Below are 144,179 nucleotides of genomic sequence, written 5' to 3' on the forward strand. Positions count from 1 at the left end.
TGGCTTTTGTGTATAATGATAGTGAACTGCATTGGAAATGTAGGAAAGTAAGCATTAATAAGCAGGAAAATTAAACCAAGAAACACTTGTACTGGACTATATTGCAGATAAACTACTGATCTACCTTTTAAGCCTGTACAACCTGCAGAACTCCAGCTTTAATTGATTGGACTCAACAGCCTAAGTTTTAAGGTTATCCTTACAAGTGTGGAAAAGCATGGGCGTAATGTTGCAGCCTTCACTGTTGTTTTAGAAGTTGTTTTTTCCAGCTGTACATGAACATTTCTGTCTTGAGTCTTTCTTAACAATATGGTGTAAACAGTGTCTGGTTTCTACTGTGATTATTATTTCATTACTGAAGTAGCCTTTTGATATTTGCACAGTAATTTTTGTTTTTATGGCTGTTTTCATATTCATAGTTTTCTTCTGTTAAAACTTAAAACCTTTCGCATTAAATTGGCTACAAATGCAAGAATTCTTACTTGTAAGTATTCTTACTTGTATTCTTACTTGTAAAATGTATACTGTTGCATTGCAGTTAGTTAATGTAGTTAGTCCATAGTCAGCAATCTAAACATTATTGTTAAGCTTTAATGATTGATGTTGTACCAGTAACCTTTAGAAATACTATAGTACTTCACAAATGCTTTGTGTGTTTGGAAATCTTTTGAGTAAAAGCCTTATAAAAATAGGTTTAGTTTTTACAGGACATCACAAAGAAATAGGATGGTATAATTCTTATAATTGCTTAGTGATTGTATTTGGAAGATTATGGACTAAACAGACTTCAGGGATGCCAGTGGATCATTGTGCTATTTGGAATTATTCCAAAAATCAAGTGACCTCTTTGCTGTAGTATTTTTAGTATTATTTATTTAGTATTAATAAAGAATAGATTTATTAAAGTCGTGCGATGTGTAAGCGGGGTATGTAAAATAATGTAAAATAAAGTTTTTTATTATTGTTATAGAGAAACCTAATCAGATTTTCCCTGGTTCAGAAAAAAGACGATTAAAATCTGTAATCTTTCCACTTGTATGTCATCGGATATTAACGAGTACAACCCCCCTCTCTGCGGGAGTGCTGGCTGTGACGAATTAAACCGGCTTCACAGGTATTTTCAAAGTACGAAGTACAGTGTTAACTAGTTAAGAAAGCTAGGCTCCTCAATGAAATCGCTTTAACATGCTAATGCGTTGGTGTAACAGTCCGGGCGTGGCAAGCTTCCAATGTCAATTCGACTTGATTGGAAGACAATGAACGTATTCTAACCCTAAATGAATTAATAGCAAACATGGTTCACATAAAATACATTTTTCCAAGAAAGTTTATAATAATACGATCTATAGTTGAAATCTGAGCCTAAATATAAAGAAAAAGCATTTTCAGAGACCAATCACGCTATGTTTATGTAGAAAAAGCGATTAGGTTTATGAGCAATCTAATTACCTATTCACTTAGAATGCTATGTAAAATAAAGTTTATTTAAAGATGAATGATAAGTGTCGCAGTTTAAATCATTTTCGTAGTAGGACTTGGACAGATTCCAAGTGCATTTTTGCAATTTACGTTGCATTGTCCAATGTGCTGCTGTAATACAGTTTAGAATACAGTAAGTCTAAACTGTATCAGCTTTATTTATGGGTTGCAATTTAGAAAAAGTCAAAAACCGCACTCAAAATGCAATTTAGAGCTTTATGGCAAGAGGAGACACCCAAATTATAATGTAACATGCCACTGTTTGTGCATGAACAAAGTTATACTGCAATTTTCCTTAGACACGCGATTAAAAAAAATAAATTTTTTGAATCCCCGGCGGAACACATTCCATAAGAATCAGCGCTTTTATACAGTATATCGCCTTTAAACACATATATTTAAACACGCGTTTACGATTTAAATCAAAACGCGATTCAAATCAATGTAGTGATTCATATTCGTTCAGGGACGCCAAATATGTAATGTTAGTGGCTCTCTGAAGGCACCAGTTCTGTAGGGTTTGGGCATTTACTGAGACAATTATTAATTGTAGCAGTAAATCACAAAGTTGATTCTTTTGATGGCTTTAGAGTCCAACCATGCGACATAACTCAAACAACGCACACACACAGGTACTAATACACGAGGATACATTTATAAATACATAGAATATGCCTTAAACTAACAGATCTTATCGAGAGGGTTATCAGAATACAAAAGATATATATTCAATCAGTTACGAAGTGTTACATATATCAAGAGGACATACGTTCAGTATATCATTCATTAAGACCGTTTCATAAATGAACTTGGTTATAACTTCTACATTAGATACTCGAAACAAGTACATAACTCTTAGGAATTAAATTGATATCAACTGGTTGGGATAACAATTGAATTCTTGAGCTGTAATGCATTGAAGTTGAATACTCATCCAGTCTTTGGGGATTCAGATCTCCTGCGGGCACAAAGAAACAGTTGCAGGCTGTTGCTGTCCAATCCGCGCTCTCTGGCTCGGTGCCAGGCTGTGCTGTGCGGCTTGCGACGGTGCGCTGCTGATGCTCACTGACCGGCTAGTTAGTGTTGGCTTTAACTAGCAAAGTTTGTGCACAGGAGAAAAGATGACTGTGGGTCCCAGCAAGTCAGGAAGAGGACCGGTTCGTTCCTAATGAAGAGCTAGTTCTGAATAGTGATTCAGCTGTCCACAGTTCCGACCTGTTCACGAGGCCTGCTGCTGGTTACTCTCTGGCAACCTCCACTCTAGACTCTTAGAACAAAGGAAAGTTCTGGCACTCGGACACACTGGCCGTTCCGTGGTTGTCCGGGCTGAGTCTCAGGATGGTCAGGAGGCGCGCTGCGAGAATGTCCTGCCCTTGGGAGCCTTCTGCTCCTGGGCCGTCCTGCCCTGGAATTCTCCTTTGAATTCCCTTTAGAACAGTCCACAGAATCCTCTCCAGAATCCCTTCTGAATCTTGTTTTCTGAATCTGAATCTGAATCTCTCAGGCTCTCTGTGTTGTCTGTTTTTACCTGGAGGAACTTCAGCTCATTGATTGGCTGAAAGTTCCATGGGCATCAGAGTCCCACGTGGGTTACTCGGCCCTACCAGTCCCTGATTGGTTGATCAAGGTGAGATATGAGTCACTTACTCCTGACACTTAGGAATGCAATCCAGATGTCCAACTCGCACTCCCTAGACAGATAGGCGCCAATGGATGACCATTGATCATGATAGCCAGGCTTAGCTAAGTGCATCCCCCTTTGGGAGCTGGTTTCTTATCACAAGAAAACATCTTAAATCAGCTTGCATGAATTCTTTCTCTGTGGCTGCACCACAGAGATGAACAGAGAAATTAGGCCTAATTTGGGAAAGCTCAGAAACACTTAATTCTGCCTTATTAATAAGCCTCGCCGCTACATCAATATAAATGTTTATTTTGTAACGCATAGGTGACTATTCATTGTTATTAAAAAGACTTAAATTCGATCATGTTGTGATATTTAGAAATATAAATTTGTTTGGTGCGAGTGAGGTTTTATTTAATCTCTGACCAAGGGAAACGTTTCATTTTTTCAAAGAAATGTTTGTTAAAAAATAAAGTCATAGTTCCATGGGATTCAATCACAGACCGTGTGACATGGGAGTCAGGAACCTAACCCACAGCGCCACCGGCGCGGTCACATGCTGAGTGCTGAAAAAGCACTACAGAAACATTATCGACAGACAATGTACAGATTAGATAAAGCTATAAAATAATGTAATTAGGCACAGAACAAGTTTACAGCACAGTACAATAATAAATGCTGACCATGACTTTAGAAGCATAAATTACCTTACACTCAATTTAAACACAAGCTGTCTTTAGCCCTCTTAGCTGGTTCATACAGAAATGTAGAGAACCAGGCTCAGAACACACAGCTTCATTAGCGAATACATATGCAGGACAACTGGAGAAGACATTTTACAGTGGATGGATTTTTTTAAACATCCCATCAGTGACATCACTGAAGTCAACTCCTAGGTAACTGTCGTGTGGATAGTTTCACAAGAATCAGACAAAGGTTTAAGCAACGCTTGTTCTAGATAAAACTGCAAAAAAACCAACAACCCATAATGTACTTCTTTGCGGCTCTGTTTGCCCAAATCATATATTCACAACGTGAAATTAGAAAATAATTGTACGTAACCAAAATCCAATATGCAATATGGAAACAGAACCTGTGTAATTGTTGACAGATGATGTACTCGTAACATTTTTACAAGACGAACTACAACATTTAAAAAATGACTTGTATGTACTTGATATCTCTAATCAATCCACTGCACTGCATTAAAACAAAACGAAAACTAAAATGCCCTGGGCATACTGTTTCGCGCTTCTTATCAGTTGCTCAAAAGTAATTTGACCGTATGAAATGCATAATAGAAACCTAGAAACATATACGTGAGCAGTATTTACGTAGTATCGGTGTCAAGACATACCTCTCAAATCCTGTAAATCAAGTTAAAAATATCTCAAGACCGATTCTGGTCATAATGAAACCATGTTTCGTGTATGTTTACTGTATGTTTATGTTCCAAAATTAATATCGTTTATGGGCTTCACACACGTTGCAGTATGCTCCTATTCTTTTTATGCTCAAGCACTAAGATTTCCCTTCAGTGGTAAAATTCCAAATAAATATTCAATACTTAAACGGGCACAGTTAAGACATTAAATATACATATACATACTGTATACAGTACAGTTTGCATACGGTAATATGTTTATGTTCCTAAATCAATTTCTTTTATGAGCATGTGAAAGGCATGGTGAATCGATTCTCAAAAATTACTGTACTTTGCGTGATTGAAAACAAATGCGTGATTGTGAAATGCTGTGGTGTTACTTTTACAAAGACAGTCAATGAAAAAAAGAATGTGGACCAGGGCAATTCTTTGAGTTTACACTTACAGCTTGTCTAAGGTCATTCATTATTAATACTATTAGTAATATCTTCATTAAAGACTTTGATGGCGACAGCTCAAACATGAGAGGTTGAGCTTTATTAGCTCCACCTTGCGGAAATTCCAGATACTATTATTTTGCTAGTGGTATTTACTGGTAACTCACGGTATTTACTGGTAACTCGCGGTAGACTGCGTACAGCGTACCAGAAAATAATGCGGTATCGCCCGCGCATTTTGAATGGCTGCATCTGTATGTGCAAATTGTGATCTGGAGGGGCCCAAATCACGCCAAGGGCCTCCAAAAATTTAGGGCTGTCCCTGCTATCCCTATTGAATATTTTAAAACTTCATCAGCAATGCACCTGCGGAAGTGTTCTAAATTCTAAAACTATACATTCAAGTTTACACTTTTGTATTGGAGAATCATGTTTCATAAATATTACTTTATGAAAGTAATGGTTTACGAAAGAAACCAACATATTGAATTTAAATTATTAGTAGTACATCATGTAATTCTTGAGTGTTTCATCAAGCATTTTTGTGTATCACATCAGATTAGTAAAAATTAATAATCTGTGTTGAACTGTACTATAATAATTTTGTGTGTACTATACATTGCTGTTTGTTGTAGTAGATCAATTCCCAGTAGCCATAAGGTACTCTTTGAATTTACTATGCTAATTCCTAATGAAAAAAACTAAATCACTACACACTATCAAGTTAATTTGTATAATTTATTCATTACATTGCCTACTAATAAACAGTGTTGAAATTACTTATCTTTGTCCTAAATTAGCATTCTGAATCCCATTTTGTCATGATTTATTATTGTTGTTTTATTGTCTGCTTTTGCCATGTGTCCTACTGACTTGCATTGTGTTCTCTTGGTCTAACAGTGACAGAACACTAGGATAGCATTTCATTTCAAGTTATTATTCCCTTATCCATGTTAATGGTCCATGTCTCATAACAGAAGAATGGGTTTGGGTTGTTCAACAGTTTTTGCAACGCTTCCCGCTACTAGATTCTGCTATTTCTTCACTTATTCACCATATTTGTTTCCAATGAAAAATGTGGGATGACACCTGTCTTCACTGCATAGTGAACCCATCAGAAAATTCTGAACATCTACAAATAGCTGATTGGCATGTGGAATAATATTCCAATTTGTATTCCACATTTTACAGTCATCTATGATAATCCCATAATGATTTGCAAGGAGTAAACCTGAAACAGAAATTAGAATAGCAGAGACAAGAGACAAAATTATAATTTATTGAATAATTTATGACCAATCACTACCATGACAAAAGTCTTCTTAAATACTACACCACACAGGTGCTTGAATCAAAACGTTTCAAGGTATACTGAAGTAAGGCACCATACACAAATTTTAAGACATCCTCATCCTACACACAAAGAGAAAATTGGTCATTGATGTAGCTTTTACCATAATTTATGTGCTTCTAATGAAAATCAAGCAAGCCTACCAACTATAGAATTCCTATAGAATTATAGAACTATAGAATTTGTCACATTGGTTATCTCAGCAAATTGCTTGATCCCAGAATTGTTCAAATATAGCTTGCCATTGACAGAATTTATTTTGACCACTGATGGAATTTTACAGAAATTATTGGGAAATCACTAGCACACCTTGAACAGAATGGTGCAGGAGGCCAAATTTTGCCCAGTTGTTGAGTGAGATACATTTAATAAAATCTAATTCAATTTAATTCTCTAATTATTTTTGTTATATTCAGAAAATGTGGCTGTTTTATTTAGGTACTAGACTTTTTGGGTCTGATATTTTGGAACAATGATGGGCAACATTAGTATCTGAGATATAGTAACCACTGATCTTTTATCCATCCATTTTCTATCTCCTTTATTCAACATGAGCGTCGGGGTCTTGGGGGAGGATACATCCTAGACAATAAAGCCAATCTATTGCAGGGCACACACAGACAGAAACACACACTCACACCAGGGCCTCTTTTCCTAGAAGCCAATTAACCTACCAGTGTGTCTTTGGAAAGTGGAAGGAAAAAAGAGCACCTGGAGGAAACCCACTTGAACATAAAGAAAACATACAAACACTACAGAGTTGGCACCCTAGTTCCAGAATTGAACCAAGACCTCTGTTCTGTGAAGCAGCAATGCTAAGCACTGTGCCTCTGTGCCACTCTCCACTGATTTTCATTCCACTTAATCGCTAACTGAATTAACAATCAGAGTAAGTAGTCAGGTCACTTTTTTATTAGGTCGTAATTAGTTTAAAGTGAAATATGTGTAGAAAACCTGTGTAATTCTAGCATACAAGAACAGGGTTTGTACAAGCTGACCTCTGTGGATACTCAATGAAAGTTAAACAGTCTGTTTTATATTAAAAGCTCATGAGGCACATCTATCTTATTATTTACACAGTGGAGTACTGGGTAAAAAGTGAGGGTGGAGATCTAAGGCTGAAGATTCTGCTGAAGTGGTGAAGAGATTGCAGATCTATGTTTTAACCCTTGACAGTTCATATGGCAGACGTGTGGAAATGCTGTGGTGTTATGGATTGTTTCATTGCTAAAGTTGTGGAAAAATCTCCTTCACAGTGGTTATTATGTGCATTGTGGCAGATTTTGCCACTTAGCAATTATAAAGGTGCCAGGACTTTTCTCTCCATACAGCATTGAGATCCCTCAGAGTTACCAATACATCCATAGATCAGCACATGATGCGTATTTAATACTTGTCAATAATTGCTGGTCTATTACTGTAGAAATTCATAATTACAAAAGTGGCATCCACAAAGGGCACATGCGAACAGAAAAAAAATAATCTAGTCCCAAGTGACCAGAAAAAAAAAAGCACAGAGAGCCTTCTTTACTCTATGGAGAGTCGCATTTCTCTCTGTTTGGCTCCAATGTCATAAACGCAATTTAAAAAAGGAAAAAAAATCCAAAGGACACCTCATATCATTTTGTTGATGTTAACCAAACTTTCCTTCCTTTAAAATATCTGCAACAGGTTTTTGTTTTGTTTTTTTGCCCTCTGTACTCCTGATAATCTTAATTGGATCAGTACAGCCATCTAGCCATAGGAAACCAAAACCTTTAACAGTTCATTGGTTGTCTTGTTCTACAGTATGTTCCTCTGCCCTAGCAAAAAAAAAAACATGACAAATAGACAAAGAAGGAGAAAGACTGCACACTCTCCTTCCTCTGGCCTGGTTTAAAATATCCACAGATGGTCCTGTGACAGAACACCAGGACTTAATAATAATAATAATAATAATAATAATAATAATAATAATAATAATAATAATAATAATAATAATAATAATAATAATTCCTTACACTTATATAATGCTTTTCTGGAAACACCACTAAAAGCATTTTGCAGGTAATGGGGATGAAGCCAATTCAAAGATGGGGATTATGAAGAGGCCATGATCGATAAAGGCCAATAGGAAATTTTGCCAGGACACTGGGGTAACACCCCTACTCTTTTCGAGAAGCACCTGGGATTTTTAATGCCCGCAGAGTGTCAGGACCTTGGTTTTACATCTCATCTAAAGGACAGCGCCTTTTTGCAGTATACTGTCCCTGTCACTATACTAGGGCATTAGGACCAACATATACCACAGGGTGAGCACCCTAACTAACAGAACACAACTAACACAACCTGACCAGATACTGACCAGGATCACACCTGCTTAGTGCTTCAGTGGGTTGCCAGTTGTGAGTTGCGGGGTGATACGGCTGCTGAATTGAGTGAGAGGTGGGAATGTCCCAGGTGAAATGTCCAGGGAAAAGAAGACATAAACAACCTGGGGGATACTTGAGACCATGCCTGTGTAGTGTGCTAACACGAGGCACCATTTCTGTAGGGGCTTGGGCATTTACTAGGACAATTATTAATTGTAGCAGTAAATCACAAAATTGATTCTTTTAATGGCCTTAGAATCCAACCATGCGATATAACTCAAACAAAGCACACACACAGGCACTAATACACGTGAATACATTTATTAATACATAAAATGTGCATGTAAATCTAACAGATCTTATCGTGAGGGTTATCAGAATACAAAAATATATATTCATTCAGTTACGAACAGTTACATATATCAAGAGGACATATGTTTGGTATATCATTCATTTAGACCGTTTCGTAAATGAACTTGGTTATAACTTCTCCATTAGATACTCAAAACAAGTACATAACTCTTAGGAATTAAATTGATATCAACTGGTTGGGATAACAATTGAATTCTCGAGCTGTAATGCAGTGAAGTTGAATACTCATCCAATCTCTGGGGATTCAGATCTCCTGTGGGCACAAAGAAACAGTTGCAGGCTTGTTGCTGTCCAATCCGCTCTCTCTGGCTTGGTGCCAGGCTGTGCTGTGCGGCTTGCGACGGTGCTCTGCTGATGCTCTCTGAAGACCAGCTAGTTAGTTTTGGTTGAAACTAGCAAGAGTTTGTGCACAGGAGAAAAGATGACTGTGGGTCCCAGCAAGTCAGGAAGAGGACCGGTTTGTTCCTGATGAAGCGCTAGTTCTGAATAGTGATTCAGCTGTCCACAGTTCCGACCTGTTCACGAGGCTTGCTGCTGATGCTAACCTTGGGTGGATCTTCTGGCTACTCTCTGGCAACCTCTGCTCTAGACTCTTAGAACAGAGGAAAGTTTTGGCACTCGGACACACTGGCCGTTCCGTGGTTGTCCGGGCTGAGTCTCAGGATGGTCAGGAGGCGCGCTGCGAGAATGTCCTACCCTTGGGAGCCTTTCTGCTCCTTGGCTGTCCTGGCCTGGAATTGTCTCGCACCCCTGGAATTCTCCTTAGAATTCTCTTTTGAAAAAGATCCTTCGGAGCTCTGTGTTGCCTGTTTTTACTTTTAGGAACCTCAGCTCATTGATTGGCTGAAAGTTCCATGGGCATCAGAGTCCCACGTGGGTTACTTGGCCCTACCAGTCCCTGATTGGTTGATCAAGGTGAGATATGAGTCACTTACTCCTGACACTTAGGAATGGAGTCCAGATGTCCATCTGGCACTCCCTAGACAGATAGGCGCCAATGGATGACCATTGATCATGATAGCCAGGCTTAGCTAAGTGCATCCCCATTTGGGAGCTGTCCCTTATCAAAAGAAAACATCTTTAAATCAGCCTGCATGAATAGTTTCTCTGTGGTGCAGCCATGAAGAGAGAGATGGGGCCTCATTTGGGAAAGCACAGCAACACTTAATTCTGCCTTATTAACAAGCATTGCCGCTACATATCCCCCCTTTTTGAAGGTCCCGAGGTCCTGAGGCATTGTTGCCTTCAAAACAAAACAGAGTTAAGTGATGTCCCTTGTCATTAGAACATTAACCTTAAATGTCCACATTACTCCTCGAGAATTCATACCAGAACCAGTATTGGATACAAACATGATGAATAACATCTGGAGTATGTTTAAACAAGGTAGGAGACATCATCTCAGTCTAGGGATTACACATCAGGAAGTTCACTGTCAATATCTGATACCTGTATGCAGATTGACTGGTGTTGTGGCATTTTGTCTTTCCTTGCTCTCTCCTTTGTGCTATTCTCTGTGTCTCCTGTCTTTCATTTCTGTTTTTTTCCATCAGATCTGGTCCTCAGCAACTCAATCCCTTTCAAAGACCTCACATATAATCTCTGAAGTGTGGTAATTGATAGGTGTCAAATAGTGTGTCACTTAAATCTATGAAATCACTTTCTTCCGTTTAAGATCTTAAAAAGAGAGGGAAGCAAGCACAATAAAGAAAAAAAGAATACACCTTATACTGTAAATACAAATATATGCATGACGCAAGTAAACTTAAAGATGTAGGCTGTAGTAGTTCAGGTGGGTAGCTACGTCAGCATGCGTAGGCTGCAAAGGAACAAGTAATAGGTTTATTCCATGCTGAAAAAAAGAAGAAAGAAAAGACAATGTTTCGGCTGTGGAGCCTTCTTCAGGTATGAGATAAAGATGTAGCCACTCAGAATGCACGGTATTTCTTCCAAACTGTAAAGGTCTTGAGGTGCACTGCAGTATGTAATTCATTGGTGATCAATAGTTGGGACTTGTGGTGCATTAGATGTTAGTGAAACAATTGTTTCATTTAATCTTTCTTCTGTACATGTTTAAATCCACGTAATAGAGAATGTAATATGGAATCTTGTAACTAAAGAAATTAATAACTATATTGATTTAAGGATCTAAATATAATAAATGTATGTAGCTGGTAGTATTACCGTATTCCACTTTCATTCTAAACATCTGCATCAATTTCTTTGACTCATTCACTTGTGATTACTTCATAAACATTTTGATCTGTCCATGTCAGTTACATTTCCAAGTACCAGTACTTTGGTACAGTGAGTTGGTGCATGCCCCTCACCCCCAAAGATCTGTGTTTGATTCCCTCTCAGGGAACAAGTTTTCCTTTTAACAAATAAAGACTCATTAAAAAAACAAAATAGTAAATATTATGTACACTAAATTGACTTGTTATTGTTTTTATAAATCACAATGTGTTCAATGTTAAATGATATTAATCAAATAAAAAACATGAATGAGCAAATGTGAATACTGTCAATAAAAAACAGTTAAATTGGTTTAATTCAATTCAAAATACCTTATTCATCCCAGTGGTGCAATTTAAAATAAGCCTTGACATCAAGCCTAAAAATGAAATCATATATATTATAAATACTTATTAATTTATGATAACAAAGTGGTATTAAAAAGACCACTGAAACTGAACTATAATAACATATATGTTATGTCATGATTAACAATATCAATTTAAGAATAATAAATAATTTCAAACTTATATCTTGTTCAATGTAATTTGTTTTTTCTGGTTTTCATAACCTTCACTTTCTTATTAAAACATCTATTTATGAGACACAGGGTTTCAGATGTCAATACTTGACAACATGTGTAGAGATAATAAACTCAATGGGTTCAAGCTCTCTTTAATTTAAAATCAATGTAAAATGTAAAACTCTAACTGTATTTTCTATTTTTACTCAGATAAGAATAATCTACATATTAAATTCTTTTGACAGGAGAAAAGAAGAGTTCAGTGCTCAACAGCTTTTTCGCCACAGCACACATTATGCTACATTTTGTATGTGTCACTCGGAGCGTTCTGAAGTCTTTGGAAAATATAAAAATATATATCATATACTATACGGCACAATAGGCAGCACTGATTCTTTTAAATAAGAAACAATGACATGTCCCTGCCTAACTTAGAAATTGCATGACTTTAAGAGCTATAAAAACTGGATTTAGATAGTTAAAAGCCACTTAATATGCATGAGAAACAGATTATTTTTCTTTCTCATGATCAGCTTATAATGTTTGTGTACACTGTAAGTTTTTAATTTTTAATTAAATGTTCTAAGCACTTTAATTTAGTAAATTCATACAGAAAAAAAATGCTCTCCTTTCTTCCTGTGGAGTGAAGCAGATAAGCAGGTCATTTTTTCTAATCGTGGCTGAGAAAATAGCACAATAATAGAAAATAGAACTTACTTTTAAACTGTGACTTTTCTTTTACTACAGGGTCTGGTGTTGCCAAACAATCTTTGTCTAATCTTACAGTATCTGCCATTTCTTATGGCCTGCAGATTACAACTCAGTCAGTTATTCTGTGCTAAACCCATTCACCTACATTGAAAAATTGAAATTTTTATTGTTATTTTCATCCTTATCTTAACTCTTCTCTATCCTTTATATCAGTTTGTTATAACAGAAAGAATAAGGTTCTGGATCCCGAGGTGAAGTTAGACAGAAGAGTTTATTGAATGCAAGGAACAATAAAGCCAAAGTCTTGTTTCCCGCAAGAAACAACAAAACCCAAGTATTGTTCGAAGTACTGGTACAAACTTTAGGCTTATATATCCTTTCCTTTCCGCTTCTGATGTCACTCATTATTATGGTAAAGGGGGGAGGTCACGTGTTTGGCCAGTTTACAGCTTTTTGGCCAAATGGTCAGGGACTAAGTCCCCAGGGGGTTCCCTAGCTCTCCTAGCTCGCATCTGGAATCCTTATCAGTTCTCCCTTTCCTGCCATAAACTCCTGTTGCTTAGAAGTCTAATCTTCAAGCAGAAAGGACTTAATTTAACCCCCATTTTTACTTTTACTTCAAGTTATATAGTTAATACAGGAAGCTTTAGGTCCACAATTCAGCTTTTCAGGTGTTCATTTCTTTCTTCCTCACTGTTCCAAGTCCCTTTCACTTTTTTAACTCTACTGGTAGGAGATCTTTTGTCTGTACATCTTCTCTTGCTTTTTCAACCTTTCTAACCTTTCTAGCCTTCTCTTTCAGTGTCTGCTACCTGGCATCTCTTATTTCACCCATCCTCTCTCATACAAATATTACAGATTAAATTTACAGATCAATTTACAGATTAAAAAATACTAAAGTGTCAGCAAACAGGCATACAGATGCAGCCATTCAAAACAAGCGGTGTCCACTGCAGTATAACGTGGGCGTATCACATCAAAATGTGGCATAACGTTCCATTTCGCGTCATACCACAAATTACTGTATGCAAATTTGATTATATAATCTTACCCACCAAAGTAAATGTATTGCAGTAAATGTTTATATAATTATATCTAATTTTTTATTTCTTTTTTAAAAATTAAATATATCGTTCGCCCAGCCAGTGCAATTTCAACCAAACCTGTACCCACACACCCCGCCCCCACTGAAATTAGAATATACACAAAGTACTGAAATCTTTAGAGTAGATGATCAGGTGTTTCACAGGCGTTGGCATAGTACTTAATTAAGGCTTTATGAACTCACACCCGGGATTCGATTAATAAGGGTTTTTAATTATTAGAGTTCATAAAGCCTGAATTACTTATTATGCCTGCTTCTCCGAAACACCTTTGCTAGTTAATACTACTTCACTTTCTCAGGCGCAATTTTTTTAGGCAAAAACCAGGCTAACAGGCTTGTTTTGTGATTTTCCTAAGATTGTTAAGCGCAGTGTCAAAATGTTTCCATATGAAAGGATTCATATGAAAGGCAGTGACGTCACCGTCCTGAGGCGTGTGTGTGTGTGGCAGATCTGTGATGTGGTTGAGTGTGAATTGTGGTGATCCTCTGATTGGGGAAAAAAAGACCTGCTGATTTGTTCTACATACCAGGAAGACAACAGAATATGATTTTTTCTATTCGAAACGTATATTTTAAACGTTTATTTAAGAAGAAAAAACCCTTACAGTGTACACAGATTCAAAGCTGATCAGGAGGAAGAAAAATCACCCGTGTTTCGCACATAAAAAGTGGTTATTAACTATGGAAACCTGTTTTTATAGCTTTTAAAGTCGTGCAATATCTAAGCAGGAACACATCATTAGATCTTATATATTTAAAATATCTAATATATCTTATATATGAAAAAGAGTGTGTGTGTGTCTCTCTCTCTATGTACTCAGCTGTACTGAAAAATAAAGCACCGTTTTTTCATTCAACGAGTGCCTGAGTCACTGTGTCCATCCTATATAATAATGCCATCATATTATAATCGCCCCTGGGCAATTAAATTTTTTAATTTAAAAAAAATAGAAAATGAGATGTAATGATGTGTTCCTGTTTAACTTGCAGTTAAGACTTAAGACTTAAGTCTTTAACTTTAAATTGCATGACTTTAAAAGCGATAAAAACAGGTTTTGATAGTTAATAACCACTTTTTGTGCATGAAAACGGGTAATGTTTCTTCCTCGTCATCGGATCTTTCTTGGAAAAATGTCTTACCCGCTGCAATTCGGGCACAAAAAGGTTAAAAATAAAGTCAGAAAGGCAGGGGGGAGGGTGAGTTGTGAAACTGTTACCTGTCCTGGATAAAGCGGTTAGAAAATAGGTGGATTTACATCTGTGAAAAGCGTTCCAATTTTAATGCGATACGGAAGACATTATTCATAAAAAATGATCTTGTACGGTCTGTAAACTGAAAATGTATGAAGGAGACATGTTGCGTATCGCCTCTTTTTACACTTGGAAGAATGTTCCAATGTTAATGCGACACTGAAGATATTATTAATAACCTTTTAAATCTGAAGGGAGATCTAAAGGGATCCAAACGGTACAGGTTCCTTCTACTGTAGCTATTCAGAAGGAAAGACGTTGACGTCACCGCGCGGGCGAGCAGACACACCCTCTAATGTCAGATGTATGCGTTAAATATATTTAGATCTTTGAATTAATAGCGTTATTGATTTCTTTAGCCTCACAACATTGTCCAATAATACTCTTCTTATGTCTAATTTTTAGTTAAGCAGGATTTGAGCTACGGACCATAAAAAAACAGGATTCACTTTGTTCACATATTGATGATAATGATATCAGTGGCAGTTTGAAACTATTCGTTGTTTTTAATAAATGCCTTAGACTCGAACATGTTGTGATATTTAGAAATACAAAAAAGTCAATAGAGTGTTGAAATGGAAATCTAATAAGTAAATTGATTCTTAAAATGTAGAGAGCTTTGTAAAAAATATATTGGTGCTTTGAGAAAATATATTTCAAGGATGTAATTGCTGTGCTACAGTACGTGCAAAATTTTAGAAAACAGTGCGTCAACAAAGTACACTGTTTAGGTTACTTTAGAAGACAATGTAACAAAACAATATATGCTGTCTTGGTCGTTAGAATTAGCCGAAAGTAACTGATAAGCTTTGAATAAGAAATCTAGTGGTGCTTCTTCTTTCGTTTTATGATGTAACCTGTTTTGTCTTAGGGAAAGGGGAAGTTTTAGAAGGGACACAGTGCTGAGCTTTCTCTAACAGCGCAACATCTTATAAAAACCCTGTACTGCTTGTAACAAATTGAGTCTCTGGTTGCACTTTGCGAAGTGGCAGCAGGGCTCCCAATATTGCAATATTGAAATGAAGACCTTACTCAGGTGAGAACTCTCTCTTGTGGCTTCCTTGATAGTTATATTTCCATGACAGTGTCCATAATATTGCTATTTTGCTATTGCTATTTTAGTTTTTCAAAGAAATGTTTGTTAAAAGAAAACACCCGACCTCTCACTTATAAGTAAATCACTTAAACCATCATGCCACTGACACAGTCAGGTGCCAAGCAGTGAAACAGCCTTACACATATCAATAGATATGTGTATAAACTACTGTCTGTGTTACAGTACATGAATATAATTGTATCGTTATTAATTTCTTTAGATATGCAATTCCATATTATATTCCCTATTAATCGAATTCTAAAAGTTCACTCAAATTCTAAAAGTATGCTTTGTTTACTCCAATAATGAGCGTATTCGCAGAAAAGGTTAAAACGATCACTTTTCACAAAGTATATAAACGTAGTGGTTTTGTGATTTTACTGAGACAATTATTAACTGTAACAGTAATCAGGAGGTGGCTCGTTGTGGCTTTTAGAAAATCAATCGTCAGAACAACTAACAATGCACACTCACGGATTCAATACACGAATATGCCTGGATACAGGTGGCAGACCTTACTGTGAGAGTTATCAATATTCAAGGTATATAATCTCGAAGAGATGCAAACACAAAGAGATACACAACAGAGAATATACCTTAATATATCGTTCGGCTATACCAAATCGCTAATCAGTGTTATTACCCACTGTTACACTAGACTCGGAAGGAAATACATTACTCATGAATTAAATTGATAACAACTTGTGTTGAGGTAACAATTACATTCTGGAGACGCAATGTAGGACATGGGGTTTACTTATCCACTGTGTATGGATTTAGGATTTTCCGGCACGAATACCAAACGAGTTGACAGGCTCTGTTGCAACCTCTGTTCCAGCGGTGATCCAATAGGCGTTATCCAGGCGTCCTCTGGCTACCAGCCAACCAGTCGAGGTGCAGCTCGGAGTAGGACGGGCGGGGGAATCTAACTGCGGTGCGCAGGGCAGTTCTTACTCCCAGGAGTCTACCAGTAGTCCAGCTGACTAGTAGAAAGTCTCTAGAGTGCACAGAGTATGACCACGGGTCCTCGCAAGTCACTCTTTTGCACGGTCCAGCGCTGCTTCTGAATAAGCTATTCAGGTTGTCGACGAGGGTCCAACTGTATGCTGCTGTTGATCAAGCGGAGCATTCACGTTGGTTATTGCAGAATTCTTGAGTACGTACTGGATCCTCGGCTTCGTGCTTAGAACAAAGTCCAAGTCCCAGTGCAGACAACACCGGTTGTCACGTGATTGTCTCTGGGGGTGCGCGAAAATGGCCAAGGAGAGCTCTGTCCTGAGCTTGCGCTACCTTTTTGACCAAGACACAGATGTGTGCTGATTGGTTGAGATTTTGACAGGCATGGGAGACCCACGTGGTGTTGCACTTAGGACACTTAGGAATGCAGTCCAGATGTCCATTTGGCACTCCCTAGACAGATAGGCGCCAATGGATGACCATTGATCATGATAGCCAGGCTTAGCTAAGTGCATCCCCATTTGGGAGTTGTCCCTTATCAAAAGAAAACATCTTTAAATCAGCCTGCATGAATAGCTTCTCTGTGGCTGCACCACAGAGATGAAGAGAGAGATGGGGCCTCATTTGGAAAAGCACAGCAACACTTAATTCTGTCTTATTAACAAGCATTGCCGCTACACTTTTAACAGAGTGTTTCATAATTTCTAACAACGAAAATTATTTAAACTGCGACACTTATCATTCAGCCAGAGCGAAAATTATTTAAACTGCGACACTTATCATTCAGCCAGAGCTTAAAATATCACAAGGATCCTCAAGAGCACAACAAAGACTGTTTTAAAAGATACTTGTACCAGATACATGAGAATCCAAGCTTTTTTATCTACGCTTTCTCATCTACACTTAGAAGTAGTCTTAAAAATTTATCACACAGTAAAAAGTCAAATTTCAGGGGCGTCCGTATACCACAGATTATGGTACCGCTTCAGAAGGGTGTCAGCCAGTCAGATTCCAGGACCGGAATTATCTGTTTTATAATCGAGAATATGTAATCACGTATCTAAAAAAATTAATAATTATATTAATTTAAGGATCTAAATATCAAAATCTATGTACCTATATAGCTGGTAGTATTAGTGTATTTCACTTTCTTTGTAAACACATTTTGTTAACACCCGAATCGCAGGTGGATTCTGTTTTTTGGTATGTTATGGTCTGTAACTCAAATCCTGCTTAACTAAAAATTAGACACCAGAAGAGTATTATTGGACAATGTTGTGATGTTCAGGTGGAATTTCTCTGTAAACTGAAGAGTTATAGAGTAGACAGGTTGTGTATTGCTTCTTTTGACACTTGTAAAAAAAAACATTCCAATGTTAATGCGACACGGAAGATAATGTGGTGTAAAGGTCATTAGTGAAAAGATTTAATCATTTAATCTCTTTACTGTGCACATTTTAATCCGCTTAGTATTGAATATTTATATGGAATTTTACCACTAAAGGGAAATTTTAGTAGCTAAGCATAAAACGCAGAGGAGCATAACGAACGTCATAAAGGTCATAAACGATATTAATTTAGGAACATAAACATATTATGTAAACTGTATGTTGCTGTTATTGGTATTGTAAAGAAAAAATAAGCACCAATACTCAACTTCTCCTTAAACATTTTAAGCACCTTGGTGCCTTGGTGGCGTCACGGCTTAAACGACCGATTTATAGTACTGTATAAACGTGAGGTTGGGTGTTCAAATCCAGCAATCACTATGAGTTTTCTTTAAACAGAAACACTTCTTTGAAAAACTAAAATAGCAAATATTATGGACACTACAGTTTATTGACATTTTTTATATTTAAAAATAACACATGTTCGTACTGTATGTACAGTACACAGCGGTACCGGAGGTTGAACTGTAGGGCGCAAATCCATCCCCTGAAAGCCCAACATTATGTGCATTCGCCTGGCACAGCGCAGTTTTCATCACTCTCTGCAGGAGTGCTGGCTGTGACGAATTAAACCGGTTTCACAGGTATTTTCAAAGTAGAAGTCTTCCAGAGAAAGACACCATCCCCCTCCAAAACCCCTTTTTTTTGCTTACAGTAGTAGTACTTAAGTACAGTACAGTAAGTACAGTAAGTCCAGCATATTGTATTTCATTGCACTTTGACAGATCGTCTTATAATCACTTGTTGTTAGAATATCCCCCAAGAGGATATACAGGATATCCCCCAAGAGGTATCCAGGTGACAGTGAAACGGGCATACAGTCTGGGGAGATCGCCCGTTTTCCATGTAAATAGTTCCCCGGTTCCGCACCCCTTGGTGTCCTTCTCTCTTTCTCTCTCTCTCTGTCTTTCTTTCTGTCTCCCTCCCTCTCGGGCCCGTACTCTTGGCGGGCTTGTCTTGTGTCTCTCTCTCGTCTGGGTGCAGGACGATTTGTTCCTTGATTTTCTGATCTGCAAGGCCATTTGGCTGCAGCGAATGTGGATTCTGTCTGGCATTGAAAGATTGTGAAAAAATAAAAGTATTTTATTCAAGATTCCCTTATAAAATTAACGTGAAAGAAAACAAAAACTAAAAATAAGATACAATCTACAGACATTCACAACATAAACATATCTTAAAAAATGTACATATATTGTTAAATTATTACTTTAAATATATACTTAAAGTTACTGAAACAGCCAGTTAATAAAATTATTGCAATTTTGTTCTTGTTTGGAGGTGGGGATATTCTGACAACAATTGATTTAAAGACAATCTGTCAAAGATTCAAAGAAAAAAATATTTAATTAAACACAGGTTTGTGATTTAAGTGGAAATGGGGGTGACGGGAATTCTTAATATAAATAAAAATAAAATAAATAAAACAGGTTTCAATAGTTAATAACCACTTTTTATGCGTGAAACACGGGTGATTTTTCTTCCTCCTGATCAGTTTCGAAATCTGTGTATGCTGTAAGGTTTTTACTTCCTAATTAAACTTCTAAAATACACGTTTCGAATAGAAGCAGCATATGCTGCTTTCTTCCTGCTATGTAGAAGTTTTTTTTTCTCCAATGAGAGGGGTGTCAGATGGTGTCAGCCAATCACCATTCTGAAGCCTAACGTAATCTCTGGTATAGGGACTCCCCAGAATTCTGTCGCATTTTCATTTTATGAAATTATGAAACACTCAGTTAAAAGCAAGGGAGACTGTCCATTGTAGAGGACATAAAAACAAGAGTTTGCTGCGGCGTTATTGGAAACCCAATTTTAACACAAATCGCCAGCATTATATCCTAGAAGACACAGACCGGGAGAATTCCCAGAGCATAAAAGAAATTCAGACGAACTAGGGATTGGACAGTTTCCAAATGCTTGTACAATCAATGGAAATGTTCAAATAAATGTGCAAAAGAAATGTAAAAAATCATTTATTCCTTTATCATATTGGCTAGCTAATGTCCTCTCTTTGCTAGTTACCTGTGGCTGTGTTTTTGCGTTGCGTAGCAGCGAGTGACTATATTCACAGGCGGAGGAACATAAACAACTTAATTTTTGTGATAAATAATTTTTTTTAATTAAAAATAATTCTATACAGCAATCGCATGTTTGGGAACCATTTCATAAAACTTTGATGCTTAAAATGTTTAGGGAGAAATGAAAGACTGATATGTATTTTTTCTTTAAACTACCAAGACCGGCCATATACAGTACAGTTTACATACAGTAATATGTTTATGTTCCTAAATTAATATTGTTTATGACCTTCAGATGTGTTACGCTCCTTTTCTTTTTATGCCCAGCTACTAAAATTTCCCTTAAGTGGTAAAATTCCATATAAATATTAAATACTAAGTGGATTAAAACATGCACAGTAAAGAGATTAAATGACCAAATCTTTTCACTACCGACTAATGCACCACGAGTGCCCCTGTCAGTCATTTTGGCCAGCCAATCACTTACCACGGTAAACTGCGGTGGCTTGTGGGTAGTTGCGTGCGGTACGGGTTTGTACCGTGCATTTTGAATGGCTGCATCTGTACCTTGCATTCATTTCTAATATATGATGTTCTTCAGATATGCTGTTACTAGGCTGAAAATAACTCCTACTTTGCATTCTGGAATAACTCAACCTCAAAAACTGCTTGTATTAATTTGTGTCACAAATATCATATGTGAATACCAGCTGTGTGACACTCAAAAATGGTGCATTGTGTAACATCACAATGATTTGTTTTCTTTTAAAGAGAACTAGAAAAAACAGAAAGGATTTGACAGCCAGAATCCTGACCAGGTCACAAGCAAGCATGACATTATGCCTGTCTTCAAGTCCTTTCAATGGCTTCCTATCAGGTTTTGAGTCAACTTCAAAATCCTCATCCTCATTCAGTACCTACAGATGCAGCCATTCAAAGTGAGCAGTACAGACATGTACCGGAGGTAATTGGCTACGGTGTTGCGCATTGTGACACACGATGACACGCGGTACGTGATTGGTTGACCGACAGGGGCACTTGTGGTCAGTTGGTCTGTCATAGAAAGATTTACAGTAAACGTCTTTACTGTGCCCGTTGTAGTATTGAATATTTATATGGAATTTTACCACTGAAGGGAAATCGTAGTAGCTGAGCATAAAAAGAATAGGAGCATACTGTAAAGGCCATAAACGATATTAATTTTGGAACATAAACATACAGTATATGGCTGGTGTCGATACTTTAAAGAAAAAAGACACACCAATATTCAATTTCTCCCTAAACATTTTAAGCATCGAAGTCTTTAACTAACGAGATACCGGAGTCAACAAGCATACTTTTAGAATTTGATTAAAAGGGAATATAATATGGAATCGCGTATCTAAAGAAATTAATAACGATATAATTATATTCATGTACCGCAACACAAGAATAGTACACGCTGTACATTGTCTGTTGATAATGTTTCTGTAGTGCTTTTTCAGAACTCTGCATGTGACCTTGCAGGTGGTGCTGTGGGTTAGGTTCCTGACTCCCATGTCACACGGTCTGTGATCGACTCCCCCTGTGAAACCATGACTTTTTTTTTAACAAACATTTCTTTGAAAAAATGAAACGTTTCCCTTGGTCAGAGATTAAATAAAACCTCACTCGCACCAAACAAATGTATATTTCTAAATATCATTTTAATAACAATGAATAGTCACCTAGGCGTTACAATATAAACATTTATATTGATTTAAATCGTGTTTTGATTTAAATCGCAAACGCGGGTTTAAATATATGTGTTTTTTGATTCACAATCAGACAAATGCAACATAAATTGATATCTTTGTCTTCTAAGTATCTTAATAAACTTTCAGCATAGCTTTCTCCCGGTTTAGATTTATTTTTTTTGGGATCTTGGGATCAAACGTGGAAAGATTAGATTGTAATCGTTTTTATTTTTTAAATACATTGCGGAGTTAAAGCAAGTTAAAGCCTTGATTTTATATATCACCTTTAAAAGTGGAATCTCAAAGCAAAGTAAATACTCAACACCGATTGTACCCATCTGTCATGCTAATAAAGCACCTTGAATTGATTTGAATTGAGGGAGAGAGGGGGGGAGGCCGAGTGAGAGAGCCAGGACAGACAGGCAAATAAGATACACTCCACAGACATTCACAACAGCGACATATCATAAAACGTTTGCACATATACAGATGCAGCCATTCAAAATGGGTGAGGTATTTCGCGGCATACCGCGACACGCCCACCGGGGTATCACTCAGGTCACGTGTGTCACGTGACTAACTATCCGGCGTCGCCTTGTAAAACCGCCAGGGGGAGCTTAACCTCTCATGTACAGCATTTGAGCCTTTAATTTTGAACTGTGTATTACAGCATGTTAATCATAAGTCATTAAAATGTTGGTATATTTTATGAAAGCAAGATTGCTCAGTTGGACAAAAGTACACAACCTACCTTTATCAGAAATATTTATGCATCAAAGCCTTTACTGAAGATATTACTAATAGTATTAATAATGGATGACTTTGGACAAGCTGTATACTCAAAGTATAATTTCTTTAGCACATTTGTACAAGCACTTGGAATCTGTCCAAGCCATACTTTGTCAGGCATTTTGTTTTACTTCAACGGGCATAAAAACTTCCTTGCTTTTAACAGGGCGTTTCATAATTTCTAACTACGAAAATGATTTTAAATGCGACACCTATCATTCAACTAGAGCTTAAAATATCACAAGGATCCTCAAGAGCACAGCAAAGAGTGTATTAAAAGACACTTGTATTTATCAACGCTTTCTTTTCCGTATACCAGATTTTATGGAACCACTTCAGAGGGGTGTTCCAGGAATCGGCACTTTAAAGAAAAAAATACACACCAGTATTCCATTTCTCCCTTAATATTGTAAGCTTCGAAGTCTTTAACTAACGTGATACCGGAGTCAACAAGCATACTTTTAGAATGTAATTAAAAGTGAATATAATATGGAATCGCGTATTTCAAGAAATTAATAACGATATAATTATATTCATGTTGCAAAAGAACTGCAACGGACATAAAAACTCCCTTGGTTTTAACAGAGCGTTCCATAATTTCTAACTACGAAAATGCCAGGTGAAAGGATTTGTACACATATTTTGTTAAAGCAAGTCAGTTTTTTCCGCAACACATAAAATACATTTTTCCAAGAAAGTTTAGCCTTTGTCACTAATGAAACCACTAAATAAAGACATAAATATAGAAATCTTAAGATTTGTTTTATTTAATGTTGGTAGCAGGATGAACTGTCAGAGTGTATATTTTGTTGCAGAGTTGCTGCAAGATGTTAACAGTGAAAAAGGTATTTAGAAATGAGTTATTTCAAGATGAAAAAGAAAACATACACGAAACATGGTTTCATTATGACCAGGATCGGTCTTCAGATATTTTTAACTTGATTTACAGTATTTGAGAGGTATGTCTTAACACCGATACTACAGTGGTTAAGTACTGCTCACCTATATGTTTCTAGGTTTATATTATGCATTTCAGACGGTCAAATTACTTTAGAGCAACTAATAAGAAGTGCGAAACGGTATGCGTTTTAGTTTCGTTTTGTGCTGGGACCCGTGGATTGATTAGAGATATCAAGTACATACAAGTCATTTTTTAAATGTTGTAGTTCGTCTTGAAAAAATGTTACGAGTACATCATCTATCAACAATTACACAGGTTCTGTTTCCATATTGCGGATTTTGGTTGTATGTTACTGTAGTTTCCTGACTCCCATGTCACATGGTCTGTGATTGAAACCTGTAAAACCGGTTTAATTCGTCACAGCCAGCACTCTTCAGGTGTGAGGGTCTTCTGCTCAGAATGAAACGCTAAAATGTTTGTGTATATTCTAATGGTAGTGGGGGCAGGGTGTGTGGGAACAGGTTTGGTTGAAATTGCATTGGAGATCTATGTTCTTCACACCTGAAACATTTTCTCTGAAAGCATTTTCTTCGCAGTTTAACCGATCTTGTTACAGCATGTTACAGTTTACTATTATTAACCATATTAATTTTAAGTGCTTAATGTAAAATCTTGTAAAAATATATTTTCATTGTTCAAATATACATTAAGTCTGACTATCATATAATAAGTTAAATACAAAACTAAAGAAAAAATAGGGTTAAATATAATTCAAAATAGTTTGGTAACAATGTTAACTGTTTATGAATAATAAAATGTATTAACTAAGGAGTAGGATGGCACAGTTGTTAGTATGTTTTTTGTTTTGTTTCTTTTTCATAAATACAACAGTAGTACCTGATGTCTCAGTGGCTTTCAAAATTAAATTATGCATGCAAACCTGTGAACTAGAAAGATAACTAAGATATCCATCCATTATATTCCATAATATCCATGAAATATATGGCGCTGAAATATGTGTGACGCAGTGGTGGCCTGACACGGTGAGGTGCCCTGGCAGCTGTATGATGCAGTGGTGGCCTGGCACGGTGAGGTGCGCTGGCAGCTGTGTGATGCAGTGGTGGTCGGGTATGTAGAGGTGCACTGGCAGCTGTGTGTTGTGACGCAGTGGTGGCCTGGCACGGTGAGGTGCGCTGACAGCTGTGTGGTGTGACGCAGTGGTGGCCTGGCACATAAACACAGCGTGGTTGCTCTCTGAAAATGCTTTTTCTTTTTATTTAGGCTCAGATTTCAACTATAGATCGTATTAATATAAACTTTCTTGGAAAAATGTATTTTATGTAAACCATGTAAACCATGTTTGCTATTAATTCATTTAGGGCTAGAATATGTTCATTGTCTTCCAATCGAGTCGAGTTGACATTAGAAGCCTGCCACGCCCGGACTGTTACACCAACGCATTAGCATGTTAAAGCGATTTCATTGAGGAGCCTAGCTTTCTTAACTAGTAAGTACTGTACTTCCTTGGCTTTGGAGGGGGAGGTGTCTTTCGCTGGAAACTTGCCCCTTTCTACTTAAATACCCGTGAAACCGGTTTAATTCGTCACAGCCAGCACTCCCGCAGAGAAGGGGGTTGTACTCATTAATGTCTTAGCCGGAACACATCATTATATCTCATTTTGTATTTCTATAAAAAAATCGTTGTTGTTATTGTTTTTATCCTGTAAAGCGTTTTCAGGAGCACAGCTTTCTCACCACTTAGATTACTTTTTGATACCATCCTTACACAAAGCAGAAACTTCTTGTATTTTCCGATGACATACAAGTGGAAAGATTACAGATTTTAATTGTCTTTTTTCTGAACCAGGGAAAATCTGATCATGTTTCTCTATAACAATAATAAAAAACTTTATTTTACATATCACCTTTAAAAGTGGCATCTCAAAGCAATACAGTAGATGTAAACCACAGATTACAAAGTAAATACCCAGACAAACGCAAACACGTTTTTAATAAAATGCTTTTATTCATTCAGCAGAGAGAGAGCGTAAAACCTGGGCGTAACAGCTGTTCCTTTTTCTGATCACTCGCTCTCTGGATAAACGTCTCACCTGTCCTGTTCTTTGTTTTCCTAATTTGCTGATTATGCCTTCTGCGATCCGCTCCTGCTCTCACACCTAAAGAAGACTATTTTAAATTTCTTTGCGCGGTCCATTGTGCAATTAACCCTTGTATGTGCTGTCCTTAAGGTGATATCACATAAAGCTGATATGTAAAATAATGTTTTTATTATTGTTATAGAGAAACATGATCAGATTTTCCCCGGTTCAGAAAAAAAGATCTAAAGTATACTAGTTTGTCACTAGTATACTTTTAATACAGTCTTTGCTGTGCTATAGAGGATCCTTGTGATATATTGTTATTAATTTCTTTAGATATGCAATTACATATTATATTCCCTTTTAATCAAATTCTAAAAGTATGCTTGTTGACTCCGGTATCACGTTAGTTAAAGACTTCAATGCTTAAAATGTTTAGGGAGAAATGAAATGCTGGTGGGTATGTTTTCTTTAAAGTACCGAGACCAGCCATATACTGTTTGTTTAAGTTCCAAAATTAATATCGTTTATGGCCTTCACACGCGTTACAGTATTCTTTTTATGCTCAGGTACTAAGATTTCCCTCCAGTGGTAAAATTCCATATAAATATTCAATACTTAAACGGGCACAGTAAAGACATTAAATATACATATACATACTGTATACAGAACAGTTTGCATACGGTAATATGTTTATGTTCCTAAATCAATCTCTTTTATGAGCATGTGAAAGGCATGGTGAATCACTGTACTTTGCATGATTGGAAACAAATTCGTGATTGCGAAATGCTGTGGTGCTACTTTTACAAAGACGGTCAATGAAAAAAATAATGTGTACCAGGGCAATACTTTGAGTTTACAGCTTGTCCATGGTCATTCATTATTAATACTATTAGTAATATCTTCGTTAAAGACTTTGATGGCGACAGCTCAAACATGAGAGGTTGAGCTTTATTAGCTCCACCTTGCGGAAATTCCAGATACTATTATTTTGCTTGCGGTATTATAGGAGAATTTACGGTAACTAGCGGTATTTACCGGTAACTCGCGGTAGACTGCGTAAAGCGCACCGGAAAATAATGCGGTATCGCCTGCGCATTTTGAATGGCTGCATCTGTATCTGGCTTATTATCTGTCTACTACCTAACTTGCAACCTTTGTTCAACTGACTCTGGTCTTCTACATGTTCTCAAGATCATCTGCATTCTGTGGATGACGGGGCCTTATCTTTGTTGTGCCCCAACGTATTCCCAGTGATATCAGAGTCGACTACCCTGAGTGCATGTAAATCTAAACTCAAAACCTTTCTTTTCATAAAGGCTTTTATTTAGTGTCTGTATCTGCTGAATTTTTCTTATATGAATTTACTTTGTATATTGTGGTCCTTATAACTGATTTTACACCTACTGGATCGCATTGATATGCTACAATTAAAGGTGCTTTAGAAAATAAAGTGTATTATTATTGTTATAAAGAAACATGGTCAGATTTTACCTGGTTCATAAAAAAAGATCTAAACTGTACCTCTTTGCTAAATGGCTTGCATACTGATCTGATCAATCTAACTGTCTATTTTCTGCGTTTGCCCCATGTTGTTAGATTTGTAATTATTCTGAAAATCTCCTTCTTGAGATGAACCATTTCTAAATACCTGTTTTCACTGTTAACATCTTGCACCAACTCTGTGACAAAATATACACTGAGCTCAGCCTGACAGCTGAGTCCTAAGTTCATCCTGCTAATATTGAATAACAAATTCAATTTAGATTTCTCTATTTATGTCTAGATTTCTTTATTTAGTGGTTCCACTAGTGACAAAAACGAAATAACTTTATTGAAAAAAATGTTTTTTAGGTGTTGCAAAAAACTGAATTGCTTTAACAAAAAACTTACAAATACTTTCCCCTAGCAATCTACCTGAATGCCCAACTATGTGTGAAGCCTTCTATGAATTTGCCATTAAATTCATATAAGGCTCTCTGACAGCATTGCTCTGTTTTTCTTTTTCATGTGTGCTAATTTTCTGACTCTCTTTCCCATCTATAATCTGCTTTCAAACATTCATACTCTCCCTGCCAGAAATGCACCTTACTTAGCCAACCCTTCACTCTGCCAAATCTGCTTTAGATGTTTACATTCACATGCGCGTTTGTAACACACAACTTTCTGTGATTTTTGTATATCTAAGCTTTTGCAAGTGTTTTAAAATTCCTCTTCTGCATTGTGTCTGGTCATGACTTACTTTTTTCTGTTTGCTCATTTTAAAGCAATACCTGCTCCATTTCTAAAACTTTTTGCTCATATGCATTTTTGTATTTTAACATCTAAACCATTTATTTACATCTCTAAACTTTAACATCCTAAATTTTCATTTCTCTTAATTATTTATACTGAATTTTAGCTTCAGCCTTATAAAGCTTTTGTTACTTGTCCTACAGAGCTTTCTAATTGTGAAGTTTACTCTTTAATAAACATTAATCTACACACATTTTTAAACTTACTTCTTCTGTGTAAATTACTTTACAATTACTTCTTCTGTGTAATCACAAAGTAATTGTTCTCTTAAAATGCTCTTTTACTTGTTCGTTTTGGAGAACTTCATCCAAAATGATTTTGAGACTTCAAAAAGCATGTATTTTCTATTTGTATTTCTGCTCCAGAACATTTCCAGCATATCCAGCTCTGCTTGTCGAGATTTTAACTCTATATTTAGGTTCAGATTTCAACTAAAAATCTTACGCTAATTACTAGCTATAAATACTGATGTTTTGCTTCCCCTTACCACAAAAATACATAGATTGTAGCTAGGATTAACTTTTTCAGTCCATGTTTCTCCCTACTCTCTCTCAACTGCTGCGATTCAGACATGGAATGTGGGAAGTGGGGGTTGTCTTCCCACCTCTATAACTAAAAAGTCAAATAGGATTGGCTTATGTGACATACAGAACCCAGTAGCTGACAGTTTGACGTAGCCTACCGTAAATTTTACTGTTGTTGCTGATAAGTTGAGCTTTCAAAACTTGGCCCAGAATCATGTGACTGATTTTGCACCTTGTTTCATTGGTTAGACTCAATGATCACAAGCACTCCCATGTTAACTGGGATGTGTAGTTTTTAGTTCAGTTTGAATTTTAAGTGTACGTACTGTCTGAGTATTTGGCTAGGGCTTTAAAGAGAGGAAGAGCCAAAATATTTTGAGTACTTTGGCTCCGCTATAAAGGTACCCTCCTCGTGGAAGAATTTTCACCTCAAACAGTTGCTCACCAACTACCACGTAGACACAAACTGAATAACAATACAAAGTGTATTTACAAGAATAGCGATTACAAACATTTAAAAAAAAACGTAGTTACAAAATAAAGATCACAGTTATACACTGTTATGCTCATACTTCATGGGACAACGTCACACAGCTAATTCATAGCTGGATACAGTTTTATTTTGCCTCATGAAATTGAAAATCCAGACTTTTTGTCAACATATTTACTAAAATTATCTGGCTGAGTAATCTCACTGTGTTAAACAGTGCTCACTGTATATTGACACTACCAGTATTTAAAAAAAAACTGTTTTCAGGTATGAAAAATCTGTTGTAACTGTTAATACAATGACAAATATAATTGTGATTCACACTTAAATACTATGCAAACTATGTTCACATTTCTGATAATTGTACATATTACAGTATATCAAATATGAATACTTATATTAATATTTAAAATAAAGTAATAACATTAATAAACTTCCAGACCATTACCAGAATGCTCAGGAAAGAGCACAGGAGGGATTGTTTTGTGTCAGCCAGCTAATACATTATAGGCAAACAGCCAATTGTAAGAGCAAGGTGACTTTCTGAGAGCTACAGTACAGACAGATTTTAAATTCTTCAAGAAAAATTAGCTGGTTGTCAAAGTCAACTACTTTGCAAGCAGTACACGACTTCTCAGAAGGTATCCTCTTCTCTCGTGCAAACTCAAAAAGTATATATTTTTTTTATAATTTTGAAACTTGGATTTGTGAAATCATTCATAGTATAATTAAAACAAAACCCCCCTGGGTCTCTTCTCCCGATGTTCCACACATGCGAATCCAATGAAGTCAGATCCACAGATAAATCGAAACAGTAGCGTACATGTCAATGGACTGCAGTGTGATCATATACCGTAGAAATATACTGTATATACAGTATGATATCGTATGATTTTAAAGCCACTACAATATAGCGTGTAAAATATTTTTCATAATCAAAATGTAAAGTTAAATTGTTGATTTCTCGTTTCTGAAATTTGTATTAAGACAAAATATAGACTTTCTTAATGCTGATGTAAACCTGAAAGAGGCACATCGCGTTCACAACAAGCTATAATAATAAAATATTTTTATACATCTGGCTATGTAAACAATTAATTAAAAGGATTACACTGACCATAAGTTGAACCCCGTTACTTGGAATAGCAACTGCTTGTCTTAACTGCTGTACCAAACTGCTGCCTACAGTAGGTGCAGTGCTCTACATTAGTCTATGAGTGTTTTAATGTCCATTCTCACTATAAGGAGAATAAAAGTTAAAAAAACAATGTTTTTTTTTGTCAAAATGCTTACAAAATATCCACAAGTGATATTTTTAACTACCAAAATATAATTAGTTGCAGGATTCCATATTAATATTCCCTATCACGTAGTATTAAATCACCAATTTTTACTACGTAGTATTAAATCACCAATTATTTTACAACAATAATGGCAAGTGTTCTTATTATGTATTCTTTGAAAAGAATTAAACATTATAGATTTAATTAAGTATATAGACATAATATAGTTAGAATAAGCACATAAAAACTTTTCTAAAATAACCACAGCAAGTTACCGAGACAAAGACTTTGATGCATAACATTTTTATGCAGATGTTGGAGTACTCTGTGTACTTTGTATTTTTTATACTGTACTGTATGTACATATACTGTACATACTGTATGTACATTAGTATATATTATGTATGAAAAAAGCCACTACAGTACAGTTAGTGTGAAATATATTTTCCCAATGTAAACTTAAAGCTAAATTATCCTGATTACTCATTGTTGAAATTTGTATTAAGGCACAATATAGATTATCTCAATGTGGAAGTAAGCCTGAAAGATGCATATCGGTTCACAACAAGCCACAATAGAATAATAAACTACTGTATTTTTCATATATTGAGTAATGTTGTTTTTGTCATATAGCCCTACTCTCTTTTTAAATTAATTTAATATTAATTTAATAAACTACTGTATTTTTCATATATCGAGTAATTGACAAAAAGTAACGCCACACTCTCTTGTTTAAAGCACCACGTCTCTTCCCGTTAAAAGGATGACACACTTTACACTTTAACTCTTCAGTTCAGAGAGAAATTTCACCAGAGCCTCTTTTCTTCTTGTCTAATTTTTAGTTTAAATTCAAGCATGATTTCAGATGAAAGGCAGTGACCTAAAGCAAGCCTAAATCATAGTTGAATCCGTTCAGAGCCTACATTACATTTTAGCGTTTCATTTTGAGCTGAAGACCCTCACACCTGAAGAAGACTTCACATCCAAAATGTTGCATTTTCTCTCTTCTCTTTTAAGCATGTGTACGATGCTATAATACAGTTTAAAATAATTAAAAGTATAAACAGTATCAACTTGAATTCTTATCTCTATTAATATAACTATCAAGTGGTATTAAATAAATACAGCTTTTTAGTATAGATCACGCTTTTCTAAATTGTATTTAAAAAATAAAAACTATTACAATCAAATCTTTCCACGTTTGATCCCACGATCACAAGAAAAATAAATCTAAATGGGGAGAAAGCTATGCTGAAAGTTTATTAAGATACTTAGAAGACAAAGACAACGATTTACGTTGCATTTGTCAGATTGTGAATCAATAAAGACATTTAATTAAACACGCATTTGCGATTTAAATCAAAACGGGGGTAACGGGGACTTGCAGTGCATCGGCATAGATGGGAAAGCCAGAGCCGACTGCTGCACCGCCCTCTTGTTTCGAAATCTTGTGACTTTTGAAATTTACCAGGGGTTGAAAATACCTGTGAAACCGGTTTGTTTACAAACAATGTAGACACAGAGACTCAGACAGTAGCAATAGCAATTAGGAATAGCAAAATACCAATATTATGGACACTCTTTTGACTTTAAAAAAAAATACTGCAATGTTTCGGCTGTGAATCCTTCTTCAGGTGTGAGGGTCTTCAGCTCAAAATGAACGCTTGGAGTTTGTGATGTAGGGCGCTCTGATATCATTATCATCCCCCCTGCCTGTCTGACTTTCTTTTTAACCCTTCTGTGCCCGAATTGTTTTTTGTGCACAAAAAGTGGTAATTAACTATCGAAACCTGTTTTTATCGCTTTTAAAGTCATGCAATTTCTAAGTTAAGCAGAAACACATCATTACATCTCATTTTTATTTTATTTTTAATTAAAAAAATGTATTGCCCAGCTAAAGGCGTTTATAATATTGTGGTATTATCATATAGGACGGACACAGTGACTCAGACCCTCGTTGAATGAAACAGGGCACTGACTGCCAGCAGCCATATCACCCTGCAACTCACAACTGGCAACCCACTGAAGCTAAGCAGGTGTGAGCCTGGTCAGTACCTGGATGGGAGACCTCCTGGGAAAAACTAAGGTTGCTGCTGGAAGAGGTGTTAGTGGGGCCACCAGGGGGCGCTCACCCTGCAGTCCATGTATAATGCCCCAGTATAGTGATGGGGACACTATACTGTAAACAGGTGCCGTCCTTCGGATGAGACGTAAAACCGAGGTCCTGACTCTCTGTGGTCATTAAAAATCCCAGGGCGTTTCTCGAAAAGAGTAGGGGTGTAACCCTGGCATCCTGGCCAAATTTCCCATTGGCCCTAACCAATCATGGCCTCCTAATAATACCCATCTATGAATTGGCTACATTACTCTGCTCTCCTCCCTACTAATAGCTGATGTGTGGTGAGCGTTCTGGCGCACTATGGCTGCCGTTGCATCATCAAGATGGATGCTGGAGATTGGTGGTGGTGGAGGGGAGACCCCATTACCTGTAAAGAGCTTTGAGTGGAGTGTCCAGAAAAGCGCTATATAAGTGTAAGCAATAATTATTATTAATTTTCTAACCCCACCGCTTCCGCGCCATTATATTCTCATGAATGGGTAGAACATGTTCATTGTCTTCCAATGAAAAACAGGTTCCTTTCGCACAAGTCAGGAGACATTAGAAGCTTGCCACACCTGGACTGTTACGCATTAGCAAGTTAAAGCAATTCCATTGATAATTGTTTTCTTCCTTGATTTTCTGATCTGCAAGGCCGTTTGGGCACAGTGAATGTGAATTCTGTCTGGCATTGCCAGATTGTGAAAAATAAAAGTATTTTATGAAACACACGTTTGCGATTTTAATCAAGATGGGGGTAAGGGAGTCTTCTCTATGACACTCTCCCTTATAAAATGAACGTGAAACAAAACAAAAACTAAAAATAAGATACAATCTACAGACATTCATAAAACATTTACATATATTGTTAAATTATTACTTTAAATATATACTTTAAGTTACTGTAAATATATTACTTTATTTTATATAGCACCTTTAAAAGTGGTATCTAAAAGCAATATTGGATTCTGGCTGTCAAATTCTGAATGTATTGGAGATTGCTCGATGTGGATTTAAATAACCCAGCGAACAGGATGTGCATTCATTAATTCTATTGAAAAAAGCCTCTAGCTCCTAGTTTCTCTATGTTCTCTTTAAAATTAACTTCTATTCCACAATGCCGTGTATTACATGGCCGGTAGGAAAACTAAAGGGAAAAAAAAAGTGGAAAAGCTACGGTCTGTCTTGTCGGAAGCTAGCAACAGTCTGCTGTCCAGTGTTCTTTAGACTTCTTCTTTAAGATTAAATTCTTATATTATTCTTAATAGTTGTATCAGGCAGATTACACTTTCCCCCCACTCTCTATAACAGACCAATCTATTTTTTAAATCACTGCGTTCGTTTACCGATTTCATCTTCACACCTCTTCCCACTGATCTCTCACTGTTCGGATACTCTTTCTCACTTGCCCTGCCCTTTGTTCTCCTGTGATTTGCTGTTTATTCCCGCTAACATCCACTCCTGCCTTCACACCTAAAGAAGACTATTTTACATTTCTTTATGCTGTTCATAGTGCAATTAACCTTTGCTAGTTTCTTTGCAGCCAATGCACACTGACAGTTCAACCACTCTGTAACGTTGCCATAGCCAAAATGTAATGTAGTGTGCTCTCTGAAGGCACCAGTTCTGTAAGGTTTGGGCATTTACTGGGACAATTATTAATTGTAGCAGTAAATCACAAAATTAATTCTTTTGATGGCTTTAGAATCCAACCATGCGACATAACTCAAACAACGCACACACAGGTACTAATACACGAGGATACATTTATTAATAGATAGAATATGCATGTAAAACTAACAGATCTTATCGAGAGGGTTATCAGAATACAAAAGGTATATATTCAGTCAGTTACAAAGTGTTACACATATCAAGAGGACATACGTTCAGTATATCATTCACATAACTCTTAGGAATTAAATTGATATCAACTGGTTGGGATAACAATTGAATTCTCGAGCTGTAATGCATTGAAGTTGAATACTCATCCAATCTCTGGGGATTCAGATCACCTGCAGGCTCTCTGGCTCCGTGCCAGGCTGTGCTGTGCGGTTTGCGACGGTGCGCTGGTGATGCTCACTGGCTGGCTAGTTAGTGTTGGCTTTAACTAGTAAAGTTTGTGCACAGGAGAAAAGATGACTGTGGGTCCCAGCAAGTCAGGAAGAGGACCGGTTCGTTCCTGATGAAGAGCTAGTTCTGAATAGTGATTCAACTGTCCACAGTTCCGACTTGTTCACGAGGCCTGCTGCTGGTGCTAACCTCGGGTGGATCCTCTGGTTACTCTCTGGCAACCTCCGCTCTAGACTCTTAGAACAAAGGAAAGTTCTGGCACTCGGACACACTGGCCGTTCCGTGGTTGTCCGGGCTGAGTCTCAGGATGGTCAGGAGGCGCGCTGCGAGAATGTCCTGCCCTTAGAAGCCTTCTGCTCCTGGGCCGTCCTGCCCTGGAATTCTCCTTTGAATTCCCTTTAGAAAAGTCCACAGAATTCTCCTGAATCTTACTGAATCTCTCAGGCTCTCTGTGTTGCCTGTTTTTACCTGGAGGAACTTCAGCTCGTTGATTGGCTGAAAGTTCCATGGGCATCAGAGTCCCACGTGGGTTACTCGGCCTTACCAGTCCCTGATTGGTTGATCAAGGTGAGATATGAGTCACTTACTCCTGACACTTAGGAATGCAGTCCAGATGTCCATCTGGCACTCCCTAGACAGATAGGCGCCAATGGATGACCATTGATCATGGTAGCCAGGCTTAGCTGAGTGCATCCCCCTTTGGGAGCTGTCCTTTATCAAAGGAACCTTAAATCAGCCTGCATGAATAGTTTCTCTGTGGCTGCACCACAGAGATGAACAGAGAAATGGGGCCTCATTTGGGAAGGCTCAGAACACTTAATTCTTTCTTATTAATAAGCCTCGCCGCTACAACTCAAATATTATTTTGCTTATTATTCACAATTGTATTCTATAAAAATGCAAGTGAACAACATAATTGACATACTCAATGAATAAAAACAATATAGAAATTAATAAAATAATAATTACTGATCAGATAATACAAGATCAGTCATTTGAGAACTGATCAACTTTGTGTTACAAGCTAAGATAACAAACACATATATAGTGATACAGTATTTAATGATGATTCACTGCATTTGTATAGAACGTTTTATTACAGAGGTGTGATGTTTACATTGCCCTCACTGTAAGCAAAAAAAAAAAAGGATTTTTGGAGGGGGGGATAACAATTGATTTTAAGATGATCTGTCAAAGTGCAATAAAATAAAATATGCTGGACAGAGAGGTGAACATAATTATGCAGAAGACAAAGATAATGAATTACCTTGCATTGTCAGATTGTGAATCAATAAAAACATTTGATTAAACACGGGTTTGCGATTTAAATAGAAATGGGGGTAACGGGGACTCTTATTATTTCTCTCTTCTCTCTTTTATTATCAACACTCATTCTTTTGGTTTCACAGAGGGCTTCTCAGATAGTTGGGCATTCAGGTCGATTGCCAGGCGAAAGGATTAGTAAATATATTTTGTTAAAGCAAGTCAGTTTTTTGCGACACATAAAAAACATATTGTGGCATTATTATATAGGACGGACACAGTGATTCAGACACTCGTTAAATGAAATAGGGCACTTTATTTTTCTTGTCAGCTGCTACAGCTCTCTCTGGCTCACGTTCGCTACACCAGCCTGCGCCGGTGAAACCGAGCTGATATAATGGGGAGGTCCCATGGCAAATGTTTGAGCCCCAGTTCCAGATGGCGGCCTGGGCAAAGGGCTGGTCTCAGTGGAGATGGCGGGCCACCTCGCCGCGGTCCTGGAGGGGAAGGCCTGCCAGGCATTGCTAGATGTACCTGGGGACCAGCGGTACAACTACACGACGTCGGTGTCGGTCCTCCGGAGGCGTTTCAGCGGGAGAGGGGATGTGCCAGGACTGCTGCGGGCAAGGTTGGCCCAACACCGCCGCCTAGCTGGAGAGCCACTGGGTCCGGTGGCCGCATACATGGCCTACTTAGCCTGCCAGGGTTACCCTACTCTCCCGGAGGAGGCCCACCGGGAGTTAGCACTCCAGGCGTTCCTCCGGGCCCTGGCGCCGACTTAGGTGCAACGCCACATGATGCTGGCCGGTGGGCACCAACTGAGGGGCGCTTCTGGCCGGGCAGCAGAGGTGTCACACGGGGAATCAGATGGGGAGGAGGAGACGGCCAGTGCAGTGAGGCCAGGGGAGCTCACCATGCAGTTTGGGGCTGCGAGGGTGAATCACCCCTTCTACCTCGCCCCAATCCGTGAGGAGTGCCCATCCTGGGGTTGGACTTTTTGCAGCAGGTGGGTGGTTGCCTTGACTTGGGCCGGCGAGAGTTGGCGGGTAGGGCTGGAGGTGTCCGGGGTGCGCGGGCTGACCGGAGTGGGAAGCGGAGGCAGCAGCAGCAGGTGTCGCCGGGGGCCTGTCTGAGCCGCAGGTGTTGGGGCAAGCGTGCCAGAGCTGACTCCCAGGCCACCCTGCCGGGCAGTTGATGGGGCGGCCGCTGGGGTTAATGTGGGGACAAAGCACAACGGTGAGATAAGCTCGCCCCTCAACCCAAGTCCATGAAGGCGCTCTATGAACTGTGGGAGGCCTTGGAGGTGAGGGACGGGGTGCTGTGCCAATGGTGGCGGGTGCCCTCCAGCGGTGAGGTCAGGTGGCAGTTTGTGGTGCCGCGGTCGCTCCACGGGATGGTTCTCCAAGCTGTGCACAGCCAGCCGTGCGTGAGGCACTTCGGCTCTGCGAAAACCCTGCGGCGACTCCAGGGCCACTTCTATTGGGGTCTCTGTTACTGGGACGTGGAGCAGTTCTGCCAGACATGTGTGGTTTGCATGGCCCAAAAGGGTTCTCCCGGGCGCTCAAGGGTGCCCCTCCAGCAACATCAGGTGGGGGCACCCATGGAGCGGGTGGAGGTGGACGTGCTGGGCCCGTTTCCGTGCACCGAGGCGGGCAGCCGCTACGTCCTGGTGGTGATGGATTATTTTAAGAAGTGGCCCGAGGCCTACGCCCTCCCGGATCAGAGCACTTCCACTGAGTACACAGCTTCGCCCAAAGTTGCCTGACTCAGGCACTGCAGGGGGACCCCTTTTAGACCGGGGGATTTCGTCCGGGTCTACAACCCGCGGTGCCGCAAGGGCCTCAGCCTGAAGCTGGTGCCAGCCTGGGAGGGACCCGAAGAGGTCCTGGAGGTCTTGGGGGAGTTCTGCTACCGTGTCCAGTTCAGGAAACGAGGGATGGTAGTGGTCCTGCACCGAGACCACCTGGCTCCTTTCAGGGCTCGCGAGGGGCGCTTGAATGGGAGGGCGCAGAGGAACCCGGGGAGCAGCCAGGTCCAGATTTCACCAGACTCCGCCTCAACGCAGCGGGCGGACTCGCCAGGTGCCACTGAGGCTGCAGGATTGTGTGCTGGACGTAGGCAGGCTATTCAAAGTCAGCTGGACGCCAGACATCTAAGGTGGGGGCAGTGTAGTGCATTCACCCCTGGCAGCGGTTGAAGAGCGCCCGACTGGGCTACGCGGTAAGGGGCAGGACAGGAGTGAGAGTGGTCAGGTCGTGGTTTAGGAAGGCCGCTGACCAGTGCAGTGAAACGGGTGTACAGTCTGGGGAGATCGCCCGTTTTCCGTGTAAATAGTTCCCTGGTTCCCCAACTCTGGGTGTTACTCTCTCTCTTTTCTCTGTCTCTCGCACTCTCGCTCTCTCTCTGGCTCGCGCTTGCTGGCGTACTCTCTCTGAGGGGGCGGTTGTTCGTTACAACACATTTTAAAAAAGTGTAATCTATACTAAAAAGCTGTATTTATTTAATACCACTTGACAGCTATATAAATAGAGATAAGAATTCAAGTTGATACTGTTTAGACTTTTAATTATTTTAAACTGTATTACAGCATCATACACATAAAACAAGGCGGTATATATTATAAAAGCATGATTGTTCAGTTTGACGGTATAAAGCAAGTATTATTTTAATGTTTGTAATCGCTATTCTCCAACATTCCAGTGTTAATGTGACACTGAAGATATTATTAATAACCTTTTAAATGAAGGGAGATCTAAAGAGATCCACACGATACAAGTTCCTGCTACTGGAGCGATTCAGAGGGAAAGACGGTGACTATTCGTTGTTGTTAATAAATGACTTGTTGTGATATTTAGAAATATAAAAAAGTCAATAGAGTGTCCATAATATTGCTATTTTGCTATTGCTAATTGCTATTGCTACTGTCTGAAAACAGTTTCACAGGTATTTTCAACCCCCAGTAAATTTCAAAAGTCAAAAGATTTCGAAACACGATGGTGGCGCAGTGGTCAGCTCTGGCTTTCCCATCTATGCCGAAGCACTGCAAGTCCCCGTTACCCCCATTTCGATTTAAATCGCAAAGGCGTGTTTAATTAAATGTCTTTATTGATTCACAATCTGACAAATGCAATGTAAATCATTGTCTTTGTCTTCTAAGTATCTTAACAAACTTTCAGCATAGCTTTCTCCTGTTTAGATTTATTTTTCTGGGATCTTGGGATCAAACGTGGAAAGATTAGGTTGTAATATACATTTTAGAAAAGTGTAGTAGTAACAAGTTGTTTCCCTACTGGCCATGTAATACACAACATTTTGAAATAGAAGTTTATTTTAAAGGGAACATAGAGAAACTAGGAACTAAAGGCTTTTTTCAATAGAATTAATGAATGCACATCCTGTTCACTGGGTTATTTAAATCCACATCGAGCAATCTCCAATACATTCAGAATTTGACAGCCAGAATCCTGTATTGCGTTTAGATGCCACTTTTAAAGGTGCTATATAAAATAAAGTAATATATTTACAGTAACTTAACAACTTAGTCCGGATCAGGTTCAGGGTTCAGAGCACCCTACATTACAAACTCCAAGCATTTCATTTTGGCTGTGTTTATTTAACAGGCTGTGAAAACAGTAGCAATGTACTTTGTACACACAGCAAGTGTTTTCGTAACTCCAGGAGGTTTCGTGAAAAAGCTACAGACATGCCAAAATCATTCTCAAACTTCAAGCTAACTTTACTCCGGTAAACACCTGATCATCTACTCTAAAGATTTCAGTGCTTTGTGTATATTCTAATCGCAGTGGGGGAAGGGTGTGTGGGGACAGGTTATTGTTTTCAAGGCCTTCACTGCTGTTCACAAGCCAATAGCATTTAAACCACAGCACCCACAATGCTGCAAGTGTTTTACACACTAAGTAGACTAAGCACTAAGCACACTAATTACTAAGCACAGAAGAGTGACACAGCTTCGTTTTTAAGCCATTTTTTGGACGACACTCGAATATTCTTTTGTTCATATCTTCGCAAGGGAAACACAGAAAGCCTTCAAACCAAATACATTTTAAAGACCACGACTTGTGAAAATGTTCACAGCCTCCACATAAAACTATCAGTGAGCTAATTCTCTTTTTTTAAGGCTCCGGTTTTTCATCGATGTGTTATTACACACTAACTGGAATTCAGGGGGACCGCTGTGTACACACGTTCACAACGTGAGAAATACTGCTCAATACGGCTTCGTGTGAAAAACCTGTATACCAACATAGGAAGCATAACAGCGTAGAATAAATACGGGAATAAAGCTTTGTTTGATTACTGAAACCCATTCTTTATGTCCTGTTTTCATTCAGGTAAGGGTCAACTATATACACAATACTGCTGACAGCAGGAAAATGTCTATACTTTACTCAGCAGCGTCTTAAAAACAGCACCCATGGTGTTCAAACCGATTTTTTTTACACAGAAGACTGACAGCTTCGCGTTTCTAAGAAAACATGTGTCCGTGGGGGAAGGTGGAGTGTCTTTGATTGGAAGACTCGCCCTATTCTACTTTGACAATACCTGTGAAACCGGTTTAATTCGGCACAGCCTGCACTCCCGCAGAGAGAGAGAGAGAGAGATGAAAACCGCGCAGTGCCAGGTGAATGCACATTAATGTAGGGCTTTCAGGCTCACATGGATTTGTGCCCTACACGCTGCAGTACCCCTGTGTACATGTTGTGATATTTAGAAATATAAAAAATGTCAATATAATGCCAATAATATTTGCTATTTTATTTTTTCAAATAAATGTTTTTGTTGAAAGAAAACTGATGGCAACAGCTGGGTTTGAACACTAAACCTCTGGGTTATAAATCAGTCACTGAACCTAGGCACTCATGTGACAAGCACAAGTCAATGAAAAGTCTTATACTACTGTTACTACTACTATACTATGCGAATCCATATTATATTCCCTATTAATCCAATTCTTAAAATATGCTTTGTTTAATCTGATAACGAGCGTATTCGCAGAAAAGGTTAAAACGATTAATTTTCACAAAGTATATAAACTTACACTAATATGGTGAGAAGGAGCATGTAGAAACGTTTCAGAAATAATCACATGTAAGACTTTGATGCTTAAAATGTTTAGGGAGAAATGGAATACTGGTGTGTATTTTTTCTTTAAACTACCAAGACCAGCCATATACAGTACAGTTTACATACAGTAATATGTTTATGTTCCTAAATTAATACCTTTTATGAGCATGTGAAAGGCATACTTTGAATGATTGGAAACGAATGCGTGATCGGATCAACGAAATGCTGTGGTGTTACTTTTTTTCAATTAAAAAATAAAGTATTTTCGTTTACAAAGACAGTTACAAAGAATGTGGACCAGGGTAATATTTTGAGTTTATAGCTTTTCCAAGGTCATTCATTATTAATACTAATAGTAATATCTTCAGTAAAGACTTTGATGCATAAAATATTTCTGCATTATTAAAATATTTATGATAAAGGCTGTGTACTTTTGTCCAACTGAGCAATCTTGCTTTCATAAAATATACCAACTTTTTAATTACTGATGATTAACATGCTGTAATACACAGTTTAAATTTAAAAGTCTAAAGAGTATACACCTTAAATTCTTAATTGAATAAAGATTGTCCCTCAGCAGTGTAGCGGCGAGGCTTACTAATAAGAAAGAATTAAGTGTTCTGAGCTTTCCCAAATGAGGCCCCATCTCTGTTCATCTCTGTGGTGCAGCCACAGAGAAACTATTCATGCAGGCTGATTTAAGGTTTCCTTTGATAAGGGACAGCTCCCAAAGGGGGATGCACTTAGCTAAGCCTGGCTATCATGATCAATGGTCATCCATTGGCACCTATCTGTCTAGGGAGTGCCAGATGGACATCTGGACTGAATTCCTAAGTGTCAGGAGTAAGTGACTCATATCTCACCTTGATCAACCAATCAGGGATGGTAGGGCCGAGTAACCCACGTGGGACTCTGATGCCCATGGAACTTTCAGCCAATCAACGAGCTGAAGTTCCTCCAGGTAAAAACAGGCAACACAGAGAGCCTGGGAGAGATTCAGTGGAGAACTCTGTGGACTTTTCTAAAGGGAATTCAAAGGAGAATTCCAGGGCAGGACAGCCCAGGAGCAGAAGGCTCCCAAGGGCAGGACATTCTCGCAGCGCGCCTCCTGACCATCCTGAGACTCAGCCCGGACAACCACGGAACGGCCAGTGTGTCCGAGTGCCAGAACTTTCCTTTGTTCTAAGAGTCTAGAGCGGAGGTTGCCAGAGAGTAAATATAGGATCCACCCGAGGTTAGCACCAGCAGCAAGCCTCGTGAACAGGTCAGAACTGTGGACAGCTGAATCATTATTCAAAACTAGCGCTTCATCAGGAACGATCCGGTCTTCTTCCTGACCTGCTGGGACCCACAGTCATCTTTTCTCCTGTGCACAAACTTTGCTAGTTAAAGCCAACACTAACTACCCGGTCAGTGAGCATCAGCAGCGCACCGTCCCAAGCCGCACAGCACAGCCTGGCACCGAGCCAGAGAGCGTGGATTGGACAGCAACAAGCCTGCAACTGTTTCTTTGTGCCCGCAGGAGATCTGAATCCCCAGAGATTGGATGAGTATTCAACTTCAATGCATTACTGCTCGAGAATTCAATTGTTATCCCAACCAGTTGATATCAATTTAATTCCTAAGAGTTATGTACTTGTTTTGAGTATCTAATGTAGAAGTTATAACCAAGTTCATTTACGAAACGGTCTAAATGAATGATATACTGAACGTATGTCCTCTTGATATATGTAACTCTTTGTAACTGACTGAATATATACTTTTTGTATTCTGATAACCCTCTCGATAAGATCTGTTAGGTTTATATGCATATTCTATGTATTAATAAATGTATCCTCGTGTATAAGTACCCGTGTGTGTGCGTTGTTTGAGTTATATCGCATGGTTGGATTCTAAAGCCATCAAAAGAATCAATTTTGTGATTTACTGCTACAATTAATAATTGTCCCAGTAAATGCCCGAACCCTACAGAACTGGTGCCTTCAGAGAGCACACTACATTTTTTTATTGGCGTCCCTGGACCGGCTATGGCAAGACTGAAATGAGTCAACTAAGCGGAATAATTCAATATAAAACGCTGCGGGTTTCATACACGACAATACAGTGTGCTTAAGCCGAAAGGAAAAAAGTTCCCCTTGCTCTACAAGCAGTGCTTGATTGTTTTGTGATCTTTTGCGATCTACCGGGTTGATTGCATACTTGATCTTGTGGTTTTCTGTGGTAAAACTGTGATTTCGTACTTAAAACTAATACTCTTTAAGTTTAACGATGGTTGCTAAAAGGTCTGAATTCGAGTCGCTATTAAGCACTCTCTCTAGCAGCGACAAGTCTGACCACGATCTCCATCATATCTCCGTCAGCGGAGAAGCTAGGAGAATAAACCTCCATTCTCTGAGAGAGCTAGCGAAGGACATAGAGAGATTTGACCCTGCAGTGTCAGAAAATAATATCGAGAGTTATATTCAAGACCTCAGGTATACCCTGCAGTACCTGCCAAACGCCACAGAACAGGAGAAAGTGTTTCTGGTCAGGAAAACTACCAGCAGAGCTGTACATGAGTGGATGGCTAGGCAGATGAAAGAAGTCTGTAATGACTTTGAGCAGCTTTGTCAAACACTTATCAAAGAATACAGTGAGTTTATTGACCCGTCTGCCGCGATAGCCGCCGCCCTTAACATTAAGCACGAGAGAGCAGAGTCCCCTCGCGAATATTACGAGAGACTTATTTTGCAGGGCGAAATGATGAGGGTTGCGACGAGAACACACATTTCAAGGGTTTATTCATTGCGAATCTCCACCCGTCAGTCAGAAAGATGATCTTAATGCATACAGATGCACAGACCATGAAAATGACTGATATTAAGAGATTCATGCAGAAAACCTGGGAGTATGATGTCCAAAGTCGCTCTGAGCAAAAACCTGTTAAAGCGACTGTGTTCGCCGTCAGAGCCAGCAGGGTTAATTCCCTCCTGCTCGAAGGAGCACAGGCTCCTGAGCTGGCTAAGCCCCGTTCCAAAGCAGGCACACAGGACCGCACCCAGCGTCCTAAGTGCCATGAGAACACCGGGGGAGGGAAAGGGCTAGATAAAGCTGAACAAAAGGATTCAGTAGCTGCCCGCCTGGCCAGGCTTGAACAAGCTTTATTAGGACAGGGACAACCGCTCCCCAAGGTTGATGGAAGCGTGAATGAGCTGATACTCTCCACTGGAGGAGGCGGAGACCCGCCCCCTCTCCCTCCCTCAGTCTATCTGATTGAGCGGAAGGGTTCCTGCCTGGATAAGGTCAGCCACTCCCAAGCGAGTGCTGACTCCACCCCTGAAGTCACAGAGCAGGCAGTAATACAGAGGAAAAGCAGGAAGCTTTTACCTCAAGGCTGCCATGGGAGATGTCTTACACAGTGAGACACTGATTGACACTGAGATTGAGAGGTGTTTGATGTCACACGGCAAGCTCAAACGGGTAGAAAAAGAAAAGGGCATGCGACTCAGAGAGGAACCTTTGGTGGATCACCAGAAAGGCAAAGTGTGGAAACAGGTCAAGGCTCCTAAGCCTTCTGTACAGAAGGAAAGGGGGGCCAAGAGGCAGACTGTGCTCACACAGTGCCCACCGAACACAGAAGCCCATGCGTAGTTTCCTTCTTTTCCCTCTGGACAAGAAATAAAAATATTTTCTTGTTCCCCGAATATACAGGGAAGTCGTGCCCCGGCCGAGGTCCCAACAGCCTCCCTGCCACAGGAGCGGTGCTCCGAGCAGCCGCCTGATCCACCAGGTAAAGCACACCCCTTTTACATCCCTAAAGAGGAGCAGATCTCCCCACCTGGCGATGAAAAGGAGCTTTCCCTGTGCACCCTGGCACCCAAGAGGGGTCAGAACGACCACCCTGCAGTGGTGGAAGGGATCCAGATGGCAGGAGAGCAGGTTGGTGATGTAGCCCTCGCCCTTAGCCCTGAGAGGTCCTCTATCAGTGAGGATCTGCTTGAGCAGCTGTCACGGGGCCACCGCCAGGTGCCCCTGGTGCAACATTCACAGGTTAGACAGGAGGTCCAGCTGGACGCTGAGACTACTGCGCTGTGGACACACCTGATCCCAGATGCTGATTCCCTCTGCTGTGACCCAGGGAACCTGCAGTCAGGTAACATTATTTCTCAAAACTACCAGGTAGTGAGTGAGACTGACCTGATTGTTCCTGCCTCAACGGCAGGGTTTCCAACACACCCAGTCCCCCAGAAGGGACAGGGAATGAAAGCCGAGCCGGTTTTCTTACAGCCACCAGCTCAGTCTGTCAGTCTGAGTCTGACCAACAGTGGTTCAGCCAGACTGGAGCTGGATGGTCAAGTCACCCGCCTGCCAGTGCAGGACATCGCAAAGAGGGGCGTCAGAATCCCCGCCTGCACTGACATGGGCCTGGTGAGTGATAGTGAGTTCAAAGACAGTGAACTAGCTATCCCACTGCTGGGGCAGCTCCCTGAACCCCTAGTGAGGGAAGGGGGGAGCGAGCAGCTGTCCTACACTCATGCCCAGCGAACGATTGTAAACATGCCAATAGAGGGATTCCTCAATCAGGAGGTGTGCAGGGTGGACCTGAACAGTGAGAATGGGATAACAATCCCAGATCACTCAGGTGCTCCAGATGACCACTCAGCAGAGGGTCAGGCATGCTCCACCGCTGCACCACACCCTGCAGGGTTCCTAGAGCACAGGCATGAACAAATTGAAAAAGCAGATGCCCTGGAAAAGGAGGAGCAGTGTAACATTGCCATAGCCAAAATGTAAATGTAGTGGCTCTCTGAAGGCACCAGTTCTGTAGGGTTTGGGCATTTACTGGGACAATTATTAATTGTAGCAGTAAATCACAAAGTTGATTCTTTTGATGGCTTTAGAATCCAACCATGCGACATAACTCAAACAACACACACACACACAGGTACTAATACACGAGGATACATTTATTAATACATAGAATATGCATGTAAACATAACAGATCTTATCGAGAGGGTTATCAGAATTCAAAAGGTATATATTCAGTCAGTTACAAAGAGTTACATATATCAAGAGGACATACGTTCAGTATATCATTCATTAAGACCGTTTCATAAATGAACTTGGTTATAACTTCTACATTAGATACTCGAAACAAGTACATAACTCTGAGGAATTAAACTGATATCAACTGGTTGGGATAACAATTGAATTCTCGAGCTGTAATGCATTGAAGTTGAATACTCATCCAATCTCTGGGGATTCAGATCTCCTGCGGGCTCAAAGAAACAGTTGCAGGCTGTTGCTGTCCAATCCGCGCTCTCTGGCTCGGTGCCAGGCTGTGCTGTGCGGCTTGCAACGGTGCGCTGCAGATGCTCACTGACCGGTTAGTTAGTGTTGGCTTTAACTAGCACAGTTTGTGCACAGGAGAAAAGATGACTGTGGGTCCCAGCAAGTCAGGAAGAGGGTTAGGGTTAGGCTAGTTCTGAATAGTGATTCAGCTGTCCACAGTTCCGACCTGTTCATGAGGCTTGCTGCTGATGCTAACCTCGGGTAGATCCTCTGGTTACTCTCTGGCAACCTCCGCTCTAGACTCTTAGAACAAAGGAAAGTTCTGGCACTCGGACACACTGGCCGTTCCGTGGTTGTCCGGGCTGAGTCTCAGGATGGTCAGGAGGCGCGCTGCGAGAATGTCCTGCCCTTGGGAGCCTTCTGCTCCTGGGCCGTCCTGCCCTGGAATTCTCCTTTGAATTCCCTTTAGAAAAGTCTCAGAATTCTCCTGAATCTTACTGAATCTCTCAGGCTCTCTGTGTTGCCTGTTTTTACCTGGAGGAACTTCAGCTCGTTGATTGGCTGAAAGTTCCATGGGCATCAGAGTCCCACGTGGGTTACTCGGCCCTACCATCCCTGATTGGTTGATCAAGGTGAGATATGAGTCACTTACTCCTGACACTTAGGAATGCAGTCCAGATGTCCATCTGGCACTCCCTAGACAGATAGGCGCCAATGGATGACCATTGATCATGATAGCCAGGCTTAGCTGAGTGCATCCCCCTTTGGGAGCTGTCCTTTATCAAAGGAACCTTAAATCAGCCTGCATGAATAGTTTCTCTGTGGCTGCACCACAGAGATGAACAGAGTAATGGGGCCTCATTTGGGAAGGCTCAGAACACTTAATTCTTTCTTATTAATAAGCCTCGCCGCTACAGCAGCATCAGCAGCTGCGTCAGATTTCCCCAGATTTCCAGGATGTTGGTGCCCAAGATGTCACAGGGCATACTGAGAAAGACACCATGCACACGCTGTGCCAGCTTAGAAAGGCAACAGTCACTCAGAAGGAGATGACTGGGTTCAGCCACCCGAAAAGACTTTTGGGAGGACTGATTGCTGCCGCCACTGTTGCACGTTTGCTTTTTCTGGTAGGTTTGTGTGCTACTGGCACTCTCACCCTGACTGCCCCAAGAAGGCAGGTGTCAGAGATGCCAGAGGGTAGTGACAGACTGTATCAACAGCAGCAAAAGTTCGAAAGCTTAGGGAAAACCCTACAGGCAATTTCCTATGCAACAGGGTTAAACCTTATTCCCCAACCAGTGGACATGTTTGCCAGTGTTATAAAGTGGGTTTATGCTTGTGTGCAACAGGCCAGAATGTTGACACAAGATCTGTTAAGGGAGTTTAGTGCCACTGTAGCCAGTCTAACCACGGCACAAATCCCAACCCACTTGATTCCACTCTTCTCAGTAGAGGAGTATGTGACATTTACCCCATCGCTCATAGCTCACCCAGAAGGCAATCCAAGATTGAATTTGGTTCCAAATCTTGAGATGGGTATGGCTACCAAAGCTATCCATTGGCTGTGTCTAAATGATTCACCAATGAAGGGTGTAAAGCTACTAATGAGCAGAGGGAGGTTAATGAACCCCATGAAGAGCAGGTGGGACGTAAATGGCTGGTCAACACACCACATTTAACTGTCACCATGACTTGTGACAGGCATGATACAGCTACCACAATGCAGCTACCTAACCAAATAGTTTTCCTGCAAGTTCCCGAGGAGGCCACAGTGCTCTTGAACTTAACACTGTCCTGTCTAGAACCAGACAACATAAGACCAAACCTGAGGTCATGGATGCCTTCAGGTGCCACACTATTGAATTGGATAGAAATCCAAGAAACAGTATGCCCTGAAGAGGTACAGGTAGTTAGTTTGCTTTAATGGAACAAACCTCCAAACCACCCTAGCAGATACCCAACACAGGTGTTGTGGTTTATCGGGGGGCTGGGAACAGGAACTGTTATTATTGTAACACTGATGCTGGGAAGCTGGATCATGACTGGATGTACTCTGAATGCTGTACTATTTCATCAAGATGTACTCCGGGTAGCACGAATGAGTCAAAGGTAGCATGCCAAAAGAAAGGAAGTTACTTCTTCCCCAATATCTGCTACAGAGGTATCAGATATTGACAGTGAACTTCCTGATGTGTAATTCCTAGACTGAGATAATGTCACGGAACCGATACGTGGAATAGAAGGATCCTTGTGCGTGACCGGAATCCCACAGGACACAGAGTAGCAAAGGGACAAACCAAAAGACGAAATCCAAAGGCTGGGTCGATAAGGGAGGCAGAGGGTCCGGTAATGAGAGAAATCCAAAACAATTCAAAGGCAAAATCCAGAAGGCGAGGTCAAGAGGCAGAAGCAGAAGATTCGTAACAGGAGATCAGTCAAAAGGTTTGGAAACGCGCACTGGAGAATACTAAGAAAGGCTTCTCAATAGTGAGCGTGGGAAGGTGTACGAAGGGGGTTTAAATACTGAAAGGAAAGGGGTGTGATTGGATGATTGGTTAGGGAGTGAGAATTTGAGGAATCTGATGCATGTGAGAATGTGCTGGGTTCAATCAGGGATGAGATTGGGAAGCAGAGGTTCCGGGAATGTAACGTCGTTTGCGAGGGAGAGTGTGGGGCGTGACAGTACCCCCCCCTCTAGGGTCGGCTCCCGACGACCCCAGAGAGCGAGTACGAACGAAGTCATCAATGAGGCTGCGATCCAAAATATCTTTCTCACAGACCCAGGAACGTTCCTCAGGACCATAGCCCTCCCAGTCGACTAGAAATTGTCGGCGACCTCGGAGCCAGCGGGCATCCAGGATCTTATTGACCGTGTAGGAAGGTAGACCGTCAATGAGTCGTGGTGGGGGTGGAGGTGGCCGAGGCCGGGAGAGGGGGGATCTGTGGTAGGGTTTCAGGAGAGAGACATGGAAGGAGGGGTGCACCCTGAGAGTTGGAGGAAGAGCAAGACGATAGGTTACAGGGGTGAGCTGGGAGAGGATGCGAAAAGGTCCAATAAAACGGGGTCCCAACTTATGTGAAGGCTGTCTAAGGGGTAAGTTTCTAGTAGACAGCCAGACAAACTGTCCTCGTCGTAGTCTGGGCACAGGTCGTCGATGACGGTCAGCGGTGGTCTTCTGCCGCAAGGAGGTCTTCAGGAGGGCGGATCTGGCTTGTCTCCAAATCCTCTTGAGGAAGGTGAGGCGCGTCTGGAGGCAGGGAATATCCGAATCGGGGATAGAGTCCGGGAGAAGAGAGGGTTGGTATCCTAGAGAGCAATAGAAGGGAGACATCCCAGTGGTGGAGGAAGAGAGAGAGTTATGGGCATACTCAGCCCAGGGGAGGAGAGAGACCCAGTCATCTTGAGAAGCAGAGACGTAAGATCGAAGGTAAGTGAGAAGGTCCTGGTTGGTTCTTTCCGTGAGTCCATTGGATTCAGGATGATAGCCAGACGTGAGAGATGTGGAAGTCCCAAGAGATTTGCAAAAAGTTCTCCAGAATCTTGAAATGAATTGAGGTCCTCGATCTGATACGATATCCTCAGGAATGCCGTGAAGTCTGAAGATGTGAAGAATGAAGAGGTCAGCCATGTCTTGAGCAGATGGAAGGGCAGGAAGAGGAATGAAATGAGCCGACTTCGAAAATCTATCTACCACGACCATAATGGCAGTTTTGCCTTGACTCTCAGGAAGAGCCGTAAGAAAGTCCACTGAGATGTGGGACCAAGGTCTTCTAGGGGTTGGGAGTGGTTGGAGTAAACCGGGCTTCTTAAGACGGGAGGATTTGGACGTGGCACAGATGGGACAGGCCTGCACGTACCCAGTAACATCAGTCCTCATAGAAGGCCACCAGAAATGTCTAGAGATGAATTCCAAGGTACGTTTGACACCGGGGTGACCTGCAAATAGTGAGTCATGACCCCAGCGAAGAACAGTGGAGCGTATGGTATCAGGAACGAAGAGTCTGTCTGGAGGACATTGGGGGGGAACGGTTTGGTTGTGAAGTGCACGTTTGATTTGGTTCTCCAGGTCCCATCTAATAGCAGCCACAATTCTCTCAGGGGGTATAATAGGCTCAGGAGGGTCCAAAAAGTCAGGAGGATCATGGAGGCGAGATAGGGCGTCAGCCTTTATGTTCTTGGATCCCGGTGTATAAGTAATGAAGAAATGGAACCTAGAAAAGAAAAGTGACCAGCGGGCCTGGCGTGGATTCAAACGTTTGGCAGTTTGTAGGTAAGAGAGATTTTTATGATCCGTAAGAATAGTAAAAGGGTGTAGGGCCCCCTCCAACCAGTGTCTCCATTCCTCCAGGGCAAGCTTGATAGCCAGTAGTTCTCGGTCTCCAACATCATAATTAGTCTCGGCCCGGGACAATTTTTTGGAGAAAAAGGCGCAGGGGTGGAGGATACCCTTCTCTCCATGACGTTGAGATAATATGGCACCGACTCCGTTGGCTGAGGCATCCACCTCGAGAATGAATGGAAGGTTGGGGTCTGGGTGACGGAGGAGGGGTGCTGTGGTGAACAGTCTCTTGAGATGAAGGAAAGCTTGGTCTGCCTCAGGAGTCCATCTCCCTTGATCAGGACCTTTTCGGGTCAGGGCTGTAATGGGGGAGACGACAGAGCTGAAATTCCTAATAAAACGGCGATAAAAATTGGAAAATCCCAGGAAGCGTTGAATTTGTTTTAAATTCTGGGGGGTTGGCCAGTTCTGTATGGATTCAGTCTTGGCAGGGTCGATTTCAATGCCCAGGGGTGAGAGGATGTAGCCAAGGAAGTGGATTCGGGAAACATGGAAAGTACACTTTTCCAATTTGGCATAGAGTTTGTTCTGAATCAAACGACGAAGAACCTCGCGCACATGAGAGACATGCTCCTGGAGACTTCGGGAAAAGATTAGGATATCATCCAGGTATACCAGGGCATATTTGTGCAAGATATCCCTAAAGATGTCATTCATGAACCCCTGAAAGACAGCAGGAGCATTAACCAGTCCAAACGGCATTACTTGGTATTCATAATGACCGTGGGTAGTAATGAATGCCGTCTTCCATTCGTCACCCTCCCGAATGCGGATCAAATTATAAGCACCGCGGAGATCCAGTTTAGAAAAAATAGTGGCGCCCCGGAGTGATTCCAAAGCTGATGAAATCAGAGGAAGGGGATAACTGTTCTTGATAGTTATGTTATTCAGACCGCGATAGTCAATGCAGGGTCTGAGAGAGCCGTCTTTCTTTTTAACAAAGAAAAAGCCGGCGCAGGCAGGTGAGGAAGAGGGCCGGATGAAACCAGATTCCAAGGACTCCTGGATATAATCTTCCATAGCCTGAGTCTCCTCATTGGAGAGTGAATAGACATGGCCCTTAGGGGGTAGAACCCCTGGGATTAGGTCTATAGGACAGTCAGATGGGGGATGAGGCGGGAGGGATAGTGCCTTCTGTTTACTGAAGGCTAGGTGTAGATCCGAGTACTGGGAAGGGGTATTGGGGAGGGTATCTTGAGATATGCAGGAGACGAAAACTTTCTGAGGAAGCTGACAACAATGCGAAAGGCAATGGGAACCCCAGGCTGTGAGTTCCCTTTGTGACCAGGAGATGTGTGGGTTGTGAATCTGTAACCAAGGGAAACCAAGAACCAATGGGTGAGAAGGGGATTGAATAAGAAAGAACCGAATGACTTCCTGGTGGGTGGCGCCAATGCGAAGAGTGAGGGGAGGGGTCTGCCACTTCACCAGACCAGGGGAGAGGGGGGAGCCATCAAGAGTGAGGAGCCGAATGGGCTGGGTGACTGGCAACCGGGGAATATTCCAGTACGAAGCGAGTCCAGAGTCTAGGAAGTTCTCTTCGGAGCCCGAATCAACAAAAGCAGAGAGAGAGGTCTGTCCAGTAGTCCATGACAGGGTGGCTGGGAGAAAGAGTCCAGATCTGGGAGAGGAAGAAGTGACACTGGCCATAACAGCGGGTAGATAGGAGTGAGGAGGGCGACCGGGGCAGGCGGCTCGGAGGTGATCAGGGGAACCGCAGTAAAGGCAACGCCCCTCACGAAGTCGGCAATCTCCCTCCTCAGAGGTCAGTCTATGGAAGGAAGGCAGTTGGGAGGGTGTGGGAGGGGTTCGATTGTCCGACCTTCGCTGTTGAAGCCTGAGCTCTAGTTCAAAAACTCGAGAAATGAAGGAGTCAAGTGATGGGAAGTCCAGGGGCAGGTGCACAACGTGATCCTTGAGTTCATCAGATAAACCGAGGCGGAAGTAGTGAATCAGGGCATTGTGATCCCAGGCGAGTTGAGCAGCCAGAAAACGGAATTCGGAAGAGTAGTCCTGAAAAGAGCGAGATCCTTGAGTAAGGGAAGTGAGGCGTGCAACAATGAGGTGGCGAGAGTGCAACTGCCCAAAGGTAGATTGTAGAGCTGTCTGGAAAAGGTGGAAGTTGGCAGTCTCAGGAGCGTTTCGAGATAGGAGATGTCCAGCCCATTCCAGAGCTCGTCCAGAGAGGCAGGATATCATAAAAGCAATTCTTTCTCCATCGGTGGGGAAGCAGTCTGGGCGGATGTGGAAAGCCATCTGACATTGAGTCAGAAAGCCCTGACAATTGGAGGAGTCACCATCAAATTTTTCCGGGAGGAGAGGGGGTAGAAGATTAGTTTGTGTTTGAAGCGGGGGTGCAGGGGCAGGAGCTGCAGGTGGGGGAGACGGTGGCAGTGCAAAGTGGTCAGCTAGTTGCTGGACTGCCGTAGTTAGCAGGTCCAGGTTCCGGGAGTGTTCAAGGAGAATAGAAAGTTGACTCTGGTCCGCTGGATCCATTTTAATAAGGCTCACTATTCTGTCACGGAACCGATACGTGGAATAGAAGGATCCTTGTGCGTGACCGGAATCCCACAGGACACAGAGTAGCAAAGGGACAAACCAAAAGACGAAATCCAAAGGCTGGGTCGATAAGGGAGGCAGAGGGTCCGGTAACGAGAGAAATCCAAAACAATTCAAAGGCAAAATCCAGAAGGCGAGGTCAAGAGGCAGAAGCAGAAGATTCGTAACAGGAGATCAGTCAAAAGGTTTGGAAACGCGCACTGGAGAATACTAAGAAAGGCTTCTCAATAGTGAGCATGGGAAGGTGTACGAAGGGGGTTTAAATACTGAAAGGAAAGGGGTGTGATTGGATGATTGGTTAGGGAGTGAGAATTTGAGGAATCTGATGCATGTGAGAATGTGCTGGGTTCAATCAGGGATGAGATTGGGAAGCAGAGGTTCCGGGAATGTAACGTCGTTTGCGAGGGAGAGTGTGGGGCGTGACAGATAATGTCTCCTACCATTTTTATACATACTTCAGATGTTATTCATCCTGTTTGTTCCCAATGCTGGTTCCGGTATGAATTCTCGAGGAGTAATGTGGACATTTAAGGTTAATGTTCTAATGACAAGGGACATCACTTAACTCTGTTTTGTTTGAAGGCAACAACGCCTCAGGACCTCGTGACCTTCAAAAAGGGGGGATATGTAGCAGCGAGGCTTATTAATAAGAAAGAATTAAGTGTTCTGAGCTTTCCCAAATGAGGCCCCATCTCTGTTCATCTCTGTGGTGCAGCCACAGAGAAACTATTCATGCAGGCTGATTTAAGGTTCCCTTTGATAAGGGACAGCTCCCAAAGGGGGTTGCACTTAGCTAAGCCTGGCTATCATGATCAATGGTCATCCATTGGCGCCTATCTGTCTAGGGAGTGCCAGATGGACATCTGGACTGCATTCCTAAGTGTCAGGAGTAAGTGACTCATATCTCACCTTGATCAACCAATCAGGGACTGGTAGGGCCGAGTAACCCACGTGGGACTCTGATGCCCATGGAACTTTCAGCCAATCAACGAGCTGAAGTTCCTCCAAGTAAAAACAGGCAACACAGAGAGCCTGGGAGAGATTCAGTGGAGAACTCTGTGGACTTTTCTAAAGGGAATTCAAAGGAGAATTCCAGGGCAGGACAGCCCAGGAGCAGAAGGCTCCCAAGGGCAGGACATTCTCGCAGCGCGCCTCCTGACCATCCTGAGACTCAGCCCGGACAACCACAGAACGGCCAGTGTGTCCGAGTGCCAGAACTTTCCTTTGTTCTAAGAGTCTAGAGCGGAGGTTGCCAGAGAGTAAATATAGGATCCACCCGAGGTTAGCACCAGCAGCAAGCCTCGTGAACAGGTCAGAACTGTGGACAGCTGAATCATTATTCAAAACTAGCGCTTCATCAGGAACGATCCGGTCTTCTTCCTGACCTGCTGGGACCCACAGTCATCTTTTCTCCTGTGCACAAACTTTGCTAGTTAAAGCCAACACTAACTAGCCGGTCAGTGAGCATCAGCAGCGCACCGTCGCAAGCCGCACAGCACAGCCTGGCACCGAGCCAGAGAGCGCGGATTGGACAGCAACAGCCTGCAACTGTTTCTTTGTGCCCGCAGGAGATCTGAATCCCCAGATATTGGATGAGTATTCAACTTCAATGCATTACTGCTCGAGAATTCAATTGTTATCCCAACCAGTTGATATCAATTTAATTCCTAAGAGTTATGTACTTGTTTTGAGTATCTAATGTAGAAGTTATAACCAAGTTCATTTACGAAACGGTCTAAATGAATGATATACTGAACGTATGTCCTCTTGATATATGTAACTCTTTGTAACTGACTGAATATATACCTTTTGTATTCTGATAACCCTCTCGATAAGATCTGTTAGGTTTATATGCATATTCTATGTATTAATAAATGTATCCTCGTGTATTAGTACCCGTGTGTGTGCGTTGTTTGAGTTATATCGCATGGTTGGATTCTAAAGCCATCAAAAGAATCAATTTTGTGATTTACTGCTACAATTAATAATTGTCCCAGTTAATGCCCAAACCCTACAGCAGTGATCGAGATTCAAAACCGGATGTTTTCTGGTGACAGCTCAAATGCTGCATAGGAGAGGTTAAGCTTTATTAGTTCCTCCTGGCAGTTTTACAAGGTGATTCCAGTACTATTAACATAATCAAATTTGCATACGGTACAGCACAGTATACTGGGACATGCCCACCGCATTGTACCGCAGCATACCCCGCTTGTTTTGAATTGCTGCATCTGTATATACCTTCTACTCCAAGAGGAATCCATGATATAAAAGACTTACTATTAGATTCCTTGGAATGTAACCCTGACAAGGCGGGTGAAGAGAACTTCTCAAGATTTAAAAACTGAAGACATATTTTCACACAGAAAATGAATTGTAGAACCAATCTTTAAAGCTCATAGTTGGTGGTATTTCTAAACATTATTCTGGGAAAATAATGATTTTTTGGGATCAAAAAGCTGCAAAGAAATTGTTTAGCAGGAGGCCATAATCAGACCTATTTTATTTTTAATACAAATAAGCACAAAAATAGCACTGGTAAATGTAACAGTGCATCCAGATGCAGTTACCTGACCCTTTTCCAGGACAGTTTGAGAAATGGTAAGTGGATTCAGAAGCTCTAGAGTCACCGCTAGATATGTTAGCAGATATTAGATTGTGCTGACCTTCCTACACTGTAATAGAGTAAGATGCCATGTGATTGCATACAAACTTTAATTCACTTTGCACAGATGAATTGAAGGAAAAAAAACCCAAAATACTGACTTAGCTGTAGACTGATGCAGAGCAAAAAATAACTTTTCTTTACTATTTTTGTTTTGAGAAGAGATAGTACTCTTTACTCATGAGTACTGCATATCAGTGGAAATAGATTAAAAGTTACGTGAAATAGATTAATGCTTGAGGAACATTCTTCACATATCAAATGAATAATAAAAAGTATACATTGAAAATCTATCAAAAAGTATTTTTTTTTAATTTTCAAAGAGAGAGGCTAACAGTGAAAATGGAATAAAAATGTTATCTCTATATTTACAATAGGCATTTGGTGTTTTGGACATTTATATTTACATATGCAAAAAACATTGGTATGGATTAGAAGACTGATGCTTTGCAGAAATAATTATTTTTTTGCTGAGGATGGTGGGGGTTGTTGCATCCAGCTACTACCACAAGGAGCAGACTTTACCTATTGGTGTTCAAGCACCAGTTGTATATTCAAAATTTCATTTTATTCTCTGTTATAGTTACATGTGTATAGAGCATTGCTATAGTAGCATTGCTAGCCTTAGTTGCCTAAATCTGTCCTGTGAACCTTCATTTTAAAATTAAAAAGGATAATGTTTGTTTATTACAGTTTATTTTCTATAGTCTATTTAAGTTGTATAGTTTTAATAGTTTTGTTTTTGCAGTTGCCCTGAAAAATATGAATGTAAAATTGTATTGGTTCCAGGGCTTATATGTTGTGTTTTAGGTTGTAGTAATATTTCTGTTTGTAAACTCATTTATACACAAACATTTGGGATTTACTTCAGCTGCTGAAGTGTTTTTTTTAATTATAAATCAGTACTTGTGCACAAGTACTCCTAACACTTCTTGAGAAATAATATCAGCGCTTGGGAAAATGTGTTATGTGTCTATGTTTTGAGTCTGTTCAAATATGTATGTAATTAAGCTGCTGGTGTTTCTATTTTATAAAATACTGTATATAAACATTTTATACAGACAACCTTCTTCTTCTATCTTTAGTGTTTGCACTGTGTGCTAAGCCAGCAAGCAGCATCATCATCAGCTAGATGTAAGGCTGACAATCCACCATTGAAGCCCGTCATTCTCAATGTGTGACATAGTCTATAGTGCACCACAGCTGCATTTTAAGGTCAGTTGCCTGACCCCATCAGAAAAGATTGACTGCACAGTGACCCTGACCTGTCTGGAATCAGTTCAGCATTGTCCACAGTCGTCACGATAGGTTGAAGCCAGGAGGACAAACAGATGGCCACGAGGGAGTAGTTCACGACATCTGTTGTTGACCACTCAGCACTCCAAGCCGAAACAGCTCTCATATCCTCTTGCGGCAGATCCAACCAGACTGGGCATCTCAAGGACAAGTGTGCTGTTGGATAAAACACAATGTCCGCATGAAGCGGTAACCTAATATTCACATGAACTATGGCCAACAGCTTGGCAGTAACTTCCTGTCGACGTAAGGGTGGTGGTGGGATGTTACTGAGTACTAGCAGCCATGGTAGTGGAGTAGGACACAGGGTTCCAGTGATGGTATTCATAGATGTGTTAAGTTGAATATCACCTAGCTCGGTGTGGGATGATCTGGACCAGATAGTTCTTTGCTGTTGAGTAGCACAGAGCAAGTGCTGTTGTCGTGAATGTCTGAGCCCTTGCACCCCAGCTTGTACCTGCCAGTTTACTAAGAAGATTATTCCGAGTACTGACTTTAGCTGCTGTCCTCTTCAAGTGTTCACTATCAACTCTTACTATCCAATGTCACACCCAGGTAAACTGAATTTGGATCATGTTTAATACGCCAACCCTTGAGGTAGATATTGAGTTCCTCATTAGCTTTTGCAGAGTGCATATGGAAGACACTGGAGAGAGTTTTGGTCACACTAGGCTGAAGACGCCACCTAGTGAGGTACTCCTACATCATTTCCATGTCTTTGTTCAGCACACTCTCTACCTCATTGAATGTGTGACGTTGGGTTCTGAGGCAAATATCAAATTAATATGCATGGCTTGGTCACTGGTAGATCATTGATGTAGATATGGGGAGCATTGGATCAGCATTCTCGCCGTTCTCTCTGTTAGCACTGACTCGGCCTCTAACCTTGTTTAGGATGATCCAACTAGCAGACGGAATTCCAGTAATGAATCACGGTCACGTCCCACCACCAGCAGAAGGTCCTGACACACTGGTGGACAATGACTTTCAAGCCATTGGACCTGCTCTTTGAGTTCAACAACTGAACGTCGTTAAGCTCTCAGCAGCTAAACGGACTAAAGGCAATGATCTCCTGGCCCTTATCATATATTGCAAATCAGCCTGTTGAATAATATAGCTTTTTTTTTTATTGTGTTCCCTTTTGATTGTTTATTTGTACAGCGCCTTTCAATTACATTCCATGAATTTTAAATTTACTACTTTATTTCATATTGCCTTCACATTTTTTTAAAGTAATAATGACTTTGCATAGATTATCATCTCCAGATTGTAAAGGACTATGAGTGGAACAGTAAACACAGTAGTAGCATTTAAGTGATAGTATTTGCATTGCTGCTATTGCACAGGTATACAAATTATATTCTTTATTAAGGCTTATGTTTTATGATTCATAAAGATGTTTTATTATTTATATGTAAAGATGAAGTGAATAGATTGAAATAAAAGACCCTGTGCCAATAATTTTAAGCTTTGAATATATGATAGCATTAGAAAAGTTCTATGTAGGCTTTGAACTTTTTGTTTTCATTAATTCACAAACATGTGAATTTGTAAAACCTTTTTTCAGTTTTGTAAATAAGAACCTACTGACCCTCCTGAATATACAGTATAAAAATATTTTAATATATGTGTGCATCTACAGGATATCTATCACATGTAGACAAAGAATATTAAATGCTGACCCAAATGAGATAACATAATCCTGAAATCAGGATTGTACAAGAATTTGGTCAACTTCCCTTAATTATAGCGGCAGTACCACTTCATAATATTAACGATGCTGTTGTTGTGATTGCTGGTGTGTTTTATTAAATTAAGAATATATCAGTTATGCAATGTCTTCTTTTTGACTATTCCATATATCTTCACAACATTTCATAAGCAATAACCTGCTATAATAAATTGCTAACCCTGTTAACTAATGTAAGGATTTAATGTAATGTTGTGTATTGACACAAGCAGAGATTTGCAGTTTAAAGAATTTTACTTAACACTGTTTGCACACCATATAATCAAGGATGTTCTTTCACTAACTGACAACAGGAACTTAGTGGGACCAAAATAGAATTTTTAACGTACTACATGTACAATACAATCAAGGAATTCAAAATGTATGTACAGATGCAGCCATTCAAAGTGCGCGGTACAGATACGTACCGGAGGTAATTGGCTACGGCTTCGCGCATCGTGACGCAAGATGACGCGGGGTACCGCGGTACGTGATTGGTTGACCGACGGGCACTCATGATCCGTTGGTCTGTCGTAGAAAGATTAACAGTAAACGTCTTTACTGTGCCCGTTGTAGTACTGAATATTCATATGGAATTTTACCACTGAAGGGAAATCTTAGTAGCTGAGCATACTTCAACGCGTGTGAAGGCCATAAAAGATATTAATTTTGGAACATAAACATACAGTATATGGCTGGTCTCGATACTTTAAAGAAAACATATGCGAAACATGGTTTCATTATGACCAGTATCGGTCTTGAGATATTTTTAACTTGATTTACAGTATTTGAGAGGTAGGTCTTGACACTGATACTACGTAAATACTGCTCACGTATATGTTTCTAAGTTTATATTATGCATTTCATACGGTCAAATTACTTTTGAGCAACTGATAAAAAGCGTGAAACGGTATGCCCAGGGCGTTTTAGTTTTTGTTTTGTTTTAATGCAGTGCAGTGGATTGATTAGAGATATCAAGTACATACAAGTCATTTTTTAAATGTTGTAGTTCGTCTTGTAAAAATGTTACGAGTACATCATCTGTCAACAATTACACAGGTTCTGTTTCCATATTGCGGATTTTGGTTATGTAATATTATTTTCTAATTTCACGTTGTGAATATATGATTTAGGCAAACAGAGCCGCAAAGAAGTACATTATGGTTGTTGTTTTTTTTTTTGCAGTTTTATCTAGAACAAGCGATGCCTAAACCTTTGTCTGATTCTTGTGAAACTATCCACACGACAGTTACCTAGGAGTTGACTTCAGTGATGTCACTGATGGGATGTTTCTAAAAATCCATCCACTGTAAAACGTCTTCTCCAGTTGTCCTGCATATGTATTCGCTAATGAAGCTGTGTGTTCTGAGCCTGGTTCTTTACATTTCTGTATGAACCAGCTTAGAGGGCTAAAGACAGCTTGTGTTTAAATTGAGTGTAAGGTAATTTATGCTTCTAAAGTCATGGTCAGCATTTATTATTGTACTGTGCTGTAAACTTGTTCTGTGCCTAATTACATTATTTTATAGCTTTATCAAATCTGTACATTGGCTGTCGATAATGTTTCTGTAGTGCTTTTTCAGCCCTCAGCATGCGACTGCGCCGGTGGCGCTGTGGGTTGGGTTCCTGACTTCCATGTCACACTGTCTGTGATCGAATCCCATTAAACTATGACTTTATTTTTTAACAAACATTTCTTTGAAAAAATGAAACGTTTCCCTTGGTCAGAGATTAAATAAAACCTCACTCGCACCAAACAAATTTATATTTCTAAATATCACAACATGATCGAATTTAAGTCTTTTTAATAACAATGAATAGTCACCTATGCGTTACAAAATGAACATTTATATTGATTTGAATCGCGTTTTGATTTAAATCGTAAACGCGTGTTTAAATATATGTGTTTAAAGGCGATATAATGTATAAAAGCGCTGATTCTTATGGAATGTGTTCCGCCGGGGATTAAAAAAAATATATTTTTTAATCGCTTATCTAAGGAAAATTGCAGTATAACTTTGTTCATGGACATCATTATACGGTATCTCATTTTGTATTTCTATAAAAAAAAATCGTTTGCCCAGCCACTATTGTTGTTATTGTTTTTATCCTGTAAATCGCTTTGAGGAGCACAGCTTTCTCACCACTTAGATTACTTTTTGACACCATCCTTACACAAAGCAGAAACTGATTGTATTTTCCGATGACATACAAGTGCAAAGATTACAGATTTTAATCGTCTTTTTTTCTGAACCAGGGAAAATCTGATCATGTTTCTCTATAACAATAATAAAAAACTTTGTTTTACATATCACCTTTAAAAGTGGCATCAAAAAACAATACAGTAGATTTAAACCACAGATTACAAAGTAAATACCCAGACAAACGCAAACGCGTTTTTAATAAAATGCTTTCATTCATTCAACAGAGAGAGAGCGTAAAACCTGGGTGTAACAGCTGTTCTTTTTTCTGATCACTCGCTCTCTGGATAAATGTCTCGCCTGTCCAGTTCTTTGTTTTCCTAATTTGCCGATTATGCCTGCTGCGATCCACTCCTACCCTCACACCTAAAGAAGACTATTTTAAATTTCTTTGCGCAGTCTTAAGGTGATATCACATAAAGGTGATATGTAAAATAATGTTTTTTTATTGTTGTTATAGAGAAACATGATCAGATTTTCCCTGGTTCAGAAAAAAAGATCTAAAGTATACTAGTTAAGGAAAATAAATCTAAACGGGGAGAAAGCTATGCTGAAAGTTTATTAAGATACTTAGAAGACAAAGATATCAATTTATTTTAGTCAAAATTTTATATATCACCTTTAAAAGTGGAATCTCAAAGCAATGTAAATACCCAACACTGATTGTACCCATCTGTCATGCTAATAAAACACCTTGAGTTGAGGGAGAGAGGGGGGGAGGGTGAGCGAGATAACCAGGACGCAAGGCAAATAAGATACACTCCACAGGCGTTCACAACAACAACATATGAAATGTTTGCACATATAGTTAAGTTATTACTTGGTTTTCAAAGTGCAATGAAATACAATATTGTTGTTGTTGCTGTTATTGTTGTTTTTATCCTGTAAAGCATTTTGAGAAGCCACCTTTAAAGGCGATATATACTGTCAAAGCGCTGATTCTTATGGAATGTGTTCCGCCGGGGATTCAAATTTTTTTTTATTTTTTTTTAAATCGCGTATCTAAGGAAATCTCAGTATAACTTTGTTCATGAACAAACAGTGGCATGTTACATTATTAATTTTGGTGTCTTAATTCGATGTATTTAAAGCAGTGAACTACTGTAGGTGTAACATAACATTCAGAAATACAATCGAGAATAGTTCTGTGGTGTTTGTTTAGATTAAACGTTCCTAAAACGTATAAAGTAACCGGGCATCCATATGAATCAAGTAACAGGTTTATTCCATGCTGAAAAAAAGAAGAAAGAAAACACATTCCATAAGAATTGACTGAGCTCCGCTCTGTACCACGCAATGATCCCCCCAGAGTCTCTGCCCCGGGTTATTTGGGTTTTTAGACAGAGGGTAAAAAACTCTCTCAATGGCTTGACCTCCCCCTCCCTGTGTATTGTCTGTTTTTTTGTTAACAAGGCTCGCCAGCTAATGTGAATCGAAACCTGTCTTTCTAGCTTTTAAAGTCGTGCGATGTGTAAGCCACAATTCAAATAGAGAAAAAAGAGCTGACTGACAAGATTTAAGATGTGGCTGTCAATGTTGGATTAAAAAAACACATTGCCCGACATTTGTTGCATTGCTTGAAAAATAACTTTATTTCAAGAGACTGGATAAGTAATTCAAGTGTTTTTTTTAACTTCCTGAAAAACAACTAATAATTTAACTATATGTGCAAACGTTTTATGATATGTCGCTGTTGTGAATGTCTGTGGACATGTGCTGGCTGGACAGGAGGCTCTACTGTACACAGAGAGGGGCGGGAGGAGCGGACAAGCCGATACATACTCTTAGAGTTTGATTAATAGGGAATATAATACAAAAATATAGTACTAAAAATAAGATACACTCTACAGACATTCACAACGGCGACTGTCAGAAGATAGGACACAGCGGCTCAGGCACCCGCTGAATGGAAAAGGGGCACTTTAATGTTCTGTATGGCTAATACTAAAGCCAATACTAATATTCAATACTTTAATATTCTTTTCTGTATGTTTAGTGGGTACTGGCCTAATTCGTCCCTGCTCCCGTTGTTAGGTGTTAATGTGTTGTTAAGTGTGAATTTGTACCTGTTTCCCTGAGGTCTGGCTTTTTTTCTGGAAAACCATAACTCTGGTCTTGTCCAGATTGACTGTCGGCGCCCAGGTATGACAGTGCTGCTCCAGCAGTGCCAGGTTCTGGCGCAGCCTCAGTTCTGTGGGCGACAATGGGACCAGGTCGTCTGCAAAGAGCAGGAACTCGATTTCCATAATTAATGCAGATCAGTAAATCAAGGGACAAAACAACTATTGCGCCCGGGTCCTCAATGGGCTTTGACGTGCTAATGCATTGGTTTAACAGTCCGGGTGTGGCAAGCCTCTAATGTTTAACCTTTAACTGTTTTTCCATCTACTGTATTGCTTTGAGATGCCACTTTTAAAGGTGATATGTAAAATAAAGTTTTTTATTATTGTTATAGAGAAACATGTTCAGATTTTCCCTGGTTCAGAAAAAAAGATCTAAAGTGCTACACCTAACTTTCTTAATTCAATGTATTTAAAGCAGTGAACTACTGTAGGTGTAACATAACATTCAGAAATACAATCGAGAACAGTTTTGTGGTGTTTGTTTAGATGAAACATTCCTAAAACGTATAACGTAACAAAATTAAAGACGATTAAAATCTGTAATCTTTCCACTTGTACTGTATGTCATCGGAAAGTTTCTGCTTTGTGTAAGGATGGTATCAAAAAGTAATCTTAAGTGGTGAGAAAGCTGTGCTCAATGTATTTAAGGGACTTAAAAGTAAAAGGAGATGCTTCATATTGCTTGACTAATTTTAAAAACTAAGTTATAAATGCAGTTATAAATCCCTCGGTGCTGCGCCGGGTGTAAATATCAAAATATACATTCGTCCCGGGCAGAGGCCGAAGAGCGCCCGGCTGGGGTGCGCGGGGAAGAGCAGGACAGGAGTGAAAGGCGAGGTTTAGGAAGGCGTACAGTCTGGGCAGGTATAGATTACACTTTTCTTAAACATATTTGAAAAATAAAAACGATTACAATCTAATCCTTCCACGTTTGATCCCAAAATCCCAAGAAATATAAATCTAAACGGGTAGAAAGCTATGCTGAAAGTTTATTAAGATACTTAGAAGACAAAGATACTGTATCAATTTATGTTGCATTAGCCTGATTATGATTAAAAAACACATATAATTAAGTATGGCTTGAACAGATTCCAAGTGCTTGTACAAATGTGCTAAAGAAATTATACTTTGAGTATACGGCTTGTCCAAAGTCATTCATTATTAATACTATTAGTAATATCTTCGGTAAAAGCTTTGATGCATAAATATTTCTGATAAAGGTAGGTTGTGTACTTTTGTCCAACTGAGCAATCTTGCTTTCATAAAATATACCAACATTTTAATGACTGATGATTAACATGCTGTAATACACAGTTCAAAATTAAAAGCTCAAATGCTGTACATGAGAGGTTAAGCTCCCCCTGGTGGTTTCACAAGGTGACGCCGAATAGTTTCCGTTATGACGTCAAATGACGCGATTAACTGCGTGATACCGCGTGATACCGCGACACGCCCACCGGGGTATGCCGTGAAATACCCCACCCATTTTGAATGGCTGCATCTGTATAGGTCCTTAATAATATTTTCATAATGTTCAAGAGGCAGTTGAAGTAAAATATATAAAAAAGGACATTTGCATTCTTTAGTGAAGAGGAATTAATACTTTTGTCAGACATGTAAAAGAGACAAAGACTGAAAAGATGTAGAAATATATTATAAAAATTATAACATGTGATTAGAACAAATTCAGCTGTAAAATCTTCTATCAGAATTTAAACCATTTTGTACAACATGCCAGCATTTTAATTTTTATTCAAGAAGTCCCCTTGATTTGACACAACGATACCAAACAAGCGTCATGTTGGGTTTTATAGGGTAGTACAGATTCAGTCTTTATCTGTCCCATAATAAAATTGAATGTATTTATACATTATATTTTATATTTGACATTTATTAATTTTATATATCACACTGTTTAATATTAAATTAAGATTAAAATAATAAAAGTAGGGCTGTTTCACAAAGCAAGATTACTCAGCTGGATATATAAAAAATAACTTACTGTTATATGCCATTATGAATGTAATATTTATTTCAGGTTTATAGAAATAATAAGTTCGTTGAGTTTTTCCATTGCTTTCTATAATGGCTTCGTCAAAGCTTGACTAAGATAGCAACAGTATCAATGGAGTGGGGCCCTGGGTAAGTCAATAACAACTCTCATGATGTATAGTAAATTGCACTCAAAACAAAGGTAGTGAAATCTTTCAGTTTCAAACTCTTCTCAAGTGTTGTGTAGCGGCGAGGCTTAATAATAATGCAGAATTAAGTGTTTCTGAGCTTCCCAAATGAGGCCCCATTTCTCTGTTCATCTCTGTGGTGCAGCCACAGAGAAACTATTCATGCAAGATGTTTTCTTTTGATAAGGACAGCTCCCACAGGGGGATGCACTTAGCTAAGCCTGGCTATCATGATCAATGGTCATCCATTGGCGCCTATCTGTTTAGGGAGTGCCAGTTGGACATCTGGACTGCATTACTAAGTGTCAGGAGTAAGTGACTCATATCTCACCTTGATCAACCAATCAGGGACTGGTAGGGCCGAGTAACCCACGTGGGACTCTGATGCCCATGGAACTTTCAGCCAATCAATGAGCTGAAGTTCCTCCAGGTAAAAACAGGCAACACAGAGAGCCTGAGAAATTCAGATTCAGATTCAGATTCAGATTCAACAAGATTCAGTAAGATTCTGGAGAGGATTCTGTGGACTGTTCTAAAGGGAATTCAAAGGAGAATTCCAGGGCAGGACGGCCCAGGAGCAGAAGGCTCCCAAGGGCAGGACATTCTCGCAGCGCGCCTCCTGACCATCCTGAGACTCAGCCCGGACAACCACGGAACGGCCAGTGTGTCCGAGTGCCAGAACTTTACTTTGTTCTAAGAGTCTAGAGTGGAGGTTGCCAGAGAGTAACCAGCAGCAGGCCTCGTGAACAGGTCGGAACTGTGGACAGCTGAATTACTATTCAGAACTAGCTCTTCATCAGGAACGAACCGGTCCTCTTCCTGACTTGCTGGGACCCACAGTCATCTTTTCTCCTGTGCACAAACTTTGCTAGTTAAAGCCAACAGTGAACATCAGCAGCGCACCGTCGCAAGCCGCACAGCACAGCCTGGCACCGAGCCAGAGAGCGCGGATTGGACAGCAACAGCCTGCAACTGTTCCTTTGTGCCCGCAGGAGATCTGAATCCCCAAAGATTGGATGAGTATTCAACTTCACTGCATTACAGCTCGAGAATTCAATTGTTATCCCAACCAGTTGATATCAATTTAATTCCTAAGAGTTATGTACTTGTTTCGAGTATCTAATGTAGAAGTTATAACCAAGTTCATTTATGAAACGGTCTAAATGAATGATATACTGAACGTATGTCCTCTTGATATGTGTAACACTTCGTAACTGACTGAATATATATCTTTTGTATTCTGATAACCCTCTCGATAAGATCTGTTAGTTTTACATGCATATTCTATGTATTAATAAATGTATCCTCGTGTATTAGTACCTGTGTGTGTGCGTTGTTTGAGTTATGTCGCATGGTTGGACTCTAAAGCCATCAAAAGAATCAACTTTGTGATTTACTGCTACAATTAATAATTGTCTCAGTAAATGCCCAAACCCTACAGAACCGGTTTTCCCTACAGTTGCAAACATGTGAAAACTGCCAGGGAGTTAAAGAAAACTAGTTTTACCAGTCATTTGACCACCAGAGAGTGATCCAGCAGCTAAATCATCCTTTCAAATTACAACTAGCAACCCTCTGAAGCTGAGAGGTTGTATAATATGCTTTATTAACTTTTTTCAATATTCAGAGAGCTTTATTTATAAATCTGTTATGTGATGCAATAATGAACCATTCCAAATGTTTCTTATTTACTTTTACAACAAATAATGATGCTGTTGTAATAGAAAGAATAAGGTTCTGGATCCCGAGATTAAGATAGATAGATACTTTATTGATCCCGTGCGGGAAATTGCAGTGCAACAGCAGCTTAACACACACAACACAGCCACAGTGTAACGAATTATATAATAATAGTACAATACATACAATACAATACAAGAGTTACTCACAGTCCGGACACACAAGAACAAACTAGAACAGAACAGTACACAGAAAATCGTATCACACATATGAATATAAATATAGATGTAACTATAGATATAAATATAAATGTATTGCACAGGTCCCTGGCATATATTGCACAAAAAATGGTTGTAAACAGGAAAAAGAAAAAGAAAAAGAAAGAGAACAGATGTAGCAGTAGATGTGTAGATGCGTTTAGTCCAGAAACAGGTCACTGTCGATGTTGCCTCTTCCAAGATGCAAGGTGGATGCGTTGTACAGTCTTATGGCAGAAGGCAAGAATGACCTCCTGTAGCGCTCCCTGTCGCACCGTGGATGAATCAGTCTATTGCTGAACGTGCTCTTCATTCCTGCAAGCCTGTCATAGAGGGGATGGGAGAAGTTGTCCATGATGGCCTCTAGTTTGGACATCATTCTCCTCTTAGCCACTACCTCCAAGGGGTCCAGGTCAGACCCAATGACAGAGCTTGCTCTCCTGATGAGCTTGTTCAGCCTTTTGGAATCCACTGCTCTAATCCCAGAGCCCCAGCACACCACTGTGTAGAAAATGGCACTCGCTACCACCGACTGATAAAACATGTGTAGCATCTTACTACACACATTGAAGGACCTGAGCCTCCTCAAGAAGTAAAGTCGGCTCTGTCCCTTCTTATAGATGGCCTCGATGTTCTTAGACCATTCCAGTCTATCGTCGATGTGCACTCCCAGGTACTTGTACGAGTCCACCATCTCCACGCCACTCCCATGGATGTAGACAGGAGTAGGTTTGACCTTTTTCCTCCTGAAATCTACCACCAGTTCCTTTGTCTTTGTTACATTCAGTTCCAAGTGCTTCACCCCACACCACTCCACAAAGCTGCTGACCAGTCCTCTGTACTCCTCCTCCTGCTCACCCTTGATACATCCCACAATTGCAGAGTCATCTGAGAACTTCTGCAGGTGGCATGACTTTGAGTTGTACTCCGAAGTATAGAGGGTAAAGAGGAATGGAGAAAGAACTGTCCCTTGAGGTGCCCCTGTGTTACTCACTATCTGTTCAGACACACAGTTCTGAAGTCTCACAGACTGTGGTCTGCCTGTCAGATATTCAGTGATCCACGAGGTCGTGGAGGCATCGACTTGCATCTCCTCCAGCTTCCTCCTTAGAAGTAAGGGCTGGATGGTATTGAAGGCACTGGAGAAGTCGAAAAACATGATCCTTACAGTGTTGCCAGAACTGTCCAGGTGTGAGTAGGCCCTTTGCAGCATGTAGATGATCGCATCCTCCACACCAACACTGGGCTGGTAGGCAAACTGTAGGGTGTCCAGAGATGAGCTGACCAGGGGTCTCAGGTGGGATAAGACCAGCCTCTCCAGTGTCTTCATGATGTGAGAAGTCAGTGCAACTGGTCTGTAGTCGTTGAGGACAGAGGGGCGCCCTTTCTTTGGTACCGGGACCAGGCATGATGTCTTCCAGAGCACCGGGACTCTCTCCAAGCGCAGGCTCAGGTTGAACAGTCGCTGGAGCACTCCGCTCAGCTGATCAGCACAGGCCCTCAGAACTCTGGGACAGATGTTATCTGGTCCTCTGGCCTTACCCTCATGCAGCCTCTTCAGCTCCTTCTTTACCTGTGTTAAGTTAAACAGTTAAACAGATGAGTTTATTGCATGTAAGGAATTATAGAACCAAAGTCTTGTTTCCCACAAGAAACAACAAAACCGAAGTATTGTTCAAAGTGCCGGTACAAACGTTCAGTTTATATAGGGTTTTCCTGCCGCTTCTGATGTCACTCATTATTATGGTAAAGGGGGGAGGTCATGGTGTTTGGCCAGTTTACAGCCTTTTGGCCAAATGGTCAGGGATTTAAGTTACCCTCTGGGATTTCATGGCTGGCAATCTGGAACCCTTATCAGTTCTCCCTTTCCTGCCATAAACTCCTGTTGCTTAGAAGTCTAATCTTCAGGCAGAATTGACTTAAGTTAAACCTTTTTACATCTTGTATCTTACTTCAATGCCTTTTTAAGATTTGAGTCTATTTAAAATACATGTTAAATGTGCAGCTGCATACTTAACCAGGGAATTAGAAATTGTAGAGTATTACAGAGAACAGGTTCTCCATGCTAATACATGTTTAAGAATAGTAATTAGATTTTTGCCCTTTGTATATTTGCAATAAGGCCATGTAGCAGCAGTTGGTTTTCTATCTCCATCCCAAACTATTAAAAAAGTATAGACTTCCAAGTAATCTTGATCTCATGCATTACTGTCTAATTAATCCAAATTTGCTCTTAAGCCTCTTGCTGTTATTTGGACTCTGATTATTTCACTTCTTAGCTTTGTAGGTCAGGGCAGACAAGTGCAAAGCAGTAATCTAACTGTTATGTTCCCCAGAGTGTCATTGACTTCTTAATTGGCTGCATTAAAGCGTAAAGTGGAGAATAATCTCTTAAATCTCCTCATTGAATCCCACCGTCAGTTCAACTACTCAACACCACTTTTATGGTTTTATTCTGTTAAACTTGTTAAACTTTGTTCTTTTGTCCTTTTGTTCAGCAATCATAAAAAACAGCTTTAACAATTTCTTGTGGTTTGAAAGCTCATCTATTTTTAGTAAAACCATCTTAAATGCTGCCTTCAAACCTGGTTCAGATAACACTTACTTAAATTATTCACATAGTCAACATTGGTTAAAACCTCCAGTTGTACTAGGAGGATGCTCCCACTAGAGTACCCTTTTAAAAATCCTAAGGGGACATGGGAATAACATGTAAATTCCACACAGATAGTCAGAATTGGACTCAAGACCCTGTAGCAGTGAAGCACTAGTACTAACAACCGGCTAGCTGTTGTTTCAGAACCAATTTCTAGCTGGACTGGGAACAAGCCTAGAAAAATATATACTAGAAAAGAGACAAATCAAGATGTATAAAATAAAAACAAATATGTCTGAGAAACATTATTATTTGATTCTGAAGATGATAAATAATTCATGTCATTTTATTAAATTTTATAATCCAATATGGAGAAATTAAACTGCTTGCCTATGAATGTTATTTAAATAAATATAGGGTATTTGCACATGTAAATGAGGATAGTAAAGAGAATGGAAACAGGTAGTACTCCATTAAGTTGAAAAGAAAATTTAAACCTTAATTATCAGGTATTTTAGCTATAGAAGGAGAGCAAATTACTACAGTGTATGAGTAGTATAAAGTGACACCTTTCATCATACTTTTTTGATAGGTGCCACGCCCCCTTTTTCAGCCACTGGGAGTCCACAGTGGGGCGGATGTCCCGCCCCCTCAGGAGCCAATGGTGTGTCGTTAAGGGGCGGATGTCCCGCCTTCCCCCTGCCGGTCGGGCCTGTGCTTCAATGTCCAAAAGCCCCGGCCATTGCACCCCTCAATTTATAAATAAGTGTATGAAAGTGTGTATTATGGTTGGAAGGCCAGGCAGCTTATATGCTGCACAAGCCGGCGCGCTTCCGCTTTAAGAGGAACAGGACGTTGGTGTCCGAAATGGACTGTCAATGGCAAGCTGACCTGGTGGACATGAGAGACCACCTCGAGTTCAACGACGGTTTCTGTTACATCTTAACATGTTTTGACATGTTGTCTAAATACGCTTGGGCCTTGCCGCTGAAAACCAAGTCTGGAGGGGCCGTGTCAGGCGCCTTCCGAAATATACTTCAAGAGGGTCGTACTCCTAAAAAGCCACAAACGGATGAGGATAAAGAATTTCTTAACAGGACCTTCCAAAATTTTCTCAAACATGAGAATATTGAACATTTCTTTACGGCCAGCGATGTGAAGGCTAGTGTGGTCGAGAGGTTTAACAGAACTATTAAAACAAAAATGGGTAGGTACCTGTTACACAAAAACACCTTTCGATATATTGACGTCCTTTCAGATCTTATTTACTCTTATCATCAAAGTTACCACACGACTATTAAACGAACCCCGGCTTCTGTTACGGCCGACAACTACCTTGAGGTGTGGAGAACGGTCTATGGCGAACACTTTAGGAGAAAACCGTCAAATTTTCATTTAATGTGGGTGATCACGTTCAGGTGTCCAAAATAAAGGGAGTGTTTGAGAAGGGATATGAACAGACCTTCACGGATGAAATTTTTTTATTGTCAAGAGCGGACCTTGGCTCTGAGACCCTATTACAAACTGCAGGACTACGCAGGCGACGACATTAAGGGCTCCTTTTATGCTGAAGAGCTACAGAAGATAAACCCCAATGTTGAGAATGTCTACCGCATCCAAAAGATTTTAGCAGCCGGGGGCGTGGCAAAAACAAACAGCTTTTGGTAAAGTGGTGCAGCTGGAGTGATAAATTCAATAGTTGGGTAAAGGCTTCTGAGGTCCGAGACATATAGAGGTGGTGAAAAATGAACCCCAATGGCTTCTATGTTACGCTGGCCAGTAATTCATCCTCAAAGATGTTTCCAAAGAACACCAGCATGTGCTTCACAGAGCATCAAGCAAAGGCGATTGACCTGGACAGGAGCTGGGAAATGGGCCTGGTCGAGCTACACTATCCACATATGCTAAACACGTTCGATGAAGACGAAGTTTTTATGTTCGTCAGCGAAGAGCTCAAGACTATATGGACATGTACCTTACCTAGAGCGTACTACAGCAACATCAAGCAGCTCTTCCATGAAATGAAACGGGCTGCGGAAAAATCCAAGTTAACGACTGTAAGTCTTAAATACAACCCCATTAGCCGGTCGGTAAGGATTGTTGGTGATAACCGGTTTTTTATACATGAGCATAACCGTCTGGCGAGAATGTTGGGTTTCAAATTGGGTGTCGGAAGTGTAAAATAACCGCACCCCGTTGATATGACTGGCGGATTTAACACCATGTATATATACACAGATATCATAGAACACCAGTTAATAGGTGACGTCTAGGCACCGCTTTTGCGCTGTGTGCCCTTCAGAGGCGTGGATGGTGAATTTGTTTGAGTATTGTACAACAAACCCCATTATGTGACGGTGAGCATCGATCATTTTAACAACATCACTATTGAAAAAAAGATGGACCAAAACGAGCACGTGTCATTTGCATTTGGTAAGGTCATCGTCAAGCTGCATTTCAGACCTGTGAAAGCGACAAACATCTAAAAGGATGACTGTCATCAAGAGCTACGGGGATCCTTCTTTGTATACACTGTAGCGGCAATGCTTGTTAATAAGGCAGAATTAAGAGTTGCTGAGCTTTCCTAAATGAGGCCCCATCTCTCTCTTCATCTCTGTGGTGGAGCCACAGAGAAGCTATTCATGCAGGCTGATTTAAAGATGTTTTCTTATGATAAGGGACAGCTCCCAAATGGCTATCATGATCAATGGTCATCCATTGGCGCCTATCTGTCTAGGGAGTGCCAGATGGACATCTGGACTGCATTCCTAGGTGTCAGGAGTAAGTGACTCATATCTCACCTTGATCAACCAATCAGGGACTGGTAGGGCCGAGTAACCCACGTGGAATTCTGATGCCCATTAAACTTTCAGCCAATGAACGAGCTGAAGTTCCTCCAGGTAAAAACAGGCAACACAGAGAGACTATTGTGGACTTTTCTGAAAGGGAGAATCTCAAAGGAGAATTCCAGGGCAGGACGGCCCAGGAGCAGAAGGCTCCCAAGGGCAGGACATTCTCGCAGCGCGCCTCGTGACCATCCTGCGACTCAGCCCGGACAACCACGGAATGGCCAGAACTTTCCTCTGTTCTAAGAGTCGAGAGCGGAGGTTGCCAGACAGTAACCAGAGGATCCACCCGAGGTTAGCATCAGCAGCAAGCCTCGTGAACAGGTCGGAACTGTGGACAGCTGAATCACTATTCAGAACTAGCGCTTCATCAGGAACGAACCGGTCCTCTTCCTGACTTGCTGGGACCCACAGTCATCTTTTATCCTGTGCACAAACTCTTGCTAGTTTCAGCCAACACTAACTAGCCGGTCAGTGAGCATCAGCAGCGCACCGTCGCAAGCCGCACAGCACAGCCTGGCATGGAGCCAGAGAGCCTGCAGGTGATCTGAATCCCCAGAGATTGGATGAGTATTCAATTTAATGCATTACAGCTCGAGAATTCAATTGATATCCCAACCAGTTGATATCAGTTTAATTCCTAAGAGTTATGTTCTTGTTTTGAGTATCTAACGTAGAAGTTATAACCAAGTGCATTTACGAAATGGTCTAAATGAATGATATACCGAACGTATGTCCTCTTGATATGTGTAACTCTTCGTAACTGACTGAATATATACCTTTTGTATTCTGATAACCCTCTCGATAAGATCTGTTAGGTTTACATGCATATTCTATGTATTAATAAATGTATCCTCATGTATTAGTACCTGTGTGTGTGCATTGTTTGAGTTATATCGCATGGTTGGATTCTAAAGCCATCAAAAGAATCAATTTTGTGATTTACTGCTACAATTAATAATTGTCCCAGTAAATGCCCAAACCCTACAGAACTGGTGCCTTGTGAGAGCACACTACATTTATTGGCGTCCCTGGGTGGGCTATGTTAAGACTGAAATGAGTCAACGAAGCGGAATAATTCAATATAAAACGCCGCGGGTTTCATACACGACAATACAGTGTGCTGAAAGCCGAAAGAAAAAAGTTCCCCTTGCTCTTTAAGCAGTGCTTGATTGTTTTGTGATCTTTTGCGATCTACAGGGTTGATTGCATACTTGATCTTGTGGTTTTCTGTGGTAAAACTGTGATTTCGTACTTAAAAGTAATACTCTTTAAGTTTAACGATGGTTGCTAAAAGGTCTGAATTCGAGTCGTTATTAAGCACTCTCTCTAGCAGCGACAGGTCTGACCACGATCTCCGCCATATCTCCGTCAGCGGAGAAGCTAGAAGAATAAATCTCCATTCTCTGAAAGAGCTAGCGAAGGACATAGAGAGATTTGACCCCGCAGTGTCAGAGAATAATATCGAGAGTTATATTCAGGACCTGAGGTATACCCTGCAGTACCTGCCAAACGCCACAGAACAGGAGAAAGTGTTTCTGGTCAGGAAAACTAGCAGCAGAGCTGTACATGAGTGGATGTCTAGGCAGATGAAGAAAGTCTGTAATGACTTTGAAGAGCTGTGTCAAGCACTTATCGAAGAATACAGTGCGTTTATTGACCCGACTGCCGCGATAGCTGTCTCCCTTAACATTAAGCATGAGAGAGCAGAGTCCCCTCGCGAATATTATGAGAGACTTAGACAAACTTATTTTGCAGGGCGAAATGATGAGGGTTGTAAAGAGAACACACATTTCAAGGGTTTATTCATCACGAATCTCCACCCGTCAGTCAGAAAGATGATCTTAATGCATACAGATGCACAGACCATGAAAATGACTGATATTAAGAGATTCGTGCAGAAAGCCTGGGAGTATAATGTCCAAAGTCGCTCTGAGCAAAAAGCTGCTAAAGCAACTGTGTTCACCGTCAGAGCCAGAAGGGTTAATTCCCTCCTGCTCGAAGGAGCACAGGCTCCTGAGCTGGCTAAGCCCCGTTCCAAAGCAGGCACACAGGACCGCACCCAGCGTCCTAAGTGCCATGAAAACACCGGGGGAGGGAAAGAGCTAGAAAAGGCTGAACAAAAGGATTCAGTAGCTGCCTGCCTGGCCAGGCTTGAACAAGCTTTATTAGGACAGGGACAACTGCTCCCCAAGGCTGCCGGAATCGTGAATGAGCTGATACTCTCCACTGGAGGAGGCGGAGACCCGCCCCCTCTCCCTCCCTCAGTCTATCTGATTGAGCGGAAGGGTTCCTGCCTGGATGAGGTCAGCCACTCCCAAGCGAGTGCTGAATCCACCCCTGAAGTCACAGAGCAGGCAGTAAAACAGAGAGGAAAAGCAGGAAGCTTTTACCTCAAGGCTGCCATGGGAGATGTCTTACACAGTGAGACACTGATTGACACTGAGGTTGAAAGGTGTTTGATGTCATATGGCAAACTCAAACGGGTTGAAAAAGAAAAGGGCATGTGAATCAGAGAGGAACCTTTGGTGGATCACCAGAAAGGCAAGGTGTGGAAACAGGTCAAGGCTCCTAAGCCTTCTGTACAGAAGGAAAAGGGGGCCAAGAGGCAGACTGTGCTCACACAGTGCCCACCGAAGACAGAAGCCTATGTGGAGATTGCTTCTGTTCCCTCTGGACAAGAAATACAAATATTTTATTGTTCCCCAGATATACAGGGAAGTCGTGTCCCGGCTGAGGTCACAACAGCCTCCATGCCACAGGAGCGGTGCTCCAAGCAGCCGCCTGATCCACCAGGTAAAGCACACCCCTTTTACATCCCTAAAGAGGAGCAGATCTCCCCACCTGGCGATGAAAAGGAGCTTTCCCTTTGCACCCTGGCACCCAAGAGGGGTCAGGAACACCACCCTGCAGTGGTGGAAGGGATCCAGATGGCAGGAGACCAGGTTGGTGATGTAGCCCTCACCCTTAGCCCTGAGAGGTCCTCTATTAGTGAGGATCTGCTTGAGCAGCTGTCACAGGGCCACTGCCAGGTGCCCCTGGTGCAACATTCACAGGTTAGACAGGAGGTCCAGCTGGACGCTGAGACTACTGCGCTGTGGACACAACTGATCCCAGATGCCAATTCCCTTTGCTGTGACCCAGGGAACCTGCAGTCAGGTAACATTATTTCTCACAACTACCAGGTAGTGAGTGAGACTGACCTGATTGTTCCTGCCTCAACGGTAGGGTTTCCAACACACCCAGTCCCCAGGAAGGGACAGGGAATGAAAGCCGAGCCGGTTTTCTTACAGCCACCAGCTCAGTCTGTCAGTCTGAGTCTGACCAACAGTGGTTCACCCAGACTGGAGCTGGATGGTCAAGCCACCCGTCTGTTAGTGCAGAACATGGCAAAGAGGGGTGTCAGAATCCCCGCCTGCACTGACATGGGCCTGGTGGGTGACAGTGTGTTCAAAGACCGTGAACTAGCTATCCCAGTGCTGGGGCAGCTCCCTGAACCCCTAGTGAGGGAAGGGGGAAGCGAGCAGGTGTCCTACACCTACCCCCAGCCAAAGATTGTAAACATGCCGATAGAGGGATTCCTCAATAAGGAAGTGTGCAGGGTGGACCGGAACAGTGAGAATGGGGTAACAATCCCAGATCACTCAGGTGCTCCAGATGACCACTCAGCCGAGGGTCAGGAATGCTCCACCGCTGCACCGCCCCCTGCAGGGTTCCTGGAGCACAGGCATGAACTAATCGAAAAAGCAGATGCCCTGGAAACAGAGGAGCAGCATCACCTGCTGTGTCAGATCTCTCCAGATTTCCAGAATATTGGTGCCCAAGATGCCACATGGGATACTGAGAAAGACACCATGTACATGCTGCGCCAGCTTAGAAAGGCAACAGTCACTCAGAAGGAGATGACTGGGATCAGCCACCCCAAAAGACTTTTGGGAGGACTGGTTGCTGCCGCCACTGTGGTGCATTTGCTTTTTCTGGTAGGTTTGTGTGATACTGGCACTCTCACCCTGACTGCCCCAAGAAGGCAGGTGTCAGAGATGCCAGACGGTAGTGACAGACTGTATCAACAGCAGCAAAAGTTGGAAAGCTTAGGGAAAACCCTACAGGCAACTTCCTCTGCAACAGGGTTAAACCTTATCCCCCAACCAGTGGACATGATTGTCAGTGTTATACAGTGGGTTTATGCTTGTGTGCAACAGGCCAGAATGTTGACACAAGACCTGTTAAGGGAGTTTAGTGCCACTGTAGCCAGTCTAGCCATGGCACAAATCCCAACCCACTTGATTCCACTCTTCTCAGTAGAGGAGTATGTGACATTAACCCCATCGCTCATAGCTCACCCAGAAGGCAATCCAAGATTGAATTCGGTTCCAAATCTTGAGATGGGTATGGCTACCAAAGCTATCCATTGGCTGTGTCTAAACGATTCACCAATGAAGGGTGTAAAGCTACTAATGGGCAGAGGGAGGTTAATGGACCCCATGAAGAGCAGGTGGGAAGTAAATGGCTGGTCAGCACACCACATTTAACTGACACTATGACTTGTGACAGGCATGATACAGCTACCACAATGCAGCTACCTAATCAAACAGTTTTCCTGCAAGTTCCCGAGGAGGCCATAGTACAGCTTGGTGACTTAACACTGTACGGTCTGGAACCAGACACATAAGACCAAACTTGAGGTCGTGGATGCCTTCAGGTGCCACACTATTGAATTTGATAGAAATCCAAGAAACAGTAAGCCCTGAAGAGGTACAGGTAGTTAGTTTGCTTTAATGGAACAAACCTCCAAACCACCCCGGCAGGTGCCCAACACAGGTGTTGTGGTTCATCAGGGGGCTGGGAACAGGAACCGGTGTTATTGTAACACTGCTACTGGGTAGCTGAATCATGACTGACAGTGTACTCTGAATGCTGTACTCTTTCATCAAGATGTACTGTGGGTAGCATGAATGAGTCAAAGGTAGCATGTCAAAAGAAAGAAAGTGACTTCTCCCGAAATATCTACTACAGAGGTATCAGATATTGACAGTGAACTTCCTGATGTGTAATTCCTAGACTGAGATAATGTCTCCTACCTTGTTTATACATACTCCAGATGTTGTTCATAATGTTTGTATCCAATGGTGGTTCCTTTATGAATTCTCAAGGAGTAATGTGGACATTTAAGATTAATGTTCGAATGACAAGGGACATCACTTAACTCTGTTTTGTTTTGAAGGCAACAACGCCTCAGGACCTCGTGACCTTCAAAAAGGGGGGATATGTAGCGGCAATGCTTGTTAATAAGGCAGAATTAAGTGTTGCTGTGCTTTCCTAAATGAGGCCCCATCTCTCTCTTCATCTCTGTGGTGGAGCCACAGAGAAGCTATTCATGCAGGCTGATTTAAAGATGTCTTCTTTTGATAAGGGACAGCTCCCAAATGGGGATGCACTTAGCTAAGCCTGGCTATCATGATCAATGGTCATCCATTGGTGCCTATCTGTCTAGGGAGTGCCAGATGGACATCTGGACTGCATTCCTAGGTGTCAGGAGTAAGTGACTCATATCTCACCTTGATCAACCAATCAGGGACTGGTAGGGCCGAGTAACCCACGTGGAATTCTGATGCCCATTAAACTTTCAGCCAATGAACGAGCTGAAGTTCCTCCAGGTAAAAACAGGCAACACAGAGAGACTATTGTGGACTTTTCTGAAACGAGGGTTTGAAATAGCTAAGCCGCACATGGCATCAGCAGCTAAAAACACAGCATAAGAAGTTGTTAGCAACATTACAAGCGCGGTCATGTCTAAGGTGGCAGCACATCAGCAGGAAGGTTCGGGTCTAGCATACATCCACAGAGGTGTCAAGAGAAAAAGGCAGACATCATCATTTCACCGTCGGGGGCTTCCAAAACCCGATAAAAGAACGGCTAGGAGAAAACAATCATCTCATAAAAGCTTCAGGTTGACCAAGAAGAGGGCCGTGACACACCGCAATCAATGAGACATATTTTAAATATGGCTTTTGATCACAGCGGGTCTGCAGAATGCGCAAAGTTGGAGCTGGACATATTTCAATTAGCTTACCCAAACAAGCATCGAGAAAAGCTTTTACATAGAAGTTCCGCCACTCACGGCCCTAACGGAAAACGTACCTCTGGAATTCTACATCGCAGGCAACGGAGAAGATTATTTAGATTTAAACAACACGCTGCTCTATTTGACCTGTAAAATAAAAGAAGCAGACAGTTGGGACATTGATGCGGCAGCCCGTGTGAGTCTGGTGAATTACCCCATCACTGCCATCTTCAGCCAGGTTGACATCACCATAGGAGACCAGTTGATCAGCCAGAGCAACAACTGTTATCCTTACAGAGCCTTTATAGAGTCTGTACTGAACTACAGTGAAGAGATGCTGAAGACGCAGTATTCAACAGGGCTCTTTTACAAAGACACAGCTGGGCAACAAGAGTCCACAATTTTGAATGGACCCAATCAGGGGTTCCGAAAAAGAGCATCATACACGACGCAAAGCCAAAAACTGGAGCTCCTAGGTCACATTCACGCAGACCTGTTTTTTAAGGACAAACTACTACTGAATGGCGTTGACCTGAAAATAAAACTCAACCGCAACAGAGATTCTTTCTGCTTAATGAACAATGCCAGAGAACACAAACCGAGAGTACTCTCAGCATCTTTGTTTGTGAAAAGAGTCAGAGTGTCACCTGGGGTCAGACTCGGACACACCGAAGCACTCCTGATGACCAACGCTAAATACCCCATAGACCGCGTACAGATGAAAGTCTTCAGTCTGCCTGCAGGGAGCCATGTGTGTAACCAAGAAAACCTCTTTCTCAGGCAGTTACCCAAAGTGGTGATTTTGGGGTTTGTGGACAACGCAGCATTCAGCGGCAGTTTTACACAAAACCCCTTCAATTTTAAACACTACAACGTTAACTTTCTGGCTCTCTATGCTGACGGTGAACAAATCCCCACTAAACAACTTCAACCGGACTTCCAGAATGGACATTGCGTCTGTGAATATTTTAATCTGGTGGAAACATCCGGGAAGCGTCTGAAAGACAAACCACTTCTGGTGGACCGCGAGGAGTATGCGCACAGTTACACATTGTGCACGACGAGTGCACAGGTCATTATTCACTTATCAAAACGGGTAATCTAAGAGCTGAAATACGCATCGTGCTACCGCTACCCACTACAGTTAACATGGTTGTGTACGTGCTGTTCAACAACGTGATAGAACTTGATATGAGATGTCAAGTCATTTACGACTTCAGCTAAAAAACACTGGAGGCCACACAACCTACACATAAAGATGAACACCAAACAGCTAGAAGACATTCTAACCCGAGACCGCTACACCGAGACAGTTTTCTAGGCGTGTTCCCCAGTGATGCACTACCGATCAAGAGACTGGTGCGGCGCCCTCTGAGTTTAATAGTTAATACTCACCCACACGACCGCCCCAGCGAACACTGGCTTGCTATTTACCTACCCAATGACGACGGAGCAGAAGTTTTCGACTCCTACGGATTTTCATCCGAAGCCTTTGCTTTCCCAAGAACATTATTGATTTCTTAAACAGAAATGCTAATTCCATATTTTACAACAACAGATAATTGCAAGATTCTTTTGCAGTGACCTGCGGACTACATAGCGTCTTTTTTCTATACCATAGATGGTAAAGGCTTATCTTTTAGAAACATTTTAGAACTTTATTCTATGAATGCAATCCAGAATGACCGCATGGTTGAAATGTTTCTGAAAAACTGACGACGTGTGAGACAGAGACCCGTGTACCCTTTTAAGCCATTTGAAAATACAAATGTTTAATTATGCGGGTGCTTACGCCAATTTAAAACATGTCATAGATGTTAATCGACTGTCTAAAATAAAAATGAAATCGAACCATTTAATTTTCTGTGTGGTTATTATTTAAAAAATAACACAAAATATGAATTAAAATCAATACAATATTTTATTTATACATTCGCGGTTATATAAGGTTATATTGCTCAAACTTTTTTTAATATACATTACATCCAAGCCATTTTATTACAAACATTTTTAATGTAACTATATTGCTCACGCTTTTTAATATACATTTCAAGTCAAGTCATTTATCACAAACACACATACCCTCAGATGAGAGAAAAAATGTTACAAAGACAATCAGGTGGGTCTAGGTATTAATGATCATCTCCTTTCTGCGGTAATCTTAGAGATTGGGCGTCGACATCTCTACCGCATGTTTTTAAGTTTTGACAGACAACGGTTCTCCAAGAGTTGTTTTATAAAATAACTTTTACCGCAATTCGAGGGTCAATTCAAAATGCATGAAAAAGGGTGTTTTAACCTGACATCCATCGTGTTAATATCCGTAGGGCAACGATGTCAAATTTTCTTGCAGTACCCACTTGTCGTACACCACCTTTTGGGTTTTCTTTAAGGTCCGGGTTTCAATGCGCCAATCCTTTTTAACACGCACGATCATCGGCTGTTGAATAGAAATGTGTTTAAATTCCCGGCACTTACCATGAGGGTTAATGCCATAGTCAAAAAGTCCCGCAGACTCTCAAAGTTAACTTTTTCACAATTGTTCACATTGAGCGTAATACCTTTTACCTTTAAACAGGCTTTCCCACCAGACAGCTTGTACCCATATGACTTGGGCCCTGTTGATACAAACTCGGTGATGTGTTGTCCAGCATCGATTTCGCTGGTCAGCTCACCCAAACAGTCACCCAGTTCTGGATTCCACTCACCCCCCGGCTCACAAAGATAACAGAATTTATGTTGTGGTACACACAGCGGTCTTGCAAAGCATTTAGCAGCTTGTATAACTCCAAGCAGGCATAGGCTGATGTAAAGCTAGCGATGAAAATGTTAGTGTTTGATTGGCCTGTATAGTGGATTTTAGTGTGTTTCCATGTGACACAGGCTGTGTTTTCATCAATAAACTCACAGGCTGACACCTCATGATAAGGCGCAAATAAGTACCTGAACAATTCATCAGGGTTTCTCACAATGGTGGTCTGTGGTAAATTGGTCTTTGACCATACTTGCCCCGCAAACTGTTCAAGGCAATTTTTGAAAGCTGCCTTTTGGCTGGATTCTTTTTAATGTTGCCGGGGTCCAGTCAGGGTCCAGTTGGACAAATGCCAAATTTCGTAAATTTTACCCACTCTATACACTGTCACACGTGCGACACAGTGTGAAAAACAGTTTTTTGTCAATTTTGGTTGGTAGAACTGGAAAGTAAAAACATTTGGGTGGGTAAACTTCCACGTTCGCTAAACCAAAATACCATTTTAAATCTCCAAAGTTGTTATAAATTATTCGGGGGTGACCCAGTAGGTATTTTTTAGTTTTGTTCACAAACGGATACAGACTGGTGAAATCAAAGTAATTAATTTTTTCACCAGGTTGTGCGATGTAATGCAAACATATAGCATTTGTTCTCCCCCAAAAAAGTGAATCGCGCTGTTGCAGAGGCTCTGGTAACTGCGCAACTGCTAGAAATTTACCCAAGTCTCCATTTTCAACAAGCATGTCTCTGAACTTGTGCTCCCACGAAACACACACGTTAAAACCTCTCATTTTGAGAAAATTAATTTTCACCATTGTCTTTCTGTACAACCAACCAAAAGTAGTGTTTGTCAGCAGATAAAAATCGTTTTCACAATAAGAAACCCTACAACCATGAAAAAAGCAACCGTTGAACTCAAAGGCTGTCTGCACTCCGTCAATTACAGCATAACCATCCAGAAAATATGGTCCAACCTTGAACTCACTGGGTGTGGTTAACGCGTGTTGGATTTTAACGTACTCTGTGTGTTCGATGTACATAAGCCGTTGAATGCTAGGTATAGAAAACCGTTTTTGCTGACGGTGGTAATTGTCATGGGGTAGCAACACTATCGTCTCTTCCTATAAAAACATAAGTCTGAACACAGCCATGGAGACACTAGCGATGGTCACAAGCTGAAAGGGGTCGATGCACACATCGCAGCCAGCCCCCGCCTCAGTCACATGCGCCTGTCTGGTCATATTCATGACCTCGTCTCAAAACCTGACACAGCTTTCTCTTAGAATTGCCACATCCAGCTGGCAGTAGCGTTTCAACTCTCTCTGTAAGTTAAACACAGTTCACTTGCATTCTTCATACCAAACCAAAAACTCGGCTTTCTCGCTCGGCAGCATGTAGTTAACGCCGTAAAGTTCTGGCGGCGGCATCGGGCCTACATAATTTTGGTTTTCTGAAGTGTTCATCAAGTGTGGAAAATAACCCTTAGCCCCGGGGAACCCCATGGCTGATGGTAATTTGCTTAATATCATAGGGAGAAAGTTTAGAGAATCGATAAATCTGATGTTCAGAGCTTTTATGGTCATACACATTATCTTGCCACCCTGATTAATTAGTTCAACATCCATCTTTTCATCTAACAACTGACTTATTACTAGGTAATTGTCATAACCTTTGCCATTGTGCGAAATGAATGTTTAGTTTTTGAACGACTATCGATAAATTTACACACAAAATCCTTTAGACAAGTTTCACCATAAAATTCCCACCTTCGTTTATTGTTAGTATTGTAATGCAACGGGGGTTCAGGCATCGCGCCCTTGCCGCATTAGGTCGGCCCCCTGTTGCGTTACATTAGTGTCAGAAGCGGGGTGGGATAGCCCTTCGCTGGGGATGGCGAGTTAAGCGGGGAGAGTGTAACGCATATGGCCGACAGGTACTGTGTAAGAGCCGGCTTACCAGAGCGGTGACTTCACCGTCCTTCCCTGTAATAGCAGGACTACAGCTACTGGGCTGTGGAGAGATCTCTCTTTAGCTCACCGGGCTGGGTCCCTGTTGAGTGACACGGGAGTCCCGGGTTCGAGCCCCCGACGGTGGGGGGCAGACCTAATACGGCAAGGGCGCCTGCCTGAACCCCTGTTGCGTTACAATATGAAGGGCGTTGACGTAATTTGGTACAGATGCAGCCATTCAAAATGAGTGGGGTATTTCGCGGTATACCCCGGTGGGCGTGTCGCGGTATCACGCAGAATCAAGGGGTTAATCGCGTCATTTGACGTCATGCCGGAAAATATCCGGCATCACCTTGTAAAACCGCCAGGAGGAGCCAATAAAGCTTAACCTTTCATGTACAGCATTTGAGCTTTTAAATTTAAACTGTGTATTACAGCATGTTAATCATCAGTCATTAAAATGTTGGTATATTTTATGAAAGCAAGATTGCTCAGTTGGACAAAAGTACACAAACTACCTTTATCAGAAATATTTATGCATCAAAGCCTTTACCGAAGATATTACTAATAGTATTAATAATGAATGACTTTGGACAAGCTGTATACTCTTGTATAATTTCTTTAGCTCATTTGTACAAGCACTTGGAATCTGTCCAAGCCCTACTTTGTCAGGCATTTTCTTTTACTTCAACAGACAAAAAAACTCTCTTGCTTTTAACAGGGAGTTTCATAATTTCTAACTACGAAAATTATTTAAAATGCGACACTTATCATTCAACTAGAGCTCAAAATATCACAAGGATCCTCAAGAGCACAACAAAGACTGTATTAAAAGATACTTGTATCAGATACATGAGAATCCAGGCTTTTTTATCAACGCTTTCTTTTCCGTATACCAGATATTATGGAACCACTTCAGAAGGGTGTCAGCCAGTCAGATTCCAGGAATCGGTAAAAAATACACACCGGTATTCCATTTCTCCCTAAACATTTTAAGCATCGAAGTATTTAACTAACATGTGAAATAGCGTGTGAAAAAGTGCTAGTTTTAAGCTTTTCTGCTAATATAATATGGAATAGCGTATCTAAAGAAATTAATAACGATATGATTATATTCGTGTACTGCGACAGGGCTGTGTAGGGCTGTTTCGCCTCTCTCTTTTATGCGACTTCTTTTGTACCCCACTGGTCTACGTGCCTGATTACAAACTCACGGGTTGTGTGTTCAAATCCAGCTGGCGCTGTGACTTTTCTTATAACAAACATTTCTTCGAAAAAATAGAATAGCAATATTATTGACAATCAATTGACTTTTATATTTCAAAATATCACAACATGATCGAATCTAAGTCATTTTTGATAACAATGAATAGTCAGCTTCTTCCCTTCTGACAACGGTCCCTGCTTCTGCTTCCTGCTTCTATTGTGTGTGTGGGGGGGATCCCTTCAGATCTCCCTTCAGATTTAAAATGTTATTAATCATATCTTCGCTGTCGCATCTTACCAGTGCAGCTGATCTTTTCCTGCCTGGGTGGGTCAACTAACACAAAGCTTTAGAGAACCTAACATTTCTATTATCAACAAATTGTAAATTTGTAATAGAGTAAATTTTTATAGAGAAATGGAGGCTCGACAGTATGCGATACAATATAAACATTTATATTGATTTAGTGTTTAATTATATGTGTTTTTTTATCATAATCAGACAAATTCAACATAAATTGGTACAGTATCTTTGTCTTCTAAGTATCTTAATAAACTCTCAGCATAGCTTTCTCCCCGTTTAGATTTATTTTTCTTGGGATTTTGGGATCAAACGTGGAACGATTAGATTGTAATCGTTTTTATTTTTCAAATACGTTTTAGAAAAGTGTAATCTATACCTGCCCAGACTGTACGCCCGCTTCACTGTGGGACAGCCGCACTGGTCGGCGGCCTTCCTAGGGGCGGGAGGGGGGGACAAGCCGATACATACTCTTAGAGTTTGATTAATAGGGAATATAATACAAAAATATAGTACTAAAAATAAGATACTCTACAGACATTCACAACGGCGACTGTCAGAAGATAGGACACAGCGGCTCAGACACCCGCTGAATGGAAAGGGACACTTTAATGTTCTGTATGGCTAATACTAAAGCCAATACTTCAATACTTTAATATTCTTTTCTGTATGTTTAACAATAGTGGGTACTGGCCTAATTCGTCCCTGCTCCCGTTGTTAGGTGTTAATGTGTTGTTAAGTGTGAATTTGTACCTGTTTCCCTGAGGTCTGGCTTTTTTTCTGGAAAACCATAACTCTGGTCTTGTCCAGATTGACTGTCAGCGCCCAGGTCTGACAGTGCTGCTCCAGCAGTGCCAGGTTCTGGTGCAGCCTCTGTTCTGTGGTAAAGATATAAATAAAGATTCTATTAAATCTTTATTTAAATTTTTAAATAATCATATCATTTAATGTCTTTACTGTCCACATTTTAATCCGCTTAGTTTTGAATATTTATATAGAATTTTACCTCTAAAGGGAAATTTTAGTAGCTGAGCATAAAAAGAAAAGGAGCATAACGCATCTGAAGGTTATAAACGATATTAATTTAGCAACATAAACATAACTGTATGTAAGTAAACTGTACTGTGTATGGCTGGTCTTGGTAGTTTAAAGAAAAAATACACACCAGTCTTCCATTTCTCCCTAAACATTTTAAGCATGAAAGTTTTATGAAAAGGTACCCAAATATGTGATTGCTGTATAGAATGAATTTTAATTAAAAAAAATTATTTAACACAAAAATTAAGCTGTTTACATCTTCCCCCGGAGAACAGTCACCCGTTGCTACCCAACGCAGAAACACAACCTCTAACTAGCAAAGAGAGGACATTAGCTAGCCAATATGATAAAGAAATAAATGATTATATACATTTCCATCGATTGTACAAGCACTTGGAAACTGTCCAATCCCTAGTTCATCAGGCATTTTTCTTTTACGCTGCGGGCATTCTCCCGGTCTGGCGCTGGTCTGTATCTTCTAGGATATAATGCCAGCGAACTCTTGTTTTTATGCCCACTATAACAGACAATCTCCTTTGCTTTTAACCAAGCGTCTAACCCCTCTGATTGGAGAAAAAAGACGTCCTGGTTTGCTATTCATACTGTACCAGGAAGATGATTTCTTTCTATTCGAAACATGAATTTTAAAAGTTTAAGAAGTAAAAACCTTACAGCGTACAAAGATTTCTAAACTGATCAGGATCGTTATCTTTGTCTTATCCATAATAATGTTTACCGCTCTGTCCAGCAAATTAATAATAAACTTTATTTTATTTAGCGTTTTAAACAAATAAGTAATTAGATTGCTCATACACCTAATCACTTTTTCTACATAAACACAGCGTGATTGCTCTCTGAAAATGCTTTTTCTTTTTATTTAGGCTCAGATTTCAACTATAGATCGTATTATTATAAACTTTCTTGGAAAAATGTATTTTATGTAAACCATGTTTGCCATTAATTCATTTAGGGCTAGAATATGTTCATTGTCTTCCAATCGAGTCGAGTTGACATTAAAAGCTTGCCACGCCTGGACTGTTATACCAACACATTAGCATGTTAAAGCGATTTCATTGAGGAGCCTAGCTTTCTTAACTAGTAAGTACTGTACTTCCTTGGCTTTGGAGGGGGAGGTGTCTTTCGCTGGAAACTTGCCCCTTTCTACTTAAATACCAGTGAAACTGGATTAATTCGTCACAGCCAGCACTCCCGCAGAGAGGGGGGTTGTACTCGTTAATGTCTTAGCCGGAACACATCATTATATCTCATTTTGTATTTCTATAAAAAAATCGTTGTTGTTATTGTTTTTATCCTGTAAAGCGCTTTCAGGAGCACAGCTTTCTCACCACTTAGATTACTTTTTGATACCATCCTTACACAAACCAGAAACTTCTTGTATTTTCCGATGACATACAAGTGGAAAGATTACAGATTTTAATCGTCTTTTTTCGGAACCAGGGAAAATCTGATCATGTTTCTCTATAACAATAATAAAAAACATTATTTTACATATCACCTTTAAAAGTGGCATCTCAAAGCAATACAGTAGATGTAAACCACAGATTACAAAGTAAATACCCAGACAAACACAAATGCGTTTTTAACAAAATGCTTTTATTCATTCAGCAGAGAGAGAGTGCAAATCCTGGGCGTAACAGCTGTTCCTTTTTCTGATCACTCGCTCTCTGGATAAACGTCTCACCTGTCCTGTTCTTTGTTTTCCTAATTTGCTGATTATGCCTTCTGCGATCCACTCCTGCCCTCACACCTAAAGAAGACTATTTTACATTTCTTTGCGCGGTCCATTGTGCAATTAATCCTTGTATGTGCTGTCCTTAAGGTGATATCACATAAAGGTGATATGTAAAATAATGTTTTTTATTATTGTTATAGAGAAACATGATCAGATTTTCCCCGGTTCAGAAAAAAAGATCTAAAGTATACTAGTTTGTCACTAGTATACTTTTAATACAGTCTTTGCTGTGCTCTAGAGGATCCTTGTGATATTTCGAGCTCTGGTTGAATGATAAGTGTCGCAGTTTAAATAAATTCCGTAGTTGGAAGTTATGAAACGCTCTGTTAAAACCAAGGGAGTTTTTATGTCCGTTGCAGTTTTTTTGAATCCCCGGCGGAACACATTCCGTAAGAATCATCGCTTGTATATATCACCTTTAAAGGTGGCTTCTCAAAACGCTTTACAGGATAAAAACAACAAGAACAGTGTAGCGGCAATGCTTGTTAATAAGACAGAATTAAGCGTTGGTATGCTCCTAAAAGAGGCCCCATCTCACCCTCCATCTCTGTGGTGCAGCCACAGAGAAAGAATTCATGCAAGCTGATTTAAGATGTTTTCTTGTGATAAGAAACCAGCTCCCAAAGAGGGATGCACTTAGCTAAGCCTGGCTATCATGATCAATGGTCATGCATTGGCGCCTATCAGTCTAGGGAGTGCCGAATGGACATCTGGACTGCATTCCTAAGTGTCAAGAGTAAGTGACTTATATCTCACCTTGACCAACCAATCAGGGACTGGCAGGGCGTGGTAATACCACGTGGGTCTCCAATGCCCGCCAAACTCTCAACCAATCAGCACACATCTGGGTCTTGATCAAAAAGGGAGCGCAAGCTCAGTTCTGGGCTCTCCTTGGCCATTTTCGCGCATCCTCAGAGACAATCACGTGACAACTGCTGTTGTCTGCAAAAGGACTTGGACTTTGTTCTAAGCGCGAGGCCGAGGATCCCGTACGTACTCAGAAATCTACCAACGTGAATGCTCCGCTTGATCAACGGCAGCCTACAGTTGGACCCTCGTCGACAACCTGAATAGCTTATTCAGAAGCAGCGCTGGACCGGGAACGAACCAGTTTCTTCCCAGGCAAAAGAGTGACTTGTGAGGACTCGCGGTCACACTCTGTGCATAGAGACTTTCTACTAGCCAGCCGGACTGCTGGTAGATCCCCTCGGAGCAACGACTGCCCTGCGCGCCGCAGTCAGATTCCTCTGCCCGTCCTACTCCGAGCTGCACCTCGACTGGTTGGCCGGTAGCCAGAGGACGCCGTCACAACGCCCATTGGACAACCGCTGCAACAGAGGCTGCAACAGAGCCTGTCAGCTGGTTTGGTGTTCGTGCCGGGAAACTCCAAATCCAAACACAGTGGATAAGTAAACCCCATGTTCTACATTGCGTCTCGAGAATTCAATTGTACCTCAACACAAGTTGTTATCAATTTAATTCATGAGTAATGTATTTACTTCCGAGTTTGGAGTAACAGTGGGTAATAACACTGATTAGCGATTTGGTAACCGAACGATATATATTGACATATATTCTCTGTTGTGTATCTCTTTGTGTTTGCATCTCTTCGAGATTATATACCTTGTATGTTGATAACCCTCACCGTAAGGTCTGCCGCTCGTATCCAGGCAGACTAGTATATGTTTGTTGCACAGTTATATTAATAAATGTATCCCGTGTATTGAACCCGTGTGTGTGCGTTGTTAGTTGTTCTGACGATTGATTTTCTAAAAGCCCCGACGAACAACCTCGTGATTACTGCTACAATTAATAATTGTCTCAGTAAACCCATCAAAACCACTACATTTAATGGCGTCCCTGGGTGGGCGGAGTTAAGAATGAAATGAGAATCAATCGCACAGAATAACTGATATTGCTGTGAGTTCAAGTTCAGCACAGCGCCGCGGCTTCTATACGCGAATACCGGGTGTGCTGATAACTGCGCAAAGGAATCCCCCTGTTTTCTAGCGTTTAGTGTAACGTGTGCTGATTGGAAATCCATCTGCTCGGGTGTTTAAATTCCATACTGTATTTTAGTAAAAGGAAAAAAAAAAAAGTAATACTCTTAACGTTTCTCTGACGTAATGACAATGGCTGCTAAAATGTCTGAAGTGGAGTCGCTTATAAGTACTATTTCTAGCGACGACAATCCTGGTTACTGGAGCGGTATCGAAAAGTTGAACTTTGATGATATTGAGAAGCTGCAAGTAGATTTAGTAGCTAAAGTAGCGAACCAGCTTAACACAGGAGGGTCCGTGAACGCAGTTCAGGTCCTATCGAGTTTCGCCTTAAATCTAGCTAAACAGCTGGAACTGTCTTTGTCCGAGCTGACAAAGTTTCAAAAGCTTCAGGGAAGGCTAGAAAGATATAAGGCGGAGCGAGTTGAGTTGTTGGATATAATCAGAGAAAAGAGAGTGAAAAATGAGGAAAGTGAAGACAGACTCAGGGAAGTTTTAGGTAAATTAGATGACCTGTCTGCTAGAGAAACTGCGGCTGAGGTAGCTAGGAGAGACCTGGAAGCGAGCTTGAAAGAAAAAGAAAAAGAAATTGAGAGTTTAAATGAGCTCAGCCAGGAAAAAGGAAAAAGGAGTTAGATGCTGCCGTCCTGGAAGCAAAACAGGCTAGATCCCACTTGCATGCCAGCCCACCTAGCAGCCCGGAGCGCTCACCCAGCGCGCCAGGAGGAGGTTTCTCCCGGCCAGGGTCTGTGGTCGGATCGGCATGGGGGAGATCGCCGAGTCCTGTGCGAGACGCAAGGGCGATGCAATTCAGGCAGAGACCCCCTGCTCCTGATCACGGCCGTCCCCCTGCTCGCGGAGAAACCGTAAAAATTAACCTCCACTCCCTGAGGCAGTTGGCCAAAGATGTAGAAAGGTTTGACCCGTCAGTGTCAGGGAACAATGTGGAAACCTACATCGATGAGCTGAGACATACTTTGCAGTTTATGCCCGGAGCGTCCGAACAGGAAAAGGCTTTGTTAGTAAGGAAAACTACTAGCCGAGCGGTACACGAGTGGATGTCCAGACAAGGACCGGAGGTCTGTAATAGCTTTGAGGAGCTGTGTCAGGCAATGATCGGAGAATTTTCGGCTTTTATCGATCCCATAGCCGCTGTGGCCGCTGCGCACCATATTAAGCACGAAAAAGCTGAAGCCCCTCGCGACTATTATGAGAGGCTTAGGCGCACTTATATTGCAGGGCGGAATGAAGAGGGTTGCGAAGAAAACGTGAATTTCAAAGGTTTATTCATTGCTAATCTGCATCCCTCAGTCAGGAAAATGATTGTGATGCACACAGATGCAAAAGCGATGAAAATGGCTGACATTAGAAGGTTGGCTCAAAAAGCCTGGGGAGCTGAAGTCTCTGCTTCCTCAGAGCGAAAACCTGCTGAAACGGCCGTGTTCGCCACTAAAGCCAGCAGGGTTGACGACTCGCCTCAGCTCGAGGGAGCTGAGGTTCCTGAGCCCTATAAGCCCCGGCGCAAAATAGGCAGGCAAGACCGCAGTAAGCGTCAGAGCCGCCGTGAGCGCTACGGGGAAGGCAAGGGCTCAGGCAGAGCCTATCATAAGACTGGACGAGGGGAGTCGACTGCAGCCCGCCTGGCCCGGCTTGAACAAGCCCTGCTTGAGAGACCAGGACAGGGTAAACCTTCTGCACCGAATGCCGGAAGCGTGAATGAGCTTAGGAGGACCACGCCCCTTCTCACTGGAGGAGGCGGGGATCCACCCCAAACCCCTCCCTCAGTCTATCTGATTGGGTGGGAGGGTTCCTGCCTGAAAGAAGGCTGTGACTCTGAGTTGGGCGCTGACCCCGCCCCTGAAGTCAAAGGAAAGGCAGGCTTCCAACAATTCTTAGGGAATCTCAGCCAGAAAGGCAAAGCAAGGCGTATTTATATCAAGGTTTCTCTTGAAAGCGTCTTAGATAGAGAAGCACTGATTGACACTGGGGCTGAAATTAGTTTGATGTCAGCCGATCTACTCAGCGAGCTCAAACGAGTAGCGAAAGGAAAAGGCATCAGACTTAAGGTAGAACCGTGTAAGATAGAGATTTCCAGCTATACCCAGGATCATGCCAGGATCACACACCGAGTGTGGGTGGCACTTAGGTTCGGGCCAATGAATGTGGTGCATCCTGTTTACATCTCTAGGTTTAAAACAGAGCCACTACTCATTGGCCAAGACCTGCTTGACAGGCTGGAGCCTCTGGTGGACTGCCAGCGTGGAAAATTGTGGGCTCAGGTCAAAAACCCTAAGCCTGTCGTACAGCAAAAAGGGGGGTTCAGTGGTTATGCTGTGACCACACAGTGCCCACTGAACACTATAGCTGAGTTGGAGGTTCCACCTGGTTCCTCTGGACGAGAAATAAATGTCTCTTCTTGCTTTCCAAAACTACAGGGAAGTCCTGCCCAGGCCAGCACTCCCACGGTCTCCCAACTACAGGAGCAGTGCTCCGAGCAGCTGCTTGACCCGCCAGGTAAAGCACACCCCTTTTTCATCCCTGAAGAAGAGTGGATCTCCCTGTCCGGTAATGAATGGGAGTCCTTTCTGTGCGCCCTGGTACCTCAGGGGGACCAGGACTACCACCCCATGGTGGTGGGAGGGGTCCAGGTTGCAGAAGTGCAGGTTGATGATGTAATTCTCAGCCTCAGCTCTGAGAAGTCCATAATCAGTGAAGGTCTGTTCAAGGACCTGTCGCGAAGCCGTCAGGTGACCCTGGTGACGCAGTCACAGGTTCTGTGGTGGGCACCCCCACCTCATAGGTCCATTTGGAGCAAAGGAAGTTGTGTAGCTTCCATCTCCATCGGAAAAAGGAAGTTTGCTCACTACTTCCAGGTAGCACCTCAGCTGACCAATTCGGTCTGTATTGGTGCAGACCTCTTGGTTCGACTGGGCGCCCAGCTGGACACAGTAAACAGTGTGCTGTGGACACGGGTGAACCCAGATGCCCACTCTCTAAGCGGCGACCCCGAGAACATTCGGTCAGGTCAGACGATTCCTCAGGCCTGCCAGGTTGTAAATGAATCGGACCTGATCGTTCCTGCATCAACCGCAGGGTTTCCGGTACGCCTTGTCCTGAAGAAGGGACAGAGAATGGATGCTGAGATGGTTTTCTTCCAACCATCAGCTCAGTTTATCAGACTGAACCTAGCAGTCTGTGGTACCCCCAGACTGGAACGGAATGGCCGAGCCACCTGCCTGTTGGTGCAGAACATAGCAAAACAAGATGTCAAAATCCCTGCTCGCACTGACATGGGACTGGTAATTGACAATGGTTTCTATGATTTCGAACTGGCCATCCCAGTACTGGGGCAGCTCCCTGGTCCCTTGGCCAGGGAGGGGGGAAACGAGCAGGTGTACTACACCTACCCCCGGCGGATGATCGCAATTATGCCAATAGAGGGATTCTGCAACCAGGAGGTGTGCAGAGTGGACCTTAGCGATAAGGATGAGATGGTTGTGTACACAGTACACGCAGGTGTTCAGACGGACCACTCAGCCAAGAGTGCGACCCGGGATACCCCCATGCCGTCAAAAGCGGGGTTCCTAGAGCAGGTACAGGAACAGGTTGGTAAGGCAGATGCCCTGGAAACGGAAAGCCAGCGTCAGCAGCTGCGTCAGATCTTCCAGGATTTCCAGGAAGTGTTTGCACGGGATGCCTATGACTGCGGGGTGACGGATTTGCATACAGTGCGCATTCCCACAGCCCCTGGCGCCCGCCCAACCTATGTCAGGCAGTATCGCATTCCCCTCACGGCATACGAGTCCATAAAGCAGACGTTGGATGCTCTACTAGAGCGTCAGATCATAAGGGAGTGCAACTCCACTTATAACTCCCCACTGTGGCCGGTGCTGAAACCCAATGGTAAGTGGCGTCTGACCATTGACTACCGGCAGCTGAATAAACAGGTTCCTTTGTCACGATGGCCAATGATCTACCTAGATCAGGAGTTAGCCAAGGTGACAACAGCGAAATATTTCACCACAGTGGATGTGGCCAATGGGTTCTGGACCCTTAAGGTAGAACCGACAGACCAGTACAAACTGGCCTTTTCCTTCGGAAACAGGCAGTTCACCTGGAATCGATGCCCCTTTGGGTATTCCAACTCCCCAGCGGAGTTCAACATATTTCTGCACAAAGCCATGAGTGATGCAGCCGCCAGGGGCAACCTGGTCTATGTGGACGATATTCTGATGCGGAGTCAGACCTGGGAAGAACACATGGCCGAGATCAGGCATGTGTTGACCCAGCTCTCCCGTGCAGGGGCCAAACTGTCCCTGGCTAAGGGACAGTGGTGTAGGACCCAAGTGGAGTACGTGGGACTGTTGGTTGGAGCCCAAGGCATACAGCCACAGTCCAGCAGAGTCCAAGCTATCCAGAATATGAAGTCGCCCACTAACCTGTCTGAACTGCGCAGCTTTCTGGGAGTATGTAATTATTCCCGGCAGTTCATTGAGGATTACGCTGAAATAGCAAGGCCCCTCCACAAGCTGTTACAGAAAGACGTGCCCTTTGAGTGGGGACCTTCCCCAGAACAGGCTGTGATGGAGCTGAAGCGCAAACTCGGTAGTGCGCCGTGCTTGGCCTACCCTGACAAAAATAAGGTCTTCTACCTTGAAGCAGGGTTCTCAGAGCACTGCCTTGGGGCTGCTCTGAGTCAGGAATATGACCAAGAGCGAAGGGTGGTGGCGTATGCCAGTCGAGCCCTGACCCCAGTGGAGCAAAAGTTCTTGGACTGCGAGAAGGCCCTGTTGTCTACGGTCTGGTCGGTAGAACACTTCCGTAGTTATGTAGGGGGACAAAAGATCATCATCGAAACCTGCCACCAACCTGTGACATTCCTGCATAGCCAGAGACTGAAAGCAGGCAGGGTGTCAAATAGCAGGATTGTGGCATGGATGATGGCCCTACAAGGCTATGAGATAGAGGTACGTTATGCACAGAGCAAGAAAATGTACCTGGGACAGGGCCTGGCTTTGGGCCAAGTGTGTCACGGCTGTGACACTGACATGGAAGCTCCAGAAATGATTCCCGCTGCTGAGCTACCGAACAATCATCGGTACTACGATGAGAACGTGGTCCAGGGCTTACCCATGGCCTATGTTGACGGTTGCTCTTTTCGCCACGAACAGCAGGTGCTAGCAGGGGTAGGTGTAGTCTGGCAAGACAATACTCCCTGTGGGCCGACCCGCTATAAGCTAGGACCAAAGACTAGTCAGTATGCGGAAGTAGCTGGGGTGCTGATCACCCTCCAGCAGGCCCTGACAAATGGCCTTAAACAATTTGTCATCTGTAGTGACTCGAACTACGCCCGACATAGCTTCGTGTCCCATCTTCCGTATTGGAAGGGTAACGGCATGAAAAATGCCCGGGGCAAGGAAGTAAAGAACAAAGAGTTGTTCCTGGCCAGTGACAAGCTCACGACCGAGGCTGGAATGATGGTTTACTGGAGGAAGGTGAAGGGACACTCCCAGGTGAAGGGACCCGACAAAGACGGGAATGATGAGGCCGACCGGCTGGCCAAATCTGGCGCCTTAGAGGGTGATCCCTGGCAGTTCCAGCAGGAATGGCTACCCCCAGAAACCGTGGCTGAGGTCAAGGCGGTCACCCGAAGCAGGGCTAGACAGGATGTCGGAGCTGACCCTCAATCTGTAGTGCTTGGGTCACAGGGTTTTAACACTGATCTTGCGGAAATGCAGAAACAGGACCCAGCAATTGGGCAAATGTATCAGCATATCGCTGACCCAGTGCGTCAACCTCTTTCAGAGCAGGTGCTGAGCCAGTCTCCGGAGCTGAAGGAGCTGGCAGAGGTGAAAGACAACCTAAAAATTATAAAGGGGTTGTTGGTTTGTGTACCAGTTGCACAAGGTGTCCCAAAGTGGGTAGTTCCCCGCTGTCATCGGGGGGTCATGATCCAACACGCTCATGACGAACCCTGTGGGGGTCACCGGGGAATCAAGGCCACGTACGACACTATCCAGCAGGTGGCATTCTGGCCTCACATGGGCCAAGACATCGCCGCGTATGTAAAGGGGTGTCTGACGTGTAGCCAGTTCCAACCATCACGGCCCTTGCACCGTGCACCACTCCAGAAAAAGGGCATGACATTCCCCTGGTCCAATCTACAAATGGATTGGGTGGGGCCGCTGGTGAGGTCATCCAGAGGGAACAAATATTTCCTCACTGTTACGTGTGCATTCACAAAATGGATTGAGTGCCTCCCAGCACCCAACGACACGGCAGAGACAACTGCAGTGCTGTTGGTGAACCGTGTGTTCAGTCGATGGGGACTCCCCCTGACCGTGGACTCGGATCGGGGAACCCATTTCACAGCTACAGTAATGGCAACCCTGTGGAATATGCTTGGGGTCAAGGCCCAGTTGCATATCTCCTACCACCCTCAATCCTCGGGCCAGGCAGAAAGGGCAAACCGAACGGTGGTTAGTATGCTCAAAAAGTTTGTCTCCACCAACAGTAGGGACTGGGACATTAAGCTGCCCCTGGTTCTGATGGCCATCTGAGCCACGCCCCACTGCTCTACGGGGGTCCCACCTTTTGAGATGATGACAGGTCGGAAGATGACTCTTCCCCTACACTGTCTCTATGGGGTGGAGGACCTGAGCACGACGGGGGCTGCTACGGCCCATCAGTATGTTTCAGACCTGCGAGCACATCTGCAGGCAACCTTTGCTTTTGCCCAGAACAATCTGGGAAGGAGTGCAGAGGGTAGGAAAGCATACTATGACCGAAAGGCAGTTAACCAGGAACTCCAAGTAGGAGACAAGGTCCTGTACTTCCAGTTTGCCAAACCCACAGGGGTGGCCCGGAAGTTCTTACCCAGTTGGACAGGACCCCACGAGATTGTCGATAAGGTATCACCGGTAGCTTATCGAATTCGGATTGAAAAGGGAAGGCAATCTCTGGTTTACAAGTGGGTGCATCGCAACCACCTCCGGTTGTATCGCCCATCTCAAATGGCGCCGGAGGACACAGAATAGGGTTAAAAGTCTAAACCCGATCAAAGAGGGGGGTGCCCCTTTGTAGTTGCAGGTAGTTAGGTACTATAGTGTAGGTCCTGCTAGGAAAATATATTCAAAAATATAGTGGAACTGTACCATGTGCCTCATCTGTGTTCCAGAATGGGAATCCTAAAACTGCCACGGCTGGTCCTGACAGTACTGTGGATCGCCTCGACACAGCCCCTTGAAGTTGTGGAACCCGGTCCTCCTACCGGCATAGTCCTGCAGGACGCTCCCGGATTGTTGTTAACAAATTGCAGAACATATACTCAGCGAGTGTATGTACGGCTGGACCCACATGATGTGTTTCGGAAGCACATCAGCATGAACAGTAGGGTGTCCTATCATGGTAGGCAGTGGGCTGGGGATACTGTATGGCATGCCCAGCTAGACACTATACACATGCTCCGCCAGCTGAGGAAGGCAACAGTCACCCAGGAGGAGATGACAGGCCTCAGCCGCCCCAAAAGGTTCTTGGGGGGTCTGATTGCTGCGGCCTCCGCCGTGGGTTCGCTATTTTCAGCGGGTCTGTTTGCTGCTAACACTGTCACCCTGACCACCCTGAGAAGGCAGGTGTCTGGGTTACGTAAGGAAATGCCAGAAATTTATGACAAGCTGTATCAACAGCAGCAGCGGCTGGAAAGCCTAGGGAAAACCTTACAGGGCACAATTTTAGCAGTAAACCTTCATGCAGCACTGTTAAATAACACCCTCCACACCGTGGGCAGGATTGTCGACGTGTTACAGTGGGACTATGCTTATGTGCAACAGGTCAGAATGCTGATGCAGGATCTGCTTAGGGAGCTTAGTGCCACAGTAACTAGCCTAGCCATGGGACAGATTCCAACCTACTTGGTTCCACTGTCCTTAGTAGAAGAAGTACTGAAGACAACCACTTCCGAGATGGTGCAGCCATTGCAAGTACATCTTGCATACAGTCTAGGCAGTGCCATTCCCATACATGTCAACCCCGAAGCCAAGGAAATAGGTTTCCTGTTGAACCTTCCCATCGTGAGTAGCAAGGATATCTATAGACTCAAGTCTATATTGAACGTTGGCTTCTGGAGGGGGGACATGCATGTGAAGTTGACCACCCCACCGCTCGTAGCTTACCAGGAGGATGATCCGAATTTGTACCTTGTTCCAAACCTGGAACTGTGTATATCAACCAAGGATATCCACTGGGTATGCCCAAGTAAGCCATTCCTTAGGGACACAACTCAGAGGTTGTGTGGTATCAGAAAGGGGGCTGCCACTGAAAAGTGTAAAGCCACAGTGACGAGCAAACGTGAGGTTAACGAACCCCAGGTTGAGCAGGTGGGAAAGAAATGGCTGGTCAGCACACCACAATTAACGGTTACAATAACCTATGACAGACATGATACAGCTACCGAAGTGCAGCTACCCAACCAAACAGTTTTTCTACAAGTTCCTGAAGGAGCTATAGTGCATCTCAACGATTTAGCACTGTATCACCTGGAGTCAGAACTGTATGAAACGGAACTCGAGATTGTGGACGCTTTCAGAGGACACAGCGTTGACTTGGATGAGAGAATCCAAGAGACAGTAAGTCTTGAGGGTGTACAGGTAGTCGAATTTGTTCTCAACGACACAAACTTAAAAACTACACTGGTAGGTCCCAAGCACAGTCGTTGTGGATCCTCTGGGGCGCTAGGAACAGTAAACGTGGTCATCTTGACACTGCTGCTGGGTAGCTGGATCATGGCTGGGGTAATGTTTTGGATGCTGTTCTCTTGTATCAAAGCCTTGCGGGGTAGTTTGAATGAGACAAAGGGAGCAATGGTTTATCACCGAAATCAGGTAACCACGCCCAAGCGTCTGCCTGCTGCAGAGCTATCCGATACTGATAGTGAACTGCCGGAAGTTTAAGGTCTAGGGCTAATGATGACGCCCGATGCCTCATTTCTATGTACCTTATAACTGAGAGCAGGTATACGCAATGTTCTTTCCAACACTATTTCCTGTACAAATTCTCGAGAGGTAATGTGAATATTGGGTGGTAGAATCCACCGGGGTACAACAGACATCACTTAACTCTGTTTTTGTTTTGAAGGCAACAACGCCTCAGGACCTCGTGACCTTCAAAAAGGGGGGATATGTAGCGGCAATGCTTGTTAATAAGACAGAATTAAGCGTTGGTATGCTCCTAAAAGAGGCCCCATCTCACCCTCCATCTCTGTGGTGCAGCCACAGAGAAAGAATTCATGCAAGCTGATTTAAGATGTTTTCTTGTGATAAGAAACCAGCTCCCAAAGGGGGATGCACTTAGCTAAGCCTGGCTATCATGATCAATGGTCATGCATTGGCGCCTATCAGTCTAGGGAGTGCCGAATGGACATCTGGACTGCATTCCTAAGTGTCAAGAGTAAGTGACTTATATCTCACCTTGACCAACCAATCAGGGACTGGCAGGGCGTGGTAATACCACGTGGGTCTCCAATGCCCGCCAAACTCTCAACCAATCAGCACACATCTGGGTCTTGATCAAAAAGGGAGCGCAAGCTCAGTTCTGGGCTCTCCTTGGCCATTTTTCGCGCATCCTCAGAGACAATCACGTGACAACTGCTGTTGTCTGCAAAAGGACTTGGACTTTGTTCTAAGCGCGAGGCCGAGGATCCCGTACGTACTCAGAATTCTACCAACGTGAATGCTCCGCTTGATCAACGGCAGCCTACAGTTGGACCCTCGTCGACAACCTGAATAGCTTATTCAGAAGCAGCGCTGGACCGGGAACGAACCAGTTTCTTCCCAGGCAAAAGAGTGACTTGTGAGGACTCGCGGTCACACTCTGTGCATAGAGACTTTCTACTAGCCAGCCGGACTGCTGGTAGATCCCCTCGGAGCAACGACTGCCCTGCGCGCCGCAGTCAGATTCCTCCGCCCGTCCTACTCCGAGCTGCACCTCGACTGGTTGGCCGGTAGCCAGAGGACGCCGTCACAACGCCCATTGGACAACCGCTGCAACAGAGGCTGCAACAGAGCCTGTCAGCTGGTTTGGTGTTCGTGCCGGGAAACTCCAAATCCAAACACAGTGGATAAGTAAACCCCATGTTCTACATTGCGTCTCGAGAATTCAATTGTACCTCAACACAAGTTGTTATCAATTTAATTCATGAGTAATGTATTTACTTCCGAGTTTGGAGTAACAGTGGGTAATAACACTGATTAGCGATTTGGTAACCGAACGATATATATTGACATATATTCTCTGTTGTGTATCTCTTTGTGTTTGCATCTCTTCGAGATTATATACCTTGTATGTTGATAACCCTCACCGTAAGGTCTGCCGCTCGTATCCAGGCAGACTAGTATATGTTTGTTGCACAGTTATATTAATAAATGTATCCCGTGTATTGAACCCGTGTGTGTGCGTTGTTAGTTGTTCTGACGATTGATTTTCTAAAAGCCCCGACGAACAACCTCGTGATTACTGCTACAATTAATAATTGTCTCAGTAAACCCATCAAAACCACTACAACAGCAACAACAACAATATTGTATTCCATTGCACTTTGAAAACCAAGTAATAACTTAACTATATGTGCAAACGTTTTATGATATGTCGCTGTTGTGAATGTCTGTGGAGTGTATCTTATTTGCCTGTCTGTCCTGGCTCTCTCGCTCGTCCTCCCCCCCTCTCTCCCTCAATTCAATTCAATTCAATTCAAGGTGCTTTATTAGCATGACAGATGGGTAAAATCAGTGTTGGGTATTTACTTTGCTTTGAGATTCCACTTTTAAAGGTGATATATAAAATCAAGGCTTTAACTTGCTTTAACTCCGCAAGTCTGAGTTCTCGTATCTGTCCTATCCGAACCCGAAAGTATAACAATATGTATCTTTATAGCAGGTGGTGTACAACTTTTAAGCATAGATTACACTTTTATAAAATGTATTTAAAAAATAAAAACGATTACAATCTAATCTTTCCACGTTTGATCCCAAGATCCCAAGAAAAATAAATCTAAATGGGGAGAAAGTTATGCTGAAAGTTTATTAAGATACTTAGAAGACAAAGATTTCAATTTATGTTGCATTTGTCTGATTGTGAATCAAAAAACACATATATTTAAACACGCGCTTATGATTTAGATCAAAACGTGATTTAAATCAATATAAATGTTTATATTGTAACGCATAGGTGACTATTCATTGTTATTAAAATGACTTAAATTCGATCATGTTGTGATATTTAGAAATATAAATTTGTTTGGTGCGAGTGAGGTTGTATTTAATCTCTGACCAAGGGAAACGTTTCATTTTTTCAAAGAAATGTTTGTCAAAAAAAAAGTCATGGTTCTAGTGGGATTCGATCACAGACCGTGTGACGTGGGAGTCAGGAACCTAACCCACAGCGCCACCTGCAAGGTCACATGCAGAGTGCTGTAAAAATGCTCTTCATGCAGTAGAACAAAAAGTATTTTCGAATTTGGCGGCATGGGACAAGTTGTAAAATATTTCCAATCACCCTGGTCGTGGTACAAAATTTTAATGACCACCTTTAAATGTTTTCAAAAGCTATAGTGTCTGACAAACTAATTTTCAGATTCTCTGAAAAACCCAACTCTTTGTGCATTCGTTTAGTGCATTCGCCCTGTAACACTTCCCTATCGGTAAAACCTTCATTTAACAAACCGTACACACTCCCGGCGAAACACAGATCACCCCCCATGTAATGTAAGTTAATAAGATGCGCTTTTTTCCGAGCAATTACCCTGCTGTACAGAACGGATTTAAATCTTCTGCGGGCACCCCCCTGCATATTCCTAACTATTGTCACCACTAATCGGAGGCTGTCATCGTTGAGAACTTCTGTGTGGCTCTGTAAGAGGTCTGAGATGTGGTTTAAAAAATCGGCAGCATTTAATTCTCCGGGGCGTCTCCTGAGTGAGAACAAGGGTTTGTTAAAACCACCCGAAGACAAACGCAGCTGTACAAAATCATTCACCCCTATGTTTGGAGAAAGTTCATCCAATATTCTCTGGAGTACACCATGCACAGCGTCTATAGCCTGTACATACGACGCTATTCTGTCAAGATTAACAAAACAAAATTCTTCATAGTGCTCTGTTGCTCTAAAATTATTATAAGACCGGTTATAACTACGTATATGCTCCAGGAAAACTAAGGGGTCTCTATTCGCACCGACACCATCACCAACCTGATTCACATCGTTCATCCTAACCGGTTCTTGGTTTTCAAAGTTACCGCCATCCTGTTCTGCTACAGCACCACGGAAATTATTACGCTAAATTATTTTCCACCGATGTATTCTCATTGTGTGGTTCGGGATGCCCTTGAGAAATCTGATGCCTCTCTCTGAATCTTTTACATCTCAACAAACATGCTTTTGCTAGTTTAATTCTTTTATTAACGTACAAACGCTTGATGTTGGCAAGAGGTCGGTCTTTTAAACAGTTTTTAGACCGCATGTTTAGTCATTTATCCCTGGGGATCTTCGCCAATGAACCATGAAATAGCATTATCAGGTTTTGAAATTCAACGTTTAGAGTTGCATCCTCTTTAGAAATTACTTCTAAGAGGCTAGCAGCATAAGCCTGGATCGGTTTTGGAAACACGGAATGTACACTTGCTAAAGCCGCTCTGAGATGCTCTAAATCTCGCTTTTTATCCACCTCATCAGTGCTCACCGTTGATAGTAACTGTAATATACTGCACTGAATCTAGCGCATCACCAAACGCCAAGTCTCTAATTGCGTTATTATTTTTCTCCAAAGGCTTGACACGTTTGGATTTCGTCAGAGTATTAACGGCAGTCTTCGACGCTGTCACCACCTCAGGGTTTCCTCCACACTTTTTTCACTGCTCGTCGATACAGCTGCTATGTGAATAAAAATAAAATACTTTTTAATACCACACCAATGCTCCATATCTCAAAATCAGAAAACTACGCTAACCAGGATAAAAATAAAAATAAAAGACTTTTCAACACACCAACCAATGTAATCTAAACGGTCAAAATCAGAAAACTATGTTAACTAAGATAAAAACGCCACACATGAGGTGCATCCCTACACAAAGGGCTGTGGGTGAATGGAACAAGCTACCCAGCCATGTTGATTTTGTTTCCTTTAAGAAAGTGATGGCGCCACTAGCAAGTGGTTAGGTTAACGGCATATAGACACAAGACGCAGACGGAGAGGGGGTATTGTAAAGCACAAACAAGGTTTTTTAAACGTGTAGCTTGTTTCCTCACCAGCATCTGTGAAATAGACACATGGGTGTATTGATGTGGAGAAAGTACCCGTGTGTCTTTAAGAAGGACATGGCCATAAAGCGTTATTCAAAAAATTGTCGTAATTACTCATCGGCGTTGCGGTGTATTGCCGTAACTGGACGTGTGTCAGCTGTTGTTTTTGGTGCATCTAATGGAAAAGAATGGGTACGCGCAGTCACTGCCATATAACTGAACAACTCCCTTGTAATTCTATTATAATAATTCAATATTGCATAATATACAAATATTATACAACGTTAATAAAGCTAACAACACGTCAACATGAGACATGCATGTTGTAATGTGTAATTTTATCTCACAATAAGCCAGATATACATACCTGGGAAATGTTGGAAATCCTCGTAAATGCTTTATTTACGGACTTAACACTACTCGATTTGATAGACGATCAAATCGAGTAGTGTTAAGTCCGTAAATAAAGCATCTTCAGACTGTTGAATTTGATCGGTGTGATCCATTCTGACAAGTTAGTTGACAACGCGAGACTGAAAGATTTGGAATCCAGCCAGAAGTTCAGATGTTACACCGCGGGTCCTTATACCCCCTGATAAACATCCTCTTCTAAGAAACACAGTTTCCCCCATGTTTCCCCCCCTAAATCCTTTAACCTTAGGTATCATGGGGTGTACATGTGTTGGGCTGTAGAAATTATTTAAAGAAACATTTTTAAAAAACGTTTTAGACCGTTATAATGTTAAAATCTATATTATTTTAAGACATACAACTGTGTCTAAATTTCATAGCTGTTAAAACGTGGTGAAAATGTGTCCCGGTGTCAGCAATGGACCTCTTAGAATGTTATTAAGAAAAATGTTTTTTTATTAACGGTATCGCTATAAGTAAATGTAAAGTAAATATCTATTCTTCATAGTGACATGTTCACAAACCATCCTTGACATTGTAGCGGCAATGCTTGTTAATAAGACAGAATTAAGCGTTGGTATTTTCCTAAAGGAGGCCCCATCTCACCCTCCATCTCTGTGGTGCAGCCACAGAGAAAGAATTCATGCAGGCTGATTTAAGATGTTTTCTTTTGATAAGAAACAAGCTCCCAGATGGGGATGCAATTAGCTAAGCCTGGCTATCATGATCAATGTTCATCCATTGGCGCCTATCAGTCTAGGGAGTGCCGAATGGACATCTGGACTGCATTCCTAAGTGTCAAGAGTAAGTGACTTATATCTCACCTTGACCAACCAATCAGGGACTGGCAGGGCGTGGTAATACCACGTGGGTCTCCAATGCCCGCCAAACTCTCAACCAATCAGCACACATCTGGGTCTTGATCAAAAAGGGAGCGCAAGCTCAGTTCTGAGCTCTCCTTGGCCATTTTCGCGCATCCTCAGAGACAATCACGTGACAACTGCTGTTGTCTGCAAAGGGACTTGGACTTTGTTCTAAGCGCGAGGCCGAGGATCCCGTACATACTCAGAATTCTACCAACGTGAATGCTCCGCTTGATCAACGGCAGCCTACAGTTGGACCCTCGTCGACAACCTGAATAGCTTATTCAGAAGCAGCGCTGGACTGGGAACGAACCAGCTTCTTCCCAGGCAAAAGAGTGACTTGTGAGGACTTGCGGTCACACTCTGTGCATAGAGACTTTCTACTAGCCAGCCGGACTGCTGGTAGATCCCCTCGGAGCAACGACTGCCCTGCGCGCCGCAGTTAGATTCGTCCGCCCGTCCTACTCCGAGCTGCACCTCGACTGGTTGGCCGGTAGCCAGAGGACGCCGGGACAACGCCCATTGGACAACCGCTGGAACAGAGGCTGCAACAGAGCCTGTCAGCTGGTTTGGTGTTCGTGCCGGGAAATTCCAAATCCATACACAGTGGAAAAGTAAACCCCATGTTCTACATTGCGTCTCGAGAATTTAATTGTACCGCAACACAAGTTGTTATCAATTTAATTCATGAGTAATGTATTTACTTCCGAGTTTAGAGTAACAGTGGGTAATAACACTGATTAGCGATTTGGTAACCGAACGATATATATTGACATATATTCTCTGTTGTGTATCTCTTTGTGTTTGCATCTCTTCGAGATTATATACCTTGTATATTGATAACCCTCACAGTAAGGTCTGCCGCTCGTATCCAGGCAGACTAGTATATGTTTGGTGCACAGTTTATATTAATAAATGTATCTCGTGTATTGAACCCGTGTGTGTGCGTTGTTAGTTGTTCCGACGATTGATTTTCTAAAAGCCCCAACGAACAACCTCGTGATTACTGATACAATTAATAATTGTCTCAGTAAACCCATCAAACCACTACATTTAATGGCGTCCCTGGGTGGGCGAGTTTAGAATGAAATGAGAATCAGTCGCACAGAATAACTGATATTGCTGTGAGTTCAAGTTCACGGCTTCTATACGCGAATACTGGGTGTGCTAATAACTGCGTGAAGAAATCCCCCTGTTTTCTAGCTTTTAGTGTAACGCCTGCTGATTGGAAATCCATCTGCTCGGGTGTTTAGATTCCATACTGTATTTTGGTAAAAGGAAAAAAAAAGTAATACTCTTAAAGTTTCTCTGACGTAATGACAATGGCTGCTAAAATGTCTGAAGTGGAGTCGCTTATAAGTACTATTTCTAGCGACGACAATCCTGGTTACTGGAGCAGTATCGAAAAGTTGAACTTTGATGATATTGAGAAGCTGCAAGTAGATTTAGTAGCTAAGGTAGCAAACCAGCTTAACACAGGAGGGTCTGTGAATGCAGTTCAGGTCCCATCGAGTTTCGGCTTAAATCTAGCTAAACAGCTGTAACTGTCTTTGTCCCAGCTGACAAAGTTTCAAAAGCTTCAGGGAAAGCTAGAAAGATATAAGGTGGAGTGAGTTGAGTTGCTGGATATAATCAGAGAAAAGAGAGTGAAAAATGAGGAAAGTGAAGACTGACTCAGGGAAGTTTTAGGTAAATTAGATGACCTGTCTGCTAGAGAAACTGCGGCTGAGGTAGCTAGGAGAGACCTGGAAGTGAGCTTGAAAGAAAAAGAAAAAGAAATTGAGAGTTTAAATGAGCTCAGCCAGGAAAGGCAAAAGGAGTTAGATCCTGCCGTACTGGAAGCAAAACAGGCTAGATCCCACTTGCATGCCAGCCCACCTAGAAGCCCAGAGCGCTCACCCAGCGCGCCGGGAGGAGGTTTCTCCCGGCCAGAGTCTGTGGTCGGATCGGCATGGGGGAGATCGCCGAGTCCTGCGCGAGACGCAAGGGCGATGCAATTCAGGCATAGACCCCCTGCTCCTGATCACGGCCGTCCCCCTGCACGCGGAGAAACCATAAAAGTTAACCTCCACTCCCTGAGGCAGTTAGCCAAAGATGTAGAAAGGTTTGACCCGTCAGTGTCAGGGAAAAATGTGGAAACCTACATCGATGAGCTGAGATATACTTTGCAGTTTATGCCCGGAGCGTCCGAACAGGAAAAGGCTATGTTAGTAAGGAAAACTACTAGCCGAGCGGTCCACGAGTGGATGTCTAGACAAGGACCGGAGGTCTGTAATAGCTTTGAGGAGCTGTGTCAGGCAATGATCGGAGAATTTTTGGCTTTTATCGATCCCATAGCTGCCGTGGCCGCTGCGCACCATATTAAGCACGAAAAAGCTGAAGCCCCTCGCGACTATTATGAGAGGCTTAGGTGCACTTATTTTGCAGGGCGGAATGAAGAGGGTTGCGAAGAGAACGTGAATTTCAAAGGTTTATTCATTGCTAATCTGCATCCCTCAGTCAGGAAAATGATTGTGATGCACACTGATGCAAAAGTGATGAAAATGGCTGACATTAGAAGGTTGGCTCAAAAAGCCTGGGGAGCTGAAGTCTCTGCTTCCTCAGAGCGAAAACCTGCTAAAACGGCCGTCTTCGCCACTAAAGCCAGCAGGGTTGACGACTCGCCACAGCTCGAGGGAGCTGAGGTTCCTGAGCCCGCTAAGCCCCGGCGCAAAATAGGCAGGCAGGACCGCACTAAGCGTCAGAGCCGCCGTGAGCGCTACGGGGAAGGTAAGGGCTCCGGCAGAGCCTATCATAAGGCTGGACGAAGGGAATCGACTGCAGCCCGCCTGGCCCTGCTTGAACAAGCCCTGCTTGAGAGATCAGGACAGGGTAAACCTTCCGCACCGAATGCCGGAAGCGTGAATGAGCTTAGGGGGACCACGCCCCTTCTCACTGGAGGAGGCGGGGATCCATCCCAAACCCCTCCCTCAGTCTATCTGATTGGGTGGGAGGGTTCCTGCCTGGAAGAAGACTGTGACTCTGAGTTGGGCGCTGACCCCGCCCCTGAAGGCAAAGAAAAGGCAGGCTTCCAACAATTCTTAGGGAATCTCAGCCAGAAAGGCAAAGCAAGGCATATTTATATCAAGGTTTCTCTTGAAAACGTCTTAGATAGAGAAGCACTGATTGACACTGGGGCTGAAATTAGTTTGATGTCAGCCGATCTACTCAGCGAGCTCAAACGAGTAGCGAAAGGAAAAGGCATCAGACTTAAGGTAGAACCGTGTAAGATAGAGATTTCCAGCTATACCCAGGATCATGCCAGGATCACACACCGAGTGTGGGTGGCACTTAGGTTCGGGCCAATGAATGTGGTGCATGTTTACATCTCTAGGTTTAAAACAGAGCCACTACTCATTGGCCAAGACCTGCTTGACAGGCTGGAGCCTCTGGTGGATTGCCAGCGTGGAAAATTTTGGGATCAGTTCAAAAACCCTAAGCCTGTCGTACAGGAAAAAGGGGGGTTCAGTGGTTATGCTGTGATCACACAGTGCCCACTGAACACTATAGCTGAGTTGGAGGTTCCACCTGGTTCCTCTGGACGAGAAATAAATGTCTCTTCTTGCTTTCCAAAACTACAGGGAAGTCCTGCCCAGGCCAGCACTCCCACGGTCTCCCAACTACAGGAGCAGTGCTCCGAGCAGCTGCTTGACCCGCCAGGTAAAGCACACCCCTTTTTCATCCCTGAAGAAGAGTGGATCTCCCTGTCCGGTAATGAATGGGAGTCCTTTCTGTGCGCCCTGGTACCTCAGGGGGACCAGGACTACCACCCCATGGTGGTGGGAGGGGTCCAGGTGGCAGAAGTGCAGGTTGATGATGTAATTCTCAGCCTCAGCTCTGAGAAGTCCATAATCAGTGAAGGTCTGTTCGAGGACCTGTCGCGAAGCCGTCAGGTGATCCTGGTGACGCAGTCACAGGTTCTGTGGTGGGCACCCCCACCTCATAGGTCCATTTGGAGCAAAGGAAGCTGTGTAGCTTCCATCTCCATCGGAAAAAGGTAGTTTGCTCACTACTTCCAGGTAGCACCTCAGCTGACCCACTCAGTCTGTATTGGTGCAGACCTGTTGGTTCGACTGGGCGCCCAGCTGGACACAGTAAACAGTGTGCTGTGGACACGGGTGAACCCAGATGCTTACTCTCTAAGCGGCGACCCCGAGAACATTCGGTCAGGTCAGACGATTCCTCAGGCCTGCCAGGTAGTAAACGAATCGGACCTGATCGTTCCTGCGTCAACAGCAGGGTTTCCAGTACGCCTTGTCCTAAAGAAGGGACAGAGAATGGACGCTGAGATGGTTTTCTTCCAACCATCAACTCAGTTTATCAGACTGAACCTAGCAGTCTGTGGTACCCCCAGACTGGAACGGAATGGCTGAGCTACCTGCCTGTTGGTGCAGAACATTGCAAAACAAGATGTCAAAATCCCTGCTCGCACTGACATGGGACTGGTATTTGACAATGGTTTCTATGATTTCGAACTGGCCATCCCAGTACTGGGGCAGCTCCCTGGTCCCTTGGCCAGGGAGGGGGGAACCGAGCAGGTGTACTACACCTACCCCCGGCGGATGATTGCAATTATGCCAATAGGGGGATTCTGCAACCAGGAGGTGTGCAGAGTGGACCTTAGCGATAAGGATGAGATGGTTGTGTACACAGTACACGCAGGTGTTCTGACGGACCACTCAGCCGAGAGTGCGACCCGGGATACTGCCATGCCGTCAAAAGCGGGGTTCCTAGAGCTGGTACAGGAACAGGTTGGTAAGGCAGATGCCCTGGAAACGGAAAGCCAGCGTCAGAAGCTGCGTCAGATCTTCCAGGATTTCCAGGAAGTGTTTGCACGGGACGCCTATGACTGCGGGGTGATGGATTTGCACACAGTGCGCATTCCTACGGCCCCTGGCGCCCGCCCAACCTATGTCAGGCAGTATCGCATTCCCCTCACGGCATACGAGTCCATAAAGAGATGTTGGATGCTCTACTAGAGCGTCAGATCAGAAGGGAGTGCAACTCCACTTATAACTCCCCACTGTGGCCGGTGCTGAAACCCAATGGTAAGTGGCGTCTGACCATTGACTACCGGCAGCTGAATAAACAGGTTCCTTTGATCTACCTAGATCAGGAGTTAGCCAAGGTGACAACAGCGAAATATTTCACCACAGTGGATGTGGCCAATGGGTTCTGGACCCTTGAGGTAGAACCGACAGACCAGTACAAACTGGCCTTTTCCTTTGGAAACAGGCAGTTCACCTGGAATCGATGCCCCTTTGGGTATTCCAACTCCCCAGCGGAGTTCAACATATTTCTGCACAAAGCCATGAGTGATGCAGCCGCCAGGGGCAACCTGGTCTATGTGGACGATATTCTGATGCTGAGTCAGACCTGGGAAGAACACATGGCCGAGATCAGGCATGTGTTGACCCAGCTCTCCCGTGCAGGGGCCAAACTGTCTCTGGCTAAGGGACAGTGGTGTAGGACCCAAGTGGAGTACGTGGGACTGTTGGTTGGAGCCCAAGGCATACAGCCACAGTCCAGCAGAGTCCAAGCTATCCAGAATATGAAGTCGCCCACTAACCTGTCTGAACTGCACAGCTTTCTGGGAGTATGTAATTATTCCCGGCAGTTCATTGAGGATTATGCTGAAATAGCAAGGCCCCTCCACAAGCTGTTGCAGAAAGACGTGCCCTTTGAGTGGGGGCCTTCCCCAGAACAGGCTGTGATGGAGCTGAAGCGCAGACTCGGTAGTGCGCCGTGCTTGGCCTACCCTGACAAAAATAAGGTCTTCTACCTTGAAGCAGGGTTCTCAGAGCACTGCCTTGGGGCTGCTCTGAGTCAGGAATATGACCAAGAGCGAAAGGTGGTGGCGTATGCCAGTCGAGCCCTGAGCCCAGTGGAGCAAAAGTTCTTGGACTGCGAGAAGGCCCTGTTGTCTACGGTCTGGTCGGTAGAACACTTCCGTAGTTATGTTGGGGGACAAAAGATCATCATCGAAACATGCCACCAACCTGTGACATTCCTGCATAGCCAGAGACTGAAAGCGGGCAGGGTGTCAAATAGCAGGATTGTGGCATGGATGATGGCCCTACAAGGCTATGAGATAGAGGTACGTTATACACAGAGCAAGTACCTGGTACAGGGCCTGGCTTTGGGCCAAGTGTGTCACGGCTGTGACACTGACATGGAAGCTCCAGAAATGATTCCCGCTGCTGAGCTACCGAACAATCATCGGTACTACGATGAGAACGTGGGCCAGGGCTTACCCATGGCCTATGTTGACGGATGCTCTTTTAGCCACGAACAGCAGGTGCTAGCAGGGGTAGGAGTAGTCTGGCAAGACAATACTCCCTGTGGGCCGACCCGCTATAAGCTAGGACCAAAGACTAGTCAGTATGCGGAAGTAGCTGGGGTGCTGATCACCCTCCAGCAGGCCCTGACAAATGGCCTTAAACAATTTGTCATCTGTAGTGACTCGAACTACGCCCGACATAGCTTCGTGTCCCATCTTCCGTATTGGAAGGGTAACGGCATGAAAAATGCCCGGGGCAAGGAAGTAAAGAACAAAGAGTTGTTCCTGGCCAGTGACAAGCTCACGACCGAGGCTGGAATGATGGTTTACTGGAGGAAGGTGAAGGGACACTCCCAGGTGAAGGGACCCGACAAAGACGGGAATGATGAGGCCGACCGGCTGGCCAAATCTGGCGCCTTAGAGGGTGAACTCTGGCAGTTCCAGCAGGAATGGCTACCCCCAGAAACCGTGGCTGAGGTCAAGGCGGTCACCCGAAGCAGGGCTAGACAGGATGTCGGAGCTGACCCTCAATCTGTAGTGCTTGGGTCACAGGGTTTTAACACCGATCTTGCGGAAATGCAGAAACAGGACCCAGCAATTGGGCAAATATATCAGCATATCGCTGACCCAGTGCGTCAACCTCTTTCGCTTCTCGGCCTTTTGGCTAAGATCAAGTTCAAGTGGCATGCCCGCAGTTCTTGTCTTTCCAAAGGTCTAGAAGGCGATCGAAGATTCTGAAGAGTGCTTGAGCTGGTATCGCTCTAGGTTGAGCCTAGGGGGTTAAGGCCAAGCAGCAGCTGAGCTGGGTGGGATCCGGCAGCAACGTTCTCTCTCTCTGCTCTCTCCTCTCCTCTCCCCTCCCCCTTTCTCTTGCTCCGCCTCCTTGGCCTCTTGGCTGGAAGTGGGTACACGTGGCCTGCCCGCAGTGCTTGCTTTCTTCCTCGAGACTCGGAAGCGCTATCCGCTCCCTCTCTCTCTCGCTCTCTCTCTCTCTCTCCCTCTCTCTCTTCCTCCTTGGCCTCTTGGCTGGGAGTAGGTACACGTGGCCTGCCCGCGGTGCTTGCTTTCCACCTCGAGACTCGGAAGCGCTATCCGCTCCCTCTCTCGCTCTCTCTCTCTCTCTCCCTCTCTCTCTCTGCCTCCTTGGCCTCTTGGCTGGGAGTAGGTACACGTGGCCTGCCCGCGGTGCTTGCTTTCCACCTCGAGACTCGGAAGCGCTATCCGCTCCCTCTCTCTCTCTCTCTGCCTCCTCTCCAAACCCTACCTCTTGCTGTAAACCATTAATCCCTGTACAGGGTCTATAGGCCTTTCCAGCGCTCCTTTGCCGTGGGGAAACTCCATTTATCAACGTCGCGCTTCATCCTCCTCCTGAGGTCCGCCAGGATCCTCTCTTCCAGCTCCCTCGCTCCCCACTTGTTGTTGTGCCGGATGAGATTGTTCCTTGCGTCCCACAGGCCTTTTTTTGTGAGGGACAGCAGCAGCCATATCAGTAACTGCGTCCCCCTGTCCAGTCCGGTAGGTGCCAGCCCCAGCAGAATGTACTGGTAGCTGAGCACCGCATTCGTTTCCAGGAGTTGCATTATGTTGTCCATTCTGCCCCACACCGCCTTGGCGAAGGGGCAGCTCCAGAAAACGTGCTCCTGAGTCTCCTCGACGAAACACGTGTCCCGAGGGCAATGCGGATTCCTGGAAATCGAGTGTCTGTAGAGGACCTCTCTGGTAGCCAGTCTCTTGTGAACGGCCATCCAGTTGAGGTCCTTCAGTTCGTTGTCCAGTTCTTTCGGCTGCGTTCTTTCCCAGACTGGGAGTCTGGGAACTCGCACCCTTTCGTTGGCGACCAGGTGCCCCCTCACCTCTTTGTACAGAGCTCTGTGGTTGGTTCAGAGCTCTGGCTGTCTCGTGGCCTCGTACCTCCTGCTCCACTTGACAGCGTGGATGTAGAACTCCGGTCGCCTCTCTGCCTTGGGGCCAGTGTTTGACCACTGGACCAAGTGCCTCATCGGGATGGAGAGCCACAGCCTGACAAAGTACTGGTACTTGTGGCCGATGGGCTCCCGCAGCGCCCGACAGAGGTTGCAGTAAAAAATGCAGTCGAGTTTCAGGGGGAAATGTGGGACATCTCGACCCCCTTTCTCGACCGGCTGACACATCCGGTTTCTCGTGATGTACTCGTACCTGCCACCCCAGACGAAGCCGAAGATCATCCCTTGCAGCGCTCGTCTGAGTCTGGCTGGCAGCGGGTACACCACCGCCAGGTACACCAAAGCCGGCAGGACGTCTGCTTTCAACACCATCACTTTCCCTGTGTAGGACAGCGACCGCGTTTTCCACAGACCCAGCTTGGCGTTCACCCTGGCTATCCTCTCAGTCCAGTTGTTGGTCTCATTGTCCTGGCTCTGGAAGGAAACCCCCAGTATTCTGAGGGGCTCCGTGCAGAGTTCGAGACCCTCCGGCGCCGTCGTCCTGTGCTTCCAGGGCCCGAAGAACTTCAGTTTGCTCTTTCGGCGGTTGAGCTTCGACCCCGAGGCTCTGGAGTATTGCTCCATGACCTGCAGGGCCCTCCTCAACCCCCTGTCCGACCTCAGGAACAGCGTCGTGTCGTCGGCGTACTGGGAGATCTTCAGGGTTTCCCCCGCGCCTCCCGGTATCTCCAGGCCATCGATGACGGGGTCCCGTCTCACCGCCTCTGCTAAGGGCTCTGTGAAGAGAACATAGAGAAGGGGTGAAAGGGGGCAGCCATGTCGTACTCCGGATTCCTGGGGAATGAAATCCCCCAGGTTTCCGTTCACGTTCACTCTGCTGCCCACGTCAGAGTACAGAATCTGAATCCAGCGGCTGAAACTCTCTCCGAAACCGAAGTGTTCCAGCACCCTGAACAGATAGCTGTGGTTCACTCTGTCGAAGGCTTTCTCCTGGTCCAGGCTGACCACCATCATGGGCACGTTCCGGTCCTCGGCCCAGGCGATGGCGTCTCTGGTCAGCTGGAGGTTCCAGCTGACGGATTGCCCCTCCACCCCACACGTCTGGTCGCTGTGGATGATGTGGGGGAGGGCGGTTCTCAGTCTGCCGGTCAGGAGCTTGGACAGGATCTTTACGTCCACGCAGAGCATTGTGATCGGCCTCCAGTTTTTGAGGTCGGCGGCGTCTCCTCCCTTGAAGAGCAGGGAGATGACGCCCTCCGTCATGGTGTCTCATGGAGTTTCCCCCGGCGGAAGATCTCCTGCGCCACTTCCACCAGATCTGCCACCAGGGTGTCCCAGAAGCAGGTGTAGAATTCCTTGGGGAGTCCGTCCGGCCCCAGCACCTTGCCATTCTCCATGGACAAGAGCGCCGCCTTCAGCTCCTCGGCCGTGATCGGACCCTCCAAGTCCTCCCTCACCTCCTCCGGTACTCGTGCCGTCAGCCCCTCCAGAAAAGCATCGCCTGCCTCCACCTCCGTCTGCTTTTCTGAAAAGAGCTCCGTGTAGAAAGCGGTGGCCGCCTCTACTTTGTCACTCTCGTCCAGCACTTCCTCTCCATCTCCCTGTCTCAGGCTGTGGATCACCCTCTTTTTCTGGGCTCCCCGGACCTGGTTGAAGAAATAGGAGGAACAGGTTTCATTATTTTCATAATGCTCCCTTTGTGCCTTGACAAGGAAAGCCTTGGCTTTCTCCGTGTGCAGTCTGCGGAGCCTCTCCTTCAGGTCCCGTGCCCGGGCTGAATTGAAGGCTCCTCCCCCGTTAGCCGAGCTGTACTCCTCCTCGAGTTGCCTCTGGAGTCGTGCAGTTTCCTTCCTCTCCCTGGCCGCCTTCCGTCTGCAGTACGTCTGCGCCAGGGTTCGGGTCCTGTCCTTCACCGACTCCCACCATTCCACCACGGAGCTGTAGCCATCTCTCAGGTCTCCCCAGCTCGCGTAGTCTTTCCGGAACAGTGCCCTGAAGTCGTCTTCCTCCAGTATCTCCCGGTTCAGCTTCCAGTACCCGCGACCGAATGCTGGCAGGCGGGTGTTAGCCACCACCGTCAAGCGCTCGTGGTCGGAATACCACGCCGGGGACACCGTCGCCGACTCCAGGGAGCATGTCGTGTGCAGGAAGATGTAGTCCAGGCGGCTGCACACTCCCCGGGAGTTTTTCCAGGTTGTTCCGGCGTCGTTAGGGCGGCACCGTCTGAAGCCGTCTACCAGGGAGAACTGCTTGAGTAGCGACTCCAGCTCTGTCGAGCTAGCGTCGCTCCCCTTCTCCCGGTCGACGTTGAAGTCCCCGCCGAGCACCACCTGTCTGTTGGTGGTGCAGCAGCTGGCTAGGTCAGCAAACACTTCCTTCCGGATAGAGGGTTCCGTCGGAGCATAGACGTTAATCGCTCTCAACTTCTGCCCCCTCCAGTCGATGTCTGCGACCAGGATCCGGCCCTGCACCATCGAGAAGGAGGAAACCATCTCTGGGTTTCCGTGGAGGATTCCCACTCCGGAAGAGTGGACCCCTCCTAGGCTCCAGCATGATTCTCCCTTTGTCCATTCCCTGGTGAATGTCAGCTTGTCACTTTCATCCTTCAGGTGGACCTCCTGTAAGAAACAAACTGAGAAAGACTTTGAGGCCAGATCATGAAAGACTCCCCGTCTTTTCACCGGGTCTCTCAGCCCTCTCACGTTGGTTGTTAGGAAGGTTAGTTTCACAGTCATGGTTAAACTAGTGAAAGTTAAACCTCCTCTCTGTACTTACAGTAGAAACTTGGGAGTCTACATCTGGGCACTGTTTAGCCTAGATATAACTCCTCTCGTTCGTGTCCTGGGGGGAATATGCTGGGCTCCCTCCAGGTTTCGCTGGGGACTGAAAAGTAAACATGCTGGACAGGTCCAGCCCTACCATCAGTCCGGGCTCCAGGGCGGCTTCGAAATAATCCTCGTCGTCCTCGAGGATACTCTCCGCCACCGCTTCGGGGAGGCTCTTTTCTTCCCTCTCTCGGGGAGTTTCGGGGGCCTCCAGTTTCTCCTGGGCCTCGGGGGAAGGGGGCGCCAATTCCTGGGCTGCCTCTTCCTGTTGTTCCTGGGCCTCGGGGGAGGGGGTTCCGACTTCCTGTGATGCCTCTTCCTGTTGTCCCTGGGCCTCGGGGGAGGGGGTTACCTCTTCCTGGGCTGCCTCCTCCTTTTGTCTGTGGGTCTCGGGGGAGGGGGGTTCCGTTTCCTGGGCCTCGGGGGAGGGGGTTTCCATTTCCTGAAGCGCCTCCTCCGGTTGTTCCTGGGCCCCTAGGGAAGAAAGTTCTCCCTTACCACTCTCTTTTTTTGTCCTTCCGAAGGTGGGTCCGCCCTGGGTCTCTTCTCCCGCTTGCGCTTTCCCTTTTTGCTGGGAGTTATCCAGGGCCCTTCCTCCGGTCGGCCATCTTGTCCCTCTTCCTGGCGGCCATCTTGTGGCACCGATGCGGCTGGGGGTGTGGCCTCGGCAGTTTCGGGTCTCAGCGGGGGAGGTGCAGGTTCTTTGTTCTCAGCCCTCTCCCTTTGTCTGGAGACCGGTTTCTGCCTGCCGGCTTCCACCACCTGCGCAAACGAAGGTTTGCTTACCTTGCATTGGCGAAGGAGGTGTCCCTCGGCGCCGCATCGGTCGCACTTTTTGGCTGCCCGGCAGGTTTTTGCCAGGTGCCCGTCCTCATTGCAGTTGTGACATCTGACGATGTCACATGTGTTTGTCTTGTGGCCGGACCGTCTGCACTTGCTGCAGAAATCCGGCATCCTGGGGTAGTAGAGGTACCCCCTGTCGGCTCCGATGTTGAAGCGAGCCGGGGGGTGCTGGAAACCGTCAACTCCCTCTGGGTCCTCCTTCAGGAGGACTCGGTACTGGCGTTTGCCGTACCAGACGCCTTCGTCCCTGACCTCTGTCGGTTTTCCCACCATGGTTACATACCTCCCTAGGTACGCTGTTACCCGTTCCGCTGGTACGTAGGGATTGTATGTGCAAACCGTAATGGTCCTCTGGTTCGTCTTCCTCATAGGCTCCGGCCTGAAATCAGAGAAGCCAGGGTGCTTACCTTTCTCCCTGATCAGTCTCGTTGCCTTTTCGTACGCTGCGTCCGTGGCCATGTAGGCCTCCATATATCTCTCTGCCTTGTTGTCCTGGAGGCAGTAGAGATCGCCGGCCACCAACTGCAAGATCCCTCGCAGGAAGGTCATGAAGAAGGCCTTTGCAGTCGGCATCGGCTCCGTCTTCTTTGTCCAGTGGAACCGGATCAAAGTCCTCTTGTCTGCCATCTCTGAGGGAGAAAAAGGGAAAAAAAAAAAAAAAAAAAGGAGGGAAAGAGAGAGAGCAAAAGGAGCAGCGAGGGAGCCCTGGCCTTTGTCCTTCTGGGCAAAGCCCAGCTAGGTGCAGGCGCAGGAGGAGAGAGAGAGAGGAGAGCGGAAAGTGCTTCCTGGTCTCAAGGAAGAAAGCAAGCACCGCTGGCAGGCCACGTGTACCTGCTCCCACCCAAGAGGCCAAGGAGGCAGAGAGAGAGAGAGCGAGAGAGAGAGGGAGCGGATAGCGCTTCCGAGTCTCAAGGAAGAAAGCAAGCACCGCGGGCAGGCCACGTGTACCTGCTCCCAGCCAAGAGGCCAAGGAGGCAGAGAGAGAGAGAGCGAGAGAGAGAGGGAGCGGATAGCGCTTCCGAGTCTCAAGGAAGAAAGCAAGCACCGCGGGCAGGCCACGTGTACCCACTTCCAGCCAAGAGGCCAAGGAGGCGGAGCAAGAGAAAGGGGGAGGGGAGAGGAGAGGAGAGAGCAGAGAGAGAGAACATTGCTGCCGGATCCCACCCGGCTCAGCTGCTGCTTGGCCTTAACCCCCTAGGCTCAACCTAGAGCGATACCAGCTCAAGCACTCTTCAGAATCTTCGATCGCCTTCTAGACCTTTGGAAAGACAAGAACTGCGGGCATGCCACTTGAACTTGATCTTAGCCAAAAGGCCGAGAAGCGATTGTAATACCACGTGGGTCTCCAATGCCCGCCAAACTCTCAACCAATCAGCACACATCTGGGTCTTGATCAAAAAGGGAGCGCAAGCTCAGTTCTGAGCTCTCCTTGGCCATTTTCGCGCATCCTCAGAGACAATCATGTGACAACTGCTGTTGTCTGCAAAGGGACTTGGACTTTGTTCTAAGCGCGAGGCCGAGGATCCCGTACATACTCAGAATTCTACCAACGTGAATGCTCCGCTTGATCAACGGCAGCCTACAGTTGGACCCTCGTCGACAACCTGAATAGCTTATTCAGAAGCAGCGCTGGACCGGGAACGAACCAGCTTCTTCCCAGGCAAAAGAGTGACTTGTGAGGACTTGCGGTCACACTCTGTGCATAGAGACTTTCTACTAGCCAGCCGGACTGCTGGTAGATCCCCTCGGAGCAACGACTGCCCTGCGCGCCGCAGTTAGATTCCTCCGCCCGTCCTACTCCGAGCTGCACCTCGACTGGTTGGCCGGTACCCAGAGGACGCCGGGACAACGCCCATTGGACAACCGCTGGAACAGAGGCTGCAACAGAGCCTGTCAGCTGGTTTGGTGTTCGTGCCGGGAAACTCCAAATCCATACACAGTGGATAAGTAAACCCCATGTTCTACATTGCGTCTCGAGAATTCAATTGTACCTCAACACAAGTTGTTATCAATTTAATTCATGAGTTATGTATTTACTTCCGAGTTTAGAGTAACAGTGGGTAATAACACTGATTAGCGATTTGGTAACCGAACGATATATATTGACATATATTCTCTGTTGTGTATCTCTTTGTGTTTGCATCTCTTCGAGATTATATACCTTGTATATTGATAACCCTCACAGTAAGGTCTGCCGCTATTATCCAGGCAGACTAGTATATGTTTGGTGCACTGTTTATATTAATAAATGTATCTCGTGTATTGAACCCGTGTGTGTGCGTTGTTAGTTGTTCTGACGATTGATTTTCTAAAAGCCCCAACAAACAACCTCGTGATTACTGCTACAATTAATAATTGTCTCAGTAAACCGATCAAACCACTACAACATTTTGAGGTTTTATTTTTTTACAATGCGGTGTTAAGAACATTTGCATTTTTGCGTGAAATACATGTGGTGATTATAAATAAGAAAACTTTACATTAATATAAGCCTAAAATGTACAGTGCCTTGCGAAAGTATTCGGCCCCCTTGAACTTTTCAACCTTTTGCCACATTTCAGGCTTCAAACATAAAGATATAATTTTTTTTATTTTATGTGAAGAATCACCAACAAGTGGGACACAATTGTGAAGTGGAACGAAATCTATTGGATTTTTGAAACTTTTTTAACTAATAAAAAAATGAAAAGTGGGGCGTGCAAAATTATTCGGCCCCCTTGCGTTAATACTTTGTAGAGCCACCTTTTTCTGTGATGACAGCTGCAAGTCGCTTGGGGTATGTCTCTATCAGTTTTGCACATCGAGAGACTGAAATTCTTGCCCATTCTTCCTTGCAAAACAGCTCGAGCTCAGTGAGGTTGGATGGAGAGCGTTTGTGAACAGCAGTTTTCAGCTCTTTCCACAGATTCTCGATTGGATTCAGGTCTGGACTTTGACTTGGCCATTCAAACACCTGGATACGTTTATTTGTGAACCATTCCTTTGTAGATTTTGCTGTATGTTTGGGATCATTGTCTTGTTGGAAGATAAATCTCCGTCCCAGTTTCAGGTCTTTTGCAGACTCCAACAGGTTTTCATCCAGAATGGTCCTGTATTTGTCTGCATCCATCTTCCCCTCAATTTTAACCATCTTCCCTGTCCCTGCTGAAGAAAAGCAGGCCCAAACCATGATGCTGCCACCACCATGTTTGACAGTGGGGATGGTGTGTTGAGGGTGATGAGCTGTGTTGCTTTTACGCCAAACATATCGTTTTGCATTGTGGCCAAAAAGTTCGATTTTGGTTTCATCTGACCAGAGCACCTTCTTCCACATGTTTGGGGTGTCTCCCAGGTGGCTTGTGGCAAACTTTAGACGAGACTTTTTATGGATATCTTTGAGAAATGGCTTTCTTCTTGCCACTCTTCCATAAAGGCCAGATTTGTGCAGTGTAAGACTGATTGTTGTCCTATGGACAGACTCTCCCACCTCAGCTGTAGTTCTCTGCAGTTCATCCAGAGTGATCATGGGCCTCTTGGCTGCATCTCTGATCAGTCTTCTCCTTGTCTGAGCTGAAAGTTTAGAGGGACGGCCAGGTCTTGGTAGATTTGCAGTGGTCTGATACTCCTTCCATTTCAAGATGATCGCTTGCACAGTGCTCCTTGGGATGTTTGAAGCTTGGGAAATCTTTTTGTATCCAAATCCGGCTTTAAACTTCTCCACAACAGTATTACGGACCTGCCTGGTGTGTTCCTTGGTCTTCATGATGCTCTCTGCGCTTTCAACAGAACCTTGAGACTATCACAGAGTAGGTGCATTTATACAGAGACTTGATTACACACAGGTGGATTCTATTTATCACCATCAGTCATTTAGGACAACATTGGATCATTCAGAGATCCTCGCTGAACTTCTGGAGTGAGTTTGCTGCACTGAAAGTAAAGGGGCCGAATAATTTTGCACGCCCCACTTTTCATTTTTTTATTAGTTAAAAAAGTTTCAAAAATCCAATAGATTTCGTTCCACTTCACAATTGTGTCCCACTTGTTGGTGATTCTTCACATAAAATAAAAAATTTATATCTTTATGTTTGAAGCCTGAAATGTGGCAAAAGGTTGAAAAGTTCAAGGGGGCCGAATACTTTCGCAAGGCACTGTAATATGACCTCTGGCTCTGATATTTAAATTATATTTAATATGAAATATAAATAATATCAATATAAGTGATTTGGCTGGGCATGGTGAAAAGATGTGTGAGGTGGCATAGATACAAAAAAAAATTACTTAAACTTACAAGGCATTTTCCTTTCATCTCAGTTCACTCTCTACCTATGCTTCCTTGAAAACACGATAACTGCAAGATAACATTGTCCTTGAATGCTCTTCAAAACTCACCTGTTTGAAATAACTGCATATATAGAATTGATCCCAGAATCTCACTATGACGTTCCTACTTGACCACACCTAATTTACAGCATCAGATGGACACACTTTTGCCGAGTTTTTTTTTCTACTACATTTTTATGGTTCATGTAACTCCTACCCCCTGCAAGCAGCATGAATGCCTGGCACTGTGGTACTGTGTTCCACAAAGGGTTGAAATACTTGAATCCCATTCCATTTTTTATAGTAGGATCACTTTCACTCAAAGCTGCAACCATTTTAATGATATGTGGGAATTAACTGCAAGTTCCTGTATCTTCCAGTTTTCAATGAGTTGAATGAGTTCTAGGGTTTTGTGAATCTATTGAGATCCTCCAGACATCATTTGCTGTCTGTCACTGAGATAATCTGTTCTCTTAACTGGGGATTTTGAATATTTTGGCAAATAATGTACATTTAAATAAATAGTTATACTGTATATTTAAATTGTAGAATTTAATTTTGTGTTTTCAAAACTCTGTATAAAAGAAGATGCAACTGCATTGCACTTTTCTAGGTCCAGATTCTGAATTGGCTGAAAGTATTGCTTACTATTTTCAATATGAGGCCTGTATTATAAAAAAAAGACCTTGCAGTTTTACAAGGTTTTGTCTCAGTATATTGAGATGTTCACTGTTGCCACAAATCTGCTGTCAGATATCTACCTCGTGGTATTACAATACTAATCTCTTCCCCACAAAAAAAAAACTCTCTAAGGATCTTAGGGTCTCTCTTGGAGTCTTGAATCGTTTCTTAGTCTGTAAGGTTACAGATGCAGCCATTCAAAATGCACGGTAAATCCTGTGTGCTGTGCAAAATTATCTACAGTTTAGCGCGTTATACCACAGTACGTAATTGGCTGGCCAAAATTACTGACAGGCCGCACTTGTGGTGAAATGATTGCTTAATTTAATCTCTTTACTGTGCACATTTAAATCTGCTTAATATTGAATATTAATATGGAATTTTACAAATAAAGGCAAATTTTAGTAGCTGAGCATAAAAAGAAGAGGAGCATAATATGTCTGAAGGTCATAAACAATATTATTTAGGAATATAAACATATTATGTAAACTGTATATGGCTGGTATTGGTAGTTTAAATAAAAAATACACATCAGTATTCCACTTTATTCCAAAACATTTTAAGCATCAAAGTCTTTTATTCGGTTACATACTGTGGTTATTTTGGAAAAGTTTTTATGTGCTCCTTCTGGAATTACGTGCAATTCAGCAGCCAGAATCTTGACCAGGTCTAGTGCAATTGTTCACATTGCTCCTATCCTGGAGTCCTTACACTGGCTTCCGGTCAAATTCCGTGTAGACTTTAAAATCCTCATGCTCACCTATAAGGCTCTGCATGGCTTGGTACCGTGTATCTAAAGAAATTAATAATGATATAATTATATTCATAATAGCTCAGATTATTACAGTAGTACACTTTCTTTGTAAACATCTTCATCAATTTGACTCATTCACCCATGATTACTTGGAAACTTTTTGTCTGCCCTGTTCAGTTATAGCTTCAGTTGTCAAGCAGCATGTTGGTGTAATGGCTTAGGTGTGTGCCTTGCATGCTGGAGGTCAGGCGTTTGGACCCAACTCTCGCTACGAATTATTGTTTAACAAATAAACATTTCTTTGAAAGACTAAAATAGCAAATATAATCTACACTTTATTGAATTTGTTGGTATTTCTAAATATCACAACATGTTCAAAGTTAAGTGATTTATTAATAACAAATAATAATTTCAAATTGCTTGCATTTTAAAATTGTATTTTGTTCAGGGTGATTTGTCACTGTTTTCACAAACCTCAATTTATTAAATGTCTATTTTTGAGACAGGGTGTTGCAGACCTCTGTTGAATTTCTGAAACGTTTGTATTCCATGTTTTAACCTTTTCTACAGATGCAGCCATTCAAAACAAGCGGGCAATACCGCATTATAATGCGGTGCGCTTGTGGCAGTGTAACACAAGTTACCATATAATACCGCATGGTACTGCAAGTAGGCTAGGCAAACGATTTTTAAAATTTTTTTAAAAGAAATAAAAAATGAGATATAATGATGTGTTCCTGCTTAACTTAGACATTGCATGACTTTAAAACTTATAAAAACAGATTTCGAGAGTTAAAAAACACTTTTTATGCGCGAAAAATGGGTGGTTTTTCTTCCTCGTGATCAGCTCAGAATCTATGTGTACGCTGTAAGGTTTTTACTTCTTAATTAAACGTTTAAAATACACTAATTTCATAAAGACAACACACATTTCGAAGAGAAAAAATCCCATTCTTTTCTCTTCCTGTTGTGTGAAACTGATCAGCAGGTCTTTTTTTCCCAATCAGAGGCTCTAAAAATAGCGTACCGCCCACTGCGCTCCGTCAGAGAGGGGCGCTGCACCGAGAGAGTGAGGAGGCGCGGAGCTCAGCAGTACAGAAAGAACATTCTGCTGCCTGGAGCGCTTACGGCACCAATCGCGTCTGCATTTATAACTTAGTTTTTAAAATTAATCAAGCAATATGAAGCATCTCTTTTTACTTTTAAGTCACTTAATTATCATTAAGCACAGCTTTCTCACCACTTAGACTACTTTTTGATACCATCCTTAGACAAAGCAGAAACTTGTTGTTCTGTCTAATGACTTTACAAGTGGAAAGATTACAGATTTTAATCGTCTTTAAATTTGATACGTTATACATTTTAGAAACGTTTCATCCATACAAACACCACAAAACTATTCTCGATTGTATTTCTGAATGGTATGTTACACTTAGTTCACTGTTTTAAATACATCTAATTAAGAAAGTTAGGTGTTAGCATAAACTATTAGCAATCAATAATATTAAATTTAGCACTGTAATAAGTTGTTGCACTTTCCCCCCCATCTTGTAAAAATATATTTTCATTGTTCAAATATACATTAAATCTGACTATCATATAATAAGTTAAATACAAAACTAAAGAAAAAATAGGGTTAAATATAATTCAAAATATTTTGGTAACAATGTTAACTGTTTATGAATAATAAAATGCATTAACTAAGGAGTAGGATGGCACAGTTGTTAGTATGCTTTTTGTTTTGTTTCTTTTTCATAAATACAACAGTAGTATCTGATGTCTCAGTGGCTTTCAAAATTAAATTATGCATGCAAACCTGTGAACTAGAAAGATAACTAAGGTATCCATCCATTTATAATGGTGGCGAAGTGGTTAGCATTGCTATCTTGCAGCACTGGTGTCCTAGGTTCAATTCCTGCCATCCTGTGTGTGTGGGGTTTGCATGTTCTCTCAGGGTTACATGGTTTTTCTCCATATGTGTGATATGACTCCCTCTCGCACTCCAAAACATACTGGTAAGTTAATTGGTTTATGGGAAAACTGGCCCTGGTGTGTATGTGTGATTGTGTCTGTCTGTTTCAGTATCTATGTAAACATACAGTCTGTTAACTTCCTCATCTTCATCAAAACTATGCCTAACCCCATTAGGAAGTGTTCTTGTTATCAGTGTATTCCTCAGCTTTCCCAAAATTATCTTCTTCTTACCAACATCTCCAGTCTTTTATCCTGCAATAACTCAGCCAACACTTAAATCTCCAAAAACTGCTTGTGTTAATTTCTTTAAATCACAAATATCATGTGTAAATACTGGCCATGTAATACTCTGCATTGTGGAATAATAGTTTAATTTAAAGGGAACTAGAGAAACTAAGAACTAGAGAAATCAAGAAAGGCTTTCTTTTCTAGAATTAATAAATGCACATCCTGTTCACTGGGGAAATTAAATCCATACTGAGCAATCTTCAATATGTTCAGAATAAGACAGCGAGAATTCTATCAGGGATGCATTACACCTGTTTTCAAGTCCTTGCACTGGTTACCTATCAGGTTTCGAGTCAACTTCAAAATCCTCATCCTCATTCAGTACCTACAGCATATGGCTTATTATCGGTCTACTCCCCACTTTTTTCCATCTGACTCTGGTCTTCTAGCTGTCCTCAAGAACATCTACATTCTGTGGGTGACAGGGTCTTCTCTAGCTGCACCCCAGAGTTCTCAATTTGTATTCCCAGTGATATCAGTCACGTACCATGAGTGCATTTAAATCTAACCTCAGAACCTTTCTTTTCAGAAGACTTAGTGTCTGTATCTGCTTCATTTTCTAATTTTGGTAGCACCTCTAACTGCTTGTCTTTCTTATATGTATTTACTTTGTAATCTGTGGTCCTTTTATCTGTTTTTACATCTACTGTATTGCTTTGAGATGCCACTTTTAAAGGTGATATATAAAATAAAGTTTTTTATTATTGTTATAGAGAAACATGATCAGATTTTCCCTGGTTCAGAAAAAAAGATCTAAAGTATACTAGTTTGTCACTCTTCTCATTCCCTTTGCTAAATGAATTTTCATACTAATCTGATCAATCTAACTGCCTGTTTTCTGTGCTTTCTCTATCCTGCTAGATTTGCAATTATTCTGAAAATGTTCTTCTTGAAATAACTGATTTCTAAATACCTTTTTTCACTATTAACATCTTGCAGCAACTCTGCAACAAAATATACACTTAGCTCAACCTGACAGTTCATCTTGCTACCAACATTGAATAAAAAAAATCTTAAGATTTCTATATTTATGTCTTTATTTAGTGGTTTCATTAGTGACAAAGGTTAAACTTTCTTGGAAAAATGTCTTTCATGTGTTGCGGAAAAAACTGACTTGCTTTAACAAAATATGTTTACAAATCCTTTCACCTGGCAATTTACCTGAATGCCCAACTATCTGAGAAGCCCTCCATGAAACCATGGTTGCTATTAATTCATTTAAGGCTCACTGACAGAATAGCTGTTTGTTATGCATGCTAATTTTCTGATTCCTCACTCTGTTTCAAGTTTATAGATAAGACTTTATTGATCGCGAAGGGAAATTGATGTACATGTTCATGTACATGATGAACATGTTTGCAAGTTCTTTTGTAACATACACCTTTTTGTGATTTTTTTTGTATATCTAAGCAAGTGTTCCTGCATCCCTCTTTCTTCTGCACTATAGTCATGGCTTTTTTTCTGTTTGCTTATTTCAAAGCAACACCTGCTCCATTTCTAAAACTTTTTGCTCTTGTGCATTTTTGTATTTTTTACACCTCTAGCACTTTAACGTCCTGAATTTTCATTTGCCTTAATTTGTAGAATGAATTTAAGTTTTAACCTTAAAAAGCTTAAGTTTTCACTATCGTTTGTTTCTTGTCCTACAACTGTTATTATTGATCACCGAATTATTGTACTTGACATGACTTCATTCACCCTTTCCTGAACGTCTATGACAGGCAGAGAGAGTGCTGTTTCTGGTGCGAACTTTTGCAGCTGACATTTCACTGTTTTAAAGAACAAGAAATTAGATTGCTCACAAATCACTTATTCTATATAAACACAGCGTAATTGCCCTCCGAAAATCCTCTTTTTCTTGTTCGTTTTAGAGACCTTGATCGAAACTGATTTTAGATGTCAGAAAGGATTTATTTTCTCTGTATTTCCTACATTGCTTTGTCGAGATTGTAACTTTATATTTAGGCTCAGATTTCAACGATAAATCGTACTCTAATTAATAGCAGTAAATACTGATGTTTTGCTCCCTCTTACCACAAAAATATATATGTTTTGTAGCTGGGATGAACTTTATTTCGTACGCGTAGCTACTACAATTCGGACACGGACAGTTAAAGATTACGGCAAATCAGACACCCGGGTGGGGGTGGGGGGGCGTCTTCTCGCCTCCATAACTAAAATGCCAAATAGGAGTGGCTTAATCGACATACACAGTCGTGTAACTGACAGTTTGAGGTAGCCTATCCTGTAAATTTCGCTTTGTTGCTGATAGGTTAAGCTTTCGAAACTCTGCCCCAAAGTCATGTGACTGATTTTTCGCCCTTTTTCATTGGTTAAACGCAATGATCACAAGCGCCACCATGGTAACTGGGATGTGTAGTTTTTAATTCCTTTTGAATTATAACTGTACGTACTGTCTTCATATTTGGCCAGGGCATTAAAGAGAAGGCGCGCACAAAAATTTTGGTGCCATCGTCTCCGCTTTACAGGTACCCCCGTGCTGGAAGAATTTGACCTCGGAACGTTTGCCCAGCGTACTGCAAGTAAAATAATTGTACCTGGAATTTCAGCAAGGTGGAGCTAATAAAGCTCAACCTCACATGTTTGAGCTTTCGCCATCAAAGTCTTTACCGAAGATATTACTTATAGTATTAATAATGAATGACCTTGGACAACCTGTTAACTCAAAGTATTGCCCTGGTCCACATTCTTTGTAACCATCTTTGTAAATGAAATAATTTATTTTTTAATTGACTGTCTTTGTAAAAGTAACACCACAGCATTTCGGTGATCCAATCACGCATTTGTTTCCAATCATGCAAAGTACAGTAATTTTTGAGAATCTCAGATTCACCATGCCTTTCACATGCTCATAAAAGATATTGATTTACAATAGGAACATAAACATATTACGGTATGCAAACTGTACTGTATACAGTATGTATATGTATATTTAATGTCTTTACTGTGCCCATTTTAGTATCGAATATTTATATGGAATTTTACCACTGAAGGGAAATTTTAGTAGCATAAAAAGAATAGGAGCATAATGCATGTGAAGCCCATAAATGATATTAATTTTGGAACATAAACGTACAGTATTACAGTATGTAAACTGTATATGGGTGGTCTCAGTACTTTAAAGAAAAAATACACACCAGTATTCCATTTCTCCCTAAAAATTTTAAGCATCGAAGTCTTTAACTAACATGTGAAATAACATGTGTATAAAAGTGGTAGTTTTAAGTTTTTCTGCGAATTTGCTCGATACCGGAGCAAACAAGCATACTTTTAGAATATGATTAATAGGGAATATAATATGGAATCCCGTATCTAAAGAAATTAATAAGGATATAATTATATTAATGTACTGCAACACAATAGTATACGCTGTACAATGTCTATTGATACTGTGTAGGGCTGTTTTACCACAGATCTCGAAGAAGTGGTTAGCAGAATCCCAGGAAATGAAATGGTGGTAATTGGAGGAGACTTCAATGCACATTTAGGAGAGAAATGCCCAGATTATCCAGATGAACATGGTCAGAGAGGGCTAGGAGAGAGAAATGAAGAAGGAGGAAGGCTACTAGAAACACTCCAAGCTCTTGAATTGTTGCAGTGAACACAGGGTTCACGAAGAATTATGAGCAAAAGGTGACATACAGGAGTGGAGGCCATGATACACAAATAGACTACATATTAGTGAGAAGAACTGATAGAACGAAGTCCAAGATGCTAAAGTCCTGCCCTATGAGGCTGTTACCAGACAACACAGGCTAGTAGTGATGGACATCACAATATTGAAGGAGCGAAGAATAAAGCAGAGAAAACACCCAGCACGAACAAAAGTGTGAAAACTGACAGAAAACAAAGTAGATTTCAACAGGCTGGTGAGAGAAATGAAAAACAACAGAGAGGAAACAGAGGAGCCTTCAGTTGAAGAAGAGTGGACTGAGATGAGCCACATCCTAGAAGAGGCTGCTACCAGGGTTTGGGGAAAGACAAGAGGAGGCAGACCGAGGGAAAATGAAGAGTGGTGGTGGGATATGGAAGTTCAGGAAACACTGAAGGAAAAGTAAAAAGCATACACAGCACTGAAAGATGGCACTGGAGAATTACAAGAATATAAGAGACTAAAGAAGGTAGCAAAACGAAGTGTAGCAAGAGCAAAGGAAACTTGAAACAAAGGAAGGAGAGAACCAAATCTAAAAGATTGCTAAATATAGAGCGAGACAGAAAAAAGATATTATCCAGGTGGCAGTACTCAAGGATGGAGAAGGCAGAGTCTTGATTAAAGAAGAACAGATCAAGCAAAGATGGGTGGAGTACTTCAAAAATCTGTTAAATGTAGAAAATGAGAGGGAGAACCTAGTGGAGGCAGAAGTAGTGTGTGGACCAATCCAAGAAATTTCAGTAAAGGAAGTGACAGAAGCTATCAAAGAGATGAAAGTGGGCAAAGCAACTGGACCATCAGGAATAGCAGCAGAACACTTTAAGAACCTCGATGAAGAGGGGATTAGGTGGCTGACGAGATTGCTAAACAATATTGGAGACCCAATGGAGTGTAAAAACTATAGAGGAATAAAACGTCTGGAACATGGATTGAAAATCCTGGACTCAGGAAGATAGTCAGGATCCACAACTCACAATTTGGATTCTCAGCGGGGAAAAGCACAACAGATGCCATTTTTGTGATGAGACAGTTACAGGAGAAGACACTAGAGAAAGGGAAAAAGCTGTATGTGGCCTTTCTGGACTTGGAGAAGGCATATGACCATGTGCCCAAAGAGGTGGTGTATTGGTGCTTGAGGAAGAAAGGAGTACTAGAAAGCATGGTGAAGTTAGTTCAAGCAACCTATAGAGATGCAACTACAAAGGTGATCACACAACAGGGAGAGACAAAAGAGTTTGAAATCACAGTTGGAGTACACCAAGGATCAGCACTAAGTCCTTTCCTTTTTATAAACATTATTTACACAATGGCAGAGGGTTAAGAACAGAAGTGCCTTGGGAACTCATCTTTGCTGATGATGTGGCACTGATGGCAGATTCAGAAGAACTACAGGAGAAAGTGTTCAAATGGCTTTAATGTGTGGATAAGTAGTTTTTCAAAGCACTTCATTATGATGGGGGTGAATGCAATAGGGCGGTAGTCGTTCAGGCATGTGGGGGCTGATTGTTTCGGTACTGGCACGATGGTGGCGTCGTGGGTTAGCATTGGTGTTGTAGTTGTGCTCTATCTGGGATTTGTACTATTTCTTGGCAGATTTTATGCCAGCTCTTAATTTTTTCCTAGCCCCTCTCAGTTCTTCCTCATTACCAGATTTGAAGGCTGCATCACGGGCTTTGAGCAGGGAGCGGATCTCAGTGTTCATCCAAGGTTTTTGATTTGGGAGTTTGCGTATCTTTTTAACGCTCACCACATCATCAGCACATTTGCAGTGTGGGATCCATGGGAGGCTGCATCTTTGAACACACTCCAGTCTGTGCACTCAAAACAGTCCTGAAGCATTGATTCTGCCTCTTTGGTCCATGTTTTTACAGTTATAACTGGAGCCTTGGTGCGTTTGAGAAGTCGTCTGTAGGCTGGAAGTAGGAACAGGGAGATGTGGTCAGGTTGTCCAAGAGGGGGGTGAGGTACTGCTTTGTAAGCACCAGGTACATTAGTATAAACAAGGTCAAGTGTGTTGTTTCCCCTGGTAGGGCAGTCAACGTGTTAGTTGTAGCTAGGCAGAACTGATTTCAGATTTCCCTGATTAAAATTGCCTGCAATAATAAAAACACCATCAGGGTGTGCTGATTCTTGTTTACCTATAGCTTTGGATAGCTTTTTGACTGCTTCCTTAGCATTAGCATTAGGAGGTATGTATACAGTGGTAATAATGACCGACGTGAATTCTAAGTCAGGTGAGGAGTGGATCGCGATTTCTGTAGTATCTCTGCACCATGCTTGGTTGACATAAATACACAGACCTCCTCCTTTATTTTTACCAGAGGCGGCTGTTCTGTCCGATCGGAGAGTTAAAAAATCATTCAACTGAATGGCGGAGTCCGATATGTTGTTGTGAAGCCATGTTTCCGTAAACACAAGATTGCAGCAGTCTTTTATTTCCAGGAAAGTAGTGAGCCTGAATTTTATTTCGTCCAGTTTGTTGTCTAGGGACCGTACGTTAGCGAGGAACAGGCTGGGTATAGGTGGTCTGTTCCACTGTTCTTTTAGTCTTATTTGCAGCCCGGCTCTCTTGCCGCGTTTCTGTTTGCGCTCGCACAGCTTGCACCGTCTCCTCTCCCAGCGGTCACGGTCAGGTGGCTCCGCGGCTTCCGGGTCTGCGGTGTAGAGGTTGGACGAACTGATGTAATCCAGGTCGAGCGAACTAAAAGAGAAATCCCTGCAGTTGTTTCTGATGTCCAGTAATGTTTTCCGGTCGTAGGAGAAGTAAGCTTCAGTGTTTTGAGTAAATAACGTGACAAAAAACATAAGAATAACGAACAAAAACCACCATTGTTTGAGAGCTAATGAAGCCGGTGCGTCCATGCGCGCCGCCATCTTACGAATCTTACGAAATATAATATTGTTGTTGTTACTGTTGTTTTTATCCTGTTGAGCGCTTTGAGAAGCCACCTTTAAAGGCGCTATATAAAGGCTTATGGAATGTGTTTTCTTTCTTCTTTTTTTCAGCATGGAATAAACCTTGGAATGGAATTACTTGATTCTTATGGAAGCCTGGTTCCGCCAGGGATTAAAAAAACACCACGTCTCTTCCCGTTAAAAAGAGGAAACACTTTACACTTTAACTTTTCAGTTCACAGTTAGTGTGTGATTACGTATCTGTGAAAAACTGGAGGGTTAAAAGAAGAGAATTATCTCACCGATCGTTTTCTGTTGAGGCTGTGAACATTTTCACAAGTCGTGGTCTTCAAAGTGCATTTGCTTTGAAGGCTTTCTGTGTTTCCCTTCCGAAGATATGGACGGAAGAATATTCGAGCGTGGTTAAAAAAATGGCTTAAAAACGGCATTTTGAAGGCTGTGAAAACAGTCATGTGGTTATTTCGGAAATGTTTTATGTAATATAAAAATATAATACTGTAACGATTTCGGTTCGGATAGGACGAACACAAAAACTCAGACTTGCGTAGTTAAAAGCTGCCTTTATTTTCTTCTCCGTCCCCACCTGAGAGACACAGCATCACCAGCCCACCAACAGTGCAAGCCTGAGAGAAAGAGAGAAAGAGAGAGAGAGAGAGAGAGAGAGAGAGAGACCCCCAGGGGTACGGAACCAGGGAACTATTTACATGGAAAACGGGCAATCTCCTCAGCCTGTACGCTTGTTTCACTGTGTGACAGCTGCACTAGTCAGCAGCCTTCCTAAACCCTGCCCTGACCACTCCTGTCCTGACCCTCACCGCGTACCCCAGCCGGGCGCTCTTCAGCCCCGGGGCGAATGCGCTACAATACTAAAAATAAGATACACTCTACAGAGACCACGACTTGTGAAAATGTTCACAGCCTCAACAGAAAACGATCGTCGAGATAATTCTCTTCTTTTAACCCTCCAGTTTTTCACAGATACGTAATCACGCACTAACTGGAATCCCCGGGGGGTGTGGAGGGGGCCGTGTGTTAAGAAACTTAGGTGTTAGCATAAACTATTAATGAGTGGCTCTGGTGAAATTTCGCTGTGAACTGAAGAGTGAAAGTGTAAAGTGTTTCCTCTTTTTAACAGGAAGAAACATGGTGCTTTTTTTTAAATCCCTGGCGGAACAGGGCTTCCATAAGAATCAAGTAATAGGTTTATTCCATGCTGAAAAAAGGAAGAAAGAAACACATTCCATAAGAATCAGTGCCTTTATATAGCGCCTTTAAAGGTGGCTTCTCTAAGCGCTTTACAGGATAATAACAACAATAACAACAACAATATTGTATTTCATTACACTTTGATAGATCATCTGTAAATCAATTGTTGATTTAAAGTTTGACAGTAAATGTTTATATTGTAATGCATACAGCCTCCATTTCTTTATAAAAATTTAAAAAATCATTTGCGCAGCCTTGAGGGGGGTCTGCTCTCAGTGACAGCACTCAAGTGAAAAATTAATAATGCCAATGTAAACGTCGTATTTACAATTTGTTGATAATAAAAATATTAAGTTCTCTAAAGTTTTCTCAGTCAAGTATGATCGTTTACCCACGGAGCTGTGTAAGCATGCATAGGCAGCAAAAGATCAGCTAAACTGGGAAGTGATTCAGAGAGAAAGACGATGATAAGTATTCATTGTTATTAAAAAATGACTTGGATTTGAACATGTTGTGATATTTAGAAATATAAAAAGTCAATTAATTGTCCATAATATTGCTATTTTATTTTTTCAAAGAAATGTTTGTTAAAAGAAAAGTCATGACACTGGCTGGATTTGAACAGCTGACCTCTCACTTACAAGTTGGGCACTTAGACCACCGCACCACTTGCACGGTTACATTAGGAGTGGTGAAACAGCCCTACACATACAGTATCCATAGACATTGTACATGCAGTAAAAGTGAATGCCACACATTTGAATTTCATTAACTCAGCTGTGCTATATTCAGACCACCTGTATGACCAGAGTGACTGTTTCTTGACCAATCAGATATGATAATTCAAGTTCAAGTTCAGGTTTATTGTCATTACACTCATATACATGGTATTTAGTATAACGAAATGCTATTTAGCTAGCTCTAGCTAAGTAGTACAAAGAGAAAAAAACAACAACAACAACAACAACAACAACAATACAATTGTGTAGCAAAAGAAAGACAGAGACAACAGGCAGTGTGCAAAAAACAACAACAGATGATGTGCAAAAAAACAACAACAGGCAATGTGCAAAAAACAACAACAGGCAATGTGCAAAACAACAAAAAGGTAACAGGTTATGTGCAAAAATATGCAGCAACAGAATAAAATAAAGGGATAGAAATTATGGGGAGTGAGCTTTTGACATGTATGGTAGAGGTAGATTTTCAATGTGTGTTTGGGTTTTTGGTAAGAAAGAAAGAAAGGAAGAAGGCACTGTGAGGTTCAGATCATAGGTGAGAGATGAGGTGAGAGTGAGAGTGAGAGAAGCTGGGAATTTAACAGTTTGATAGTGCGGGGGTAAAAACTGTCTCTGAGTCTGGAAGTCCGGGCCCGAATGCTCCGGTACCGTTTAATCATGGTATAACAGACCTGTGTTCTGAATTAAAACACGATTTACCAAATCCTATTGCTAGAAGCTTTAATATACCGATGTAGCCATTCAGAATGTGTGGTAAAACCCTGGAACGCAGGATTGGAGCTGCAGGGTACCACTGCATGTGATTATCTGGCCAAAGATGTTTAATAGGTGGCACTGGTGATGCATTAGATGTTAGTGAAATGATTGCTTCATGTCTCTGCTGTGCATGTTTAAATCTGCTTAATATGGAATATTACAACCAAAGGGAACTTTTGGTAGCTGAGCATAAAAATAACAGGAGCATAATGTCTCTAAAAATCATATACAATATTAATTTAGGAATATAAATGTATTATAAATATATTATATATGCTGTATATGGCTGGTAGACATACCTAAAATAAAAAAAACACATTATTCTACCTCCTTTTTTAACATTTTATGCATCAAAGTCTTTAACTCGATTACTTACTGTGGTTATTTGGAAAACGTTTTGATGTGCTTATTCTAGCTATATTAAGTTTATATACTTTCTGAAAAGCTGTAATGTTTTAATCTTTTCTATTAATACTTGCTGTCATTATTTCAGTAAAAAGATGTACTTTTTAGAATCTGCTTAATAGGGAATGTAATATGGAATTGCGTAACTAAAGAAATTAATAATGCTTTTAATTTAAGGATCTAAATATGATATAATTATATAGCTGACAGTATGCCAGTATTTTAATTTCTTTGACTCATTCATTCATGACTACTCTCGGAGCTCAGAGGTCAGGTTTTGATTCCTACTTAGGGCACACATTTTTCTTCTAACAAACAAAGACCTTTAAAAAATAATACAGTAAATATTGTTACATTAAATTGACTTTATTACTTTCATATATCATAAACTATTCAATGTTAAATTATATTAAAACATAAATGAGCAAAATTGAATACTGTCAACAGTGGGAGTAAAAACCAGTTCAACCAGTTTAATTCAAAATACTTTATTCATTTGCAACAAGCCTTAAAATTAAATCATATATATTATAATTATAACCGAGAATAACAAAGTGGTATTAAAAAGATCACTGGAACTCAACTACAATAATGTATCTGATCATTTTTAACAATATTAATTTATTAATAATAAATAATAATTTCAGACTTGTATTTTGATCAGGGTCATTTTTCTCTTATTTTTATAACCTCCACTTTTAAATTGTTTATTTATGAGACACAATGTTTCAGATATCAATAACTTTGCAAACAGATGACACCGAGCCTTCAAACCATAGGCATTTTAAAGATCCAGATTTGGGAATGTTTTCACAACTTTTATTTAAACAAAATTTTGTACGTGGTTACATTTTTAGAAACCTTAGTTTGAATAAAGCAGATATCAAGTGTTCATAACGCGATAATTACTGTTGTTTGCTGGGATAGGCTCCAGCTCCCCTGTACTGGATTAAGAGATTAGAAGATGGATGGAACTAAATGTTTGTTTGCAAAACGCCTGACCATGTAAAGAAGAATAATTGCTTTTTCATGACAGCACACATAATGCTACATTTTTATGCATCAGCTGAAGTCTCTCAAAAATGTAAAACAAATATAACATAATACTGTACGGCACAGTGGGCAACTGATTCTTTTTTTTTAAAGAAAAACCAAAATAAGAAACAATGACATGTTCCTGCCTAAGACATTGCATTACTTTTAAAGCTATAAAAACAGGTTTACATAGTTAAAAAACACTTTTTATACAAGAAAAATTGGTAAGTTAGATTATTTGTGTAAGTGTCGCAGGATGTGGGCCATTGAGGCACTCAAAGGGCGGGGATTGACTGGGCTATGTTGATTAGTGTTGCAGGATGTGGGCCCTTTGTCGCAGGATGTGGGCCATTGAGGCACTCAAAGGGCGGGGATTGATTGGGCTATGTTGATTAGTGTTGCAGGATGTGGGCCATTGAGGCAGTAAAAGGCTAGGTGATTAGGTAATGTTGATTTCCAGGGTGGTGTCAATGTTGCCTCTCACTCAGGGGGGGCGACTGCAGTTGTCCCAATGAATACCGCCTAGCAGGAACAATTAGGTATCGAGACTTGGAGGTGTGAGGAATCGAAGAGCCAATTTAGCCAGACAAAGGCAGGAGGAGGGAGAGCCAGAGAGTGAACAATGAACTGATGAGGTCCCATGACACCTAGCTCAGCACCCCCACAGTCCTCAAAGAACACAAGTTTCCTCCTGGAAAATTACTGGGCAAACCCGATTCTGCCAAGGACTGTGGAAAATCCCCTGAAAGGGATCAGCTAAGCAGAGGGATAAAAACACCTGAGACAGGACAGATCTGGGTGAACTCCCACTGGACCCTGGAGACGACACAGGCAGCGCCGGGGAAGCTGCAGAGTGCGAGACTGTGAAGGCAAGGACCTATTAATCCAGGAATTGACAACTACGGGAGACATTGCCATTGTAACAGAGGTACTGTACAGAGACTTTTAATACCTGAAGGCAAAGGACAAAGAACCTGGTCCAGCTAACGGATACAAACTGAGCAGAAATAGAGTACAGCTCATGGGAGGATTTCTAGTTTAACCTGAACGGAGATTGAGAAATAGAACTGGGTGATACCCCTCTCCTTAAAGCAGTTGTTCGTCTCCAGGCCATCAACGACTTTCACCGATATTAAGAAGAAAAGTGGTAGTGGCCTCCCATCAGTACTTTACAGAAGAAAAGACTGCTGTCCGACTGGATTTCATTGCGGCCCTTTGAACTATTTTCTTGTTGTTGTGGATGTTCCTTTTTTATGCTTCTTAGAATCGTAGATTGTGTTGATGTATGTAGAAAATAAAAAGGGCACTTATACAATACAAATGCTTGTCGCTGGTCTGTGTGTGCATTGGTGATTCTGGGAGATAAACAGAACCTGTGGTAATGTAGAGGGGCCCTAGCACCCCGTTTGTATTTCTAGGTGACGTAGTCGTACATGAGGCAGGAACATTCCTCGCCCGTAGGGTTCACCTTACTGTGACATAAGCTGTAAGTTTTTTTTTACTTTTAATTAAACGTTTTAAACACTTTAATTTTGTCAATGCAACACACGTTTCGTACAGAAAAAATCACATTCTGCTGTCTTCTGCTGTGTGAAGCAAATCAGCTGAATGCTGAGAAAATAGCATACCGCTCACTGAGCTCAGTCACGGAAGCACCTGCCTTTAAAACTAAGTTTTTTTTAATTATTCAAGCAATGTAAATGTTATGTTCTGTTATGACACTCCCCTCCCATGTGGGGGTCCATTTTTGCAGGTGAGTGTGTCCCTAAATTGGGTCTCTTTCTGTATTGGTTGAAGAGAGTGGTCCAGTTTTAAATGTTGGGACGGGACATCCTGAGTGTGTCTTAAGAGAGGTGTAAGAAGGAGAAACGGCGAAAACACAAGACATATCGGATTTGTTTTCTCAGCTGTGATTTAGGGTTGGGATTGTTGTGGCTTCTGTGTTTTTTTTGCTTTCCATTATAGCTTAGTTTAGATATAGCAGACAGATAGCTTGTGGAAGACTTTGCTTTGGCTTTGCCACCCCTTTCTCAGAAGACAGGTTTAGAGGGTATTGGGTTGTAGAATAATGTAATTAGTGTTTTGCTTTATTTCTGTTTGTGTATTTCCATCCGTTAAACCCTGGCTCATTTGTTAGTCCCCATTTGCCACAAGACTCAGCCATATTGGGGAAGTAACATAAATTTCTTTTAATTTCAAATCTTTAAACAAAGCATGAGCTTATTGTATATTCTAATGAATATAACATGGAAAGGTTATAGATTTTGATATATTTTTATTTTTTTAATACATTTTAGGAAAGTTTCATCGATACAAATACCAGAAACTATTCTCAATTCTATTTCTGAATGTTATATCACACTTAGTTTAATATTTTATATACATCTAAATAAGAAAGTCAGGTGTTAGCATAAACTATTAGTAATAAATAATTAATATTAAAATATGCACTGTAATAAACTGTTGCACTTCTTCCACATCTTGTCAAAACATTAATTTACAAGACTTTGTTGAAATATATGTTAAATCTGACTATCAGAAAATAAGTAAAATACAAACTTATAAAGTAAAAAATTAAAGTAAAATATCATTTAAAATTAATCCAGAATTCACTTTTTTCTGTCTGTGTCTCTCCCTACTCTCTGTCACCCACTGCGATTCGGACACAGAATGATAAAAATGTGGACAAATCAGACAGGCAGAGGGAAGGGAGGTAGTCTTCCCACCTCTATGATTAAAATGCTGTAGCGGCGAGGCTTATTAAAATACAGGAATTACGTTTTCTGCTCCCTTGCCAGTGAGGCCCCATCTCTCTCTTCATCTCTGTGGTGCAGCCACAGAGAAACTATTCATGCAGGCTGATTTAAGGTTTCTTTTGATAAGGGACAGCTCCCAAATGGGGATGCACTTAGCTAAGCCTGGCTATCATGATCAATGGTCATCCATAGGCGCCTATCTGTCTAGGGAGTGCCAGATGGACATCTGGACTGCATTCCTAAGTGTCAGGAGTAAGTGACTCATATTTCACCTTGATCAACCAATCAGGGTCTCTGATGCCCATGAAACTTTCAGCCAATGAACGAGCTGAAGTTCCTCCACGTAAAAACAATTCCAGGGAGAATTCCAGGGGTGCAAGAGAATTTCTGAGGAGAATTACAGGGGAAGAACAATTCCAGGGCAGGACGGCCCGGGAGCAGAAAGGCTCCCAAGTGCAGGACATTCTCGCAACGCACCTCCTGACCATCCTGAGACTCAGCCCGGAACACCACTTAATGGCCAGTGTGTCTGAGTGCCAGAACTTTGCTTTGTTCTAAGAGTCGAGAGCGGAGGTGGCCAGTGTAACCAAGGGATCCACCGAGGTTAGCATCAGCAGCAAGCCTCGTGAAGAGGTCAGAACTGTGGACAGCTGAATCAGTATTCAGAACTAGCTTCATCAGGACCGAACCGGTCCTCTTCCTGACCCGCTGGGACCCACAGTAACTTTTCTCCTGTGCACAAACTTTGCTAGTTAAAGCCACCACTAACTAGCTGGTCTTCAGAGAGCATCAGCAGCGCATCGTCGCAAGCCACAACAGCACGGCAACTGCTTGGCACCGAACCAAAGAGCGCGGATTGGACAGCAACAAGCCTGCAACTGTTTCTTTGTGCCTGCAGGAGATCTGAATCCCCAGAGATTGGATGAGTATTCAACTTACTGCATTACAGCTTGAGAATTCAATTGTTATCCCAACCAGTTTATATCAATTTAATTCCTAAGAGTTATGTACTTGTTTTGACTGTCTAGTGTAGAAGTTGTAACCAAGTTCATTCAAGAAACGGTCTAAATGAATGATATACCGAACGTATGTCCTCTTGGTATGTGTAACTCTTTGTAACTGACTGAATATATATCTTTTGTATTCTGATAACCCTCACGATAAGATCTGTTAGGTTTACATGCATATTCTATATATTAATAAATGTATTCTTGTGTATTAATACCTGTGTGTGTGCGTTGTTTGAGTTATACCGCATGGTTGGATTCTAAGGCCATTAAAAGAATAATTTTGTGATTTACTGCTACAATTAATAATTGTCCCAGTAAATGCCCAAACCCCTACAGAACTGGTGCCTCATGAGAGCACACTACAATGCCAAAGAGGAATGGCTTAAGCAACATACAGAGCCAAATAATTTTCTGTGTCGTCTTCTCATTTCGTTCCCTCCTCATGGAAGAATTTTCACCTCAAATGTTTGTCCATCAACTAACACAAAAACACAAACTCAATAACAATCCAAAAAGGTATTTTCAAGAATAGCGATTACAACCATTAAAAAAAAAACATACTTGCAAGATCACAGTAGTACACTGTTATACTAAAACTAACACGCTGGACACTACACTGTAATCGATGTTGCCCACTTACCCCCTTTCCCGAAAACTTCACGGGGCAACATCATGTAACTAATTCACAGCTGGATACAATTTTATCTTGCTTTGCGAAACTGAAAATCCAGACATTTGTCAACATATTTACTAAAATTATCTATCTCAGTAATCTCATTGTGTTAATCTCACAGTACACCCGCTCACTCAATCTTCACACTCCAGTATTAAAAAAACAAGGTTTTCAGGTGTGAAATATCTGTTGTAACAGTTAATACAGTGACTAATAAATACTATCCGAACTATATTCACATTTCTGATAATTGTATAAATCAAATATTAATATTCATATGAATAATAATGTAATAACCATCTCCATGACCATCTCCAAGATGGTGGGAAAGAGGTCGGGAGAGATTGTTTAGTGCCAGCCAGCGCATTATCACATTAGGGGGAAGGGAAAGTTCTGGTGGGAATTTATTTCACTCTCCACCACTGTCTCCAACTCCCACCCCCTGGGCAGACAAAGGTGGTAAAGGTGATAAAAATTCATTCAAGGAGGGTGCAGTGTATTAACACAAACTCTGCTAACAGAGCTGCTTGTAAGAGCAAGGTGACTTTGTGCTCAATTAAATGAAGCTACAGTACAGATAGATTTTTAATTCTTCATGAAAAAGGCACATTTTGAGAAGTTATGTACTGCTTGCAAAAAAATAACTGATTAGCTACTTTGCAAGCAGTACATGACTTCTCAAAGGGTACTTTTTGTCTCTCATGCAAACTCAACACAGGTTTATTTTTTATATAATTTCAAAACTTGGATGGTATGCATAAGCGACTCATTCGTACTGTAATCAAAACAACCTCCCCCTGCTCGGTCTCATCTCCTATCATTCCTCCTGGATTCATACGAGTCCCATGAAGTCAGATCCACAGACATACCAGAACAGTAGCATACACCACAATGAACGTCAGTGTGATCGTATACTGTATAAAAATAAATATGAAATACTGTATGATTTTAAAGCCACTACAGTACTGTATGTGTGAAATGTTTTTACAGATGGTGGTTAAATACTCTGCCAGTATGGATGGGAACCGGGTGGAGACAGATATATACTGTATATATCTGCAGTTTACACACATTCCCCCCGTAAACCTATCCAGCAAGTGAACTAGAGAACTCGACACAACTCAAAAGCATTTCAAACTGCTCAACTGAACAAACTACAACAGGACCTAAGGTTACATTAATATTCCCTATAGTAGCATTGCAGGTTTTTTACAACAATAAGGGTGAAGAAAGATATAAGATGTGAAGAAGGGGTTAACTGAGTACTTTCTGCATGAGGACTGGACTTCTAAGTAACAGGCTTAGAGTTATGGCAAGAAAGGGGGATATCTGATAAGGAAACCCCCAGGGAAGGAAATCCTAACATGGACTATTAAGAGTGACTAGTCTGTGAACTGACCTCCCCCCATTACCATAGTAATGAGCTACGTCAGAAGCGGCAGAAAAGGGCTATATAAACTGGAAGTTTTGTACCGGTACTTTGAACAATACTTCGGTTTTATTGTTCCTTGCATGCAATAAAACTCATCTGTTTAAACTTCATCTCGCAATCCAGAACTTATTTGTCTGTTACAACAACGGCAAGTGTTCTTATTACGTATTTTTTTAAAAGGATAAAACATTATAGTTTTTATGAAGTATATAAACTTTATATAGTTAGAACAAGCACATCAAAACATTTCCAAAATAACCATCACAAGTTACCAAGTTAAAGACTTTGATGCATAAAGTGTTTATGAAGATGGTGGAATACTGTGTATACTTTGTATTTTTTTTTATATTTAGCTACCACTACCATCTATTGTATGCACATTAGGTATATATTACGTATGAGACCATATGGCTTTAAAGTCACTACAGTATGTGTGAAATATATTCTTCCCAATTGAAATTCAAAGTTAATTTATTTTTATTATTCATTGCTGAAATTTACATTAAGGCACAACATAGCAATGCAGATGTGAGCCTGAAAAAAGCACATTGGTTCAGAACAACCCACAGTAGAATAAAAAACGTTTTTTCATATATCGAACTGAGTAATGTTCTTTTTGTAATGTTACTCTCTTTTTTAATTAATTCAATATTTAAAATACTGTAGTATACAATTTAAAATTAATAAAAGTCTAAATAGTATGCAACTTAAGTTCTATAATTTGTAAAAGATTGTCCCTCGGTATTGACCAGGATTCAAAACCAGGCATTTTCTGGTGACAGCCCAAATGTTCCACATGCCACATTAAGCTTTCACTGCTCCACCTGACAGTTTTACAAAGCAGTGCAGTCACACAACTGAGTATTTCTAAAAAACTGCGCTAAAACATAGCACCTGAACCGCAAAGTACTGTATTGTCCCCTGCACATTCTGAATGGCTGGATCTGTACCGCTATGTTTTAGGGCTTTTGCTTTATTGATCTTTTTTCTGATTTATAATGTAATGTATCTTGTTGCACCCAACAAACATTTTTTTTCATGAGTGATTATTTTTAGTTCCTTCATATCGCCAGCTGTCTGGTTGTTTTCAGGTTTTTCCATATACATTTAATTTTATCCATATCCATTTTCTTGGTATCTTCTTCTGTAAAATTTGGTTTCCTGTTCTTAGATCACACCAATTCTACCTGTCCACTGCATCTGTGTGATGTTTTGTCATTCGTCTAAATAGCTAAAGTAGTGGATGTTAATAATTTGTAAAGGGAAATGTTGTTAGAATTGCTTTCAATAGAAAATTGCATACCTTTTGCTCAACCATCACCATGTAGGTTAGCTTATATTTATTGGTCTGACTTATGCAAGGCTTCAATTCTGCCAACATTCATAATTGAATTGAAGGTTATGCTTTTACAATTAGTTGCAAGACATTAGCAATGCATTCTATGCTGTATCTAAATTTAGAATAACATCAGAATAATTAGTAGAAGGGGGTACTGAATACAGTAGAAGCAAAGGGGTATATAACAGAAACAGCTAAGTAAAGACCCTTCTAAAAACGAATGTTTTGAGTCTAGATTTGAAAGAGCTCAGAGAAGGTGAATCTCTTATATCCTTACTGATAGAGAACAAGAGCTTTGGGTACAACAGGAGAAGGATCTGCCACCCATAAAGTGTAGATGTGCTTGGGAGAAGGTAGTAAACAGTAGACATGAGTAAATGTTGCAAAGTGGGAAGTAGGATCATAGTAGCTCTGCCAGGTACTTACAGTAGGTGCCAAGCCATGCAGAGCCTCATAGGTGAACATGAGGATTTTGAAGTTGAAGAAACTGGGCAGAAAACCAGTGCAAGGACTCCAGGATAGGAGTAATGTGATCACTTGTATTACACCTGGTCAGGATTCTGGCTGGTTAATTTTGGATATACTGGAGTTTGTTCAATGTGGATTTAGAAACCCCAGCAAGTAGAGCATTACAGTGCATTACAGTAGAGCATTACAGAGCATTTCATTTCACCTCTGACGGCCAAGACCACTCTAATCTCTCCGTCTGTGTTCTCAAAGACGGTTTTCCAAACTCATACATCAGAAAGACTACCGAAACCAAAATTATCCTGCAGCTAGGATCACATCTTCCCCCTTCTCTTAACGACAGACTACTCTTCTTCTAAATTTTCTCCATTCATTGGAAGTTTCATTTCACACCTCTCTACACCTATTCTGACTTCACACCACTTGATTGGCCTCCCTTTCTGTCCCCTGCTCCCGCCTCTCACTCCACCTCCCTCCCAGCCTTTGTTCTCCCGCTACATTAACTTTGCCTACTGCCTTGTCTCTCTCACATGTGAAGAAAGCTCCATGGCCGAAACGTTGTGTTTTCTTTCTTCTTTTTTTCAGCATGGAATAAACCTATTACTTGTTCCTTTGCAGCCTACGCATGCTGACGCAGCTACCCACTTGAGCATTACAGTTGTCAATTCAAGAGAAGAAATGTGTTGACCAGCTTTTCAGCAGCAGTTAGAGATAACATAGGATGTATTCTAGTGATTTTTCTGAGGTGAAAGAATGATGTTTTGATAATATGTAGCAAATGTGGGTCCTACATCAAACCTCACATCAAATATCACGCGCTAATTGTCCAATTTTGACTGACGTTCAAGTATGGTATCATCCACAGATAGGGTTACTGCATTAGCTTTACACGGTTGATGGGGGATGCTGATAAGCATGACTTCAGTTTTGTCACAGTTTAGATAAAGGAAATTTTGAGTCATCAATGTTTTTGTGTCAGAGATTAGAGAGAACAGAGACAGAGTCAGTGTCAAGATTAGTATGGACATAGATTCGATTATCATCAGCATAGAAATTTAAGTCAAGTGATCTTAAAAGCTAACCAAGTGGGAACATGCTGAAAAGTATAGGGCCTAGCATAGAACCCGAGGAGGACCATATATAACAATTCCAATATCAGAGCTAAATCTACCAATAGAGACAAAGCGACAGTGATCAGTGAAGTAAGCCTTGAACCATTTAGGGCACTGTCAGAGACTCCAAACACAGTCTCAAGATGAGAAAGTAAGATATCATGGTTAACAGTGTTGAAAACAGCACTGAGATCAAGAAGAATAAGGAAAGAAATAGAACCAGAATCAGAAGTCTTTAGAAGATGGTTAGTGACTTTAACCAGGGAAGTTTCTGTGCTGTGAAGTTGTTGGAAACCAGATTGGAGGGGTTCAAATTGGTTATTTGCAATGAGGTGGTTATTTAATTGAATTGTAGCAGCATGATCTAATATTTTTTTGCAATAAAGGGTAAGGTAGAAATGGGGCAAAATTGTTTCAATTGTCAAGAGACATAT

General features: G+C 42.3%; 1 protein-coding gene across 1 annotated transcript; it reads left to right on the top strand.

Moving 5' to 3' along the window:
- The first annotated feature begins 37,133 nt into the window (after positions 1-37,133).
- Positions 37,134-113,328, top strand: LOC148676408 (uncharacterized). The gene is made up of 5 exons (XM_088644389.1): positions 37,134-37,603; positions 37,661-37,947; positions 90,614-90,831; positions 92,188-93,258; positions 113,290-113,328. The coding sequence occupies exons 1-5, from the start codon at positions 37,134-37,136 to the stop codon at positions 113,326-113,328; spliced, it is 2,085 nt and encodes a 694-aa protein (XP_088500515.1).
- The last annotated feature ends 30,851 nt before the right edge of the window (positions 113,329-144,179 follow it).

This window comes from Lepisosteus platostomus, chromosome 2 (genome assembly GCF_059453375.1).
Source record: "Lepisosteus platostomus isolate fLepPlt1 chromosome 2, fLepPlt1.hap1, whole genome shotgun sequence".
Classification (NCBI taxonomy): domain Eukaryota; kingdom Metazoa; phylum Chordata; class Actinopteri; order Semionotiformes; family Lepisosteidae; genus Lepisosteus; species Lepisosteus platostomus.

Bases quoted from the DNA above. Each gene is read 5' to 3' on its own strand.
- LOC148676408 (XM_088644389.1), top strand. From the start codon at position 37,134: ATGAAGGCGCTCTATGAACTGTGGGAGGCCTTGGAGGTGAGGGACGGG. The intron at 90,832-92,187 runs GTCTGTAATAGC...CCAAAACTACAG, and splicing joins TGTCCAGACAAGGACCGGAG to GGAAGTCCTGCCCAGGCCAG. The intron at 93,259-113,289 runs GTACACGCAGGT...CGGTATCTCCAG, and splicing joins ATGAGATGGTTGTGTACACA to GCCATCGATGACGGGGTCCC.